Below are 119,413 nucleotides of genomic sequence, written 5' to 3'. Positions count from 1 at the left end.
AAGCATTTGTAGTACGAGTATCTGGGTAATTTATCAAGGTACCTGAAGGCTTCATTTAACATATGCTTCTGCATACAGTAAATCCAGTGGGAAGGGCAGGGGATAATGGAAGGGATGGAAACAATTCAGAATGATGTTATGCAGCTAGTTGAAAAGAGCTGTATTTATTCCTAAAAGGGCTGTATTCCTTCTAGGGGAGGAGGCTCTGAAGACAAAGACAAACAAAACATGCTGTCTTGTGCCTCTTTTAAATGAGTGTTTTAAAGAGGGGAGGTTCTTTACACCTGGTGTGTGGTAGGCTTGAGTGAGGACACAGGTAACTCAAAACTGGTGAGCAGAAACTATTGCTTAGGCTCTTTTTGCAAGTGCAGTTTTTCTGTATTTTCTATAGTAGTTTTCTATAGATGGCCTGCGAAGGATAGATCATTTTTTTCCTTTGAACATGTAAGACTGCTGTAGTTCCTGTTTTCTCCTATAGTCCCTTAATTTGGGGCAGTCTTGTAACAATGGTTAAAGCTCACTTCTAAACTAGCCAAGCAATTAGTTAGATGTATCAGCACATGTGTAATGAGATGCTGTTTTGTGAAGCTGTATTCATAGGGCTTGGCATAAAAGCGCTTATAATAAAAGTGGTTATAATTATTCTATTGCTTCAAAATAGTTACAATTAATCTCAGGAAATGTAAAACTGATTAATCCATGTGATTTGCAGAGAAAACTTGTGCTTGAGCTTTTTTTTCCTGTTTTAACTTTACAACTCACTACTCAAATTCTTATCTTAGTGTTCATATAACCTTGCAAGTCCAGACACAGGAGAAAGGACCTGCTTTTAACTGCCAAAAGTGAGACTTTTAGTGTAAGCTACACTGGCAAATCCCTGTTTCCCAGCATTGGAGATGCTAACACAAAAACTTAACACAACTGTTTGACATTTCTCTTTGAAGCTGCTTTCTGAAAAGCAGTTATCTGAACATGTCATTCCCTCCCTTTGTGCGTGCATGTCTCAATCAGGGGTGCTGCTCTCAGTAAGGATTGTACTTTCTCTTGTGTTAAGCTGCGATGCTGTGTTAAATCACAGTGACTGGATCTGCTGATGCCTCAAGGTACAAGTTTTCTTTCTCTGCAGACCATGTCCATGGTAAATCATCACAGCTTCTTAGAAAGGGTAAAATCACAAGTCTGACAGGTGGAATGCAACTGACCTGCTGCTGTTTCTACACCACAATTCAGCTATAGCAGCGAGATACAGCTGGTGCTGGGAGCTGACAGCAGCTGCCAGGCAGTGCAGCACAGCCCTGTATTGTTTCTGTGACTTGCAAAAAAAGCAGGTATGGGGGAGAAGCCCAGTTTGCTGTGTCTTACAAAGAATAAGGCTTTTAACAATTCAAATCCTCCCTGAAAGATCTTTGAGGCAGCTTTGGCCGGGCTCCCTCTGCATGCAGGCAGGATCATCTCTGATGCCTGCCTGCCTATGTCAACGTGAAACAGCAAATGGAGCTTTCACCGGAGATGAATAAATAGCCCTAATGGTTCTGGACTGAAATAAAATACAGCATGCACTTACAGGGCCTTGGCAGGGAGCAAAAAGGAGCTACTGTACTTGGTACCCAGGCAACAAAGCTGATCACTGGCAAACAGTCCATTTGTTTTTTCCTGATGTGAAATTCACTGTTTATGGCTTTCATTTTCAAAGTATGCAGAGCTCCTACTGACTCAGGGTTAAGTGTGATTGTGTTATAATGTGCAAACAGACGCGTATGATTTGTATCTGCCATTCTCATTAAGCAGGGGTCAGCCAATGCACTCTGAATGCAGCCCGGTCTGACTCGCATTAGCGCTGCCTTAGGAGAAAGCTTTTCGACAGAGAATTGGTTTGAGCCTCAGCCCGGCATGGGACTGAAGTGCTCATCTGAGGAATGGTGCTAGAAAAGGCAGAAGGGTAAGCAGAGGTGGTGTGATTTGTTACAGGTCACAGACGGTCTGTGGCAGAGCCGGGAATAACTAGCACGCAGCAGTTAAGGTCCAGCCCACTCTGCTGGCTCAGAAAGCCTTACAAATGCTGTTTCTGCTGCCACGCCAAAAGAATGCTATTTTTATTTGTTATTCCCTTATTACAAAAATAAAATATGACCCAGGAATCAGCCATCTTTCCTAATTTCAGAAACCTACAGCTTTCAAGGTGCTGTAAAGTCAGATTTGGCAATTGTTGTCTAAGGTGGCACCGTAGCAGATTTTAAATGGTGCCCAGCAGAGCTCAGGAGTCCTGGCAGCCTGTGATGGCATCCGTAAGAAACTGCCAGTTCCCACCAAGCCTAGAAGAGAGCAGAGCCTTGTAAAGGGTCAAAATGTTACCAATTGCCTGTGCCCTTGCTTGGAGAGGGCATCTCCTACCTTCAAGTAGCACGCTTAACCTCCGATTGGGCAGAGAATCAAACATTTTGAGGTCATTGCTCCGCCTGCAATAATCTCAAAAATTTGCTGAACTCTGCTCTGGTGTTTGCCATCTGGAAACTCTCAGACTTTCCTCTGCATTTGGGTTTTTCCCCCTGCCATTGCACATCCTCCTGCAGCTTGTCAGGAAACGACCATGCAAGATTTGTCTTGTCTACACCGAAGGACAGGGCATTGCAACCCAAATTTTCCATGCCACATAATCCCTCTTTGCCTGTGTTCTTTTTATTTAAATAGCTACATCCCACTGCACCACGCTGAACTGTGAGAACTGGAAGTCAGTATAGACCATGGCCATATAAGCCTATTGCAGATGTAAATAAAGAGAACAACAAATAGAAAGGCGGAAGGAAGCCTGCTGTAATTACCCGAGACAAAGAGTATTAAATAATACAATAATTTCCCCAGGAAGAGATTATAGAGGATTGTGTGTAATGTCTCAGTTCTGAAGGGTTTAAAAAGTCACCTTATAAAGAAAGTCTAATTAGAAGGGTACAGCTGTAAAGGAAAATGGTTATTTCATAAATCCTTTGGTAGAGTAATTTGGAAAAATACTGGTTTCTCTTCAGAAATAAAATAAATCATTTATTTGCATTAAATTATGCTTTGGGTGAAGACCCAAAACTCAAGGTTTTTGAAATTCACTTTGAGATGTTTTTCATTCCAGTTTGAAAGTGTAAGCAACTGACAGTAAAATGAATAATTTCCATTATATCTTAATTTCCTTTCCTTTCCTTTCCTTTCCTTTCCTTTCCTTTCCTTTCCTTTCCTTTCCTTTCCTTTCCTTTCCTTTCCTTTCCTTTCCTTTCCTTTCCTTTCCTTTCCCCACACTTATTTATAAATATGCAGGCTTTTGTAAATTATTTATATTAGTAGGATTTTGTACACCTATAAATGTACAAGTTTATTTCCTGAGGAGCATGTGGATCACATGGTTATGGTAATTTCTACCATTCCATTTCATCAAAAAGTCGAAAAAAGAAAAATGAGTCGTCATACCCAAGCAGCAGTCACTGTGGACACGTGGTCCAATGAGGTTAGATATGAAACCGTTGTTTGTGTCAAAATTTGCGTTCTCACTTCCCAAAAAAGTAAATATAACCCCCAAAAGAGGAAGGGAACAGAGAAAAGGGCGAAACTGGAGACACTGTAAATAGCATTTGCACAAATGCCCTGGTGGCATAAGTCACTGGTTTGACCCTAAACCTCCCCCGTGGCTGGTGCATACCTGTGGGGGTGGCAGGGGAATGCCATGCTGTGCCTTTCCAATACCTCTTGGCTCCCCACCTGGGTGGGCAAAGTGTGTCCTGCAGCGTGGAGCTTCCAGGGAGCAGGGTCCCCCACCACTGTCTCATGCTTCTGCCTTTGCCTGGCTGCTTTGTGGCCTCCCAGGTGTCCCAAAACTCTTCTTAACAAGTGCCGGTCTTTGTCTTGGGATGCCTCAGCCTTTTCCTTTATGAAAGTGCTAGAAAACAGGATTTCCTTCTTGGAAGGGTGAGAACGATGCTCATAACTGTGTGCCTCCAGCTTTCCACTGTGCAAAGGCTGGTGACAACGTGGGGTGGTTTTAAAGGAGCCCAGGAGGCTGGAGTGGGGATCTGAAGCAAAGATCCTCCAGACAGGAATGCCCCGCGGATGGGCACACCAGATCCTCACTGACTTTTGACACCTAAACTGGGCTTCTCGCTTTCACTAGCTGCTGGAGGTTTGCAGAAATCTTGGTGTGGATTTGACCAAATACATGCAGTAATCACTTTCTGTTCACACTGCATATTTTGCTCTAAGAGTAACTTTAACTCCAGTGTACTTGTGCATTGTAGATTCTTTCAGTGGCAGGACAGCATAAACCTGGTAACATGGGCAAAAATACACATCAAACAGCTTTATTTTCGAAAGCAGCTAATATTTTGTCTCTGGAAAAGCTGTATGCTCTGCGAGTACAAGCTTGCCAACTTCTCAGAAATGCATGTGGTGATATGCTGGGCTCAAGATACATGTGTGAAGTTACAGAGACAGAGGGCAGGAAGCGTAGGAAGCTTTAAGAACCCATCTCCAGTGAGTCACCGTAGCCTGGACAGCAACCACCCTGTGCAGCTTGATATCCTTCCAGTGTATGATGAAGAAAGAAATAATTTTAATAGCTTTAACTGGTGCTCACCAGATCTGGTCCTGAGGGAGCCAGACTCGGGATCTAGTGGCGCTGAGTGTTACTGCTTGGTTTGTCCCCTTGTGGTAGCTGGAGGTCAGTGGGTTGACAAGCTTATTTACACCTTTTGTCCCAGAAATTGCAACAGAGCTTTGCCCGTCCTAGCTCTGCTTAGCCCACTCCTTCCTCAGGGGAGCTTTGGGCTTAACCTCTGCCTGCAGTTCCAGCTTCTTTGGGGTCACTGGAAGGGATTTCAGTGGCTCTTGCTGTGTCCTCCCTAAAGAACTGGGGGCAGCTCGCATGAAGGCTGTTTGCCCTTTGTGCAGAATTTCTAACCCCAGTGCAGAAGAAGAGGATGTCACGCAGAAGAGGAGGGCTTTCAGCAGTGCTCTCTCCTCATGCCCCAGCTAAAACAACAGCTTTCCTTGGCTTAACCTTCACCTCCCTCTATTACAGAGCCAGAGAATGTATGCTGATCTCTGCCCTTTTGCTCGCTGTAGCCATATTTTCCATGTGCTTTATGGCTTCATGTTGCAACTACTTACTTTTACAAGTGTTTACTTTGCTCTTTTTTCCTCTTCAGATTTAATTACCTTGTGATAGCCCTTCTCATATCTGATCCTTTAGCTTTGGAAAAGCACTAAATTTAAAAAAAGGTCTTTTGGGGGGCAAAGAGACGTACTACAGATGTGTCTTGGTGCCACCCACTTAGATGGAAAAAGGTAAAATGTTAAAAACAGAGAGCTTAGATTGTCATTATGTGTGTTCATGTGAAGCAAAAGTGGCTGTGGGCTTGTGCCATATGGGTTTGGGTTTGGACACGGCTCACGGCTGCTGGTTTAGTGGTTTATTACAGCAGGGTTGCCATGAAGACAGCAGGCGCTGACTAGTTATTGGGCTGCCGTTCCTCCCTGCCTCAGATTTCCAGCAGAAAGTTATCTGAAATCTGCATTAAGATGCAGGCAAAGGACGGCATGAGCTCTGCAAACAGAGGGGAGAAGGCAGAGGGCTTGGCTTTGCTTTGCTTTGCTTTGCTTCGGTGCCAAATTTCCTCGCCTGCTGCTGGAGACCCAGGGATCTCCACGTCTGTGTGATTTGGGCCCTGCACGTCCTTTGGAGCATCTTGGTTTCAGCTTCAGTACTTGAAAGCAAATTCTGTGTGTGCAGTGAGTGACCGGCTGCAGGGCAGGCTGGTTGTGGGGCAGCTGATAAAGATGCTGGGCCGACCACAGGAGAGGATCTGCCCCCAGGTCGATGCCCTTGCGAGGAAAACCAACAGCACGACCTCTGTTTGCAGCCCTCACTGGCTCCTTTGTCCTCAGCCTGAAGAAAATCAAGCAGAGCTCTGCCTTCCAGGGTCACAGGAGAGTTTTGGGTCCATCTGTTTAACAAAAAGTATCCAGTCTGTACTTGCAGGAGGCCATCTGAACACGTGAATATACAGAAAAAGAAACAAACTAGCTTGAGGACATCTTGATTAACAACTTTATGGGTAGCAGTTGCTCGTTTTCAATGCTTCATTTTGTGGTACCTTTCGCTGACTTGAACCCTTCCTCCTGTGTGTAAAACCATCACGTAGTGAGCACAGGCAGGTCTGAAGGCCTCCCTGAACCAGAGACCTGCCTGGCAATGTCTGGATGCTTTTGGTTAAAACATTTGGACTAGCAAGAGGCGTTTGTGTGAGAAACCTTTATTTTTTTTCAGGTAGTAGAGACCAAAACAAGTCCATAGGGGATGTGTACAGTCAGAGTCCCGTCCTGGACTCACTGCAGACACAACCACGGCATGGCTGCGGTGGGAAGGGAGCTCTGGGCCCACCCAGAGCAGGGTGCCCAGGCCCACGTCCAGGTGGCTTTTGGAGATCCCCAAGGAGCCCCCACAGCCTCTGGGCAGCCTGTGCCAGGGCTCCAGCCCTCACACACAGCCGTGCTGCCGGGGGTTTCCAGGGCACCTCTCGTGTCCCACTTCTGGCCTAAATCCAGGCCCTCTGCAACCTCTCCCTGCTCCTCGGGCGCTACTGGGCCCGTGTGCCTGTGCTGGTGGCCTTTGCTGTTATCTTGATCTCAAGCTGTGCTTTCTAAATTGCAGGGAAATAACGTATTTTGTGGTTAATGATTAAGACGTTCTTCTGGGAACCGTGACTTTGCTTGGAGGCATGGGGTTGCTCGCTAACATATGTTTAAAACCAGATGTCAAGGACACTCTCTGGAAGGTGCCTGCGGGCACACGTTTAATGTGGGTTTTGACCCAAATCTACAAGTCTGTCTCTCTCTCATTTAGGGAAGGGATCAGTTCTCTTCCCATGGGTGAGAAGAAGGCGCCTGCAGACTGCTTGCTGAGGGCGTTTTCTCAAAATCCCACCATCTTTTGTATACCTTGGGGAAACGGCCGCGTTAGGAACAGGTTTGTGCTGTGCAGGGCTCTGGAGGGAACCAGACTGGTCAGAGGCACCAGAGCTGTCTTCAAAACACCAGCACCTGTGCAGGAAGCCTTAAAAATAAATAAATAAATAAATACATAAATACATAAAAGAACAGAAGAGAAAAAAATAAATAAAAAGAAAAAGAAAGAAATAAAAAGAAAAGGAAAGGAAAGAAAGAGGGTAACCTTTCCCTATCTGGATACCCAGATGAAAGAGCCTAATCTTAAGTAAACAAAGTGCAACAATTACCTGACCTGGGTAGCAAGCAGTCTGGGGCAGCAGAGGTGCATGTATATTTCTAAAAACGTTACTGCAAGCAAAGATCTTTACACAGCTGGCAGCGAGACGTGGGCGCCGCTGAGGCTTGCATTTTCTCTGGGAACAAGTTTAAGCAGAATCCCCATCACCAGTCCCCGGAGCAGCGGGGGAAACGTGTTGCAGACAAGGCTGAGCTGAGCCTCGGAGAGGGGTCTTGGGCAGATGTAACATGCTCAGCCCCCGAGCAGCGACTTCCAGCTGGGCCATGGCAAGCACCGGGTGTTTCTGCAGAGCAGAACCTATTTTACAAAAGGGGGTTTCACAATCTGCGAGGACATGTGCAGGCTACTGGATAGTCTGAATCTGGCATCTGGTCAGCCGGGTTTTATTTCAATTTGCGTTTTAGAAACTCCTTAGGCATGGGAGGGCCCGTGAAACATTTCTCCATTATCCAAGTGCTTCAGGAAAACGATATCCAGAGCTCTGTTTCCATGATGTCACCTGGGGAGCACGTTGTCCCATTTCGTGCCTGCTTACCGGGGGGGTGGGGGGGAGGAGGGGGATGGATAAGCATTTGTCCTTGTTTTAAAAATGGAGCTGTGGTGGTAGGAGAAAAGACCTAATTTTTATGAAATATTGCAAAGGGAGCTGGGTTCCACTGGCAGGCTTTGTGACGTTAGAGGGTGACATTAGGGCTGATCTTGAAGCACCATTCTCAAACCAGGGGTGGAAAGAAGCCTCCTTTTCCCAGAGGGGGTTTCCAGGGGAGGGTTTGTCAGAAGGGGAAATCCAGAAGCAATAACATTGCTCTGTCTCCTTGATGGCTTTCAGCTGCCCAGGCCCTGGGTGGCTCCTGTACTGTACTAAGGCAGTGCAAACGCAAAATTGCTGCACCCTACACAAGTATTAGGGCAGACAGAGAACTTGGTGGGCTCTCCTTGGCCAGTTCATAATCCCAACTTTCCCTAAGCCATCAACATCTTGCTTCAGCAGCTCCCCCACCCGTGTGGCCACCTATCTCTGCTTTACGTCCCCATCCTGGCCACCACCCCGTAGCTGCTGGTTTAGCAGGAACCTTGTGTACACACGGGGCATGCTGCAGCCCACACCAGCTGGATCCTTTCCAGGACTCTCCTTATCGATACCTGTTAATGCTGGCTTAAATATATTTTTCCAGCTGTCAGTCTCGCTGAGCTAAAAAAAGAAAAAAGAAAAAAAAGAAAAGTCAGATTGCTGCCCTCGGAGATAAGGCTTGTGGATGGATTTGCAGACTTCTTTGGGGCTGGAATAAGAGAAATTCAAAATGCATTTGGTTTGCTGAGCTGCTGGGGGAAGAAATGAATCCAGCAGGGTCCCTGTGTCCAGCAGTGTGTGCAGAAAAAGTGCAAGGTGTCCCACGGAGACCTGTCCCCTGGGTGAGAAACTCGGTTGTCATTCCATTCACAAAATCTGCTGAATTCAGTGTCTGCAGGGTTGCCATGGCGAGGACGGAGCTGCTATTTTTGACTCATAGTGCTGCGATTGTCCGGGGACCACGGCACTCCTGCGAAAGAGGCTGTCCCTGGCCGGTGCTGTGCTCTGAAGCTGAGCTTATCATTCCCAGGAGATAAGATAAGTGTCCCCCCTTTATGCACTAGGAATTACCTCAAGTGTTAAAAAGACATTGCTAAGCCTTCAGACATCTTTTGTCTCTGTGCTGGGTGCTTCAAATAGAATTACGAGGTTTGGCTGCCCAAATTTTATTCTTTGCTCTGAAAAGAGTTAAAGAAAATTGTGTTTGGGTTGCAAGACCATCCCTGTAGGAGCAGGACCGGCTGCAGGAGAGAGCAACAGGAGGGTTCATTTCCAAGGCTCAGAGTTTCTCCTAGGGCTGTGGGCAGAGAAGCAAAGTCTTTGCCTCTCATCAAAGAACAAATTTAAGGCTGCATTTGGCTGAATCACTTGTACCTGAAGGAGCTTCTCCCTAGGGTCTCATTTGGCCCCGTGTAGCATTTCCTCCTTTTGCTTACTCCTCTGCCTGCCTCAGCCCCCACGCATGCACCTTGTTTGCAGTGTTGCTTTTCCTGCCACGTCCCCGTCGTGACAGCAGCCAGATGCGGATCGTGTTTGCTGAATTCAGGAATTCCGCCCCGGTTCCGCTGCTCCCTGGCCAGAGGATGCTCTGTGTTTGTTGCTTGAACTCTCCATGCTCCATGTAGGGAGCACAGAGCCAGAAAGCCTGGCATGGCCCAGCTGGAGGGGTGCCAGAGGCACAGGGGGACGGCTTTCCCCTGCGTCAGTGGGGAAGGGAAGAGCCCGAAGTGAGCCTGAGACCCGAACAATCACCCCAAGCAAAAGCCAGATCCCAGAGGGGCTCGGCAGCCCAGGCACCCGGTGCCACACAGAACTAAAGGGCTTGTGGAGGTGCCCAGTTTAATGCTGGTGGGTGCTCAGACCCCTGAGTGAAGGTTTGTGCTTGTTCTGTGCGCAGTGCTGGAGCAAGGTGGACCAAATGCATTGCTGTTAGCCCCTGCACCAAAGTGCAGGACTTCCAACCCCCAGAATGACTTTGCCTGCCTGGTGGCTGTTCTCCGTGGGCAAATCCATGAGCAGCTGATATTATTTTTAGTTCCCAGCAGCCCCACCTTGGGCACAGGGGCACGGCACTCTCTCAAGGAGAAAGATGCTCCCTCCCCAGCCGCTGCATCCCAAACACGTGCCAGGGAGAGCTCGCGGGGCTGTGCATGGTGCCCGGGGGGACAAACCCCAAAGGTGCAGGGGGCTGCTGTCCCCGAGGACCATGCGACCAAGGGAACAGGACAGGCAGCGGCCAGCACAGGCACTTCCCACTGCTTTGGCAACGGGAACACTTAATTCTTTGTCACCCTGGTAACGATGCCCCGAGAGCAGCGGAGAGGAAACAGCAGATGTTGTGCTCTCGATTATTTTCCCTCAAACTCCGGTAAGCAGGCGCAGGTGTCCTTGGCCTTCCCTCCCGAGGTATTTATTGTGCCCGGCCACCTCCGCAGCTCTGTGTCAGCTCCCCGCACGATGCTCTGCCAGGCAGGACATGCCCTGCCAGCGCTCCCAGCCCTGCAGCCTCTGAGCATCCTGCCCGCATGGGAGCCACTGCTCATTTCTGCGAGGTGTTTTGCCCAATAGCTCATTTTTTAAATACAGCTAAGGTCGCCGGGAGCTTGTACAGGCTGGTGGGGCACTGCTCCCCATAGGCACAGGGGGTGTGAGGACACTGCATGTCCCACTGGCTGCCTGGGGCTTGGTGGGACTTTGGGAAGCATCAGCACGACGTTGTCTGAAGCCCTGCTCAGACACAGTAACTACTTGGGGTGCAGGGCCATGATAGTCACACACACACAGCTACTTGCACATATTGTAGTATTTACTCTGTCAGAGAGAAATTTCCTACCAAGGAAGCAAAAAGAATGGAAAAAAAAAAAAAAAGTATTTCTAGGTAATTAAGATCTCTCTCTGAATTCAGATGACATGCAAGCACATGAAATCCCCGGCGCTTCGTGCTGCTATTGTCTGTGTCGGTGCTGCTTCTGGGATGTTCGCTGTAACTGCGTGTTTTGTGGGACCATCCTTCCTCAGGAACTTGTGGGTGACGAACACTTCTCCTTTCAATTCAGCAGGGAATTCTGCTCCGATCCCAAGAACGCTGCTGTCTGTAATTGCCGTGGGGAGGCTGGAGAAGCTGTGCAAGGACTCAAGCCTGTGGTTCATGCTCAGAGTCCTGCTAGCACAGGCACACCCAAACCAGTCAAATTGCCAACAGCCAGGATGAGCAATTGCACAGAAATAAATCTCCAATTCATTTTAATAGCTCCAAATCTGAAGTTGCTGGAGGCTAATTATAGAAGCTTTGACAGTTCAAGGATTAAAATTATCTTAATAGTTTAACAGTATAAACACACTGACTCATTGCACTGACAGTCTCCTGAGCGGCGTGTTCACCTGTGAGCTAGAGGCTGATTTATTTGTTGCAGGTTGGCCTTGAGACGGGGAAAGTAAGTGAATGATATGGCCCTGCTGTTTGACAGTGCCTTGCTCTGGTGATGTTTTCCTGGTAGGATTTGCAGAGCTATTTGCTCACCTGTATCCATGCCTGTATGTCTTTGTTTTATAATGAGTATATTCATATGGAAATAGTATCTCTTTATTTATAATCCACCTTTTTCTTCCTCTATTTGTAGCTGCTTGGGCCTGTCAGACCTGCTGGCCACGTGTATCCAGTAATTGCTTGCAAGAGCAGCACAACTAAAGGTCTGTGCTGCAACCTTTCAAGGCAAACAAACACAAGAGGAGCTGCGCAAGGCTTGGTGGCTGCAGGACATCAGCACCAGCGCATCCTCCTCTCTCTTCTTTTCCGCTGGCCTCATTTCACTTGCTTCCCACACCACGTAAGTCGTTGTGACCTAAATTACCATAATTTTTTTTTGGTCACACTGTGTGCAGAAACACATTTAACAGCTTTCTCATAAGGTGACATCTTACGTGTCTTGTGACTGGAGCAGAGGTAGGATTTTTGAGGACTGTCACTAAGAAAAAAATGTAAAAAAGGGAAAGTTGGAGCTCCAACCCACACCTGCCCGCAGGCAGGCAGGGAGGATGGCTGCTGCCATCCATGTGAGGGAATGTGCCACCCTGAAAGCCTGGGAAATTAGTCAGAAGGACATGCTAGGAGTGTAGGAAATGCCAAATGGCTCTCTTCTTATCAGACCAGGACAGGGAGACAGGTGAAATGTTAAGCTGTGACTCCTCCTCTCCATCCCCTTTTTCCTCTTGTCCACCCAAAGCAGTGAGCACCTCAGGGCAGGCGTTATTTCCTTCCATAGGGGCAAACCTCCAGCCCAAGGTGGTGCTAAAACCCTGCTGCTATATTAAATATGATACGGGACCAGAAGAGAAGAACCTTCTCCCTGCCCAGAGCAGCAGCACGGAGTGGGAGGGAGCCAAACACAGCAGAGATCATTATTTCTGTCTTATCAACAGTTCCAGGCTCTGACCCATCTTTTAGCTATGCCCGCCATGAGCATTGCTCTTTTGTCTTCATGAAAGACAACTTGGCCAGCTTCAGCATGAGGAACCGGTGCTCCTCTAAACGAGGAGAGGGTGCCACTGAGCTACGGGCTGCTGGATGGACTTCTTCACGAGGTCCCAGTGGTCGGACGCTTCCCTCGCTCTGCTCTTCTCCACCGTGGCCTGTCCGATGAGGTGCCTGGGGTCAGAGCCCACTTGGTAAATGGAGACAAGCACGGTGCAGTCCCACACTGGAGGCTCAGGCATGTGGAACAGAAAAGTCTCGTTGAAAATGATGAGCGGTGTGTGGGCCCGCGGCCTGGACTTCTGGTGCTTTTGTCTGTGGTGCCTGCAGGAAACATCGATCCTCGCATATACATCTGGGAGGGAAAGAGAAAGGGAAAGAGAGGTGCCTGGGAGCATTGCAGCATCTGTCTGCCTCGGTTGGCTTCAGCAATGCTGGAAATCAGACCACTTGGCCAAGGCAATCGCATCTTACTAGGTAAGTAGCTAGTAGGACCTATGTGATCCTGCAAAAGGCAAAGCACAATCGACAGGGACAACCTCTGAATAGCTCTGCAGTTGTGTAACAAGCTCTGAAGTTAGTAGGAACAGGACGATGGAGGAAAGTTTACTTTTGTTAGTCCTACAAATGCTTATGCTAAACCCAACACCTGCAGCAAGGCTCAGAATGAAACAGCAGACAGGAGCCTTTGCAATTGCTTTAGCTGTAATTAATTAGCGAAATGGAAAAGTGTGGCTTTAGAGGTTCAGATAAGAGATCTGAGCACGTAAGGCCATGGGAAGAGTTCAGCCCAGGAGAGAGCAGCCTGGGGATATCAAAGTCTGCTGTGCTTCTCTCAGTCCCAAGGACTGAGGACCTTGGGAATACAGCGAAGAGGGAGAGCAGGACACAAAGCGAGGCAAGGGGAAGAGCTGCCTGCCTTCGTGCTGTTCATGTGCTGAGAGCTGCAGAGGGAAAGTGGCTTCCCATTCTTCCTCCAATTCATTGCTTGGTGCAGGAGAGAAATCCACATAAGACAAGGGTGCAAAATGTGAAGTGTGGCTGAGTCGGGCTGTTTGCCTGCATCAAATGTTGGGTTATAGGAAAAAAAGGTGGCTCTACCTCAGCCTTTTCAGGGCAAGGAGCTGTTTACAGCTTATCTACAATGCAGAGCATCTCTAAGGCTGCTCTCAGGTGTCATCTCATTGGTGGACATTGAAGGATGATAGCGGTGCTCTGGTTACAACCCCGAGGAGCACCGTAGTACCTCTGCACTTTCTTCACCCTAGGGCATCCTCAAGAGGAAAAGCAAATTGTTGCTCCATACTGAGGGCAACAGGACTGTAATGAAACAGCTTTTGGGGTCTCTGCAGAGCAGAGAAAGGGAATTCAAGTCTTGTGACGGAGGGAAGAGGAGGAAAGGCGCTGCCCGAAAGAAGTAGCTGTGTGTTTCATGAGTGTGATGGGCCTTGGGGACTGATTCAGCAACGCTTTTCTGCCAAGGTTGGGGTGTGATGGGCATGAAAGGGACCTGCTTCTCCAACACCCCCACACTCCTCTGAATGGGTGAGATAAAGGTAGCAGGCAGCAGAACAGAGAGGAGCAATAAGCCCAGCCAACAGGGGATATAAAACCCTTACTCTTACCTGCAGTGCTGCAAGGGGGGGTCGTCTTTGCCTTGAGCAGCCCGACCTCTATCCTCTGAGAGATGGGAAGGCACTTCAGCGACACGAGCACTTCTCCCACGATGTCCTGTGGAGGGCACAAGGGCATGCAGTGAGCAGCCAGTGCAACAACCTGCTGCCACCGGGACCACACGCCAACCTTTCTGCAGCTCACCAGGGTGCTCTTAGTGGCCCATCAACCGAGGCTGCAGGACCACTGCAGCATTCTGGCTGTACCCTGATTTTCAGCATTTTTATTGTGACTGACTTTTAGTTTTTTAACTTTCAGAAATTGCCAGCATTGGTTCTTTATTCATTCGGTGTGGCAGTTTCTCTTTCTCCTGATGAGGAACAAGAGGGCCCCTGTTCTCCTTCATCTGTATTACCTGGGTGCAGTTCTGAGTTTCAGGCTCACCAAACGCAGACTGGTTTGTCAGCAAGCATCACAGAGCATCAGTACCTGAACCATCACTTAGCAGAGTTAAACAAGCTGCTCTGGGCTATACGAAAGAGGCTTTCAGCTCTCTCTTGTTCCTAGGGGTGGTGAGAGATGAGGTACTACCGTACGGACTAATTTGTGCTGATTTCATGGTACTAAAATACTAATTCTTATGGTACCACAGTGTTTTTTTCCAGAGGGCTACAGGAAATGCTAGAGGCTGCAGACTGTGACATTTTGGGGTGCTATGAGAAGCAGGACTGCAACTAAATTCATGTTGCTCACATTTTGCAACAAGTTCCCATGTACCAGCAACAAATCAATGTTTCTTACAGTTAATTGTTCCAGTTGCTGGACTTGGGATGCCACTTTTTCTCTGTTACATTATGCCCTGCTGATGTTAGCAACCATTTAAAACACACAGCTATCATTTAAAAACCATTATTAGTTCTTTACTGGAACACATCACGTGTTTTCCTTTTGGATCATTGGTCTCTAAGCAAACTAAATGTGCTGTGAACTCTTGTCTCTGTGGGTAGAGGAGGGAAAAGGTGCTGCAACATAAGCCTGGTCATCAATACGCCTTGATCCTTCCCTGGAGATCTCACCTTTAAGAGGCAATTTGAAACTCCACGCACCCAGCCTTCCTGCAGAGCCTACCTGAGCAGAGTGCTGGGAGCAGAGAGGGTCTGTTACCACCTGCATCCCACAGACAGATCCCAGGGATGCAGGGCTGGGCTTTTCCACTAATAAGACTAAGGGGTGGCTGTACTGGCATGCAGCTCCCTGGCAGTGTGTGGGCACACTGGGTAAGGCCATGTGTTAGTCATTAATTACCTTTGTGGTCTTCTGCAGCTCTGCACACACAGCCAGGCTTCGGGAAGCCTTCAGCTCCCTCAGGGCAACCCTGACTTCCCCCAGCGCAGCGTTTCTGGAGTATTTGTCAAACCGTTGAACCTGTGGGAAAGAGGAAAAAGGCATGTCCATCGGGTGAGGTGTGGGACAGGAGGCAGCAAACCTTGCACCAGGCTTTTGGGAACCAGGCTGTCCTGATAGCAAAGGATGCCCACGGCAAGAAGCAAAATTCAGATGTAGCAGCATCACCCAAAGGAGTGCTTCCACCTCTGCTAACAGCCTGGCCCCTCTGGCCTTGCTGAATCCTGCCCTTGCTCTGTGCAAGGTTTGCTCCCTCCCAGCTGGCCGGGTGGTTGCTGGAATCCCCTTGCACAAGCGAGTGTCTTCTGACAGCTGCCCACACTTGCTCGGGGCCAGCTCGGGGCCTTTTCTGCATGTGCTCACACGTGGCTTCAGTCCTGATTTGTGCCTGCCCTCTGCAGCTGTTTCCCCAGCAGTTTGCTCTCTGGCATGCAGCCGTTTCCCTGCTCTGCTCTGAGCTCCCAGGCTTTGCTGCTTGCTTCCCTCTCGGGAGCACGGTCACAGTGTGTGGCCATGGCTCTGCGCACACGTTTTTTGCAGGCGTGTTTTAGTTTTCAAATGAAATCACTTAAAACTGCTGCCTGATGGGGAACAGATTTACTGCTGTCGCTTCGCCACATTAGGAGCCTATAGTTCAATGTCAGTGCACAGATCTGCCAGGGTCTGGAAGGGAGCAGCGTGAAACCACTTCAGCAGCTAGCAGTCTTGCTCCCCTGAGGTCTCTTGCAGCTCCACCTCCGTCCCTCCTTCCACCTCTTGCTCTGCCTGCACAGCCCAGCTCTCCCCTTTGTAGTGTGCTCCTGCCCTTCCGCTGCAGCCATGTCGAGCTGGTGCTTTGCTGCGGTGGTTTCCTTTGATAAACCCGCCAAGTGCTTTTGCTTGTGAAAGGGGCACTCAAAAACTGAACGAGGAGTAAACAAAACCGAGACAGGAAAATGTAATGGCCAAATCAGAGGGGCTTTGAAGTAATGTGAGTCTGGACATTAGTCAGGGAACATGAGATCTGCAGCAACACGTGGGGATCACCATTCACATTCAGACCAACAGTCTGTCTAGCCCACTGATGCCTTCTGAAACAGAAATTGCTCCGTGGTATAAAGTGGAAAAAGGAAGAAAGCACAAAGACTTCATCTTGCTGCCCCAGCTGACTGCTGGCTCATGTCTGACTGCTGGCTTGTGGGCAGAACAGTGGGACTGGCAGGGAAATGTCCTGTCTGCTGCGGATTTCATTGGTGATGCCTTTGCTGCTGTCCCCTCAGCATGCATTTCAAATACACCCCAGAGTATAGGGTGCCTCACAGCTATCTGTTGCCAAGGTACATTTTAAATCCCTGGGCATTCATGGGTACACTGCAGTGTTATAGGGGCAGACCTGAACTGGCTCAAAGTGAGATAAGTCTGAAGCTATCAAACCACGGTAAGGAAGAATTAGGTAGAAGAGGTTTCAGGCTGCATCTGCTCACCAAGTTATCCCCATCAGCTACCTCTGCCCTGCCAGCACTGTGGGATATCCCTCAGCTCAGGGGGCAGCCGTGTGTTTACCCCAGGCCCCAGCCTCTATGCCATACCCTACTGCAGGACCATGCAGACCAGGGGATTTCTACAGGGAATGGCTGTGACAAAGGACAAGAGAACACAAGCAAATACAGATTTCAGGGAAATAAAACCATCCCTACAGCCTTAAAATGCCCACGAAACCAGTTGGGCACCCCTTTGAAAGCCAAAGTGTTTAGGGTCTCCAGGCTTTCTGACCCTTCTGTCTGTCAGTGCCACATGACATTGGTGACCGTGGTCCTATTTCTGTCACCAAAGAGCCAACATCTCAGCTGGCTGTCATCCAAGAGAACCTGGTGAATGAGTCTGGAGAGTTACCAATCCCTTTTTTTGTTCTTCAGAGGGATAAGAGACGGAGACACCTCAAGAGGCTTGAGGTCAAGGCCTCTATGCCTGCTACCAGAACTCACACCCCAGCCCACCTCCAACTTCAGAGTGCTCTTCTCCACCTCGGCGTCCCTCAGGGAGCAGACAAAATGGTCCCCGAAGGCTGGCCTGCTGCAGCTCTTCACCACGCGGCTTCTCCACTCCTGGACCACGCACTGGAGCCCGGGGATGTGGGACGGGACCTCCTGCAGCAGTCGGACCCGGACAGCAGACCTGGTGTGCCCGCGGCCTGGCAGCCCCCATGCCTCCAGGCTGCTCACGAGCAGCTCACATCGCTCTCTGCGGTAGAGGAGAGAGAACTTCAGTTTGCCCCGGGAGCTGGGCAGGGGTCCCCCATCACTGCTCGGGTCTTCGGTGGTGCTGCAGGAGGGGCAGGAATGTGGCTCGCCTGGCTCTGCTCGTAACTCTGTCATCTAAGGAAAACAAGGATGAGAGGAAGAGAGAGAGAGATGGGTCTTTTAAAGTGTGGTGGTGTTGAATTTTCCTCTTTTTCCTACAATGGTAGACACAGAAGGTGTGTTGGTACCTAGTGCTTTTGCTCATGCTGTCATGCCAGCGCCTGACAGGCCAGCTCCCTGGCACAGCACAGCCTCACGGGCTGGTTCAGACCACGGGAAGAAAGAGGTCGAAGAAGCTTTGCTGCCCTCGGGACCTGCATTCGAGCTCCTGCCACCCCCAGGTACTGCTCTGCAGACATCCTCTGCTGGGCTCTGTGCCACGGGGGCCTCTCCAGGGCATCCCCAGCAGCTTCAAAGTGTTCTTTGCTTTCATTTTCTCTGCAAATGAGCGCTGTGGGCATGACGCTGAGCACCCTGCACGGCGGAGCCCAACAGCCACACTGCACCAGCGAGAGCATGGGCATCAGCACAGCCACCTGGCCGTGCAGGGTGGCCACTCTTTAAGCATTTTTCCCTTCTTGCCATGCTTTTTTTCTCCAGTGAGAGCCCAGCAGCTGCAGCCCTGCGATAGCCATTTTGTACTCAGCAGCTGCTGGTGGTATTTTGGGGCTGTTGCTGAGCAGGCTCTCTGCCCGCTGCAGAGCCGTCTGCGCCTGCCTCACTGCTGCTCTGCTTCCTGCTCTGCAGCGAGGCCTGGCCAGCTGCGGGGAGGTCAGCAGGAACTTGAGGAATTCGTTTTATTGGAAACCACATCCCTCCGGTAACAGAGGCACAGGCTGGAAGTGGAGGAGAAAGCGGGTTGTGGGGGAGGGAGAGGGGATGGGAAAGGCCCACAGATTGCTTCTTTAAGAAAACCAGATAAATTCTGGATGAAAGAGAAGCAAGGAGAAGTGAAACTTGTGATCAAGTGAGGTTTTCCACCAGTTTCCCCAGAAATGGCACGGCGGGTTTCTTCACTTCCCTCAACAACAGACTCCATGGGCTCTACGACTGCCCCAAAAACACCTGAATTAGCTGCAAAGGTCCCTGCTGCACACCTCGACACCTGGTTGCAGCCTGCAGAGCTGGAGCATCTCCTAGCAGCCCTACTTAGGAGATGTCTAAATCTGAATTTGTCACCCAAACTCACCCAGGGCATTCCCAGTACCCACTGAGAGGCTGAGGGACGATGACACACATGGCCTGAGCGCACTGGGGCTGTGGGCAGACTGCAGTACCTGTAAAACCACTGCACTGGTGTCACTGTGTCAGTGTTTTGCTTCTTTTGCTCTCCCCCTTTCCTCCTGTGTCTCTCTGGGACTGTCTGGTCATGCCTGGGAAACAGGGACTGGTGGGCTTGTAGCCCTGATACAGGTCTGGCCCTGGCACCCCACATGGAGGTTGTTATTTAAGTGAAAGAGCGGTATTTTTCTTCCTCCATTCCTTTCAGCTGGAGACAGTCTCTCTTTATACGTTTTCTTGCCACAGGGTTTTGCATCTTGTTTTCTAGCAGAGTTAAGAGACTGTCAGTCAGCCCACCTCTTGTGGGGTTTCTGCAAACAAGGATGGCTCTCGACCTTGCCCTATCATCAATGTACTTGCCTTGAAATCCACATTGCACGGCTTAGAGGTGTCAAGCAGGAGAGGTGGCATCTTCTTCCCCCAAAAGCCGTTCCCTGCCTTTATCCTCACCCTGTCTTCACTGTGGTATTTCTTCTCTGTGGGAATAAAGAAAAGCCAAGTAAGTGATGTCCAGTTTGGATGGAGATGATGATGTTTGGAGGCTGAAAGTCTGAGTTTTGGATTTTTATTTGGGATTTCTGAAAGTCTTTAGAGAAGACTTTCACACCAACCTCCTGGTGTAGATGCCCTATATTTTAGACTTTTGGGGACAGCCTTGCAACACGTTTACAATAAAAATGCAGCTTGGAGCCATCGAGCAAGCTGTGCTCAGTTAGCACTTGGCCTGATGCTCCCAGACAAGAGAAGTGGGGTGAGTCACGTTCAGTAGCATGGCTTATGACACCATGCAGCTGGGAAAGGAAGGGAAGGATTGGATTTTTTATCATTTTTCTTTTGTAAAAGCCATCCAAGCAGAGAGGGATTGCTGAGGCTGGGAGACAGGAGGCCAAGGAGAGCTGGAATGAGAGCGAGGAAGAGCTGGTGAGCCTGGCATCACCTGGGGCCTGCGATAACAGATGGGCTTGGAGGGACAGGAGAAGCCATGCATACATTTCTGGCCTGGTGAAGAAGCAGCTGGTTTTCTGGCAAAGCAAGGCTACTACAACTGTATGTGCAAGGCATGGTTGTGGGGTCCTGAAACGTGTGCCCCGTTTGTCTCCTTACAGGTGACAGCCAGGAGAGGTGGCCTGCCCCAGCTCCACATCATGTCAGCAAGAGGGACCTGGTCCCTCACCTGCCTCACGTCAGGGCACCTTGGGCATGGTGCGTGGCACAGTGACTGTGACAGAAATGCTTGCAGTTGGAAGCATAAAAACTGAGGACACAGCTGCTAGTGAAACCATGCTCAGCTCCTGCATCTGATCCAGGATGGAAGTTGCTTTTTGAGAGGAAAAGGTAGCAGAAACAGGCCCCTGGTGGCTGCTGAGCACTGTTGCCCAATACTTACTTTTCCTAGCCCTGTGGCGTTTCTGGAGCTGACACACCTGGCAAGCTAAGATGGTCAGGGCCACCAGGAGCAAAAGGATGGCTATTGCCAAGATCCCATACTTCCAGGTATTGGAAAAAGGCAGCTGTAAGCTGTGCAAGGTGAGCGAGATGGAGCTGTCCTCTGTCATGCCTTGTTCCTCTGAGAGAGAGAGAAGGAAAAAAGGGGTTAGCATTGCTAGCACTGCCCCTCCGTGTTGTACGACCCAAGCAGGATGCAGGCTGGGAAGGAAAAGGTCTGTATTCAAATCATACATAAACTGCAGCTTAGGCCCACATGCACAGAACTAGTCATGTTGCTGGGCATGCAATATTATTTATGTGTGTTTGTGCTCGCTGGATCAGTGCTGCATCATCACGGATCTGTTCTCAACGTTGCCACACAGGCAGGCTTCTGCTGGATTTCACTGCTTTTGGCCAGAGCAATTGACAAAGCAGCTTACGGTCTTCCAAGATGAAAGACTGCTGGAAATGCGCCACACCTGTGATTTCCCTGCAAGCTTCTTTTCAGCCTGCTTCCTTGCCCTCCACATACCGCTGCTGCCTCCTACAGTTGGAGAGAGACACTTTATCAGGGAGTGGAGTGATAGGACGAGGGGAAATGGCTTCAGACTGAAAGAAGGTAGGTTTAGATTAGATATAAGGAAGAAATTCTTTACTCAGAGGGTGGTGAGGGACTGACACAGGTTGCCCAAGAGAAGCTGTGGCTGCCCCATCCTTGGAGGTGTTCAAGGTCAAGTTGGGCAGCCTGGTGTGGTGGGGATTGAAATTAGATGATCTTTAAGGTCCCTTCCAACCCAAACCACTTAGTTTGGACTTCCATCTCTGTTCCTTTGCTCCAAGAGAAAAGATGGCAGTGGTCCATTAGGCTATGGCTCACCATAGCCTTTCATCCTGCTTAGCCTAAGTAACCACAATGAGGACTGGAGGAAGGGATTCTTCCAGTCCTCTTAGGGTAAATATCCTTTAAGAGCATTATCTCCCTTCTCAGGAGAAGGTTGAATCCATCTGGAGAGGAGCAGGGATGAGTGCTCCCTCCCCCTAGGCCTTTACACACATTCACAATAGAGCTCTGGTTAGGAATAGCACTTGGTGGTGTGTTTTTTTTTTCTTTTTTTTTCTTTTTTTTTTTTTTTTTCTTCATGATTACTTAAGATGAGATTAGAACACTAATCTTTGCAGGGAGCAAACATTTCACCTAACTCTAGCAAACAAGAGCAGCCAAGAAACAGAGCCCAGCTTCAGATGAGGTCTGTTCCAAGAAATTACTGCTGGTTTACACAGCCCAAAGCAAGCTTGAAAGCAGGAATCAGTTTAGTGAAGCTTTCTTCACAGAATCCCTAAATGTGCGTAATTTCTTCACCTCAGAAGATGTTGCTGTTCGTACCAGCTATTTTCTTCTACAATTTCTCATGACTGACTGTATTATCTGTACCTTTGTTGCAGGGCCATGTGCAGCTGCTGGGGTATGTGCTCTGTATAACGTACCCCATCCACCTCCGCTGGAGATGAAGCAGTAGAAATGAACGGGAAGTGACTGGCAGAGACATCCTTGTGTGGGTGAGAACTAAATCTCAGTCTAAATAAACACTTCCCTGAAAAAAAAAAAATGGACTAAGGGGAGCCTTTAAAACTGGCTGAGAAATTTAACTCACTGCTAACCTGCAACAAGTAGTTGTGCCATGAAAAGAATCTCAAAGAAGCTCAAAGAATCACAGCAGGCTGAAGGGCAGTTCTATGGCATCCAGAGGAATTCACCTACAGTATAACCCTCAGGAAGAGCATAGCATGAAAGTAAAAGAACCTGTAGTTTAACAGGCAAACAATTGCATATATCAGTTAGTCCTGATTCTGCACTGCAGACCCAGAGACCTTAAAGCTTGTGGCTGGCTGTCATTTTCCTGAGAGGTTTCTTATTTTTAAGAATGTGCATCTGTATTACGTGGCAGGAAAGCAGCTATTTAAGTAAAAGCGGCAAGGCTGACTGTCTCCTGAACCATCACACTCAGCCTGGCACTCCTGGAACTTGCTCCAAATCAGCTTCACCTTTCAAGATCTGCTGTGAGCTGCCCCAGCACTGCTGGGTGAGTTAGCCCAACCCCAAAAATGTGCACGGCCGCTCTGCCATTGCACAGATGGGGCAGGACAGGCCTGGCATGGCACGTCCATCTCCCTGTCCAATGTCCCCATCATCTAAATCTGGCTGTCACTCGTTCCTTGTCATGTGGATGGCAGCCTCCAGCAGGCCAGGTGCTCCCCACACAAACATCCCACCCCCAGCTCCTCCCAGGTGCCTAACTCAACACTGGGCAACTTAAACAAAAATCATACCTTCAGAAATGGCTTAAAAGCGGGTCTCTGGGAGCCCTCTGAGAGCCTGCACGCCGCCAGCACACAGCGAGATCGGTTTGTAATTCTAGAAAAACAAGGTCCCACCCTGCTCAGCAAGACGCGAGCCAATATTGACGAAGCAGGTTCGGAACAGGACGTACGTGTGGAACAATGCGATGGCAGGGCTGCCGCTCAGTTAACTCCACAAGAGCTGCAGAGGGATGGGGTTCTGGGTGCCCGCTTGGCAAATCTGGCTGTGAGGGTCACCACGGGAGGTGCTCCATGCTGAGCAACCCTGCAGCTCCCAGCAGGTCCTAAGCAGGGCATGAAGGGGAGAGGCTGGGCTTCTGGGCTCTAGGAGAGGAGCATTTGTAACCCTCTGCTGCTCTTGGCAAAATCCCGAAACCATGGCAAATGCTGGCCAGTAACCCCTAGTCACATGTGAATGCAAGCCCCCAGAAAACATGGGATAGGTGAGTGGAATAAGAATACATGCTCTTCATTTGTTTTTGCTGTGCAGTTGTTTTTTAACTCTTCTTCTTTTACCCAAAACAATAGGATATATATACATATATATATATATTTTTTTTTCTTTTCCCAGGTCTGTCCTGTGGATGTTGGGGCTGTTGCAGCTTCATACCAAGAGGCAGCTGGATGGGAACTCTTTGCACACACTACCGGAGCTAGATCCATAGACACCTGAAAGGTAGGAAGGGTTTTCTCCTTCAGAATTAAGAGGGTGGTGCCATGTGGCAATTAGAGGGCCAAGAATTGAGGAGGCAGATGAGGAAAGAGGTAGAACAGCATCCTCCAGGGCTTTCCTTCCTCCCTCACCTGGTTCTCATTCCTTGTCCCATCTGGATTTGAGGACTTGGATCAGTCCTGTTTGGTCCTTCCAGTCGGGAACTCTGCTCTGTCCATCCAGTCACCCAAATCCAGCCAGATTTCTTCCCCCAGAGCATTTGTTAGCAGCCACTAGTCCACCCCATTGGGATTACAGCTATCTTTGATCCCTGCAGTTAGGAGATGTGGCTGCATCCTTGCTTGCAGCATGTCTGCTTTAGATTTGCTTTGCAAGCTGTAGCAGGGAAGGGGGGAATGAATCCCCTGGGAGTCTGCTGTGAAGACAGCAGCATCTCCCCTCTGCTGTAAGGGCTGAACAAAGTAGCCCTTTCTCCTCGTGGGAGGTGCTGAGGAGTAAACTCCTTGATGCTTTCTCTTCTGGTGATCCCCGAGCGCAGCCTCGCTCCTTGTTTTGTGGTTGCTGCACATTAGAGATGAGCTGAGGCATCAAACCTGGCTACGAGGAGCTCAATTAGCTACGGCACACCTCGAAGTGATGGCAGGCAGGCAATTCTTCCCAGCCAATTACAGCATGGCCTGGGGAGTGCTTCTGTACCCTGTGCATCATCTGCAAAGCATAATTAGGGTCTCAACTAAGCGTCTAAATGAAGTGTGAAACAAGGCAAAAACAATGCATATCAGGTCAAGAAGTTAGGGTGGGGAAAGCTGGCTTTGCAGAAGGTCTGTCCCAACACCTTTTGGTTCTTGGGGTGTGATGGCCCCTGACGAGGTAGGGAGGGACATAAAACTATCTTTCAGACTATCCTAGTAGAGGAGAAGCTCAGGAGAGCCGGAATTGCTGTTAGCATCCGTGTTGTTCAGAGGGGGCACCTGGAGCCCTGCTGTGCTCCATCCCTTTCCCCCAAAAGCTCCTGCAGCCTGGGTTGCCAGGCCAGCAGTGAAGCAACGCTCTTCCAAAGCAAGCAGCAGGTTTAGCTGGGGTATAACCTGCCTGTGAGGCCAACAATGTTCGCTTAACTGCTTCTGGCAACGGAGCTGGAACACCGTGACCTCCCCGCTTTAGATCATATGATGCAGTGAGCAAAAGGTTGTTGCAGAACCCTAAACTACTAGCAGAAACCCAACATTTTAACACATACTAAACAGCTGTTGCCGCTACTGAGATCTAAAATACAAACCTGTGAAAGAATATAAGAGCTCTAGACTCAAGTTCTCTGCTCCCAAATCTATTTGATCTCAAGAGCCATGTTTTGTTTTTTTAAAGGGTTTGCTTAAAGTCTCAAGATGTCAGTGTTTGGAAACATGCTTTTGGGGTTACACGCAGTGCAGAGATGGTGCACGGCAGCTTGTTTATGCATAAATTAGCCTGCTATTTGTATTAGAACCCTGGGCTGCACACAATTTGCAATGGCATTGAGCTGTCTGCCATGAACTGAAAGTTCTACCTGGATTTCTCAATCTTCTATTTTATTATTAACCTTCATAACATAATAAAAGAGAAAGCCAGTATATGTGAGCTGCTGGTAAAAGGGTACCCGAGGTCCAACCGTTCTGCCCTTGATGGAAACCAAGTCATTATAGAAAAAGGGAAGTTTTTAGCATTTGGGGCAGCATCAAGAGAAGTGTGTAGGAACTCTGCTCAGGCAAATGCTCTCCTTTGTTGGAAGCATGCTCAGATCAATGATTTACCTCAGCCCAAGAACAGCTAGTTACAGCCTCTATGAGATGAATATGTGAGCATCACAAGGCATCTTCAAATTGCACGCCACACTAAGCGACTGCTGCATGGAGAGATGTGAACAAACAGGATAATCTATTTCTTTTGCATTCTTTCTGCAGGGTTAGCCCAGGGCAACACCAGGCTTCTCACCTGCATTTTTTAAACTACATTCTTTCTTCTGTTGCACTGTAGCATTTTAAGTGTGCATCAGATTTATTTTCCCTTGCAAGAAGGTTTATTACAGTTCCAACTGGGGCGAGTAGCCCCAGTCAGTAACCTCTGAAACAAGGGATATGTTTTCTAGGCTTGCAGCCTTCCTAGGGGCTTGACTAAGTTCTCAGACAGGCTTCAGCTAGGAACGTAACCAAAAGCAAACAAGAAACAAATTACTAGTAGCAGAGTAGTTCAGAGTGATGGATTGGCATTGAAGAAGAAATATACAGATTCAAGCTATGGGTTGTATCTTATTTTTCTTTTTATAAGTAGAAAAACGAAGCATTTAATTATTTGCAAACAGATTTTAATAAAATTCCTGTAAAACCACTCTTGCCAGAGCAAACATATCAAACCATTTAATCTTTTCCCATACCAGCAGAAATGTACAGCATCTTTTGTTTGTGGGAAAAAATCACTTTTCAAGGGGTGCTAATTCTTGAGGTTAAGCAGCTGAACAGCCACTCATTTCTTTTTCCTCTAGTAGCCTGGTCATCACTGCTTTTCCAACAACTCCTCTACAGAAAGGCAGTGGAGAGCTGACTTTTAGATTAAAAACCACATTTCTTATGTGGCTTGGTAGTTGTTTTGCTGTTGTTTTGGAGAGCTTTCTCCAGAGACCTGGCAAAGGCACCACCCAGTGATAATACAGTAGGTAGTTCTTCCCTTGCCTTTGGGAAGGAGCTCTCTTCTAGAGCCCGACTAATGCGTTAGGAGGGATTACAGGATTAAGGAGCTCCTAAAGGGTACAGACCCACTTCTAGCAGATGCCCAGTAATTGTTTACTTCAAGGATAACGATGCTGCAGTGAAAATGTACAACGCTTTCATGAGCCTCAGCGCTGCACGGAAGGCTTATCAGCTACCTGGACACCCCACTCAGGGAATCCACAAGTGTTTTTTGGTAAAAGCACATTCTATATTAAATTAATTAGCTTTATGTACGAAAAGTTCAGATTAAGAAGAGGACACTGCTTTCTTTGACTTTGCTCTGTAGGCAGTCACCACTCATGAAATGATCTTCACTTCAGGCTTGGATTCTTCCAGGGCTCTTAGTTCATCATCCACTTCAGAACTCCAGAAAATGTCATACAGACTGCACCAAAACAAAAAGGCAAGCTGGTTTAGCAAGCATCCTCCCATTAAGGTAAGAGAGAGCAGGAAGAGCCACAAATTGCTGTTATGAGAAGACCACATAATAACAGAAAGGGCCCCATCTAGGTTGGGCAGTCTGCCCCAACAACCAGTTATGGGTCTTACAGAACTGGACCATGTTATTCCCACCATAGCACCACCATCTCCTCTTCCTCGGGCCTCAGGGACCAAAGTGGATTAAGCCATTATGGTCACACCGCTCAGAAGGGTCAGGGAGGGCTTTGCAACAAGCAGCTGGTGCTTCACACCCCCTGGGGTCACCAGGAGGACTGGTTCCCCTGGCTGGAGCTTGCTGTTTGCAAGGGGAACGCAAGCAAGACCAGAAACATCACTCACATCAACTGCTGCAGCTTGCAGTTGGGATTCCTCACGGCTTCGCAGAGCTTCCTCACGCCTTCATCCTCCAGAGTGTTGTAGCTCAGGTCCAGCTCCGTAAGGCACGGCTTGGCAACCATGAGGGTGGCGAGCGTGGCACAGCAGGCTGCAGTGAGATCGCAGTTGCCCAACCTGAAGGGAGAGGAGAGAGCACAGCAGAGTGGGAATTTCAGCCCCCAAGCAAAAAAAAAAAACAAAAAACAAACAACAACAAAAAACAGGTAACACAACAAAAGAGGAGATGACTTTTGAGGGTGCCCCTTACCATAGGGAGTGGATGTTGCAGTTGGGGTGCAGCAGCCCTTCACACAGGAGTTCAACACCTGCATCTCCCAGCTTGTTCTCACCAATGTGCAGCACTTTCAAGTGTTTGTTCACACTGAGAACAGAGCTGACTGCCTTGCAGCAGGCAGTTGTGAGCCCACATTCTCTAACCCTGCAAAGGAAAAATGACATGAGAACTCCAGGGATCTAGAGAGCATCAAGCACTGTTCACTTCACGTTTACTTCAGAGGAGCCTGCAGAGTGAGAAAAGAGGAACTGAAGCCTTCCCACAACCACTGAACTCCTCTCCACCCCCCTGTCTGCCAATCCTTTCAGAGCAGCACCTCTCCCACCATTTATATTTGGGTTGTTTGTCTCAGAGTATGTATCTAGGACAGACAGAAGCACAGGAACAGACTCCTGTTCAGAGAATCATGCTGCTCTCTCAGCTCCACTGTGCACTCCTGGGGCACTGCATCAATTCCCATGCCACTGGGGTAAGGCAAGAACCCCACTGATGCGTAGGAGCTGAACGTGTGACGTAGAAAAGTTGAAGAGCTGCCTGTTACAGTTTTATGTGAAAGAACAGTATCCCCCTCCAGGCCATGCAATAGCAGAGCACCCCGACCTGTAATGTAATGAATGCTGTCAGCATGAGAATGCTGAGAATGGTTTTGTCATCCGAACTTTCTCTGGTTAGATTTAGATTGTAAAGTTGGCACCACAGGTTTTGGTGCTGACTTTTATCCAGTCCTTCCAATAAGCAATTATACTCTTCACTTGTGGAACCATCGCAACTGAGGATTTATTTTGTATTTTTTCACCTACATCTCTCTTTAGTTAGGTCTCCAAAAAAGTATTGGGTATGTGAAGCCTCACAGCAGCTTACCATAGCTCCTGGAGGTTAGCTTTGGGATCCTTGAGCGCCTGACACAGCATCTCCATTCCTGAGTCTCTCAGGTTATTGTCTATCAGGCTGACCTCTAGGAGGGTCTCTTTTGTACTGAGGACTCTGGAGAGATCTTTACAGCTAGCGCTTGTGAGATCGCAGTCCCATAACCTGCAGGGGAAGAACCAAATATTATTTCCCCCCAAGAATTACTTAGATTAGAAAACACAGTTCTCTGTTAGTACTCTGAACTTCTGGTTACAGCATCTCATTCTCTTCAGTCCTTTACAAAACTTGTCCATGCATTGTACCACAGAGCTTTCTCTCTACTTTCCACCCTTTGCACTGAACGTTCTGTTTGTAACAGAAAGGGAATACGAACACTCGTTTCTGGTAGACAGACATCCCGCAAGGAGGAAAAGACAATGTCATCACAAATTCTCATTCACCCTCTCCCCAGAATTTGGTCTAAGTGATTTCAGTGCAGCCTTGCTCCTTCATGGCGTCCTTCCCCGGGTTTTGTGAAGCAACTAACTTGCAGTAGAGACATCCTTGTTTCACTAGGGGGTGTAACTGAGAAGCTTTCCGCTTTGGAGCAGACCAACCATACAATCTAGACAGCTCAGAGGCCGCAAGAGGGATTTGAGCAAACCCTCTCTACCCTTACCACAGCTTCTGGATTCTGCAGTGTGGATGCAGCAGTCCGTGGCACAGTAGAGCCAGGCCGGAGTCCCCAATCTTGTTATCCCCCACAGACAGATCTATCAGCGACGACTTGTTGCTCAGCACCGCGCTGATGTCCCGACAGCTGTCACTGGTTATTCCGCAGTTTTCCAGGCTGCAGGAAAAAAAAGCACAGTTTGAATTGCTGCTCCAAACCTGCTGCATTAGGTACGATCCTCCACGCCCTGTTTGGACATTCACCCTTATATCAACTGTCTTTTTGAAGAGGAACTTTTGGACATTATGACACTGTGAGTCCCCAGCAGCCACAAACCAAACTGGGACACAGGGAATGAAGGAAAAGGGACTGCTGGCTGCTGCAGAGCCCTGAAGCCTCTGCACAGCTGGAGCTGGCTCCCTAGATCTAGGTAGCAGTGACTTAGCAGCTGTGTGCTCCTCCAGCCAGGCTGTGCTGAAGCACATGGGCAAGTTAAAACAATTGTGCTTCTACCTTGAACCCTCCCTTTCAGGGGTTGTACCAACAAGAGGACAAATTCAACATCTCTTTCTTGAAGAAAATCTGGATCTGAATAAATATGCTCAGCCAGCTGGTAACTCAGGGGTAAGAACTAGAGCCTCTGAAGGCTGTTGCTCTTTCACTCGCAGATACTGATGAGCAGCCACTCCTTGTAATTGCAAATTTAACCTGGGGTACGTGTTCACGCCACACCAATAGACATGGGAGTGAACTTAGAATCACATGATAGTTAAAAAAAAAAACTATGTGCTTTCAGTTTCCGCAATTCTGGAAATCTGAGCCAGCAAAAAGCTGGCCTAAATTTCAAGCATTCTTGACAAGAGTTTTTCCTTCTTTTGTGCATGGTAGGAATAGCAGCAGGGTTATTTTCAGCTAGAGGTGACCAGCTCTTCCTTACTGTAGTAACTCTAAGTTGCAGCTTGCCTCCACCAGCCCCCGGCACAGCTGCTTTACAGCTGTATCTCCCAGCGTGTTGTTGCTCAGGCTGAGCTCCTTCAGGGTGGGCTTGGTTTGCAGAGCAGCATTGAGAGCTTCCACAATATCAGCCGTGAGTTCACAATACTCCAGCCTGCAAGGAGAAAAGAAACCCAGGCAAAAAAAAGTGTCTCCACCACGTCCTGCTACCAACAGACACATCGAGGCAGAAAATGTGCCAGTGGGATCTACGAGTTGAGACGAGGCAATGCACGAAGGAGAGAGGCCCATAAGCAGACTGCAGCATGGTTCTTACAGCATGTTATTTCTTAAACTGAGACCGCAAGGAAACCAAGCAAGACTAGCCCCACACCCCAACTTTACTCTAGCCCCCCACTGAAGCAACACACAGGCTGCCTCAGCTTCGAATTGCGGCACATCACGCAGCCTCACCACCAAGCCTTCCCGAGAGGAGCTGGAGACTGCAAAGAGACCTGGGTCCAACTCAGAGGCAAAGCAAGGACCAGGTGCAGCAGAATCAGCCTTCCCCTGGGAGTCAGAGGCATCCTGCATTAACAGGATGCTGCCAAATGAGCTGAATAAAGCCTACGGGAACAGGCACCCAGCTCTGACAAAACCTCAAGACCCGCTCCCACACAACCAGGTTCAGATAAAGCAGGAAGAAATCCACAGCTGGCAACAAAACTCCTGTTTGTCTCAAGTTCAAGACATATACGAACTGCCTGACAACCAAAATGCCCAGGGACTACTTACTGCAGCTTCTGCAGCTTACAGTTGGGGTTCATCAGCCCCTGGCACAGCACCTTCACCCCGGCAGTTCCCAGCTTGTTGTCACCCACGTGCAGCTCTGTCAGCGACGGCTGTGCGCTGAGGACGGAGCGGAGAGTCTCACAGCTGGCGCTCGTCAGGTTGCAGTTCTGCAGCCTAAAGGAGAGAGGCAGCTCAGGTGAGATAAATGCATCCTCAGAACTACCCTGGTGCTCTTCTGGGAGAAGTGCAGCTGCTGGGGTTTGGGCACAGGAAGGATACCGTGGCATCTCCAGGGTGCAGCTCTCTCAAAAGCAGTACATCCAGGTAAGTGCTGTTATTTTAAGGTCTGCCAAAATATTGTACCAGCTCAGATTGTACCTGTAACGTGAGCGTGAACTCCTAGGTTCCCTTTGGTCTAATTGCTCATGTAGCAGAAGAAGGATCCACCCTACATTAAGCAATACCACAGCTGCTTTATAGCAGTGTTTTAATAATTATAAGGTTAATCTGTGAGAGAAAGCACATCTTAAGATTTCTTATTCCCCTGCAAATGTCATCCAGAGTAGCTAAAAGTAATGGTCTTGTCTTACTTGGCTTAAACCTCTGGATATATCATTCAGAAGTTTTACTGTATGCTTCAAGAAGGATCTATGAAGCTTATCCTTCAGTGCTCAGGTGGGGAGAAGCTGTATAGGAAACAGGCTGCTATTTCTACAGGGTGTTTTGAGCTATTGGATATGACACCCTTGTAATGGAGAAGTGTTGTGCATAGTGGTGCTAACTTTGGCTTGGATTTGGTTGTTCTTTTGGGGTTCTGGTAAGGCATCTTAGGGAAAAAGTGAACAACCATGTTCTTACAGAACTGATGCAACCTAATCCATGCTATTTCTTGGGGCCCTGTAGAGTTTGGAGCTCGGGACCAAAGCTCTCTGCAAAATATCTGGAGTCAGTCTCCTAGTACAGCATAGCAGAGTTACGCTTAGAAGCCTATCTGAGAACTGCTGCTTGATTAATTTCAGCCTACTCTCTCTCTATTTGCCAATGACCCCTCGCTGCAGGGGGCACAGCGACTTTGAAGCAGGCCTATCTGGTGTAAAAAGGAAACAATTTGTACGAGGTAGCATCAGGAAGGTGCCAGATGCACCTCAGGAGCTGGAGAACTCCAGTTCTCTGCAGAAGAGCTCCTGGACAGAGGAGGCAGCACCTTATTGAGGGTCACTAAAGAGCAAAAGCAGCAATTGCTGGCTTTGACTAAAGCTCCTGCAGTGTGGAGCTTGCTAGGGGAAGTCTTTTAATGCCATAGTGTGCTGCTGGTGCCTCTGCAAAAACTGCTGGCTTGAGCTGAGCCCCACATCCAGCCCCTGCCCAACTGAGAAGACAGGGCTTGTGGCAGAGCCAGTTTGGTGGGGTACAGAAAGACTGACAGCTCCTGAAATGCCAAGGAACACCAATGCTCACAGGAACCCTTTTGCGTGGTTCCCATAGAAAGAAACAAGCAAAATGGATGGGACTGCTAAACCCCATGCTGACAACTGGCAGGAGAGTACTCTGAAAAACACACTTCTGAACATGTCGGTGTGTCCTAATGGCACATACACTAAAGATGGTCTCTGTAAACCCTTAGCTTGGCTGGGAAAACTCTACCTGTCCTTCCCTTTGTGCTGGAAGACAGATGGATAATCTGGAGTCTTACAGCAAATATGCTAGCTAAGTAAAAAATCCTGCAGTATTCCAATCATCTGACCTAGGTAGTGGCTGAGGTGCACCAGCACGGCTCTGCTCCTACAGGCACATACTAGTTTGCCTTGGGACTTCTCCTACAGCACTCTGCAAGCCCATCAGAGCGAGGCAATCAGCACGGCCTTACCATAACTTCTGCAGGCTACAGCTGGGCGTCAGCAGCCCTTTGCACAGGTACTCAATGCCTGCATCTCCCAGCTCATTGTTGTTCAGCTTCAGCTCGGTGAGGGACGGGTTCGTGTTGATGACAGAGGAGAGGTCCTTGCAGTTGCTGCTGGAGAGATTGCAGTCATCCAGCCTGAAAGAGAAGGAGGTGGGGTCTGTTAGTCCTCAGGGTCTCCCTGGCTGAAGCGCTCCCCAGGAAAGCAAAGCGGCCAACCTACGCCTCCTTGGGCCCTGGGACACCTCCAGAAGGCTGCGTGTGGCTCATTGTGCAACACGTGGCCCAGACCTTTGCTTCTATGGGGCAGAAGACACTCTCTGCCTGCGGGGCTGTGGCACACGAGGGGCTGACGGCAGCTTCCCAAGCCCCAGGCTGCCTCCACGCTGCGCAGCCACATGTCATGCCCCCCTCGGCAGGGCTGCAGCTGGAGGACGGTGTGCCTTCAGCTGGCCTTCACTAGCAGCAAACTACCCACATCTGAAGCCACGTTTAGCCAGAGGCCGGCTCATGGGCTGCCAGACTGGTTCTGCACTGCAACTAGCCCAGCCGGGCCCATAGCCAGGCTCCCCAGCCCCTGGGGGATCCAGCCTCCTACAGGTGAGTCATGAAGCCCTCACAGCCTCTCTCAGCATGGAGCAAGGCTGCGGCACGACAGCGGCCTCGTGCACTGATGCCAGGGTTTTATCTGCTCCTACTCAGTTGAGGAGGACAGAGCTGAATGGGGTGGAGAGTCGAATGGACTGGGAGCCAGGGATGGAGCAGGACAGGCAGGGGGTGAGACAGAAGAGGCAGGGGGTAAGGAAGGCATTGCAAAGAACCTCACAGTCCCAGGTATGGCCTGTGGGGAAGACTGCAGAAGCAAATCTCCTGAACAGCCTCATCCCATTCCCCTGCTTGCACTGGAGAACATGGTTCCCCCAAAGCAGCTTGCTCAGCACTCTAGGAGGGTACTTTTGGAGACTGCTTGCAGAATTAAGAGGTGTTTGCATGGGGCTCGTGCATGACAACCAAGGAACGGTCACTTGGCAGCGTGCATGCAACTTAATGAGCATGAAGGGCATTTGCCTTCCCTCACCTGAGGGATCTGACTGTCAAGAATTACCAAAGCAGTGGTCAAATGTGTGGAAAACCACTGAAGACGTCACCTGGCTGAGTGTGCATGCCATAGTACAAGGGCGGGCAGTGTTAGTTCACACCAAGGGATGCTCCTCTCTAGGCAAAATAAATCCTTGCAAGAGCATTTTTATCTTTTTATCAACTTTCTGGGCAAAAATACGTAAAATCATTTCTGTTCCCATGCCTCTTTTAAGTCACGGGTCAACAACAGTACAGCTCAGTCTTGCTACTGAAATGCACTGTACCTTGTACCTCTTCTCATAGCAGAGAAACACAACTCTTACTCTGAGGAGATGGAATGCAGCTAGTGACTACCTGATGCTTCTGCAGGATTTCATGGTAGACAGGAGCTCAGCCCATCGGGACGGGTCCATCTCCTCACACTGGATGTCAAGGTCCATTTTGGAAGTTGAGCTAGGATCTGAAAATGGAAAATCAAGCTGTTACTTCTGCCACTGGCCAAGAAGCAAGCACAGTAACACTCTTCAAACCCATTCACAGTCCTTGGATACAGGTCAGACCACGCCAAGTGGGCAGGCTGTGCTCTCTGCAGCTTGCTGCGAGCAGCAGCGTTGAGGCAGCCCCTAAAACTGCTCACATGTGCTGGGTTTCGGCAGCTCTTCCTGACCACTGAATGAATGGCTGTGCATTAGGTTCAGCACTCTGGGTGGGCAAGTTGAAGCACAGAGAGCCGGGCAGGAGGGATTGCTCCTTGCTTTGCACCCCAATTGTGCTTCAGGAGCACCCCGCGATAAACCCACACGGGGATGCTCCGAGGCCAGCAGCTGGGCGAGGAGCCGAGCCTGCAGCCCCGCAGCCAGGTGACAGAGCACGCTTCGGTCATCCCGGCGCTGGCAGCGTGACTCAGAGCACGCCTTAAAAAAAACCCCACAGCGAGGCGCTGGGTGAGTGAGCGCATCGGAATGGGGCAGCTCCAGAAGCCAGCGAGGCAGCGGCGATGCCCGGCAGCGCCTGCCCTGCGGGGCTGCCCCGTGCCCGGTCCCTGGGAGCGGGGCTCGTGCATTCACCTACTGCTTTATAGGAATTCCACCAAACACCCCCCGAGTTCCCCCCAAAAATTAATATTACTCTTTTTTTTTTTTTTTTTTTTTTTTTTTTTAGGTGTTTTACCAATCGCTCCCGGGTTATTATTATCATTATTTGATGTTGTGGTGTCCCAGCAGGCTCCTCCCGCCCCCTGTGGCTCTCGGGACCATTTGGGGCGCTTTGGGCCCCCCCCCCCCCAGCCCCTTACCGCCGCCGCCGCCCGCGCGCTGCGCCCGGCCCGCTCCGCTCCGCCGCGCCACGCCCCCTCGGGGCTGGCCACGCCCCTTTTCCCTCCAGGCCACGCCCCCTTTCCGGATCCCCCGCCCGGCCCCTTCCGCCCGGCCACGCCCCCTTCGCGCCTGGCCCCGCCCCTTCCCTGCCCGCCTCGCCCGGCCCCGCCCCGCCCCTCGCGGCCCCCCCGCCATTTTCTCTCCCCCCTTCCCCTGTTTCCTTTATTCCTCCCCCATTCCTCCCCCTGCCTCCTTTTCCTTCCTCCTCCATTCTTTCCCCGTCCCTCTTTCTCCTTCTCCCTCCCGTCCCTGTTTCTTGCCGCTTTTTCCATCTCTCTTCCCCCTCTTTTTCCCTGCCAGAGCCCACAAGAGCACAGCCCAGTGAGGGAAGGCACAAAAAGGGCCGAGAGGACCAAAAGTTATCAAAAGTGGCATCGCAAAAGGGACGAGAGGGCCAAAAGTCACCAAAAGTATCACCCCAAAAGGGGTGAGAGGACCAAAAGTGACCAAGAGTGGCACCTCAAAGGGGATGAGAGCACCAAAATTGGTGTCCCAAAAGGGACAAGAGGACCAAAAGCAGCCACAAGCCATGTCCCAAAAGGGACAAGGGGACCCCAAAAAGTGCCATCCCACTTTGGGCTCCCCCCGTGACTCCTTTGGGGCCGTTCAAACGGGGGACACCCAAAACCACCCATCCCTCTGTGTGCTGCCCGGCTGCCCCAGGGAGCCCTGTGGGTGCCTGCCCCCGCCCTGGCCCTGTGTTCTCCCCTATTCCCTCCCAGCAGGACGAGCTGGGGGCAGTGCGAAGGCCCCTTTCTGAGCCCCATGGCTGGAGGCATGGAGGCTGGAGCCCTGCTGCCTTCCCCAGCGGCCGCACGCACCTAGCTGGGTCCCGGTGGGCTTCTCCCGCACATCCTACCCAGCGCAGAGCGGGGCTGGGAGGCGTTCACCATCCCTCAGCTCGCTTCCTCCCCCGGCTGCCGGCCCCGCTATTGTTTCCCAATGCTTTTAGCCCCGGGTAAAAGCTCGCACAGGCCTCCCAAGGAAGGCAGCGAGGTGCTGAGGGGTTTCTATGCCATCCCCCCTCATGCCCCCTCAAATCTCAGCATCTCCCCCTGCTCCTTCTGGCAGCAAGCACCCCGTTCCCCTTCACTTCTCCGGATAACCCCAACCGGCCGCTCCCGACAAAGCAGCATCCGCCACGCGCGGCCCCAAAACCCTGCGCTTCCCCCTCTTTGGCAAGGGGAAGTTTGGGGAGTTTTGGGGCCCGTTGGCGCAGCCGACACGTACCTCGCTCCGCTGGGCTGTGTGCGGGAGCGCGGCGGGCAGAGCTGACGCCTTCCTGCTGCAGTTACTACGCAACCTCTGCTGCTGTACACACGGTGCCTGCTAGAGGGAGAAGGGCACGGTGGGGCTCTGACCGCGTTTTTCCTCCCGGGAGCACCCAGCATCCTGCTGCCGCCCGTGCTGGGTGCTCCCCACCAGCCTGCGAGCGCCCGCGGGGCACGCCGCCAGTGCTGCCCCCCCTAAAAGCGGTCCCAGCACCCCCAGCAGGCAGGATCCCAGCCCTCAGACCTCTACCTCCTCCTCCCAGAGCCCCGCAGGCTCTCCCCCTCGCTGGCACAAAGATTAATTAATGTTTCACGATCCCACAGGCGAGGCGGAGGCAGAAGGCAGGCTCCATTCTTCCCTCCAAAAGAGCAGCAGGGGCCGTGAGGCGCCTTTTGTTCCCCCCGGGGGGCTGCTCGGTCCTGCCATCTGCGCTGAAAGCCGGGCTTCACACCTGGCCGTGTGAGTTTGGGTCATCGGCTTCTTTTAGGGGTGAGGAGAGCAGCTGCACTGGGGGTGTCGCAGCCAGGATGGCCTCGTCTGAGGGGGGTAACAGTGCAGCGAGGCTGCGTCCCCACTTTGGGGTCGTTTCTTGACTTTTTGCCTTCACAGCCCAGTCTCCAGGGCTGAGTGTGTCCACGTTGGGGGACCCTTTGTCTTCAAAGGTCTCACGGGGTGCTGCCCTGAAAGGGGTCTCAGCCCGCGCTAGCTGTTCGCTCCCCAGCTGCCTTTACAACCCTTCTATGGGGGAGATGGGAACTGAGCAGCAGAAGCCTGAAGAGCTGAAACTCTCCTTCCATAGTGCCCAGGAGAGAGCCGAACACCAGAGGGTGCACTGCTTCCCCTTCCCTCCCACAAAAGAACAGGTCACCCACAAAAATGAGTTGCTGGAGCACTCCTGTGCCCCCGGGCCAAACCCCAAACTCACCAAAGCCTCCATAACCAGCATGGTTTGAGCATGGCACTAGTGTCTGGCCTTGGTGCCCACCAGGTGCTCCTGGACAGGAGGAGGGGAGGGATGCTGCAGGCGGTGAGGGATGACCACCCCTCAAAAAGCAGCTCACTGCTGTCTCTGCCTGTACCTCCTCAGCACTCGCTGGTTTTGAGGTTTCAGAGTGTTTTGTGTCACTGGACTTTCAGCAGACCTCCCACCCTGGATGAAGCACCCGCTCCACACTGTGATGGTAAAAAGCTGGATTTACAGTCCAGGCAGCCAGGCCAAGATGTTATCGGCTTCTACCTCCCCTTTGTCCCCTTGGCTGCCCTCACTGAGGGGACAACCAGAGGCATCTCGGGAAAAATCTATTGCCCTTTCCCCAGCAAGCAGGGCCAGGCTGTCCAACTCACAAATACATGCAAGTCCAGGGGAAATGGTGTGCAACGGGGCTGAGAACATCGACAGGACACAGAGAAAGGCATGTGCATGTCTCTCCTCTGCAGCAGTGGAGGAGTCCCAGTGAGTGAGATACCTTCATTCAGGTCTCTGCCTGTTTTTCCTTCTCCTTCATGTCCTCTCTGAGGTCACTCAAGTTTGCCCCCATTTTCTGGGAGGCGTTTGCCTCCCAGCTGCACCTCCTGATGTACCAGGGAGCTTTGTGTCCCACGGCCTGGGGAAGTCGAGATGTGTCTCCGCATTTGCTTCATTTTAAAATTACCATATGCACATAACCCTAGAGCAAGCAATCTAGAAGGATGCTTAAATTGTCTCAGAATTAGACTCATTAGCATAAGCCAAAAGCTTTGTCTTTCCTCCCTCTAGCTGTTTGCCATTCTGTCCTCCCTGCTCTCACGATGCCCTTGTGCAAGCAATTAATTGCAATTAAAGACATTAACATTTTCAGGCTAGTGACAGATCTTTTGCTGGCATGGCTGTGTGAGGCCTACCAGCAAACTCATTACGTAAACTCGGTGGTGGTGGCCATAACAGCGAGCTGTAAGAACACGCACAGCTCCATGTGTTGCCCTCGGAGCCCGGCTTTAATTCCTGCTCAATCCATTGGCACTTCCACGCTTGGTCCCGCTGTCCTTCCTTCTGCCTGGAAGCCATTTGATCCTTGAGCTTGTGAAGCAGGGCTTTGTTGGGGAGGAAATGCAAAACTCGTGTCGTTCCTCTGGAGACAGCAGGCTGATGCAGCTCTTGGAAGTGAAAGCAGCCCCAGCATCTGCGGAGCCAGGGTGGAGAATCTGACACCGTGGCTTAGCTGATGCCGCAGGAGCAAAACACAAAAAAGGGAGGTCAACACACAGATGCCACTGGCAAGCAAGGGGCTGGGAGCCACGAGGTGGCCGAGCAAGCCCTGGGCTCCTCGGCAAACGCAGGCACCCCCCCCAGCTCGCATGTGTGCACACATATGGCTGATCTGCACTGTGACAGCTCATTAGAGATTCCCACAAGAAATCCATTAAGAGGAATTTTTAGCTGCTCTGATGTGGTCATCTTGTTCTTGTAAAAGAAAAGCCGATCTCTTTGTTTCGTGCTGGCTTTATTTTGGGGGTGGAGATGGGAATCATTATAACGAAATAGTTCTGTGAGTCTATGTGCAATATGTTGTCCCTGCCTCTACTGTGGTCACCGCTAGCCCATGCCGGGCAAGGAGGAGCGTGCAGAAAAAACTACAGCCCGAGGAATTGTTCCGATGAAGGTGCCAGATCGTGCCCTGCCTGTCTGCAGAGGGCGGTGCAGCCTCAGCCTGAGCGGATTTGGGCGCCTCTGGTCACCGAGCTGAGCTACCCACAGCTAGCGGGGAAACCGAGAGCACCAGGCCTGAACACAAGTGTGCTTCGTGACGCAGCCCCCTCATGTCGGCTGCGTGGCAGCTGGTGAAACAGGAGACTGCAAGGGATTGCGCTTTCCCATTGAGTCCTGCTGCATATGAATGCTTGAATCGTTTGTGCAAGCTTTGAAGGCTGTGGTAGCGACAGCTGGTTATTTCATGAGCTTGTCTGGGGCTGTGAAGGCTGGGTATAAATCAGCCTTAAAAGACGAGAACAAACTTTTTCAAGTTAAAAAAAAAAAAAGAACAAACTCCATACGCTCATCTGTTTGTCAGACTCCAGGCTGCGTGCTGCCATCGCCATTTGCTGGGAAGGGCTGCTGGGTTGCCTCTGGCAGTGGAGAAGTTTCTCTCCGCTGAGAATTTGTGGCAATTTGTGCCAAATTATCCCTTTGTGAGAGGCGCCGCATCTTCCCTCTGATCCAGTCCTTTGTGCTATCGCAGCAAATCCCGTTTTACCAGGCCTTGTCCTATTGACGTGGCCTTGCTGCTTAAAACGAAGGGCAGCGGGGTCGGGATTTTCGGAGGCCGGAGCTGTAGTGTGGGGCAGTGGTGAGGCAGCGCTGGGTTACTCCCACAGGAACAGCCCGCCCAGCTTTGTTCTTTTCGGAGCCAGATTTTAGTTCAACCCAAGTTGGCAGCTGCCAAGAGCCGACCCTTCGGGATAGCTCGGGCCCAGGATAAGATGGAGGGAAGGGAGGACAAAAAAAAAAACAAAAAAAAGGAGTGGAGAATGCGGGCATCGATCCCGCTACCTCTCGCATGCTAAGCGAGCGCTCTACCATTTGAGCTAATTCCCCTGCCCGCCTCAGCACCCGCCTGCGCCCCTTCTACTCTCTTCTCGCGAGACTCTCCCCCGCCCCTCCCCTCAGAACTACAGCTCCCAGCGCGCCCCGCGCGCGGAGCCGGGCCGGGGGCTTGCGCGGGAGGGGGAGGGGGAAGGGGAGGGGGCGGGGCTTGGCGCGGCGGGGCGGGGCCGAGGGGCCGGGGCGCGCGCGCGCGCGCCGGTGGCGGGAGCGGAGCGGGAGCGCGCGCCCGGTAAGGAACGGAGGGACCGGGGGGGGGTCGGGAGGGGGAGCACCAGGGATGGGGGGGGCGCTGGGGGGGCCCGGGGCATCGGGAGGGGCTGGGGGGTACCGGGAGGGGCTGGGGGGCTCGGGGGAATCCCGGGGCACCGGGACGGCTTCTGGGTGCGGCGGGGTCCCGGGGCACCGGGAGGGTTTGGGGGATTTGGGGGGGGTCCCGGGGCACCGGGAGGGTTTGGGGGTGCGGGGGGGTCCCCGAGGCGAGGCGGTGCCCGGGGTCGCGCAGGGCTCGCAGGGGATCATCCCCCCGGGATCCCTCCGTCGGTGCCCGGAGGGGTCTCGCCTCCGGTCCTCGGGTGGCGCAGGGGGATTTTTGGGGTCCTGTGGGGGTTTTGGGGTCCCCACCGGGCTGCGGTGCCCGGGCTGCGGCCGGGGGGAGCGCTGGGGTCGGTCCCTGCGGGTGGCGGGGGTCAGCGGGGGGGCTCGGTGCGTGCGGCTTGCTCGCAGAGGTGCCCCCCTAAAGGCAGCCCCCAAAAAAGCGAAGAGCTTCGGGGGCACCGCAGGGGACGTGGCCGGGATGTGGTGCCCCGTGCTGGGGGTGGCTGTGGGGCGCTAGGAAAACGGGGGTGCTTTTGGGGGAAGAAAGCGGCCAAATGGGTGAGTGCGTTGGGACCCTCCTGCGTGGTGGCATCGGCCCTGGCCACTTCTCTTCCCCCCCAATTTCACTCCTGGTGGAGGTGGCCGGAGCAGAGCAGTACCGTGGAGCTGCTCGTGCTGCGGTGTGCGAGGCGCCTTGTTCCTGGGCACCTTTTCTGAGCGAGCCTCGTGCGGTTCTGGTGAAACGCTGCCCGGTTGCAGCAGCATCACGATCGAGAAATGTCATTTTGGTATTTATTGCTCTTCCTGGACAGGTCGTGGGCTGTCAGTGGGCCTTGCCTCTTGCAGAGCTTTCTCAGTAGCTTGTCTGAACGTTGCTGTCTCTAAACTCCTTGAATGTTTAAATTTAATCCTCCCCTCTAACACTGCGTCTTCCTTTAAAGGGCCTGAGCAGCATGAGCTCAGCCCTTCAGATGCTCTCCTGGCTTTGGTTTTTCATTGTCGTGGTTGCGGGCTCCGTTCTGGTTCTGTGCAGCTGAGGGAAGACCGGCGAGCACATTCCCCGAGACACATTTATCTTCCAAAAATCCCAAGCAGCAGCGACTGCCCAGGCAGGCTGCCACACCCCCAGCAGCACGACTTCTTACCTTGGAGTGTGTTTCTGACAGCTCCGTACCTTTTGTCGCTATTTTAAAATCCCAAGTGCTTCTCCCAGGAGTGCTTGCCAGCTTGAAGAGCACTGCATCCTTCCTTTCTTCGGTGCTCTCCTCTTTTCTACATCCCTTCAGGAGCTCCAAGTTTTTCTCCTTATTTTAGGATGCACAGGAACGAGGAGATGCCTGAGAGCATTTCCTGCTGGCAAACCTCACCTGCCCTCCATCCCTTCCGCATCGCACCTGCGCGCTTCTGCAAGGCTTCTAGCCGGCTCTGCAGGGCTGGAGGAATATTTTGGCTGCGTTTGGGGTGGATGCCCTCAGACGTGAGGTTTCTCCTCCGTGGCGTTACACGTTTTTCCCATCCCGGGGCAGGCTACCTTCCTGCTGTGCATGTGGCAGGTGCGGGGCACAACAGGACTGCTTCACCTGGTGTCCGCCCCGTCCGTGGTCCTTCCCTTGTTCGCTGCTCGTGTGGTTTGATGATGCGGTTGTTCGGTGGGATCAGTTCTCCCGGCAAAACCTTTTGGCTTTTTGTAGGATCAGAATTGCAGCGGAGAGAGCGTGTGTTAGGATCGACTTTGAAACTCGAAGCCTGTTCAGTCCTTCATGGTCACGCCAGAGTAATTCCTGCACTTTCCTCTCCTGCATTTTAATTCCAGGAGACAGTAGTCCAGCTCCCACCGCCCAAGCCATTGCAAGGGCACATCTATACCCTGCAAATGAGTTTACCCCTGCTTTCTTTTACTTGTTTTGGCACTGCTGAGCACTTGGGTTTCCGTAGCTGGGGATCAGGCAGGAGTTGAGGCTCAGCTGGGTTTCCACTGGGTTGAGAATCCACCGCTCTGTAGCACTGATGCAGGCAAAAATTGTTCAAGTGCTGGTGAATCTCCATTTTCCCCTTGCATTCTCTCTCTGCAAAGGACAGAAAAGTCCCATTGCAGGTGGCAGAGGGGGAAAAACCAACAAATCTACATCGCCTTAGTGCAAAGCACAGTCCCCAGGGATGCTGAAGCCGTAATACACGCTGTGGGGCTTTGCTGTAGACTCGCTTGCTGCGTCGAGGTGCTGTGGAAGGAGAGCTGTCTGTCTGACACGGCGTTTTTGGAAAAGCTGCTGGGGCTCGGGTGCTTGCCCTGGTGGCAAGGTGCGCTCCTTGGCCGCGGGTTTGCTCTGGCAGCCCCGGCACCAAGCGTTTGAGCTCCAGCCCTGCCAATTAGCCGCTCTTCCCTTGCTTTATTACCCGCGCCGTGCCTGCGCGTGGCTTCATCCTCTGCTGCAGGAGAGCTAAATGGGATTGGAAGAGAGCTGGCACGAGGCCTGGGTGTTCCTAGAAAGATATTGATTGCCCTGGACGGTTCGTGTTTGCTCCCTTTGTTCCCCAGCTTTTGTCACGGCTCGGGCTCGCCTGCCGGAGGACGGAGAAGCGGGGCAGGGCGTGCAGATGGGGGCTGGATGGCTGCCATCCCATCCCATCCCATCCCATCCCATCGCCTCGCCAGGAGCAAAGCCTGAGGCAGCCTGCCTGGTGATTCCAGCAGCAGCAGCCTGCTGCCCAGCAGGGAAATGCAAACCCAGGGTAAACCCTGTGCTCGGGCACACCGTGCTGCTGTCAGTGACGTGCCCCTCTCTTGCCCACAGCTGATATTTTTTAAGCTATTTGTGTCAGCATAAAGACTGGGCAGTAAAAAGAAAAAATCGCGATTAGATCTGCCTGCAGAGAAACCCTTAGCTCTGGAGCCATGCTCCCTTTCGGAGCCCAGCAGTCTGCCTGTAAGAGGTTGTGCCACGAATGAAAGTTTGCTGCTTTAACTCCTGCTGTGCAGGCTGACACAGGGCTGGCCCACCAGCTGCTGCGGGAGCTGGCTTGCAGGGGATGTGTCCACAACAAGCTCACTGTGTTCAATCCGTGCCGAGCAAACAGCACAAAAGTGATACCGTGTGTGAGACTGGGGTGAAAGCTCCCAAGTGCATCAGCGCTGCCCACCACAACTGCAGGAGCTGCTAGCAAAGCTCCTCCAAGGCTTTTTGGCCGTATGGCCCACCCTTGACTTCAGAGACTGCTCTCCTGGCCAAGTGTTTTCCCAGTTGCCTTTTTCTGCAGACCGCATCTTCCTGTCCGCAGTCGTACAACACCCCAGCGGCACCGTCAGCAAGTCCCGCATTGGAAAGGAATGGTTAATTGGGGTATTTTTAGCTCTCCTTTTGTGGCTTGGATCCTGGAAATCAGGCGCGGGAGCCAGCACTGTTTAACCGTTCAGCTTTACACGATGGAAAGCAGTGGGACCTCATCGAGTCTCGCCGCTCCACACCAGTTCGTAAATCCTCCTGCCCAATTTCCCCCCAGCAGCTGCATTCCTGAGCTCAGTGAGTCGCTCAGGGCATGCTTTGCAAGCCTTTTGCCAGCTGCTAAGCTGTCTGGATGGAGGAAACCCTCATACCATCGCCGTGATGCCCCTGTGCTGATGGGCTACCGGGGGCTCAGGTACAAGCCGTCAGTCTTCCAAAGTTTCACCCGTCTGGATCACGTTTTGATTTAGTCGCGTGATTTTCCTTTCCCAAAGTGAGCTTTCCAAGAGTCTCCTTCCCTGCTTCCTTCACTACTCATCATAGAAGTGCTGATACCTGCTTTGGGTGGAGGGGAACAAAGTTGCATCTATCTCAAGCTGCCCGTCTCACCCATAGGGGGTTGGAATTAGATGGTCTTTAAGGTCCCTTCCAGCCCAAACTGCTCTGAAATTCTATGAAAACTGTTGTCGTAGTCTCTGATGTCTTGTTCTTACTGTCTTCCGTTCCCCCTCGGTTTCATAAGTCAAAACCGGCCATGAGAGCATCGTTGCCTGAATGGGGGTGACTTACCAGGGAGGATGTAACAAGTGTATTTCCTCTGGGTGATAAAGTTATAAGTAGGTCACAAGTGTTGCGTGTGTTTATTTGTGCTGATTACAGTGCTAACCGAGTAAAGTTACCGAATTTGTTTCAAAGCGTCAATATTTTCTTGGCTCCCTAGCTCGCCTCACAGTTTTCACAGGGAATCCTGTAGCTCAAAGCTGCTCTGCGAAGCGTTGCTTTGCTTGGTGCCTCTTCCTGGCCCTCATCCTCTCTTAAGTCACCTCTGAAGACCCACACCATCACCCCCCTCCCTAAGAGCTGGTGCTGGCAGTGGCATTGCTTGGCCTCCTGGAGACTCCAAACCCGCTCCGTTTGCTCTTGATGTCTAGAGGTTGAGCTAACAGAGCCTAATGACATCTTCGCTTTGATTGCCTCAAGCTGATGGCACAAATCGCACAGCAGGCTTTGCGGGCCATGAGCTGAGGGTACCATCCGCTGCCTGGCTTCCGTGAAATGTCCGAACTGGGGAGCTTCTTGCTGCAGTTTTATGATAAAACACCTGCAGCTGCCAACAGGGAGGGATCGTCCTGCTGCTTATCAGACTCTGGTCCTGCTCCTTGCAGTGGCCAGCTCCTATGGGTGTTAGACCCATCGCTAAGCACATTTAATTCAGTGAAGCTGCAGGGAGTTGTCGAGATAAGCGTATTTATTTTGCTGCCAGGGTGTTGCATCCAGGACAGGGGTGGCTGGCGAGGTGGGATGGACAGAGAGGTCTGGGAGACAGGGCAGGAGGTGCTGGCTGTCCCTTCTGGCAGGGCAGCTTCTTCTTCCCAAAAGGTGAGAAGCCGAGATATGCCCAGCCTTTGCTGCCAGGAGGCTGCGTGCAGGCAGTGGAAAGGTCCCCAGCAAAAACATCACCAGTGTCCTGCCTAGCCTCGTGAGGGCTGTGGTGTCAGCTCGTTGCAACTGACTGTGAAAGGCCTGCTGTGTTAAAACCGGCCTGAATTAATCAGTTGGGTTTGGTCTTTTTTTTTTTTTTTTTTAGGTTGAGATAAGATCTAAGCTTGAGCTTTGTATATATAAGTAAAATAAAACTCACTGTTTTCTTGAGGATGCTTTGGGATATTTCTGGGGTGTGCATGGTGTCAGTTATCAGGAGATCTGAGAACAGGGTGGTTAGAGATGCTTAGCTGTTAAACTGATTTTAATGCTGTGGAAGCTACATTTGAGTACCCTTATGCTTTTTACAGGGGCAGAAAAAAACAATGTGGCAGAGCAATACTGGGTATTTCTGTGAAGGGTGAGGCTTGAATGTAAGGGTTTTAGCTGTGCTCTTCTGTTGGTGCTGGCAGTGTTAGTGGTTTTGGTGTGAGAGTGCAGAGGAGATCGCTCGTGGTTCAGAAGCGAGGCCTGCAAGTCCCTGAGGTGGCTCTGTCAGGAGCTTGTGTGACTAATGCTGCATAAACTTGAAAAAGAAAAACAAGCACCCAAAAAAAGAGACGTGAACTCTGCCACCTCTGTCCTTGAGGTCTAGGGGTGGGGGGAACTAGGTAGGACTGTTGCTGAGATCGGTGGTTGTGTTTTAGATGGCATCTCTGGGTGTGCTGCCATTTCTGGGTCTAGAGATGTACGTGTATTGTCTTGCTTCACGCTTTGTGGCTTTTACCCCTTTGGTGCTGACCGTGCTCTCGCTGTTTTTTGAGGTGAAATCACCTGCTTTTGGACCCTAAACCTCAGAGCTATGGTCCAGGCAGTGGCCCCTGCGAAGAGGGCTGGGCGCAAGGGGACCTGGGGACAAGCCTGTTACCTAGGGCTGTGGCAGGCTGGAAATGGATTTGTACTTTGACGTTGAGAAGGGCTGCACGGGTTTATTTTCAGCATGCTGCTGTCTGCTTTCCTTATGAACTTCTGCTAGGTCGTTTGCATACGCCTGGCCTTGCTCATTTCCCCTCCAAAAAAAAACCCTTTTGAGAACACCCTTCAGCTATGGCAAAGCACATCAAAACAAAAACAACAACAACAAATCTCTTAAAGAAAATCTCCGGCTGTTCTTCGTTAAGCCACAAGGCTTATGTAGCTGTAGTGTGTGGCTGTCAGGACACATCAGCCCAATTCGCAGACCTCAGGTAGCACGTCACCTGGCTGTTTCAGATGGGTCTTTAGAAAAGTGAGCATCTGGGCATGTTCAGAAGTGAATGGAGCTGTTAAAGTGGTTTTGAGTGACCTAACCCTGAGCAGAGACAAACCAAGAGGGTTTCTTCTAGAGCACTTCTTCCTAGTGCTGCATCCTAGCTTGCAGGCCCCACCTAGGCTTCCAGCTGTACCACAGGGCCATCTTTCTGAGGCTGTGCTTCCCATCAGTTTAGCTGATCACAAGCTGTGCTCCTGCCAGAAATCAGGCTCCTTCCCCTCTCATTTTCTTCTTTCTGGGATGGCTTCCAGTTGGATCAAACAAGCCGTGGTCGCTACCGCAAGCGTGGAGGAGATGACTGGGACACATAGAAGGGGGAGGAGGGAGAAGGCAGGACTGTCTTTTTTGGCAGCAGAAGATAGTTTGGGATCAGCTAAGTTGATGGGTTAATTACACCCCAGAGGCATGAGGCGAAACACGAGCACTGGGCCCTCCTGTCGCCACACGGGCTACACCACAGGCAGTCGCTGCGGATAAGGAAAGGCCTGCTTTTTCAGATTTATCAGAGCTATGGGGGGAAAAAAGCACGTTTGATGGTAGCTTGATAATTCTGTGAGACTTTGGGAGAGGGATGAGGCTGGTCTAGAAGAGTTGGAGGCCCTGTGGAATGGGGCAGTGTCGGAGGGAATGAGCACCACTTGGCTGAGGGCAACCACATGGCTCTGGTAGAGCATCTGGCTGGAAAATTAGGTGGTGATTTCATTGCTAACTTGCTTGTGCTACATCTGCCTCGGTTTCCCTCCCTGCAAAGGACGGGTAAGGGCTGCAGTGTATGTTAACATTTCTGAGAGGCTTTGAAGTTGGTAGAGCCCTTTGAGGTGCGCTGCTGACAGACAGCTTCGTGTACGTGCAGAGTAACAGCTGAAAACGTTCAGCTTCCCAATTAACCCAGGGGAGGTATCCCTCTGGGAAGACTTTGAGCTTTTAAATAAAACATTTTTTTTTCTGAATGTATCAAGCCGAGTATTTCTCTGCTTAAATACACTGCAGACATGGGCCTGGGAGGGAGCAGGCCAGATCCTGCCATCCTGTTCTCCTCTGGCTATAGGCCTAGGGGTAGGTTTATTTTCCTGCCCAACTTGTTATAAACATTATTATGACCTGTATCAGGCTGAAAAGCTGTCATCTTAGGTGCTCATTGCTTGTACGTTACTGCCTTGACAATGACTTTGCAAGGTCTGCAGGCTGGGGAGCCTGCGTATTTTTGATAGCTCTTCTGGTGTGCTAGCTGTACCCGAGGAATTAGTGATATGTGCTTGTATCAAGGGGACCAAGCATCATTCCTGTTGAAAACCACACAGAAATTAAACCTTGTCATTGCCTGCAGGGGGCCAGAGCTGTGTGCTTGAGCTTGAAGATGCTGGTATGGTAGGATCATCACCAGCAAGCCGCAGGAGAGGGGAAGAAAATTATCATAAGCCTCTTAAACAAAACTTGATGATTTCTCAGTGCTGACAGGAAACACCTTGAACCCCTATTTAGACTTAAAAGTGGTGTGTATTTTATGGTTGGCATATCTGCTCTTGATAGGGGCGTTAGCAAAGCTGCGGGGTCAGCCCTGGGGACTGGCAGACCCCTTACAGCCTCTGCATCCCCTCGCAGTTCATTGCCTGCTCTCTTGACCAATGCTGCCTCTTGTTGCTAATCATCAAATCATCTAGGCTGGAAAAGACCTCCAAGGTCAGCTGAGATCACCCAGGCCAGCCAAATGGTGCGGGGCTGTTGCCATCCTTCCCACTGTGCAGAGCCATGCTGGTTCTCTGCCCCATTTCTTTGCTTGAACCCTTCAACCCTTCCCCTTTCTAAGTCACCCAATGTCGCTCAGTCCTCCACCCCTGTGCCCAACTTTGTTGCCCACAGCATGGTTGTATCTGGAGGAGAGCAGCCCTGGGGGAACAGCGCTGCTGGACCCTGTGAGACTTTGCTGAGAGGGGAGCTCGGGAACAGAGAGCACGCGGTTGAATCCTTGGCACCAGGCTGTGTTTCCAGCGTATCTGGCTGTTGTGGGACAAAATGCTTTGTCTGAGAGTTGTGGTTGCTTTGGGGAGGCAGGCCAGGCCACCTGCATATGGGTTTTATTAAATCCAGCAGTCAGCAGCACTTAGAGAAGCTACAAGCATCTCTGTTTGCCTTGCTCAGCAGTACTGGTGGGAGATGAGTTTGAACTTTGCAGTCATGTTTCTGTAACATTGTCCAGTAGCAGCAATCGCATCAAGAAAGCTGTTAGAGGAAAGGAGCTGGAGGAGGAGGCAGGGAGCAATGGTTTTAAACACGGGAGCTCTGATGCTTCCCGAGCAGCAGGCTGGGCCCCGGTGCAGGAGCGGGTTGATGCTGACATGGATGAAGCCCTACAGAGCTCCTGCAGTTCCTTTCAGATGTAAGCCATGTGAAGCTAAGGCAGGAATTTCCTTGCTGGGGGGAAATTGTGTTTCTGTACTGCGTAAATAAGCTGTCACTGAAGATTATTGGCCAGGTTGGATTTGTGTTGTGTTATTTCTGTCTTTGTAGAGATTTTATGTTCCAGTGCAGAACGGTGTTCAGTTAGCGACTTCAAAAGAAAAACAACAAAGATCCTCCTGGAGGTACATAACACGAGTAAATAACTCGTGTTCTGGTTAGAGCAGTAATGTAAAGCAACAGGGAGAGCATTTTAAACAGCGATGGAAAATTTGTGCTTGAGGCTTGCGTCCGACGTCCGTGCTGTGGTCTTGTGGTCTTCAGCATTGTTTGCATCCTTAGAAATGACTTCAGTCCTTCTGTAATGGGAAAGGAGAAAGAGAAAAATGGGGGGAGGGTTAATGGATTATGATTTTTCTCTTTTTTTTTTTTAAATATTGGTTGGCAAAGGCTGATGTCCATGAGTCATGCGCAGAGACTAGGGAAAACAAAGTCTCTTTTTCTCAGTCCAAGGTAAACCTGTGCACTGCATGAGTAAGTTTTCTTGCATTTTATAACAAGGTCCTCCGTTTGGCAGGAAGTACGTGAGACATCCTTGGGCAGATCATTTTTGTTAAAACCTCGGTGCGTCCCCCTTGCTGTTTTGGTGCTTTGACTGAAGAGCTGCTCAGAAAAGTTGTCCCACCCTCGCTGTCCCTGCGGGGCTTTGCCATGCCTGTTTCCTTACCTTCCCCATTGTCAAATCCCCTCTCAGTTAAAACATGCTGAAGGATGGTTGTTCAGCAACTCTGCTCGTTGCTGTCCCCGAACCGCTCCGTGAACAGAACAGGAAGAGTAAAACCATCCTGTGTGTGACTGCTGCTACCCTACGTGGTGACCTCCGCTTTAGATGTGTGACCATGCAAGTGTCTCTTCATGGCTGCTTAGAAATGTTTCCAGGGAGACCTCTCTTTTTGATGTCTCTTCATCAGCATGCAGCGGGGACTTTGAATACCTCCAGCTGGGTGTTTCCACAGCTGCTGGAGCAGCTTTCTGTCCCTGCTTGTGCTCCGTGCTGCTAGTTATCTGTTGGTGTGACTCACCTACGCAGGCTGTATAAAGTGATTGGGAGGAAATAGCAAACCATTTACATGATGAAACCGTCATGTTGAATAAATATTAGTGAAACGAGCAGCGCGGTGCTGATGTCAGACGTGATTCACCCGCTTTAGGAAGTGGAAGGAATTGCAGAAGAGCTATAGCGCAGGTCTTCATCAGCATCACAAAGGGGTAGGAGAGCTCAGCAGGTGACCACTCATGCAGTTCATCAGCCTATTGTTTGCCCTCCTGCTCAGATGTTAACTTCACTGCATTGGCTGCTGAGGAGGCTTTGTTGGGTGAACAGCTTTGGTTTGGGACAGGTAGTCTTGCCTTTTTTCTTGGCTTCCTTCTGTGATTTTGGATAAGTCCCTTAAAATCTTGTGTCTGGTAGCCCAGCTGTGGGCAAGGACTAGGCAGGAGTATGCTCAGTGCAGAGATCTAGCATCCACCACTCTCTCCTAAGGTAGACTTGGCCTCCTTTCCTTTCACCAGCCACATCTTACTAATGTCACTAATTAACACTCTCTCTCATGCTTGCAGGATTTGCCAGTTCCCGTATGCCAGTGGGGTTTGTGCTCTGGCTCACTGTCGATGCCTTCAGGGAAGCTGATGCTCTGAGCAGGTATGTCATGCCATGCAGTGAACACTTTTTCTGTGCAGATGTGAAAACACCCATGCAGGAGGTAAGGTCTTTGCTTAGCTTAGCCGACAGCCTTGTGGGAGGAGGGTTGGAAAACATGCTGAGTGGGCAGCCTGCAGGATGCTGTGGGGTAGGAGGCTGTATCCAGCCCTCAGTCCAGAGCAGAGACCTCCTCCTGCTTCTCCTGGCCTTCATCTGTGGGGAAGCAGTGCTTCAGGTGGGGCCAGGAGTGTGCTTCGAGCAGGAGGAGCTGCATTTGTTGCCAGAGGTTGGACTGTCTTTGCTCCCACACATTGTGCAGTGTATCAGAGGCTGCGAGCTGGGGTTTGCTTTCAGGAAAAAAAATCCCCACCTGATTGTCTGAGCCTGAACGTACATGTATGAGGTGTTTTGAATACGAAACCCATCTCAGTGTGTGTGCACCCACTGTCCTCAGTGGGACCTCACATTGCTGCTTTCTCCTTGATACATGAGCAAGTCCACTGCTGCTTTCTTAATGTGTCTCTACTTGCAGCCTGTAGCAGCTTGTTTTTCCCTGGATAATTATTGCTCGGCTCAGCCGCCAATTGCTATCGGAAGTAGTGGAGTTGTGCCCGGTGCTGCCCAGTGCATCTTCTTGCTTGAGTTATTCAGCGTGTTTATTGCTTCAAGGCATCAGTGCTCAGCTGAAAAAGCTCACCTGTGCTCTCTGAAACTGTTTGGCAATGAGAGTGGGTTGCTTGAGCTGGTTTCAGTTGCCAAGGTGCTTTCAGTAATCGCCCCTCGTTATGCTAGCAGCAGGCCCACGTGCCCACAGATTTCAATTACTGCATTACTGTCAGGGCTGCTTTTTTAGTGACTGCAATTGTGCTCCCAGCTGGCTGGAGGCATTGAAGTGGAATATTTTGCCATTTGTGGTCACTCAGGGGAGGTCTGAGGTAGATGGATGCCACTGTAGGGGTGTTGCTGAACGTGGAGAGGTTGGCCTGGCACACCGAGCTTCAGCTTGCTGCAAATGCTCCTGAAGTTAAAACAAAACAAACAAAAAGCTTCTTTTCCAAACGTCCGTCCCTGGCAGATCCCTTCTGAAAATAGCATTGCACTTGGCCAGTCTGAAGCCGCCCTGTTGGTTGTAGGAGGACATAATCCTAATTGGCTGTGTGAAGCTTTCTTGCTCCCTAAAAAGGCAAGTGGATTAATTAGGGGAACCAATCTTTCTTGAATACCTGGTTCAGCTGGGATTGTCTGGGTGGTGCAGCAAATGCACTGGAGGAGTAGGAGTTAGGGCGGAGCTGTTCCTACCTGATCTCGGGTATTTCCTGGGGTTTATCACCCTGCGCAAGAAGACGGCATGCTCCCTGCTTCGGAGCTGATGGCAGAGGCAGTTAGCAGGGCTTGCATTTCCATCGCACTTTCCATTTCTTAAGGTTACGTGCTAGCTCGGAAGACCTCTATTGCAAGGCAGGAGCGTAATGAGAAGGGGAGCAGCGAAGGTAAGCACGGTCCCTGTTTGCTGCTCTCCTGAGGTGTGTCTGCCTCGGAGGGAAGCGGTGCTGAATCAGTGCCCCAGACTGCTGGTGACTCAGGTGGCAAAAAGCACACGTTGTTTTCTTCCACGCCTGAAACATTGCGGTGGATTTCCTGTAATGGGTTTTTGCCTCCTGTAGGGAACAGTTTGTCATCCTTTTCCTCTCCTATGGACAAAGAGCAGCTGGGTTCTCAGGGAGCACAGGCAGGCGTTGGCTGGAGCCCTTCTCGTCCTGGCATCCTTTTCTGAGTGCCCAGCCTGCTAGAGGAGAGGGGTCTTGGGAGGCTTGGTACTTCTGAGCGGGAGAATTGTGTTTTCAGGGAGCTCCTGTGGCTTCTTCAAAGGGGAGTTTTGTTCTTTGCTGCTCAGTCACAGACATGCTGGGGTGTGTGCATGTGTGAAGGATCTGAAATGCTGGCTAAACAGATGGAAACTTGATTTACCCCAGTGCCCTCAACCGTACCCCTCCCTCAGTCTCACCTCTCTCTTTTTTTCCTTTTTTTTTTTTTCTTCCAAGATGGGGCAAGTTAACGTAGCTGCAGATGCTATCTGTTGAGCTTGATGAGATTCTCATGCAAATCTGGAGGCTGTGCTCTCCTGTCAGGTCTGCTTGCCTGTATAGTCCCCTATTTTACTGCAAAGGGGTCTATTTTTTACTGCAATTGGGTTTATTTTTAGCCAAGGCTTTCCCTGTCTAATTGGCAAAAGTTCAGTGTTTGCAGTGCGATTTGCAGAAGAAGCAATTTCACGAAATACACGGGATGGGGGAAGGGAGGGAGAGGGGGAGAGAGGAAATGTATTAGCTAGCAAAAAAAGCTAAATGCTGATTTGGAAACACGGCTTGAGATGCTGTTGTGAGAGCAGAAGGGTGGTCAATCACAGCTGAGAACAACATCGCACTTGCTGCATCGGATAATTGAATTGCTGGGAGCTGGGCAGGTAAGGGATGGATATAGGGGATGCTACAAGCTTCCTCACCCCCATATGTCAGTAACCCTGTCAGGCACTGGAATGGATGGAGTGGTGTGTGGGATTTCCCAGGGCGCTGCTGCAGCTCTGTCCCCTCCTCCCCAGCGGCTGCCCCAGGACAAACTGTCTTCAGGTGCCTCCTTGGCTTGACCAACTGCCCGTAACCATTCTGGGTCTTGAACCAGCTTGTCTCACGAAGAACTGCCCTTTGGAGGTGATCTTCTTGCTTGTCCTTCCATCTTCCCTGACGTTTCCACTGCTCCTTTTACGGGGTCACCATTGTTACCATCAGCTGCAACGCCACAAGCCCAAGGCCCCCGAGCACAGCGCAGGAGGTGGATGGCTCTGTGCAGAGCCTTTGATGCTTGCTCCTCTGACAAATGAGACTTAGCTCCACGTGTGTGTCTAGAAATTTGTTTTCTGCTGCTTCTACTTAAGTAGCTGCCCTGCAGGTTAACCCCTGTGGTTTGCTTTGTCCTTTTTGATTTTCCAGAGCCTCTTGCAGACAATTGCACAGCAGGCTTCTTACAGTTCCATTAAGAAAATGGGGAGAGATGTCTGAGTGCTGACTTTCTTCTGAGTGTTTAGAAAACAGAAGAAAGAGGGGAAGCAGCACAAGGACGTTATTTGTATTCTGTGCTCAGTCTGAGGGGATGTGCTTTGCTGCTTCTCTGCTCTGCTGAACAGCATGGCCTGCGTGGAGCTGCGTCTTCGTAAAGGAATTGGGGATGAAACTTCTCAGTTCTTTCAGTCACTGGGAGAAAAGCACCAGGAGAACTGAGGTAAGAGCACCCATTAACTGCCTAGAGCAGTAATCTTCTCTGGGGAATTAATCTAGCCTCACCTGATACAAGAATTCATGCGGTAGGGACTCTGTTCCTTTTCCTGCTGAGCCTCCTAAGAAAACTGGGAAAAATTAAGCACCAGAGCAACCCTCTTCTCCCTGGGAGGGCTTCTCTTTTCCTAAGACATGTTGTTATCTTCCTGTTGAAAACCATCTGTATCAGTTGGCAAATCAGGATTGTTTTAGCTGCTCAGCTTTGCCTAGTTCCCTGCAAACATATTCCCAATGTTCCCTGTTGCCACGGGGCGCAGAGCCTGATGAGGAGGGATGCGTGTGTCCCCGTTTGGGTCCCTGTGTCACTGCGGTGCCTAGCCCCATGCCCTCAGAGCCCTCCTGGATGTAGGTTTCCTTCATCAGTTCGTTCCTGTGGTTAACCAAAATACTGAGGTAAATAAAAATGGTCCTAGGGAGTGTTTTTTCTGCATTGCATTAGCTCCAGAAAAGCTGCAGCAATTAAAGAGCTAATACAGTAGATCTAGTAGACTGCAATGAGCTTTGGATATATAGGTTTAATTATTTTGAAGCCTTTCCTTAGGGAAAGTTTATTAGTTTTTTTGCCTTGTACTGCTAATTATTTCAGGGGAAACTCCTTTCTCATTAATGCTTTCTCCCTGAAAGGCATTTCTTTTCCTGTCTCTTGCCCACAGAAGGCTGGAAGAACCCTTATACGTTAGGAAAGTAAGTCTCTACTTTAAATGGCCTTAAGCCCGTGAATATTCAGCTCAATTTCCTTTTACAGTGGCTTGTTACGAAATGAACAGGAATCTCGGGGCATCCCTGGGTCAGCTCTTCTTTTGAGCCCTGGCAGAAAGCACAGCAGGTTTTGTTCCAGCGGTTGAGTGCTTGGAGGAGGTGTCCACATCCAGCTTTGAGGACTCTATTAGGAAAATATCTCTCCTATCAGCGAATTCCTGCTGATGTTGTTGTGCTGTGCTGGAAGTATGTGGGCATGCATTTTAATCTGCTGCTTCAGATAGTGCGAAGACAGCCGTACCGGGCTGAACCAGGGCTACATCTGGAACTGGCTGCGCCTAACACAACGCCCTGCCTCCAGCAACAGTAGTGGAGCTACTCTGAAGAGCTGGATAAAGGCTGAGCAGCCTCATTCTGCTCAGTAGTAGCAGAAAAAACAACCAAACAATGACAAAACAAGCCCCTGTCCACCTACATCTGCCTTTTTCAGGCTGGTGGTTTGATCCTCACCTTCTCCTACAAGGGCTTGGTGGTTGGGCTGAGCTGGCAGAGTTATGCTGCTGGTGGCGTTGCTCTTTTTGTTGAATTACCTGTGTCTCGCAGCCTGTTTCTTAGAAGGATAAGGAGAGGGAAGTTGTGGAGCTTGCAGAAAACCATGGTCTGCTGACACCCCGAGGCAGTGTGTGTGCCCGGGCACGGTGCCCATGGCTGGGGGTTCTTCCCCAGCCCGTCCTGTTGCTTCTGAAACCCCATAAAACTGCGAGCGGAGCAAACACCTCATGGCAAGGAGTTGCACAGCTCAATTCCACATCACGATGTCATCTTAGTGAGTAGTTTGAGTCCTGGCACGTCTCCTCAAGCAGGTAGTCTGGGCTCCAACAGAGTGCAAAGGGAGGCTGCAAGCTCCCTGTCCATGGAGGATGTGCCTGGGGACAGGGGCAAGTGCAGGGTTTCACTTTAGGAAGTAAAACCTCTTTGTCTCTTTTGGGTCAAATGGTCCTCTCACAGCCAGCAGAAGGGAAATCTCCGTGCTCCCAGAAGGATCAGGAACCGTGAGCACTGGAGGATGGACAAGTCTCAGTCTGCTGTAGCCTGAATTGTTTATTTTCCCCCAAAATTCCTGGGTGTTGAGCAGCTTCAGAGCTCTGTTGGGGTGGCAGCCTTTAGCCCCACACCGTCTGGCACACGAGGAGCAGCTGTGTACGCGGCTAAACATCGAGATCGAGGTCTGTAGGTGTGGTTGCAGCGGTAGGAAGGCTGTATCTGGGTTGCTGCCAGCAAAGGCCACTTTCACAAGGTCACCGCTTTTTGAGACCTTCGTTCAGAGCAGGTGAGCAGTTGTGACATGCAGTCTGCTTCGCGGGCACTTAGCAGTTTGTGGTTACCCGGCCCGCTGTAACCATGACAGCACAAATTTAAGGCTGTCTGAATTTGCTTTCACATGCAAAGACCTCGTGTAGCCCTCCCTGAAGGCAGTTTGCTGGTTGCCTAAATCGCTGCTTTTCCCACGAGCTGACTCAGGTTCTCTCCTGCTCTGCTCTGCTGTGTAATTACTCACCCCAGGGTGGTTGACAGCTGTAAGATGGGATGCGAGGAAGGTGGTAACAGTGACCAGTTCATGGGCAGCATTTCGGTGACCTGGGGTGAAAGGCATGGCACTAGCCAGGTCTTTCCTGCACATTCAGTTTCCAAGCAAAGCATGCTTTCCGGCAGCTTTTGCTGCATTAAAAAATAATGAAGAAACAGCGAATGGACATCTAGGGGGGCTGCTGGGAGGGGGTGAGGGGAATGATGCCTTGCCCTGATGTTTGCACGAAGCGTGCTCTCCAGTCGGATCCCACTGAGGCTCTTCCTGAAGTTTCTCTCTCCTTGGCTGAGTCTTTGGAAAACCCTTCTCGTTCCAAGTTTGGTCTGGAAAGAGAAACGCCCCCGCAGATGGCTGCTCTTCAGTTGTCATTCAGGTTGGGGTTTTTATGTTCCTTTTTGCATTACCCTCAGGTGCAAACCAGGCTTCCGGCCAAAAACCAAGTCCCAGAAGTAGAGAGAAGCTGAACAATAAGGATATTCTGTTTTTCCTCTTTTCTTCTCGAAGCTAGAAATGCAACAGGCTATCTGATGTTTTATCAGTTCATAAGGGATTGTGTTGCTTTTTTCCTCTTTGGCTGAGTCTCAATTTAGTCGAGTTGTTTGTTTTCCTCAGATTAAAAACACAGCTTTCATTAAGACCTGGGCTGGCTCTGCTCTGCTCCTTGCTTGATAACGTCTGAGTGGTGCCACTTCTTCTAGACAAATGCCACTGCTCTGCTTCAGAGTCCTGCTGGTCTCATCTGATAAGCTTTTTTTGTGTGTTGTTTTTTTTTTTTTTTTTCATCCTAAGCAGCTCTCAAAGGAATTGCTGGATTGTTAAAGAATAAGAAATACTTTTAGGTCTTTGAGATACAGAAAGACTTATCGTAGCTGAAGGCAAGGGAAGGAGAGCGATAGCATTGCTGGAGGACTGGGGTTTGGTGTGCTGGTGAGTTACAAAGCTGAAGTTACAGCTGCCTGTTGGGATCCGGGATGGCACAGTCGGTATCGTCTCCCCTGGCCTCACAGGAGCTTTGGTCTTGCATTTCTCCTGGCTTTTTAGACACTGAGGAGAGCCAGAGGTAGGTTGTGACTGTGGCTGGGCTTCCTTCTCCAGGTTCGTGTGAGCAGGTGAGTGAGGGCCCTGCCCCGTGCTGCCCAGCTGGAGGCAGATGAGGCTGAGGAAGCTGGTGGGAGCAGCAATGTGGAGGCAAAAAGGCTTTGGGGGGTATTTCTAGGAGAACTGGTTGGTACCTAGCCCTGCAAAATCCCTACGACAGTGCCTGGGGTAGTCTGCGGTTATCGAGCAGCGATGCAAGGAGGTGGTGGTACTTCCCTGTGCACTGACTCATCCCTCAAGTGCCCGTGGTGATTGATTTTTGTTTTTTTCCTGGGATAGCTGTTCCTCAGGCCTGGCCAGCTGTGCTTTGCATGGAAATGGGACTAGGTGCTGCTTCGGGACCTGCGGTTTAGCAGGCTGTGTGTAAATCTGCCGAGGTTACTTGCTGCTCGTTAAGCCACGGCTCGAAGGAAGCCCTTTTAACGAGGCACCCGCAGAAGAAGCAGCAGGCACAGTATTTCCATATGGAATGGGAAGGAGAGATGTTTGGCTGCTCTTCCCCTCCTCAGCCCCGTGTTTATCCCACAGAGGTGCCTTCCCATCTCCCCGCCTTTACTTTAGAAGGAGCTGGGGGGACGGGGAGCGCTGTGCATAGGTACCTGCCTCAGGTTTTAAAAACAGGAGGCGGCTGCGACAGCAGAGGCTCCTGGCAGGGTTGAGTAACGAGATGCTGGGCGATGCTGAGAGCCCTACGCCCTGCTCTTGCACAAGCTGCAGCACGCAGGAGGCAGCAGCAGCCTGCCCTGGGTTGAAATTCTCCCCCAGCTGTTGCAAAAACAGCTCCGGCCTTGCAGAAAGGGCTTGAAAGGAATGAAAACGGGCGAACAGCAGGCCTGTGGCAGCTGGAATAGGTGACTCCAGCTCTGTGGCTTTCTTTTTTTTGGTCTTTAGTCCTAGCATGCAGCTGCTGTAGTTCCTTTGTGTTGCTTCTAAGCGCCGGCCATCCTGGATTTCTGAGAGTATGTTTTCATTTTTCTTTCTTTCCTGAGGGTTTTGGGCAGTGTTTCCCAAAGCTATTGTGGTGGGCATTTCCCCTTCCCTCCCGACAGCAGCTTTCATTTTTGCCTGAATAGCTCAGCATTGTTCACATTGTCTTCTAAATTTATGAGCTTTTTTTTTGATTTTGACCAAAGCAGTTTCCTAAATGCTTTTGGAGTCCTTGAAGTCGCTTTGCAGAAATGTGGGAGCGATTCTTCCCCTTGCAGCACGGCTTGTATTTGAAGCTCCAGGCAGGAAAACTGTTCTGTAGCGCTCACGTTTGAGTTCCTGAAAGCATGATTCTTTTGGGCTTTCAGGTTGTTTTTCTGGACAGTTTTCTTTAAGATCATGCTAAGTTCAGCTCTGACGAGGACTTCATAGGCTTGATGGAATTTACTTTTGTTGAAACTTGAGGTTTCTCTGCTCCAGGTTTCTAAACAGCATCTGTTCCTCCTCTTCCAGCCCAACAACTATTTCTCCCTCCCTGCAATTCTCTCCAGAAATAACAGGTTATTACTAGGATTTGTAAGCATGTTCATTTCCTAGGCCTGCTGTCGCTTGGCACTGAGGATATTGATCTCTTTTACCCACTTTGATCGCAGAAGCTGGGCTCTGTCGGCACGATGTCCATCTGCAGATCTCCCCTAGTTAGTTTGGAATGTGGTCTCCTGGCTGTGCAAAGACTTGGGTTTGCTCCCCTAATTGAAGCAGCAATAACAGCTTTCCCCACTGATATTTCTTGGAAGTAGATATCTTTTAGCCAACGAGTGGGCATTATTTGTTTGTCTGGGTGGCTGGTTCCTCCCTCCACTTTGAGGACTGAATACTGGGGAAAGGCTTTGGGTTGTCAGCCCAGGTAGGTGGTATTTGGGGCATAGCAGTGGTGTCTCCTGGGATGTGTTTGACTTGTTCCTGGTCTGCTTGTGGATGTTGGTCTTGCTGGCTGGGTGCTAGGCATCTGATCCGGCAGTGGGAGGACTCCAGTGGGCAAAGGGCTTGAGGACGGGCCACGATGATGCGCTCATCCGCTACTGTGTGTGCACGGCGTTGGCTGGAGCATGTGGCACCGGGACGGGTGCTCTTAGAGCTGGGGCTCCCCATGTACAGGAATGTATTTGTGTAATTCTGGGTTGAATTGGAAGCAGATCTGCCCCTGGCTGCAGCCAGCACTGTGCAGGAAAACAGTGCTCCCTGGAGTCGCCGGTGGTTTGGGACTCCTTAATTCATCTTTCTTTGTGGCGTGCCAGAGCACAGAGCTGGGCACATGAGTGCTTTTACAGTGTTTCAGTGCCTGCAGCAAAAGGGCCAGTAATGTGGTTTCTTTTCAGTGAAGGAAGGGTTGGTTGGTGTTTTTTTTTTTTCTCCTTCTTTTGTTTAGGTGATGTATTGCTGTGAGATGGCCCTCGTAGTGCTGTTCCTCACCAAGACGTGAAATGATTTATTGTTGTAGGTTTCCTTCCCCATTCAGATAAGAAAAATAAAAAAGGCATTAAAAGGGTGTGTGGAGCAGGGGGACACACATGTAGTGATTACTAACCTTTTTTAAAGTCACTGTTCTCATTTATCCTTTCGGTCAGTTGTGTTTTTTTTTCCAGGACTTTGGAATAAAATCACCAGAATTTTGCAATAAAATCCACATGTGAGAAACCAGTGGCGCATCTCCTAGTCAAAACAGGTTGCATGTGATCTAACTACTTCAGTGGTCATAGAGAAATGTTTTGATTAAGCAACTGGAGGCCAAACGCATGCTGAATTAATTAGTTTCTACCTACCCTTCACACTGTAATGAAGATGCCCTTACAGAAACTACATGAGATGAATGTATGTCAGAGTGTTTTTTCTGAGTATGTGTGTTTAAAACTGCAAACCTGAGTGCTTTTAATTGCAATTAAAACCTTTCCGTTTTCCTTTGGAGATGCTTTTCCTTGGCTAGGCCTTACGGAAGGGCAGCTTTAGTTTACGTGCTGAGAGCACAGGAGGCTGAATCCTCATTTTTCAGCCCTTGACGACTTTCAAATCATAAAATCATACTTGGTCGTGTCAGGCCCTCTGGGGGGCTTGGTGATAGGTGTGGAGCAGTATTGCTTTTTCACAGAACAATGTGGTGCTTGCTTATATTGAACTGGAGTAGTACTCTAAGCATGGTGATGACTTATTTCCATAGGAAGAGGTGCATTTTCTGTCCTTATTTAACCTTGCTTCTCTGAAGGCTGCTCTAAGCAGCTGTTTCTTTGTTTTTTTCTCAGTTACCAGCCAAAAATACCGATGTTCACGCTTCAGAAGGCTTTATATGTAGATTAAACGAAGGAATACTTGAACAAAGGACCTGACTGTGTCACACAGCAAGGTGTAATCATAGGTGCCTAAAAACACAAAGGTGTAACGTAGGAAGTTGAAGGTGCTGCTCCTTGCAAACCCTGGTTAGAATTAGGTCAACTGGTAATTGTAATTTTTTGGAAAAGCTTTTAATTGATAGTTCCCTGAATACCTAAGATTATTTCTGAGTGACAGTGTCTTTTCCTCCTTTTTTGTGCTTTGTGCACTGCTATGGTATGAGCAACATGAAGAATGCGTACTGTGAAGCTTTACCTGTGTGCTTGGATGATGCAACTATTGCCATTATTCAAAACCGTTCGTCTATCTAATGAAGGGCTGTCCTAACTGTGGGACTAACCGTGAAAAATCACTGTGTTCATGCGTGTTTTGAGTTGGGTTGATCTTCACATCGGGCCATCTTCTTTTTTTTAACTGGGAGATGTGACTCTACCAAATACAAGTCTTCTGATTAATTTCAGTTGCATGTTATTTTCCTTCAAAATCCAGAATAACAATTTATGAAACTAACAATTATTTTCTTGATTTCTCTTAGTTCTGCTGTATAAAACCACAAAAGATATTCAAAGCGTGCAGCTGGCCAGACTGCCTGGTTCTGTTTTTGACCAACGGGCGTTGCTTCTTTAGCTGTGAGTGTTGTGGAGGAGATTCCTCTGAGACCAGGGGAGAAAACGAAACAATAAAACTGCCACGTTTTATCAAAATAGATGCATGCAAAATACTGCAAAGCAATCTCTTGATCTGGCCTCAAAGATGAGAGCTGACAATATTAAAAGAAAACAAAGCCTAATCTGAAACATACTCTGCACACAGCCAAGTGTTATTTTGCGAGTAGGACTTGGGGCTTGTGAAGGCTCCTCAAGTTTTCCACGTGGAGTGGTGAAGCTGGGCACAATCACATGCATGGCGTGGTTGTGGCTGGTCATTGTGTCAGTTCAACGTCAGAATTAAGGCTGGTGACTGTGTTTTCATCAGTCCCCAGGGCTGATGAAGGATGAGGTTGTGTTGTTGGTAGTGCTCAATAGACGACCAAACACAGGCTGGCTAAAATAGATTTAAGGCAAATATAATCCAGGCTGTAAGTTGCAGGGAGGTTTATCTCAATCCAAACACTGTGCCTACAACCGCGTGTCTGCTTTGTTCTTTCAGCTTTATTTTGGTCAGGATTAAAACAGCAGTGAGGTGGATCTGAGCTTCCAAGAGGATTTTTTGGGGTTACTTGCTGCAGAGGAGAGGTGAGGAGCTGCTCCTCAGGCTGCAGAGCAGATGTTGGAGGGCACCAGCTGGGTCTGCGTGCCTCGCAGGTGTGTGTTTTGCGGACTCTGCACTTAAACACTCTGCTTGACTTGAGATGTGCGAAGTTGCTGCCTCTTTTCCCTAGAGGCTGAGCTGTTTGCCTGGAATTGAAGGGGAAAAAAGCAATGGTTAGTAGTAGATGAAAAAGAGCAGCATGCCAGCCGTCCTAACGCACAGGTTACACTGCAGCCTGGAGCTGGGCTTTTTTCATGAAGAGCAGCTCAAAAAAAAGTCAGCAGACAGAAATAACCTCCGAACAAAACAGAAACCAAAACTAACAAAGGAAGTGCTTGCTATTCAGATGAACCGATAGAGTTGAGGGAGGAAAAAACAACTCATCAGAGACCTCCAAAGGCTTGCTGCTTTAGCCAGAAAGGTGCAATTTTGATGGCAGGAGGTCTGTAGTCAGCACAGCCATCTGAGAGGTGATGCAGACGTTCCTGTGGTGTAATCCTAGGCGAAAGCAGACTGGGGGATGATGAAGAAGATGCTGAGCTGGGATGCAGGAAGGCAGACTTCAGCTCTTGCCCCATGTAGATGAAACCTCTGCAGGGCAGCTTCAGATCTGTTCCCCAGCTCAGTTTCAGTGCAATGAGAAGTACAGCAGGGAAGAAGGGAACCTGGTCCCAGCCTTCGCCTACACCTCTGTTTCAGGTGCCGAATAAGGTCAGTGAATGTTAAAATCATTTTTTTTGGATATAGCATATAGTTTGTATACCAGCATCTGTAACCCAGAAATAACACCAGCGGAGGAGGCCTGTGTGCTCTTCTTGCTGCCGGAAGCTGGTACGAGGTGAGAGAAGACATGAGAGTAAGTGTTTTAGCTGCGTGACGAGAGGCTGGTGCCAAATGTAAAGAGCAGGTAGGAAATGCCAGCGGGGTGTGCTGCTGGCGTGTGAGTCTTGTGAACAGAGAGGACAGGCTGCTTGTATTGATGCTGCTGTCAGCTCTCATTTCCTCACAGCTCGGGGACTGTGAATGAACAGGCCCTGTTGATGGCATGTCCTGGTTTTAATGTTGTGAGTGGAGGGATTTGTCTGCCCTGAAGCGTTACACGGATCTGTGCGCGCCTTTCCAGCAGCGCTGGGTGCAGGCCTTCCCAGCACTGCAGCCCGGCTCTTCCTCACCTCTGCCTTCAGACAGGTCTTGAGGGGAACTGCTTTATGGGTTTGCCAAGCCTGGGACTGTTTGGATATGTTGTATATATAGAAAGGGTTGTTTGGTTGTTTTGGAAGTGTGCAGGGAGCTGGTGCTGCCGTCCCTGAGAAAGCAGATGTGCTGGAGGGAAGGTGCTGCGGGTACCCGCTGTGCCCCGTGTGCCCATCTCCCCAGACAAGTGCTGCAGCTGCAAAGGGTTTTGCCCCGAAACTCCCCGCCAGCCCCAGAGGTTTGTGCTGTTGCCACTTAATCCTCACCTCTCTGTGGAGTGAGAGGTGCCTGACCAAGGCTTTTTCCTGGCTGTGCTGTCCACACCCCTCAGTTCAGAGGCTTTTAACTAGCAACCAGTGAGAGCATCCATGTTTTTACCCTCATAACGTTTTAGTAAATTATTATTTTATCACCTGCCTCCTTGTATCTGGAGGTGCTTGAACAAGTAACCTGGTGGGAGAGCCCCGGCCGCTCACAGCACGTCCGGATGCTTGAAGCAGTCACCGGGAGTGGGAAGTGTAGGGTGACTGCAGAGAAACAGGAAGAGTTGGTCAGCACGGTTGCAAAGTAGCTACAGGAACGAGCCAGTGCTTCCTTTTCTGCGTGCACACTTCTGACACTGAGGCAGAAGGCAAGCAAAGTGCCTTGGCAAAGCAGCTGAGGTCACATCCCTTGGAGGACAAATCCCTGGTGATTACCCCTCTGGAGAAGTGGATAAATGTGCCAGAAGAAGAGAGCCCACCACCTGAAAATTCATTTTGTTGCTGATGTTCTGTTCTGGATGGCTGCTTGCCGCAGGGAGAAGGATCTCTGATCTCTCTGCTCCTTATTACTGGTACAGCATCTCCTACCAGTTTGATGGAGCGAGGAGAGGTTTTGGGCTGAAGGAAAAACTCCCCAGCAGCCGTCCTGGCAGGCTCACTGGCACTCACCTCGGATGTTTGCTTGGTCGAATAGAGGAACAGCTTGGAACCAGCATCAAGGTCTTGGTGCTTCAATGCTAGAGGGCGAGTGCAGGAATAAATGGCTTTAAAAAGCTTTCTTCAGCAGCATGACCCAGGGCTGTCTTCCTTTTCCCTGTGCATGTATCAGTTTTTATGGCCTTCCAGCACCATCCACCCATTAATGGTTTGGGTAAGTGTTTACTGGGGAAAAGCTGTGGTTTGGAGGTGATCCTGGCCTGCCTTCCTGGAGATTTGTCCTAACTGGTGGCCCAAGAATTTGGGAAGCACATCGCAGTGTCTGATTGCAGCGGTTGATGTGTCGGGGCTGTCTGGGCAGACAGAGGGGAAGCTCGTGGCCCCTTGGGCTGGGAGCAGCTGCCTTTCTGAACAGGCTGTCAGTGAGCAGGGTGCTTGTGGATGCTGGGTAGGTCTTGTACAACTGGCTGGGGATCACTGGGAGCCTGAGCTGCCTCTGAAGGGTTGCTGGGCTCGTTCTCACTTGTTTGAATGCTTGCAGCGTGTGGTTGGGTGACACGCTGTGGAGAAGACAGGACATGCTGCCCCTCGCTGCCTGGGGCTCTGCACCACAGCAAACAGCATTTCCCCTCAAGTCTGCTGCCCGAGGAGGAGCAGGTGGAGGTTAGCAGTGGCCGTGATCCCTTCGTGCCTGCTCCTCTTGCAGAGGTGCTCACCTAACACGCCAGGATGAAGGGCTGGAGCCCAAAGCTCTCTCCACTGGCACCGTACTCGCAGTGCGTGGTGACTCAAGCGTGGAAGATCTTCCACGCTGGCTCCAGCCAGCTCCACCTCAGCCAGCACTGGCCCAGGCATACCCGGTGCGGATCCTCAGGGAAGGAGGGAGAGTTGTGGAAAGTCGTGGCTTTAGCAGCGACAGATGGCCCTGTTCTCCTGCAGTTCGTGTGTTACTTCTCAGGCAGCTTCTCTAACTCGATGGAAGCAGCAGAACGTGTCCCAGCCCAAGCGTGTGTCACACGGAAGAAGCATTTCCTCCTTTTGTTGGACTTTTATAACGTGCCATCTGACTGCCTTTCACCGAGCGGTGAACAATCATTCTTCATTCCTAACGTGCTTTGCGTGAAACCAGTGGCTCCTGCAGGCTCTTCAGTTGCGTGCTTCAGCACATAGGTGGCTTTTTTTATGATGCCCACGGCTGAATATTTCGTGATGACAGACTGTCTGCCTCGACTGGGCTGCTCTGGAGTCTGCTTTTAGGCAAAGGCTTTGCAGGGGGTTGGAACTGACCTCTTAATTGCAGGGAAAGTAGGTTAATTGCAGCCTTGGTTGAAAAAAATGGTCTGTGCTTCATTGTATTGAGAGTCTTGCCAGAAGAGTTGTTGAACTCATATACTAAAGAGCAGGAATTTGGAAACACCCCACATGACCCCGTATCTATTACTCAGCAGACGTTTTTGTTGCACATCTTGCATTTACTCTCCCGCTGAAGCGTTAGGCAGTTCATCAGACTTTCCATGCCGTAGCTGCACGCCCTTTGCTGTCTTTGCAGCTAGAAATGAAGTGAGAGGGATGCTCGCTAGTGGCCTGATCTCTGTGGTTCATCCAGAGGAGGACAGAAGCTGGCTGCTCTCACCACTTAACCCCTCAGTTAAAAGCACTGAAAGCTGCACGTGAACTTGCTTTGGTTTTCCAAAAAGTGTGATGTTAAAATAACCAGCCCCATCTCTTCAAATTGCCAGAGCTGACTTAAAAATCAACTGCACCCAAAACCCACCTCAGAGGTCCCAATGTAAGAGTTGTCTTCTTGGGGCTGCCGGATAGAGATGATAATGCACCCAAGTGAATGGATGCACAGGATGCCTGTGGGCTGTCCGAAGGGGAAAGTATGGAGAGCTGTCATCCTCTGCACTTTCTGGCAGCGTAATTATTTACTGTGGTGCGTGGGGAGGACAGTTCTGGGGGGTTTCTGGCCTTTTCTCAGCAAAGATTTTCTTTGCTTGTCCACAGGTTCCTGCTCCTTGCACACTGAGGCATTATTTAATGTTGACTTTGGAGGCAAAGGGAAAGCTGTGCCAGTTTCTGTGGGTAATGAGAGCTCCTGCTTGATGGAACTGGCAGAGGGAGTAGGCTCGAATCGCCACTTCTGTGCCAAGCCTTGTGTCTTCCCAGTGCTGAGCCTTGCTGGGAGGACTGGAGATGCATAGAGTGGGAACTGGGTGACTGGTTTCCCTTGTGCCTTGGTTTCTCTTCCCAATGAGATCTTGTAAGCTCTCCCCCTTCCCTGTCTTCTGTGGACTGGTGCTAGGAACAGAAGTGCTGGAACATACATGTAGCTCTGGTGTCACCCGGAAGGGCCTTCGGTTGGAGCTGAGATGATTTAAGTGATAAGATCCACAGTTACCATAGTACTGTGAGAAGGGGCTTTATCTGTGACAAGATAAGGGGGAGGGGAGGAGCAAACCAAGCATTAGCTGAGTTGATAAATTGTTGTCTAGGGATAGGTGAGCGCAACGCCCGTGTCTGTGAAATACGGAGGTGGTGCATGTGTCTAGGGAAGTTTGCTGGCATTTTGGGTGATGGGGCAGGTTGTGTTTCCGGTGGTTTTATGCTCGTCTTGCAAAGTTGAAAGCCTAACCTGCTTTTGCGATAGCCCTTGTGGTTTATTTTTGAGAGCTCTTTGCTGAAACCGTACAGTTTGAGACATCTCGGTCGCTAGCAGAGGAGTGCTCGGTGTTTTCAGCAGCTAGAGGTACATCTCCAAGCCCTGTCAGAGGGCTTCTTGGGACAGAACATAGCAAGCAGCAAGAAAGCTAAATAATGCGTCCTCACAGTTTCCTTGATTCACTGCACACGCAGGATTTGTGCCTTACCTGAGACCAGAACCAGGTAAAGTAACGGGAGGTTACTACAGGAATAATAAGCAGAGCAGGGTGCTGTGAGCTCTGCTGAGTAGAGCTAAAGGACTGCTGTTACACGGCATTTTCTTCTCTTATCCTTGCCCTGCTGGCCTCTTTGTGTCTTTGAGTCTTTGGTGGTCTCAGCTGTGAGATGGTGAACCTCTGGCTGCAGGTGTGCAGCTGCTCCTGGTGAGCTCCCTCAGTGCAATAGTACCACTGGGGAGCCCAGGAGCAGCCCAAAGGTTGCGCACGAGTAGGGGTTAGTAGCATCTTCTGTCTTCTCCGCTTGGCTAGTGGATCAGTTTCCCTCCTGGCTCGCTGCGGCCCATCTTCCAACATCTGCATCTTCCTCCTCTCCCACCTGGATCGAGCGCTGCAGTGTGGTTGGGAGGTTTCCTCCTCCTGAGGACAGGCACAGGGCATTGCAGCATCGCTCCTTGCACCAGGGGCTACCACGGGGAAGGCCTCCTGAGCCACGGATCTCTGGGGCTGCTGCACACGTGGTCTCAGGAAGGCCCAAGCTTTGATTTCAAGGTCTCAAGTAGCATAAAAGCCCCAGTAAACACCTGGAGGACGCCCTGTGTTGTTCCTACCCCTGTGCCACAGCAGAGCCTCCTGCTGCAGAGGTGTGTGCTGAACCAAGGTCACTTCAGACTTCTCCATCTCCTGCACTAAGTGGAAGCAGCTTTCTTCGCTCTTCCGTGTCCTTTGAAGAACCTTGTGCCAATGCAAAGCCAAAACCTTGCTGTTCAGGTTGAGGTTTGCCATGGCCCCGTCCTTCCCCTTCAGGGGGGAGTGGAGAGCATGGACCAAAGACCACAGGTGTTAGGTTTTAAAGATCACCCACCGGATCTCCAAAATCAGAAGCCTGCTGTGTCTGATCTTGGGGCAGGCCATGCTCCTGGTGGTGTTCTGAGCCAGCTGTGAAGACGTGATTAAAAAAGGCCTTTGAGCCATGGAAAAAAGGAAGGGGAGTGGTACCTGCAGTGCTCAGCAGTGTGCACACAGGTTTGGTGCGGGGACGGAGGAGTCTCCTCACAGGTTGGGAGCAGCTGTGGTTGTGCTGAGCGTGGTACGGAGCTGCTTGCCAGAGTGTCTGTCAGCGCGTGTTTGCAAACAGCCATCTCATTAGCCAGGGCAGCCGGGGAACGTGGCAGGGGGCCCAGCTTCGGGGGAGCTTTTGGGCAGCTTGCTCGAAGGAGGAGGCAGTTGTCGAAACATTCACAAACTTGCCTGTGAGCAAACTCTTCCTGGCTTCCCCGTGTGCAGTGAGAGCTGGGGGCGAGCTGGGGCTTCTCCACGTGCTCCTGGTGGTCAGGCTGAAGAGATGTGCTGGGGGTCAGTGACGGCTGCTGCTGGCAAGTCGGGGCAGCCTGGGCATTCCCATCATAAAGTTCTGCATTCGAAGCCCTAACAGAGTAGAGATCTGCTAGGCTGATTTCAGGGTCAGGAGCTTCTTCATTTTTTTAAGCTTTCTTTTGTAAGGTTCACCTGAAGGGCAATGCCTTATTGTTATTTTCTCTTGAGACTATAAAAGCAACACACCTGCTTGCCGTACCTGGTTGCTGTAAGCATGTGGCAGTGGCAAGCCCCTTGTGATGCTGGCTCCTTTTCTTTGTTCCTTACAGAAGCGTAAGACCCTTTCTAATGTTATTCCCAGTAATTTAGAGCTGAGGGCGCAGTAACTCCAACTCTGAACGCCTTCGGTCTTTGCCTTTCTCCCCGGATGGGAGCATGCTGCTACCTGCTCCTGCAGACCCTCACACAGCTGCCGGGCTGTGCAGCCCTGTCCAGTGGCACTTTGATACCTCTAAGCCCACGTTATCTTTCCTCACTCAGTATAAGGAGCTGTGAATCCCTGCGTTGAAGAGGTTTATTTCCTTTGGCAGCAGGTTCCTAACCAGCCCTGAATGCTGCATGTTCAGCATGGTCACCTCAAGCTGCACGGTTAACGCTTTAGGATCACCATGGGGTTCACCTGAGCTTCTACGTTCGGCCTTCAAAGCGTGCAGCTCTTCCATAAACAAATCTTCAAGGAAAATAACTGCAGTCCCTCTGACGGGCTGTTGTGGAGTAGACTGTGTTGTGAGAATTTCCCAAGTTGTGTTGTTTCCCTCTGTAAGTTTTCTTCTGCTGAAAATTAACGTTGGGTGGTGGCAGGAACAGCAGAGTCAGGGAATTCAGAGTTAACTGATCAGCTTGTCCTTAGGTCACCCTTTTCCCTTCTCTGACCACAACAGACTGTCTCAGGAAAGACAATGTTTTGTTAGCCAGAAGAAATATATTTACTTGGAAGTGGAAAAACCCAGAACCCAGCAGTTGCTCTGGTCAGGTACTGGGAGCTGAAATGCTCAGCCCTTACCCCCTGTGCTGGAGCTATGCCTTGCTTCCCTGCCCATGGAAAAGCTGGATGGAGCAGCGATGTTACAGAAACCCCAGGCTGGCTGCAGCGAGCACCCTGCAGAAAATTCGACTGCACCAGTAACCAGCTTTGGATGTTAGCGATGGCACAGTGGGGCTGTCAGCCGCTGCATTTGGGAGCACAGGTTAGTGCAGTGAGCTCTATGGCATGGCTGAGCTGCTGCCTAATGCCCTGTGGTTGTTGGAAGCTCCAGTGTTCAGTGATGCTTTAGTCTTAAATAAGAGGGTAGATTTAGGTTAGATATTAGGAGGAAGTCCTTCACTGTGGTGAGGTCCTGGCACAGGCTGCCCACAGAAGCTGTGGATGCCCCAGCCCTGGAGGTGTTCAAGGCCAGGTTGGATGGGGCTGTGGGCAGCCTGGTCCAGTGGGTAGCATCCTGCCTATGGCAGGAGGTGGAATTAGATGATCTTTAAGGTCCCTTCCACCCCGAGCCTTTCTATTCTGTGGTTCTGTGATGTCTCTGCTCAAGAGGTGAGACTTCATTTCATCTGATCGCGTGGGGAATCAGCTAAGCATTACATGCCTCAGTTGCCCCATTTGCGAGGCTTTTCTTTAAGGCCAGGCATTAAACTGCCCCTCTTCCAACGAGCTTGCATCTCCATCAACTGGGTGTAAATTCCGACTCCAAATCAATTTGCAGGGGCTCAAAACACACCGAGTGTAAGCAGGAGCCAGGCTGAACCTGGCTCAGCTCCTTCAGACAAGCACAAAGCGTCTTTCTGGGCATCATTTGTGGCGCAGCCTACCTCACAGGATAGACTTTGTTTTTCATGCTTCTCCAATTTTTTTTTTTTTTTTTGCAGGGTATTTTTGCAGACGTTGGGATTAAAGCCCTTCTATTTTTAAAACCTTTAAAATCTTGGAATGTGGCTCCGTAGAGCAGTGTGTAGTGGAATTTGGAAAAAAGGCTGTTAAAATGTCATACGAGGGGGAGTGCAGCGCTTAGGTCATGTTTAAGCCGTTAGGCTTGCTGGCGTGTATGACTTCTTTAATGAGCGCAGAGCTCTGAATGTTTTTCTTTTTAAAGGAAAACAAACAGCGGGCCTTCCATCTTCGACAAACGTCCCTTTTTTGAGAGGGCCTCTTCACTTCGCTTTTTCCCATTTAATGGCCTCTTTCAGTGGCCCCGTTCTTTCCATCCGATCTCTGTGCCCACACGTCTGAACGTTTCCATTTCAGAAAGGAGGACAGCGGTGCCAGCAGACAAGCTTCCAAATTCTGAAGCACAGAAGCGTTTTTAACACCTCAGAGCTGTGGCTAGCAAGAAAAACCCCACCAAAACCCCTTCAACTTTTACTGCAGCGTAAAGATAACAGGGCTGCTTAGCCGCTTGTCGCGCTAAAATACCAGAACAGGACAACTTACACAAACTCTGCCCTTCTTGTAGCAGCAGCACTGCAGTTTTCGGAGCAAGCTGGATGATTTGCCTATCTAATGCTGCAACTGGGCTGTCAGATGTGTGGTGGCTCGGGGTGGGACGTTTGGGTGTTCCTCAGCTGCAGGACCCAGGAGGAGTTCTCTGTCTCCACCTGCCATGCTGTCATGCCGCAGAGATGAGTGTCCCCCAGGTTTTCGTGGGGCCGAGCTCACCCCCATCGCTTTGTGAGTGATGCCCAGCTGCAGCCCGATGCCGGCCACCGTGGTTGAGCAGTCTGACTTGGGCAATGCTTTTCTGTCTGCCCCCGAGCCTTCCAAGAGCCTGTTGAGGGGAAAGGGGAATGGCTTTTTCTCAAGAGCAGCTGAAGGCAATGCCCTAGTTACCATGGTTTTTAAATGGAGCACTTCAGGGGTTGTACAAAAGCATCTTCAGCACTCGCAGTGCGAAGGAGAATGAAAGGCCGTGGATTATGTCAGCACTGCATCAGAGGCTTAAATGGATGGCATTCAGTTATTGTTCAGAGCTGACCCAATTTGGGCCGGATTGATGGAGTGGGAGGGGAGAGGGGACCTGTTTCGGATGACTTCTGAGGCTAACATGCACTCACAGGCTTTGTGTCGGGCCTGCGTTGGCTTCCCCAGAGCAAACAGCGCGGTCTGGAGGGTGTTCCCCGTGTGCCGGCGTGGCGACGCGTCCTGCCCTTCCTGGCTGGACATGCTGCCAAGGCGGGCTGACTCACGCCGCCTCTCCCCGTGCCGCGTGCCACGGGGGGGAAAAATTACTTGTCGGGGGGAACCTGCCCTGCCGAGGTTTGTTTTATTTATTTGGCGAGGTTTCTGAAGCTTCCAGTCACCCGATGATTTGCAGAGCGGCCGCAGCCGAGCGGATCCGCCTGCTGGCGGCTCTGGATGAGGTGAGTCTGCCTGGGCTCGCTCGGCGTGCGAGCTCCCGGGATTAATTGCCAAGTGGCACTTGGTAATTAATGACAGAGGCCATTACTTCCCGCGCTGGCTGAGGTGGCTGCGTGGTGCCAGGTGAAGGCTGTGAGGCCGCAAAGGCATGACGGAGGGAACAGCCCATTCAGCCTGCCCGTGGCAGGACGCTTCTCTCCGCTTGATCCCCGCACCCTGCGGTGCTTGCCTGAAGCACTCATTGTGCCACGGGCCTGTGCCTCACTCCTCGTGTAGCAGGGATGCTGGCGAAGAGCTTCCTTCCCATCCCACGGGGCTCTGCAGGTTGCCTCGGGGGCTGCTGCCTGCACCTCCTGTCTGCAGGCCTGTGAGAGGAGGGAAAAAAGAAACACAAACTCCTGAGGAGCCAGGCTGGGAGTTTCAGAGAACCTCAGCCTGTTGGGCAAACGCTCTTTGCTCTCCCTGTTGTGCAGAGCAGTCAAAATCTGAGTTTCACTGTATGTTTGTTAACAACATTCCCCTTCATTTCAGTGGAGCCAGGGCTGCATCCTCCAGCCAGCCGCCGTGGTAAGCCCCTGCCTGGGCTCTTGCCCCGTGTCTGCGTTAAGGAAGGGTTTTGCTCTGTAGGAATCAGTGTCTGAGGCTTTTAGGGTTGCAAAGAACCCCACTGGCTTGGAAAGCATGCTCGTTCGTGGGTGAGAGCATCAAAATGATGCTAGAAGCAGGTGTAATGCTCAGGGGGGCCATGGGGTCTGCCCGTGTCACAGTGGCACCTTCCCGGGGGGGTGACGGGCACGGCTGCCTCCCGGAGAGCAGAAGGGTTAAGGCAGAGCCACCTGCCTGCTGGGGGACACCGGGACCTGAGACCAGTCTGGGATGTGCCCGTTTTCTGACTGAGAGAGCTTTTGGCTTGTTGCTTCCTTTACTGCTGTTCTGCGTTTGTTCTTACTGGTTTTGTTTTTTAGAGTCAAATTTGATAATGGCTGCCCAAATAAAGGGCAACGAGAGTGGAGTAGCTTGCCTTACCTCTTATACAGCCCCTGCTGGGAGTACTTAGCATTTCCATGAGAAATGAGGCAAGGCAGCTCATTTTGCTTTGCTGTGCCTGCGCTGGCTCTGCGGGGCTCAGAAGTCGGCCGGGGCGCTAATTGGGCACGATGCGATCCCTGTGGCAAGGCTCTGCTTTTAATGGTAGCCACCGAAGGCTGCAGGAAATTCATTGTGTTCCTCTGAGCAGGATGGAGCCTTCCACGTGACCCTTTTATTGAAACTTAATTCTGCAATCTCTACCCATTACCTGCCAACACGCAGACTCCCTGAACTTGGAAACGTATTTAATCTGCTTGGAGAGGGGGGAAAAAACCTGGCTGGGTCCATCTGGGGAGCTGTGCCCGTCCCCTCGGAGGGGTTAAAGGCAGCAGCTGCGGGATGGCTCACTCGGTTACAGGAGGAGGAATCATCCCTGGTGTGAAGCGTTGCGAATGGCAGCATCCGCCGGCCACGTGCGAGTTCAAAAAACGCCTCCCGGATTTGAGCAGTGAGGGGCAGAGATGTGCTCGTGTTCGCAGGATCCCAGGGGCACCGCTCGCGTGGGCGAGGGCGGGCTGCGTGCCGGCCCCACAGCCTGGTGCCAGGGCACTTCGCAGCGCCGCACTCGGCCGATGCTGTGGGTTGCCGAGCCGAGGGCTCTGTGCCGAGTCAGCCGAGGCTCTCTAAACTCATCTGTAAGGCTGGAGGGGTTTGTCGCGAGCTCTGCTGCTGTTTAGAGGCTTTGCCTTCCTGGCCGGCCTCCAAGGTACGTAGCTGGCTGGCTGTACGCTCGCTGGAGCGTGCCTCCCCCAGGCTTCCCCTCCGCTTTGGCTGGGGTACCCGAGACCTCGCTCCGCAGCAGCGTGCCCCTGTTCCCCTGCATCTTCCCCCTGCCGTGCCCACGTTGAGATCCGCCTGCGGGGCGGCCTGCAGCTCATCTGCTCCCACCGGTAAGCTGACTGCTCCCACAGCTCCCTGGCATTTAAGGAGGGAAAAGAGATTTTTAATGCCAGCGCTTTGCGTCAGGAGGGCTGACGGCTGGAGTCCTGATGGCTTTTCTTCTAGAGTTTTTGTGCATGCGAAGGTTATAATTTAGTTCCTTCTTGAATTTCACAGCCGTGAAAGGACTAAAATCTGCTGCTCGTGGGAGCTGTGACTGGGGATGCGTGAAGAGGCAGAAACTTTCATGCCCTTCTCTTCTAGAGCAGATAATGCTTCATGTGAGAAGGAGAGCAGAGAGCTGTCCTGTAAAGCAACCTGCTGCACGTTTACAACTAGACTCCTGTTTCAAACCACGTGGGGTAATGTCTTGGGATGTTGTTTGAATCTGTGACCACCAGCTTTGAAATAGCACAGCGGAGCAGGCTTTGTTACCTTGCCAGGTTCAAGTTGTGCGTGCTGTGGTCCCTGGGCCTGGAGGGCAGCACTTCTGCCACGGTGCTTCTCCCAAAAACTAAGGAGTTAATTTCCTACTTGCTGGCTAAGTAGAGCTGCAGCCCTCGGTTACAGCTCGCCCTGAGGGAAGGACAGATGGGACTTGGTTGCCTTTGGCAGCTGCTGGCAGTCCCGTCTGCTTCCCATGTGCTGGCAGCCCAAGGAGGGTAGGCACAGCGTGTGCTTCCTCTTGTCCGGTGGCTTGTCACCGGAGATGCAGAAGAGGTCATTAGTGCACTGCCAGAGGCTGGCATAACTCCGGGGATGCAGGGAATGAATCCTTAAAAAAAAATTGGGCTACAGCAATTAAGGCATCCGCAGAATAACTTGCGTCCTTGTGCTGCTCTGGAGCTCAGTGAGGCTGCGTGACGGCTCGCTGCATGGCAAAAGCCTGCTGATGGAGTTGTGCTGCTGCCACGTGGAGCAGGTGGCAGCCTCCGATGGTCCCGCAGGACCATAGGAAGATCCTGCAGGTGGAGAAATCCGTGGAGACCGCTGCTGGCTCACTCGTAACGTGCACAAGCTCCTCATTTTGGTTCCAGAGCATGGGGAGCTCTGCTCCCCGAGGCTGGTGCAAGACTAAAAGCAAAGTGCTACGAACCGCCACGGCTTCCACTCTGAAAACACCATAAAAGGCTGTGTCCTTAGGAGCTGGGCATGGGAGCGTTCCCACCCACATTGCTGCAGCATGAGTCACTTGGCTATCGCAATGCTCCTGGTGTGGATGCCCGGCTGAAGATGCGGCGAAGAGCAGAGGGAGGAAGGGGAACTGCTCCGCAGCGCTGCCGGGGTGATGGAGAGCTACGAAGAAGAGGAAGGCACGCACGCTTGCATAAACTCGCCTGAACTGCTGGCTGGTTTTGCTTTCGTTAGTATTTTTTGAGAGTTTCCAGAAAGTGCTGCTTGCTGGTGACGTGAAACTGAAGTGTTTGCAGCAGGGGGCCTCTGAGTGAGCAGAGAACCCCAGCTTGCTTTTAGGAAGCGCAGCAACTGCCATGTGAATGTGAAGCTGGAGAACCTCTCTGTGTGAAAGTATGTTTTATCCCCCATCTTTAAACTTTTAGCTTAGTTCTTTTCTCTCCTTCATCTTCATCCTTCTCTTCCCCATGCCGGTGCAGGAATAGGTCAAGCTGCTTTTTGACAGGCAGCGTCCACGCAGAGCTCCCTTAATATATCCATACCTGCGCCTCTTCTCCCACACGCAGGTATTGGGGAGTAAATCTGGCTTTGTTTTGGTTTCTTTCCCGAGACGCCACCCACCTGCCCCGGCCCCGAGATGGGGCGGTTATTGTTTTTCCCTTTTCCTTCCTTCCGCCTGACGAAGCCTTGGCTATCAGGGCTTACCGGATTCGGTCTGTCAGTGGGAAATCCTATAAAAAGCTTCCTTTATTTAGACGCCAGCCCAGTGATGACATCATGTGGGCAAGTTCCCCAAGCCTGGCCGGGCTGCGTGCGCAGAGGAAGAGTAGCGGCCGTGGAGCTGTGTGCTTGTGAGGACGTCTCCGTGGACCTGCTGGGTGGCCTGAGAGTGGGGTCCTGCACCAGAACTGGGGTCCCCGTCTCCCAAATTGAGCACCGAGAGGTCCTACAGCAGGTGGTGTGGGTCACTCTCATCTTACCCTGGTCTCTGGCTGGCACATCTCCTGAAGGAAGCTTTTAAAGGCCGTGAAACCCTACCCATGGTTGTACTGCTCACCGCTTTTCAGGTTAGTGCTTCAATGTGCTCTTGTGCTGCTGCGGGCAGCAGCCACCCATGCTCTGCTCCTGAGTGTCTCCTTGCTGGCCTTGAGGCAAAAAGGGCAGGTTTACAGATGCGTGTCCCAAAGCAGGGAAACAAGGTGCTTGTCTGGAAAGGTGGCAGTGGGCAGGCAAACCCACGTGTCCCAGCTTGAAGGCAGGCATGGGCATCTCGTGGGTGCACGGTGTGGCTTGGGGCAGAGGGAACGTGCAAGGTTGGACACCAAAGGTGGCAGATTTTTAGCTTTATTTTTTTTGGCATTGTAATGAGAGTTTTGAAATGTGAAGGGTTAGGGTTAGCATAAGGTTACTACCGTTTTTTTTCTGCCATCACTTGTTTCTCATCCTTCTGCAAACCAAGTGGCTTCTTTCCTCCACGTGCCTACCTTTTAAGCTGCTTTTCTGTCCTTCCTCTGCGCAGCACCTGCGATGTTCACAAGTAAGAACGTGACCTAAACAAGGCCTCCAGGCAGAGGTTACCACTGGGCTTCATTTACATCTCTGGATGAAAAAGCATCCTTGTGCGTGCTGGCTTTGTTTCAGTATTGCTGTATGGTGGAACAGACATCTCCTCACCTGCCTGCAGGAATTCCCAGCTATTTCTTCAAGCCAGACACCATTTCAGTGTAGGAATGGTACAGAACTCCCACTTGTGATGCACTCAGCTGGCATCACAATTATTCTACTCGCCCTGGTAGTTCTGCAAACCTGAGAGTCTGATTTACACAGCTTCTTGTTTTGTTTTTTGTAAGGACTAAGCGTAGTCTTTACATTCCCTGGTCTGTTCTGCTATGGCAGGTGGTGCTTTTCGGTGTGTGCTGCCTTTTGAGAGGCTTTGGCATTGATGCCTAGATGTGTTTTCAAAAGGGCCTTTGGGGTGCAGGTGGGGTGTGCTCAGAGCCCCTGGGATTTCTGCGTAGGGGGTACAATAAAGCCACCAGCCAGTACTGCTCGGCTCTGAAGGGATAGGGTTGACACTGTGGTGTTAAAAATATTCCTTGAAGTGTCAGAAAAAAGTGCTTGTTATTCAGGCAGTGTATCTGAGGCATAGCACCGTAGGGCCCTGTGAAACAAGTGGAGCTGACGAGCAGTTGCAGAGGGCCACGTGCAGCGTTTGCTAACAGATGCCTGTCTCTGTGAGCACGCTGTGCCCGGTGGGCATGGCACCACCTGCACCTTCCTGGGGTAACGCTCATGGAGAGGAGCGCCGTGTGGCTCTCGGCGTCCCCTAAACCTCAGTGACCACCTCAGGGCAGCCCCAGGCTCTTGGTCAGCCGATTCCAAACCCGCATGAACCCGTGCCTGCTCTGCACTGCTGCCTGTCAGTGTGATCTTCTTCCTGTCTTCTCCAACTCGATACCCTGAGCTATAAAAATAATAATAAAAATAAATCTGCGTGGCACAAGCGTTCGGCACCTCGGTATGGATGGCTAGGATGCTTTGCTGTCTTTAGAAAGTTATTTTGCAACATTAGGTCATGTTCATAGAAAATTCTGGGCTCCCGGGTCTCTGCCCTCCGGTATGAGAGAGAGACCTCTTCTCGCAGATAACCCCTGACAGGAACAGAGGGAACGGCCTCAAGTTGCACCAGGGGAGGTTCAGGTTGGAAGTGAGGAGACATTTCTGCTCAGAAAGAGCAGTCAGGCACTGGGACGGGTTGCCCAGGGAGGTGGTAGAGTCACCATCCCTGGGGGTGTTCAAGGAAAGGATGGGCCTGGTGCTTGGGGACGTGGTGCAGTGGGTGACATGGGTGGTAGGGGAACGGTTGAACCAGGTGATCTTGGAGGTTTTTTCCAACCCGATGATTCTGCTGGAAATGGCCCAACGCAGGTGGCCAAGGGCCTGGAGCTCCCCTCCTGTGAGGAGAGGCTGGCAGAGCTGGGCCTGCTCGGCCTGGGGACGAGGCGGCTCGGGGGGGCTTATCGGTGGCCCTCAGGACCTGAGGGGATGGAGCCAGGCTCCTGTCAGTGGTGCCCAGAGGCAGCGGGCCCAAAGTGGGACACAAGAGGTTCCCTGGAAACCCCCAGCAGCACGGCTGTGTGTGGGGGCTGGAGCCCTGGCACAGGCTGCGCAGAGGCTGTGGGGGCTCCTTGGGGATTTCCAAAAGCCGCCTGGACGTGGGCCTGGGCACCCCGCTCTGGGTGGGCCCAGAGCTCCCTTCCCACCACAGCCATGCCGTGGTTGTGTGAAAATACAGATCTACGGGTGCCAGATTTAGATGGCATGTTATCATTAGATTGCCTAGAAAATGAGATCTTGGAGGCAGCAAAAGAAGTTTGTTTTTTTCTAAGGTGCCTTTGTTGTGTTCCCTGGTAAGAAAATCCAGCGTTCACAATACCGCCTTAATTAACAAAGAAACGAGCATGTTTTTAACATTGGGAAGTAACATCTGATAATATTTGCTGTGTAGAATGGGTGTGGGGATTGGGTATTTTTAGCCGCAGCTATTCAAGTTGTTTTGTTATGACCTTCTCTCCATACCCTTTTATAACATTTTCTTGTAAGTATTTGTAGTTGCTGTCTCTTTTTTCAGCCAAAGACGTGTTGCTGGGGGGAGAAGAGGGTGTAGCAGCCTGTTTCTGGTAGGGGTGTGTGTCCGGTGCTAGATTCTTGATGTCAAACAGGGTACAGTTTTAGAGTAGGGTGCATCTTGGATGCTCTCAAGGGACCTTTCTCAAGGCAGAGGGTTGGCTGCAACAATTGTAAGATTGCCATTGCCTGCTTCTTAAAAGCAGTTCAGGCTCTGACTTGTGAGCTCTCAGCCTCTCTCAACAAGCTGAGTTTGGACAAGAAGTGTACGAGGTACTGGTCAGAGGAGCAGCATGCTGGCAGATGCTGTGCTGTAAGAATCCTAGAGGAAGCAGGGCGTAATGAACGACAATCTAAATTTCAGGTGTCTGTAATGCTCTGGTCTACAGCTGACCGCTATAGGCTGCTCCATCCTTCTCCATGCAGTCGAGTGGTTCAGGTCAGTGTGTCAGGCTCACTTTCCGTGCTGGCATCCCGTCTCTTGGGGGCAGGACGGTCACGGCACAGTCTTGCACAGCTTTGGGTCGGGGTCCCTCCTGGCTGCAGCACCTAGCAGTGGGGCTGGAGCTGTGTCTGGCTCAGGCTGAGCCTGGGGAAGGGATGAGAATGGTGTTTAAGAGGTTAATTGCTTATATCTTCTTTTTTCTCAGTGCCCAAATCAGTGATGAGGATTTTCTGCTGATGGGCAGTAAATTAAATTAAGGAACCATTCCCCAAGCCAAGAATTTATTTTTTTTGTCTGCAACAAGTGCTTTCATGCCATGGTGCATTTTTAATGACCACAAGCGTGCATGAAGCTGGGCTTAGAGCTGCTAGAAGTGGCAGCAGAGCACACTGAAGGTGTTGAGACCACACTCAGCCATTGGTCCAGCCTTGAGTCAGGAAAAAAACCCAAGCAGCTGCTCCCCAACACGCCAAGCGGACTTTCTGCAGCAAGCTGGGGCGACAGCACCGTGGGCAGGTATGATTGAGGTCTTCGCTAGGTGTTAGCTTGGGCTGTGATATCTGAGTGTTTCATGTCCTCAGTAACACTCAGAATTCTGGTGCCCTTCTGGGTTTTGGGACCTTAAACATGATACCCTGGTTGCTTTAAAAAAATATATTAAAAATAAAAAGTGACTGCGCGTGTTAATGCATTCAGTGCTTTTTCGGGAGCTGTAAGCTTGGCACCAGGGCCTAAATTTTCATGTGACACCCGTGTTTAATTCTGAGTCGCTCGCTGGCAGCATCACGGTGGGCTCAGTGCATTTCTACGGTTGCTGAGTAAAAGCCCAGCGGCAGCAGAGGCTTCACCCTGGTGGTTTTGGGGCGAGGTATGGTGATAAGGGGTCTGGCAGGAAGGAAGCACAGTGCATGGTAAAGAACAGAGAAACTGCTGAACTTGCGTGGGCAGAATCGTGTCTGGAAACCGTCTCTTGCAGCAGGTCTGAGGGTTTGGTGCCTGATGATGCATGTAGTCCTGCTGGGATGGGCAGGCAGCACGGGCTGTGCCAGCTGAGAGCCACCTTGGTCCCAAATCCCCCACGGCTGCTGTTAGCTGGGAGGGGATTCAGGCTGGGATTCTACCGCCAGCCCTCACCGAACGAGGAGGGAGGGGAGAAACAATCTGGAAAAGCAAATATTTTTGCGCTCATGTTGAGCAACAGCGTGTGCTTTTGTTTTCTGTCAATGGAAGGAAGTGGGAGAAACGTGTCACAGCTTCAGTGCATCACAGGCTTCAGTGCTGCAAAAGAGATTGAGCAGAGAGGATCAGAGATCAGGATCCAGGGCGTAGTGCCTGTAAGGAAAAGATGCCTGGAACAGCACTTGGGAAAGGCGCTGCTGGTGTTCAGCTGCAGCCAAGCATCTGTCAGAAGCAGGTGCTGAAGGAAAAAGAGTAGAAATAGAGAGAACCTGAGCTGAAGCAAGGTGTTTGCCTTTGGTTGTTTGAAACGTGAGCATCTCTCGCGGCTGCTTTGCAGGCTAGCAGTGGAAAAGCTGTCCTGTGCATTGCACAAGTGCTGTGGCTTTCATCACCATGCTGAGTAACACACTGCTGCCTGCACTGCTGTGCTGCCACAGGTGCCTGCACGTATGGTGCTCTGCCAAGTGGTTCCTGGACACTCCTGGGGCTGCCGGGGTGGAGCACGGGCTTTGGGATGCTCTGTGGGACGGGGGCAGGAGGTGCGAAGCCTGAACGCCGCCGCGCAGCTTCCTGCAGCCCTGTGGCTCTGGGCTGAGGCCCCTGCGGTGCCGCTGGGCTGGCATGTGCTGGGCCTGGTGCTTGCGTGCCCTCCCAGCTGGGGTTTGGGGTATTTCTGCTCCTGGGCTGAGCGACAGGGGCGTCTGCGAGCAGGGAGCTGCGGTGAGAATCCAAGGCCTGGCATGCATGGGGACAGGTGAGCCCGTGGCACTCGCAACTGCTACAAATAGGCAGCGGTGCAAAGCAGTCTGCAACAGTGAACTTTGATCTTGTAGAGATCAAAGAATTGGGAAAGTTTGTGCATGAAACGGCGACAAGAAACCAGTGTTTAACACCTTTATTGGTGCGCTTCCTTCCTTGATCCTGATGTGAGCAAAGGCTGACGTGGGTACAGGAAAAATGAAGGCTGCTCCAGCTTGCCAACAGCTGATTTGTGTAGTCGAGGAGTTTTATTTAGCTTGCTTGCTGCTGCTGGGGAGCAGTCGTGGTGTCAAGGTGCTGGGTGCAAGCAGACAAGCTCCTCCTGCCCTGTACTTAGCCAGGACAAGGCTGCAGGGGCTGTGCTTAGGGGCTGTGCAGGCTCCTCTGCCAGGCTGACAGCGGTGATGACAAGCAACCAGGCTCCCATTCGCTCTCTGGAAAAGTTCTTCCTGCTAGTGACTTGGTGCTTGTTAAAAATAACACGCACCATCTCCATGGTTCTCTGTTGTGAGGCGTTATTTCAGGGCCTGCAGTCATGTTCTGACGCCGGTGCGCATCTTGTTCTTTGTATTTGCCCTGCTCTTTACTTCAGGAAAGAATAAAAGCCATTTCTTCGCTCCTTTCCTTACCGACCCCCCCCCCTGCTGTGCTCAGGTGTCTGTTTCCTGACAACTTGCCTTTTCAGAGCTATCATGTAGAGTGCCACCTCCAGCTGCTCTTCAGGTAGGATGCGTTCAGCTCTCCCACGTTCAGATCATGGGGTATAAAGATGCCCCTTCCCCAAACTCCAGTGGCAAATCGTCATCCTGGTTCTTTGTAGCAATTAACCAAGTTAACAGACGTGCTTTAAGTGAAGCGTCCAACTGATGCTTCTCCCGGGTGAGTGTTAGGTGCTCTAATTTTTAAAGTGCTTTGTCAAGTTCAGATCCCAACTCCTTTTTCCTCAGCTGAACACATCTTCAGACGCGTCAGACTTCGTCTGCTTTTTGCTGTCCTTTTGAAACCCCAGGTGATGCCTGATTTGGTTTCATTTGCTCCCAGGGGAGAACACCACATGGACAAAAAGACCGCAATTCGGGACAAAAGCAACAAAAAGCAATTTCAGGACAGCCTTGCTCTAGCCAGTGCTGGGAGCTTCTTGCACTTTCTTCACGCTGTCGGGGCAGGGCCCTGCTGCTGTCTTACAATTGATGGATTCCTGCGTGTTTTCCATGGGCCAGATTTTGAAGTTTTCTCTAATAGAAACGCCACAGAGCTAAATTGCCAGAAGTGACCGGGAAACGGCTGCATCCCCAGGTGCTGTGGAACTTGGGCGAGGTGCTGGCAAAACTCCCAGTGCTTCCTGACGGCTCTGCCCGTGGATGCCTGCCCGTGGGCTGTCCTCGGCCCCCCTCCTGCTGGGCACAGGACCAGGCGCTGAGCTCATGGGTAGGGCTCTTTCCCCAGAAACCAGGATGAATTCCTGCCCCGTCCCGCTGCTGTGATCGTCACGGGAGGTTTCAAAACCAAGCGTGGGGGAGAAGTCAGGCTGGTGAGCCTGAGCTGCTGGTTCCTGCTGGCCTGGGATGGCCTGCGAGGAGAGGTAGGGGTTGGGGGGGGGCTTGTGTCGTGGCTTGGTCATGTGTGCCATGGATTGGTGAAGAAATGCAGAACATGGAATAGCTTGGTTGGAAAGGAGCTACAGAGATCCTCGAGTCCAGCTGCAAGGCGTAGGGTAGGAAGGAGGTAAGGTTTGGGGCATTTCGTCCTTGTAAGGAGTGCTTGGATGTGCTGCTCCAATCCCATGTGAATCTCCACCACTGCTCAGTGTCCCCCAGCAAGCACTGGGAGTGCTCCCACACGTCCTGGCCCAGCAGAGTGCTGTCAGTCCCTGGCTCTTCCAGTTGTCCCTGTCCCCACCAAGTGTCCCCTGCAGACCTCACTGCAGCAGTGCGGTCTGAACCACCGAGCCCTTCAAGGATGATTAAAAGCTAGTTAGGAAATAATTAGGAAGTACCCAGGGAGCGGTGGCACCCCAGAGCAGCGATGGGGCTGTGCTTGGTGCTGTGGGCTCAGCCCCTGGTTTGGGGAGCCCTGGTTCAGCTGCTGCTGATCGCCTGGGGCTGGAGCCCTGCGGCACACGCAGCGGGGTTTTGCTTATGGCTGGAGTTTGCATCCTCTTCCATACTTACCAGCCCACCTGTATGCCTGCTCATCGCTCCCCCGAGCACCGTTTTGTTGCATTTAACTCATGTTGCAGTAACGTTTTTGACTTCTGAACACCAGCAGCCCTTCCTTTGCCATGGCTGCAGAGCCGCGTGGCCGCCCCTCGTTGCGCGGGCTCAGCGGATCCATTTTTAGCGCCAGCCCTGCGCTCCATGTCAAGCCTGGTGAAGTGCTAACAGCCCTGTGAATCACAAGTAGTACTTTGGAGCCCTGACCAAATTACCCAGATGTTGATTTCAACACCATAAAAAAAAAAAAGGCTTTATTTTTACGTCGACTCCTAAGCTGGTGAGCTGCCTCTAACAGCGTGTCCTACCCCATCCTCGCTGTTTCGTAAGCTCGAGGCTGCTGCTAGTACTGCATGTGCCGTGAGTCTGCCCCTCCAGTTGGATTTTATAAACATGTTTTCCACAAAGGGAAGAGGGGAGGCTTCTTGTGTGGATGCTTTCCTCCAAGGGAACATAACCATTGCATTTTCTTGTTTATCTGAAATGGTGCTTTTGCACAAAATAGCAGAAATTCCTGCGAGCTTTCAGTTCGGGTAATTTTAGGAATTATCAACAGAAAGGAAGGGAAAGGTTATGTGGTAATTAAAAAAAGATTGCTTTAGTGCTCCTTAAAATGCTGTGTGTCCCAATGCTGCACTGCAAAGTCGTAAAAGATCGCAGAGCTTGGGGAAGCGTTTTCCCAGTGCTGGGTCAGACACTTCTTGTTTCCCTGGGGTTTTCTGTTACTTGGTGTGATTGCCTGGGGCTTCAGTAGTAGAAAGTTAACAACAGTTGGCGCTTTAGCGTCTGGAGATGCTGTTTGAAGGTGGTGGAAGTCCAAGGAACTGCCAGCATCGTGGTCAGGGAGCGTCCTGGCACGGGCTGCCACATACAGATGGGTTCGGAGGCTGTGCCACCTGCTCACACCCATTAGGCTGCTTGAAGAAATGAGGGCAGCACTGGGAGAACCTCACTTCAAATCCTGATTTTCCTAGGGGCACGGGCATTGGTCTGGGTCACAGTAACAGCTCAAGCCACTTCTCCTAAAAGCGGAGCGCAGCCAGGGGCTCTGGCAAGGGGTGGGAGACACGCGCAGTCTGTCTGTAACTGAACTGAGATGACTGCGACTTAGGAACCATCGGCCTCAGTGCCTATTTTGGGCGACTTTTCCAGAGGCGAGCTGTACAGCCCTGTTAGTGGATTTTTCATTTCCTACCTATTTATCCTATTTGTCCCAGTGCCTCGGCATAATGGGACGTTTGTTATTTCCTTGTTCATGTTTCACGGTCCCTCTGTGCCAAGGAGAGCACGGGCTGCTGGCAGCGCGGTCACTGGCTTCTGTGTGCTGCTTGTTCCCGTATCCCTCGCTAAGGACCCTCTCCAGCCCTTGTGGTGCCAAGGGGAAATCTGAACTGTTGGTCAGGCCGTGTGCCCTTTTCCTTCACATCAGACGAGCCTGTGGTCTGGCAGATCCTTCCCAGAACATCTGAGGGCCGATATTCCCCTGTTCAGTGGGGTTGAAGCGTTGTCTCGCCGCTCAGCCTGGATTCTCGCTCAGCACTCGCAGTGCAGCCGCCTCCAGGTCGTTTTATCCCGGTGCTGGATCTCCCTTTGGAGTTTGCCTGGCTGGCTGCTGAGGTCCGGCCACGCTTCCGTGCTTGGAAGCAGCGCTTGGGTTTGTCCTGCCTGCTCCACAACGGAGTGGAGAGCAATCATCGCCGTGTCTTCCCGTAGCTTGCTGCTAGAGAAATGTAAGCTGCTCTTCCAGCTTGAAGCAACCAGAAGGAGTCAGTTCTTGAACTCTGTGTTTATCCTGTTCCTTTCCAGCACCATGCATCATCCAAAAGAGTTTTGTTTTTTTTTTTCCGTCTTTCTCGCCTTTTTATAGACACTGGAATGGAAGAAGGGGGGAACGCGGAGTAGAGAGAAAATAAGTCTTCAATTCCCAAAGCAGCACGTGGACTTTTGCACTTCCCAGTTTACTTCTCTTTTTTTTTTTTTTAGTGAGGTCAAGGAGAAATCGTTTAAATAGTGAAGCTTAACAACAACAACAAAAAAACAAAATTCATTCATCTTCCTTCATTGTCGTCTGCAGAAGACGAGTTCCTAGCAGAAAGAGCCTAAAGCAAATGTTTAGATGTTTTTTGTTGTTTTAAAGTTGTTTTTTTATTCCCTGTGAGGTCTAAAAATAGAAGCTGCCGAGGAATTGTTTGCAGACCCGCAGTTCTGCTCGAGGGCTTCAGCTCACATCTGAAGCTGTGGCTTTTGGCATCGCAGCGGTTGCTCTTTGCAGAAGCACCGAAGCCGCTCTGCTGTAGTGCGAGCAGGGAGGAGCTGCTGTCAGAGCCTCCTCACCAGCCCTCCTTCTCCTCCCTGCTTCTCCCCTCCTGCCTCAGCCCAGGTCAGAAAGCCTCCACCTGAGCCCCAGGGCACGCTGCACCGAATTTGCCTGAAAATGAGAGCAAAACGTAAGTGCTGGGAGCACAAGGAGGACAGTGGGGAGGAGGCTGAGGTTGCACTTGCTGCCACGCACGGTGTTAGCCCTGAGGGGGGTGGATAGTGTGGAAACGCAGCCTCACCTTTAAGTGTTTCTGTAAGGAAAAGGCTTGGCCTGGATGTTTGCATCTCACCGCGTTGCCGTAGTTTGGTGATACTTGCAGCGAAGTATCGTCCTCATGCCCACAGCTTTCCATTGTGCTTTGCAAACCTGATGTAAATTGGGGGGACAGAGGAAAATGTGAGCAATTTGCATTACAATGAGTGCAAGGATGTTATGGGGTACTCAAGGACAACGTGTAGGTACCATAGGCTGCGCTACAGGTTACTCAGCGCTCACGGTGTCCGCCTCAGCAAGGAACACGTGGGAAGCAGCAGAGGCGATGTTGGAGCTGTGGCTGCAGGACTCCGTAGGCTGATCTGCTGCAGGATGTCAGCTTTGTCCTGGGAAGGCTTCTCAGCAGCCGAAACACCGCTCGGCTTCGGCATCCAAAGCTACGGGATGTGCTCGCAGCCCTCAAAGTCACTTGCACAACATGCACTTGCCCACATGTCACAGAGTGCAGGCTGACAGCCTTCATGTCTTTGTTTTCCCTTTGTCGCTGCTAAAATTTGGAAGGAACACCAGTTCTTGAGGCTGTCACGACAGCTCCACGTTGGGCGCTGTCCTTTGAATTGCTTTTAGCTGCTTGGATGTGTTGGGTAGAAACTGAATGTGCTGGGAAGGAGCTCAGCCAGCCCCAGCTCTCCAGCCCCAGGGTAGGGCATGGAGCATCCTCTGCTGGCTGTGCCTCAGGCAGCCTGTCCGCTGGTGCAAAATTGTCAGGGGCTCTGAGGAGTGCCAGGGACGGAAAGCTCACCAACTCCTTGCTTCCTTTGCAGTGACTTCGTGGGAAGAGCGAGCCCACGTGCGGAGAGCCTCCCGGCCTGCCTCTTCTCCTGGCTGCTGGCGCTGAGCTGTGGCACCGCAGGGCCACCAAGGACAGAGCTGCAGTGAGCGGGTGGCCTGAGCCAGGCCCAGGGACCCGGCGTGCCCCGGGATTCATCGTGCCCCGCAGTGGAGACGTCAGCTCGGGGCGAGGAAGGCTCACAGCCGGTTAGATGCCCGAAGGGGAGAGCACAGCTCCGGCTGAACGGATGCATCTCGGCACCTGATACCAAGCTCAGGTAAGGGCGTGCTGCTGGGCACCGGCTCACGTTGCCACGACTCAAGTTGTGCCAGGGGAGGTTCAGGTTCTGACATTTCTGCTCAGAAAGAGCAGTCAGGCATTGGGGCAGGTTGCCCAGGGAGGTGGTGGAGTCACCGTCCCTGGGGGTGTTGAAGGAAAGGTTGGGCCTGGTGCTTGGGGATGTGGTGTAGTGGGTGACATGGGTGGTAGGGGAATGGTTGGACCAGGTGATCTTGGAGAGCTTTTCCAACCATTATGAGTCTATGATTCAGATATGGTGCAAGTTTATTGGGACAAGAACTGGTATGAGTTTTCTGTAACGTGTCTGCCATGCAGAATCTGTAGGCAGTCATTTCCAAGGACCCTTGAGACAGTTGAAACATTAACCCTGCAATTCAGCTGGTTTAGTGCTCCTTATGCTATTAAGACAAAAAAGCACGTCTGCATACTCTTGGGTTTGTCGTAGTCAAGGAAATAAACATGCACATGGGATCTGCTGGATGTCGGTTCATTCTGCCTGCTAGCAATTTCATTCCTGAAGCTGTTATTCACTCTGTCAGTGGAGGTCTGATTTCCTTTCCTGCGGCCCGTCTGTAGCCGAGCGCCACTTTTGGAGTGAGTATCAAAGCCAGGGGCTGAGGCTGCCTAAAGCCATGGTTAGGGGACCGGGAAGGTTTGTTTGGGTTGAAATCTCTAGCGAAACCGCCAGGCGGCTGTGACTGGAGGTCCTACAGCTCGACATCCGCTGTTGTCACCATCAGTTGTTGAGCAGAGAGAGGGACCTGGGTCCTGCCAAGTGAGGATGTCGGGGTGCAGCCTGGAGCGTGCCGAGCCGCCCCGGCCAGGGAGAGCTGTGGGCTCCTGCTGCTTGTCTCCTCCGCACCTACAGCTGGCTGCAAGTGCTCTGAAGCACACTGAGGTGCCTGTCCGTGGGCTTGAATAAACCCTCCTGGGGGATTTGTAGCACTCTGTAGTCTGTTTTTTCTGAGCTGCTCCTCCACGGGGCTGTGGGGCGGCCCTGCAGGACTGCACTCAGTGCTGGCACTGCTTGTGGCCACTGTGCCCGGGGCATTGCGGCCTGGGGACACCGGGGGCTTGGCTCTGGGAGGTGTCCTGGGACAAACAGCTGGAGCTCAGCTCCTCTAGGCACGCTCCCCGCAGGGAAATGGCAGGGCCTGGCTCGTACCGGAGGCAGCTAAAGGTTTAACGTAGCTAAAGCGTGCTTTTAAAATAGAAGGCGAAACAGGAACAGAGGCGTGCTTAGTTTCGATGGTGGTGGATGTGGTCGCCAGTATGTACCTTGGTGACTTTATTCCACAGTAGCTTCAGTCTGATGCAAGCTAGTGCATTATTTAAGCACAGCGTGGCAACACTTGCTTGATTTACTACGTTTTTTCCTCTTATGGCAGTCTCTAGAGGTTATTTGGGCACATTCAGGGCTCCAACACACCTTTAGCCCAAACTCATTTCTTCTTCAGGGCAATAGTTATCAGTGCCTTGCTGCTCAGAGAGGCAGCCAGCCTTAAAATCCCCATCCTCATGGGTGCTCGGGTGCAGCTGGGCAACGCTGAATTGCGCTTCTACAACAGCTGCAGCAAACGTGGAGGCTCTGAGCGCTTTGCCCTGGGGTGTGCTGAGGAGGGGTGCAGGCGGCTGGGATGGCTCCGCTTGGGGAGGGACCTGGAGATTTTGCAATTTGGCTGCATGCCTGTGTCGTGCTTGCCTTTAATTTGCTGTAACTGGTGGGCGCAGCGCAGACAGAGAAGAAACCAAAACACAGAGGCTGTAATCTCGAGCGCGCTGAGTGGCTGCTTCCCTGCAGGATGAAATATTGGAAAATTGCCTTGCGGAACATCCGCGAGTCCGGTCCAACGGTGAGAACGTGATGCTGTGCTTACTGAAAAGGGGATTTACTGGCATGTTCCCTCGACAGCCCTCGTGCCAGGTTATTACAGACCTACTGTCCAGCAAAAGGGTGAAGGCAACGGTGAGCACAGCCCGCACTGGTGCAGCACGGCAGTATAAAATCCGCACGTGTGTAAAAAGCTGGTATTTTCCTTGTAAGAAGGCTGAGAGAAAACTGAAAAGTCAGCAGCTGTGGCTCAGGAGGGGTTTGGCTGCTGGGAGGCTGAAGAGCAAGAGCTGAGGTGACAGGGCTCGCTCTCCTAAAAGCCAGCTTCCCTCAGGCCAGTTTGTTTGGTTCACCGTGGAGGTTCAAGGGCTACTTTAAAGGCAAGGAATGCGGAGCATGGATTTAGATACCCCACTTTCCCTAAGTATTTACTGTTACGTATGATAACGATTTTATGGGACAAAAAAAATAATTAAATCTGTGACTTCTTAGGGAGTAAACTTGACTTAAAGATGAGTGTTTGCACACAGTCGTGTATGTTTGATGCTGACGCCTTCATGCTGCTGCCAACACTTGAAATCCCACATGGTGAATTAGTATCAGGAAAGTTGTTCTCATCTAGGGAAAACCTCGATGTTTTGTGAAGTGTTTGCATTTGCTCACGGCTAGGTAGGTATTCGGTGTGGGCAGGCAGTACCGCGCGTTTTCACGGAGCATCCTTTTTGCTTGCTGTTACTGGGGTTAGTTCTTCATCCCTTGAAGCGTAAACCGGGAGCTGCACATTTTGTGGGCGATGGCAGACTGTGGGTTTTTTCTTCTACTCATTATTTTTAAAAGGAACTACTTGGGAACTCTGTTTGTTAGTTAAATTCCGTGGCTTGAGGCTTTGTTGCTCGTATCACAGCAGAATCATCTAATACCCGAACTGTTCTTACCGTTCCTGTTCATGGCTGCTCCGCAATGTGGGATTGTCACCAAAAAAAAAAAAAAAAAAAGAAAAGGGAAAATACAGTGCCCACAGGAGAAAATTGGGCAGCTGGAGAAAGCCACTGGAGTTGTGTATTTAGGGGAAAAAAAGAAGTCCTAAGCCTGGTGCATGTGAGCGGAGAAGCGAGGTAAGTACGGGCTGGAGCTGATTGAACCCGTGTTGTTGGTTGGGGTTTGGAGCCAGGCAGCCAGCTCTTACCCCAGTGCCATTTCTGTGATGTGAGGGCATTTTCTATGTTTGTTCTGGTTTCCTTCAAACGAAACAGTCACTGCTGGCTCTTCCATGGAGATTTCGGGGGGTGGCAGCTGGCCTTGTCCACCAGCACCCCCTGTGCTGGCTGCACGAATGGGCGGCCGAGCAAAAGCGAGCACAGCTCTGCCTTGCCCCATTGCCATCAACCATCCCGTCTGCCTTGGAGTTGTCTTCTAAATTCGGGTTGTCAAGCAGCAGAAAGAACCAGCATGCGTGTTCCAGGCAGGAGATGCAAAACGGGCTACTTTGCATTAGTCTGGGGCTCCTGAGAGGCTTTCACATAGGCTGAGGACAAAAGAAATGTGGTCTTGCTGCATTCTTCTGCTGTGGGAACCCTCCGTTGTCACCAAGAAGCTCTTCCTCTGGTTATTCTCTTACAGCATGAGGTTAGAGACAGAATAATTTCCACTTCATAAACACCTCGCATGCTTAATTTGACACAGTTTATTTTTCCCTCCGGCCTGCAGAAGGTTTGTATTTTTAGCAGCACCTGAAGGGTCTCATTTCTTCAGCCTCCTTACAATCGGAAAATGATGTAAGGAGGGGTCAGGAAAGCAAATTTGCCTCTGATTTAAACTTCTCAGAAGAAAGCCACAGGAAGGAGAAGATGAAGATATGACAGAGGACACAGTGAGGCTGCCACTCAGACCTTGCATCGTGAAAAAATGAAACCACAACTAACACGCATTAAGCAAAAGCCAGGGGAGCAATTTAAGTAAGATCCATGGCTCTGAAGAGTAGAACAACGTGCAGTTTAATGAATTTGTCCTTGCTCTGTTCTGGTTGGGGAGTCAATAACGGGGAAATTCCCTTCCTGCTGCGAATTGAAAGAGTTTGCTCTTTGAGGAGCCTCAGCCAGCTCAGTCCTACCCCCAGAGCGGACTGAGGTGCTTCCTCGGGGGAGGTCAGGGCAGCTCCAGGGTTCCTGCTCATTTGCAGTGACAGCTTAGGGTGAACAAGTGGGATTTGCTTTGGGATTGTAGAGGTGAGCTGGTCTGTCTTCATTTCAGGAAGCAGCAATCTTTCCTACTTGCCTTCCCTCTTACCCATAGCGGTTCTGACATCGAGTGGTGATTCAAACGCTGCTCGTCGGCCTCAGTGCTGTCCATTGGTCCCTGGGTGTCCTCAAATTAACGTGGGCAAATAGAAAAGGACATTTTTAACTGATCTGCTCAGTGAAAACGAGGTGGGTAGGGCTTTTCTTCCGACCCTGCAGCTGGTTAGGATTCACTATGTGCTGTTTTCCCGTAACGGGTCCCACATGAAGCTCCGTGCTTCAAGCCCTACGAGAGATTTCTGGACTGTGTTATTAAAGCCGTTCGGCTTTCAGATGTTCTGGGTAAATCACTGGATGATTCATTGTATGGCAGCAGGGGAAATAGTTTAAGGTTGTGGTGGCTCTTAACAGTTTTTTCCTCAGCCCTGCCAAATCTTTTTACAGCAGGCAAAGTCTCCTCAGAGCAGGCAGAAGCAGCCTGACTTTCTAACAAACTATTCGAAGAGGTTTTGTCCTCATAAGCATTCAGAAATGTCCAAACTCTGAGCATTTGTAAAACCCCATTAGAGCTGAGTTCCCTCCCTCCTCTTGAAACGCAAACTTCCCATCTGGGACCTGTGCAGACGTGGCCACGCAGGCGGTAACGTGACATGACTGCCCGGTGCTTGTCCCCCCGCTGCGAGCAGGGTTCACACCTCACGGCAGAAGCATGGGGAGCACTTGAAAAAAATAATAATAAGGGATAAGAACTGAGCGCTGCGGGAAGGGGAGCACGGGGAAGCTACCAGCAGATGGAAAGCTCTGGGGCTGGCTGGAGTTTGCCTGGTTACAAACTGGTTGGGAATGTGCTCCGTGGGCTGGGGGTGTCCCCTGTGGGCTGGGGGTGTCCCCGCTGCCTCCTCCCTGCCCAGGGACAGGGTGGCCCCTGGAGCCCAAAGGTGTGGGTGGCGTTGCTTGCAGTGCTCTGGCACCTTGCCTGCTTGGGGAGGTGACGTGGCCGTCTTGGCTGGGCCGTTCACGGCGCTGCGTGCAGGGGGGCAGCTCCTGAGCTCTCCCAAGAGGAGGAGGACATGGTGGAGCTACTCTTGTGTTCTCCTCCAGGCTCAGCTTTGGTCAGCAGGAGGATGCTCCCGTGGGCCTGTACAAGGAGGTGTGTTTGATGACTGAGCCCCACATCGATCACAAAGCAGGTGGGGGCTCTGTGGTCACCTCGCTGCCCCATTGCCCTTCTCGTAGGGATGTGTGTGGGTGCTGATGGCCCAGAGGCCGGTTTATCGTGTGCACACATCAACCAGCACAGGCAAACATTTCTCCTTTTAGCGCTGCCTTTGATGTTGAGTCAGCCTTCAGATGCCCCTACTGCTCTGGTGGCTTCACACCCAGGGCTGAGGGCAAGAGCTGGGTGGTTTGTTCTCATCCCAGCTGGCGTGTGACTGCATGGCACGGAGGCTCTGCGATAAGCACGGCTGGCTCCCACATCTCCATTTTAAACATTTTAAAAGCTTGGTGTCTCTCCTACAGGCATGTGTGTGCCTGGAACAAAGGCACAGCGTCTCATCCTCCAGCCGGTTTTGCAGACAAAGCTCCCACTTGCTCAAATTCAGTTGCTCCCCGTGCGGAGCGAGGAGCTGGCAGGCGTGCTGGGTGCATGCGAGCTCCACGCATGCTTTGTACGGAGGCTTTTCAATCTCAGCCTAATTTTAGCTTTGGGATAGGGCTGGAAGCTGAAGTTGTCAGCAAAGCTTTTTCCTATTAGCACTTGCCTAAAATATTTCCCATGCTGTGTACACATTTACTTATCTGCTCTCTTTCTTTTTCCCTCTGCCTTACAGCTTCTGACATGAAGAAAGACATAGACACTTTAATAACCCAGGAAAAAGCGGAGATCGTTGCCAAGTATGAGAAGGTACCAAGCTCGTGCTTTTCCCCTATTTAATCAGGTGGTCAAGCAGGGGTGCTCCAAAGCATCTCCACCATAACCCATGTCTCCCTGCCCGCACATCCCCTCTCACGTTGTCCCCAGACTTCCTCGTGGATCCCATCCTCTGGCTCAGGCCATAGTTTGAAAGGTGCTGGGCTTCCAGTGTTTTGGTGCCCCCTAAAACCAGGCTGCCCCATGCCCATCAGCACCGAGGTACACCCCCGTGAAGCTGAGTGGTGCGGATTTTTCTCACGTTTGTGTTGTGTTTCCATCCTTAGAGCAGGTTTTAGTCTCTGGGTCTGTTGCTCTGTGCTTGTGTTGGGGCTGGGGGGAGCGGGGTGTGGGCACGGGGGTATTCCCGCTGCTGGGGGTGGCTCACGGGCATCCCTTCTGCTCCCAGGGCAGGCAGGAGGGAGCCGAGATTGACCCGTGGGAAGATGCCGACTTCACGCTCTACAAAGTCACCGACCGCTTTGGGTTCCTGCAGTAAGTCCTGCGCTCCTCTCCTGCCCTCCCAGCGTGTGCTCCTGCGGGGTGCCCTGGCTCTGGGCTGCGCTGTGCCTTGGCTCCAGCAGCCCCAGATGCTGGAGGAGAGGCTGGGGGCATCTCCTCCCTCAGCCACCCGGGGTGGGGAAACACGCTGCTTTGAGTTTGCTGCAAGGCAACGTTCAGAGCCCTCCAAAACTGCCTCAAAATGCTCATGGGGACCTTCATGAGCAAAACAAAACAAAAGGTTTTGAGATAACCACTCAGTAGGAAAGGTATTTTTTTATTATTTTTTTTAAAGGGGGGGGAGGGGTCAGGATGTCCTTTTCCTTGCTGTCCTCTTTGGGGAAGAGTGGTTTCCCATCACCTGGTGTCAGGAGCTGCAGGCTGCTGCTCACGCACCTCCTTGGAGGCCTGTGGCATTCGTTTGAAGGAGATCATCCTGCGTTCGCCCCTGCTGCTGCAGGGCTGTGTAGGAAGAGAAGAGACGAGATATCTGATCATTCTTCCTTCCCTGAGGAAATCCTTGCTCTAAGCAGGGCACAAAGGGATTAAATGCACACCGTTTGGCTGGGGAGAACGTTTAAAGAGCGACTTTTCTTTCAGATGTACAACAAAAGTAAGAGCAGTGGCTGTTCTGGCTGCGGCAGGGGGCATTGAAAGCACTTGCTGTTCAAAATTCCCCTGCTTTTTTTAATGGATGCCCAAGTGTGCACAGGGTTTCCAGCAGTATCCGTGCTTGATATCCCCCCAGCAGCTCCCACGGAGTTTTGGCTGGTGCCTTGGGCAGGCTGTGGCCCAGAGGGGCAGCTGTAGGGCAGGCACCAAGCCCTGGAGCCGTGTGGCTCCCTGCAGAGGGACCCGCAGCACGCCGTGCTCCTTGTGCTGCTCGCCCCCGGGCTAACCTTGTCACCCCTTGCTTTTCCAGCGAGCAGGAGCTGCCGACCCGCACCGCCTTGGAGGAGAAGGTGAGAGCTGTCGGCTTTGCTGATGCGGTTCTCAGATCCTTGTCAGCCTGCTTTTAGGGAAATGAATGTGCAAGTGAGAGTGCAACAAGCAGAGGGGGGGGACTCTGCACGCTGCAGCTCCGGGACCGCTTATTGGAGCTTTTATTTGTAGTGTCAGGTGCCTCTTTTCCTGCACACTGCAGTGAAATCTCACACTTTAAAGCACATTTTGCACATTTTTTCCTCCTGGGAAAAGCTTCCCTCGATTGGGCTGCGGTATGGCACTGAATGGCACAGGGGAAGACCACGGAGGTTGTGGGTAACCCTGCTCCATCCTCCTGTGCCCCGAGCTGGCAGCACATCCTCCTGCAGGGACACGGGGCTGCTTGCAGAAAGAAAGCCATTTTATTCTGAGACAGAGCCGAGCCTCCCTGGGCACTGTGCCACAGCTGCAGGAGGTTAAAGCTCACCTGGGAAGTGGAGATGTTGGTGGGAGCTTGGGTTGTGAGCGGGCTTTTGTGGCCAGTAACAGCTCTTTGCTTCGGTTCATCTAATAAAATACCTTGCCTCCGAGGGACCGGTTTGGGGTCTGGTTTATGGATGTTTGGCTTCTCTGTTGGGATTCTGCTACCTGAGACTAAAGCATGTCATGTCCACCTGCCTTCTGGCAGAGGTGATGCAGAATGGTCCAAGGCTCGCTGAACCCAGAAGGATTTTGTTGTCGAGGGCTGCTCCTCTTGGAAATGCTTTCTGTCTGCCAAGCCTGTGCCTCTCCTTGTTTATACACTGCATTTTTAATGACCGTGGGTTGAAATTGCCAGCTCCTGCAAATACCTCTGGATTATTCCTGGCCCCAGCAAAAGGTGTTTACGTGTAGCTGAATGCAAAGTTCAGCTGTGAGAAATTTCAAACCAAAGAGAATGAAGTTTTATTCTTTCGGGAAGCATGTTCTGGGACTTTTTTCTTACATTTGTCTTGTCTTCTTCCTCCTCACACCAGCAAAAACAGCAGGAAATCGAACGCGTGGACAAGTGGCTGAAGATGCTGAAGAAATGGGGCAAATACAGAAACAGTGACAAGGTGAGGTGGAAAAGAAGAGCATGTGTGAGGCGGGATGTGATGGTGCAGCCTTTGAAACAGGCTCTCAAAACGTTGAGAGAGGAACCAGAGATCACTGGAAGATATTGCCTAGTTCTACCCATTAGTCTTGAAAGTTTCCAATCTTTCCTTGAGCTGGCTGGTTTACCGGTAGAGGGTAGGTCTTGTTCAGATGAGTGTTATTAAAAATGGTTTCCTAAATGCTGCCCGCATGGCACCCTTTGGGGTGTCCCAAGGGATGGGGGTCCCCCGTGAGGCCCCAGGAGCCGAGCAGGATTTTCACCACCCAGCTGCTTCTTGGCTTTTGGTGTTCAGCTCGCGAGGTGCCTGACAGCCATCTACCAGCAGGCCTCTTGTGGGTCTTTGTGTCAGAAAACCGCAGAGCTCTTGTCATGGAATAAATGACGTTATTATTAATACCAGCCTCTAAATGGTTCATGACTCCTGGACACAGAAGAGGCATTGTCCCCCGGAGGACTCGAGCCTGGCTGCCCTGGCAGTCGGCGTCAGCCCCCTCAGAGGACGGAGGGAGCATAAAGGAGCTTTGACTCGGTGCTGATGGTCCTGGCAGCCCGGTGGCACTGCTCGCAGGCCACCCTGTGCTGCTGCTGGTAGCAACCAGCGAGTGCCTCAAGCTGCTGCACAGCCCCGTGCTCAGTGCCAGGTGGCGGGGAGCAAGACCCTAGGAAGCACAACAAGAAGTGCTTTCAAAAAAAATCAGGTTGCATCCTTCACCTGGATGCTTTTTCGTCCCTGTCTGTCCTTTGTGTGGACCGCTACGCTGTTTGCATCCTTATTTTTGAGGGAGAGATGCTACAGCACTGTGGGAGCAGAGAGCCGCTTGGAGATGCGTGTTGCCACGAGCTGATGGCTGCCTGCAGCTCATAAATGGACTGGGAAGGACAGCAGAGAAAGGAGAACCTGCTGCTGGGAGCACAGTGATGCCCGTCAAACACTTTGCATTTTTTCCTAGCTAAGGAGGCACGATGAGCTCTTGATCTGCTTTTTGCAGTGAGCAGCAGGTTGGGCTTGTTCCTTCCCTGAGCAGTCAGCCTGTCAGCTGCGTGGCTGTTCGTCTTCACGTTTGTTTTCAGCACTTCACTGCTGTGACAGAAGCGCAAGTGTCACAAGACGCTGTCTGCCTGCTATTTTAATAAAGGCTCGGATGTTGTCTTAGGGAAAAAACCTCTTGCTGACGCCAGGAGCCTTATATTTGATCTTCCTTTTGATAGAGCCTGTGCAGAGGGGCTCTGGGCTCCTCGTGCAGGCGGGTGTGTTCTGCAGCATCTCTCAGCACTTGCATGGGGCTCAGGTCCTTGCCTCGGCTTGCCTGTTGTGAAACATGTGCTGCGCAGCTGGGAGGGGTGTGAGCTGCTGAACTGCTCTTGGGTGGACCAAAAGCTGCCCCAAGAGGACCTGCAGGCTTTCTCCGGGAGAGAAGGGCCGTGGTGGACCTGTCCTCCCCCCATCTCTGACACCCTACCATGAAGGCAGTGCCCTCCCCAGGCATGTCCCGTGTACCCCAGCCTGGGGGCATTGGTTCAGCAGTGGCTGCAGGCTGAGGAAGGCTGCACGCCTGGGTTTTGCTCCCTGAGCAGCGTGTCAGCATGGCCTCGTGTGCTGCTGGCCACTGGCTGCCTGCTGTGGCTGCCGCAGATGCTAGGGAACAAGGCAGGAGAAGCCCTGCTGTATGGCCTGGCCCAGCCTGGCACGGCTACAGCTAACATCACTCCTGGTATAACCTGTTTGGAGACGAGCAACAACTCGGATTGCCGTAATTAAAGCGATGCCCTGGGGCTCCTGGTGCTTCTCACCCTGTCAGAGCTGTCTGTGGAGCTGTTCCAGCCACGCTGTATAGCAGTGGGATTCGATGTCAGCACAAACAGTGACACCGGGGCTGTTCCTAGCACGGATGTCGGGCTGATGTCACGCTGCCTTTCCCTGGCTCTACGTGCTGTCTCCTGGCTGCCACAAGGGAAAGGATGAGAAAATGCCCAAGTGCATGCAAAAAGCACGTGGCCCTGCAGAGCTGATGTGTGCCAGAGCTGTGACAAAGTATTAAATCGTCTAACTCAGGGCGCAGCACCAGGTGATGTGTCCCATCCCCTGCTCTTTTAACCCATATGACTGGGTTTAGGATGCTAGGAAACGCCCTGATAGTGCTACATAAGCATGCACAGTTAAGGCAGCACAGTTTAGGGGAAAGATGCCGTGCTGGGTGTGCTCCGACAGCAGGATAACTCGCTCCTTGTAGCTCTGGAGTAATGGGATTTCAGCCAGAAGCATCGGTCCCACAGGACTGAGAGCTGAGGGGAGGCCGTGACCTCTGTCTGCACCGTGCGCAGGCTGCGGGGAGCAGGACCTTGGGAGAGGGATGGCTTTGGCCAGAGATGTCAGGTTTTTAGACAAAGCCTCTCTCTGCACGCAGGCGTGGCCTCATCTCTACTAAAGGTCACTGGGCTGCTTGGGATGAATCGGGGCTCTGTAGGGACGGGCACAGACCCCCAGGAGGGAGCGGTCTGCTCCTGCTGGGGACAGCCTGGTGACGTTTGGCACGGCAGGGGCTGTCCCAGTCAGGTTTTGTCCCCGCTGCTGTGCTGCCAGCAGGAATAGCCCAGGGAAGGAAAGGGCTTGTGCTAGTGAGCAAGCCTCTGTGCTATGGCCATCACAGCTGCATCGTCCTCGCTGCGTGTCCAGCGGGGGTGGTGGCAGGCTCCACCTCTGAGGTTCACCAGAGGACTTGCTAAAAAAAAAAAAAAAGAATATTTCCCTGCTGCATTATGTATTTTGAGCTGTTTGGGGGGTTCAGGCTCTCACCTTCCTTTCCCCAGCAGCTCCATCTGCCCTGGCAGCAAGGGGAAGCCCAGACACGTCCTAAGGGAGGACTTCTCAGCTGGCCCTCACTTCTCTGTCGGGTTTCCTCACAAGGACTCCTGGCTTCCTCCCTTGTTATGCTGACATAAGCGAAGGCAGGCAGCACTTTCCTCTTTCCCAGAGGTGTCTGTTGTAGTAAATGTACGTGCCCACCTTGAGCCATTGCTTCAGCCACCAGCATCTCCAGCTGGAAAGCACCAAGGTGTTTGCTCCTCCTCCTGAGCTAGGGTTTGTCTGCATGGGTCACGGTCCTGACCCTCCTTCCCCAGCTGCAAGCACTGAGCAGCTTATTAGAGCCAAGAGGTGGTGACCTTGAGGGTTCTTCATTTTTCCCATGGAATGGGGTTCCCATCACCTGCGCTTCCTTCCCCGCACCATTGCCTCTTTTACTGAGAACTTCCCTGTTTTCCTTCCAGTCTCCCGAAGGAGGAAAATTGCTCATTTTTACTCGGCGTGACTCACAGCACTGAGGTTTTATCACTTGCACTTTTGGAGGCTGAGGGAGGAGGCAAGCCCTCGGATAAATGACAGAGAGGCATTTCGGCTTGGTTCGATGGCAGCATGTTTGGTAACTCCCTTGTTCCTGCTGCACCCTCATGCAGAGAAAATCATTAGAGACATTTGCTACACGCCAGTGCGGGCTGTGCTCGTTACAGCACAACAATACCACTTCAGAGAATGCAAAACAAAATAATTTTCTTCCCACGAGCTGAGCATCTCGCTCTACCTTGGCAGCTGTCAGCTGATCTCTCCCAACGCTTCAGAAATAAATATAAATAAATAAAATAAATGAGGCCTCCTGCCTCATCCCACACTAGCTCTTTGGGCCAAGAGCTTTGCCCAGCCCCTAACTCAGTGAGCATCGTGCCACAGTGCAGGCAGCGACAGAGCAGAGCTGTGAGTCTTTAACCTTGTGCTCAGGCCTGTGCTAAAAATTTGGGTGAGAAGAGAAGCAGCTGGTTGTATGAGATGCACCAGGAAGGAAAGGTGGCAGCAGCAGATGGAGGGGAAGGCAGAGCTGCAGGACCACAACCAGAAAACCTGCTGCGGACGTTGCCTGCCTCCATGCTTTCCCTCGAGTCCCAGCCCTTCTCTTGCACCAGCCTCCTGGAAAAAGCAGAGGGATTTTGGAGGAGGTCGGAGAGGTTTAAACCAGGTGGCACGAACTGATCACTTGATGCGACGTGGACCTGCTGTGCCCTGCCTGCGTGAGCACGCCTGGTCCTATGGGGTCCCCCAGTCCCAAGGAAATGATCCTATCCTAATGTGAGCCCCTGTGGCTGGAGCCTGGGCACACGCAGCGCATCCTGCAGCACCCCCACAGCCCCAGGAGCCAGGAGGGATGCTGCAGTTGGCTTTGCAGTGCAGCTGCAGGGCATTTTGAGGGTGGGATGAATGAAAGCGTGGAAAATGTTCAGATGTAAGGCGCTTTTTGTTTTTAAAGTGTTCTTTTAATGGGAGAAGTCAGGGATGGAACAAAAGCTCTTTTTTTCTGTTTCCCATTGAAATTTAATGGTCTATTCAGAGAGAGAGGGGGCCTTACAACAAGAAAAAGGGAAGAGGCATCTGTGAAATGCATGAAAGGCACACACGGAGGCAGGAGGGGGACACTCAGATGTTCATCCCTGATCCCCATGCTTGCTCCAGAGATAGCACACACGTTGTTACCTCGCTCAGGGTGAGAGCCGTGCCAGCTCAGACCGAAGGCTTGCAGAGCCAAGCTGCTCAGCCTGGCCGTGCCAGGAGGCTGCAGCACGCTCACACACGTGTTTTCCTCCTGGCAGATGTGTCGGCGAGTGTACAAGGGCATCCCGCTCCAGGTGCGAGGCCAGGTCTGGTCACTCCTGCTGGATGTCGAGAAGATGAAGAAGGAGAACGAAGGGAAATACGAGGTACGGCTCCAGCACGGGCAACGGGAGCAGGTTGGGATTCACGGTGGACGTGGGTATCTCCGTCTCCATCTGTGATGGGTGGGAGGGACGCGAGGATTCCCAAAGGGAAGCTTTTTGGGGTGGGGGAACCCAGCCCCCACGTCCTCACTCACAGGTAGCAAGGTGGTGTGTGGTGGTGGCGGGGCTGAGTCCCTGCAGCGACCGCTGAGACCTCTGGAAAGGAAAGGCTTCAAATCAGCGAGGGCTGAGAACAAAAGGGGGATAAACTCTTTATCCTCGCGTACGTCAGGCAGGGGTCTGTTGGCCAGCTGCTTTCCTCTGCGTGCTGCTTCCACCTCTTCTGCTGGAAGTGGCTGGCGAAGCTGCTGGAGATGTTACTGCATCTTCAGGGAATGAGAGGGGACAGAAAGCAAAGGTGCTGCTCGTGGTGGCTCCCCGAGCTAAAAGGAGGGACGTGGAGTGGCCACGAGCACCTTGAAGCAGGTGGGTGCCAGATGTGGGTGCCCCGGACCCCTCGGTGTGCTTTAAAACTTCACTTGGGGTGTTGTGAAGCTTTCAGCAAGGTCAGAAGCCTTGAACCAGCCTGCGAAGGGGCAGTAGTCGAGAAAGCCAATTATAGTGGAGCGAGAGCAGATCATAAAGCCTGTGGGGGATTTTTGAGCAGTTTATCACTTAGCTGTGCAGCTGGAAGTGCATAGGAAGAACTGAAACAGCCTGGGTTGAAGCAGCTGGTGTGTGTCGCCTTTTATCTTCAGACGTCATCACAGGAGTGCTATCTGGAAAGTTTCTATTAAAAATCAATTTCCATTGTTTCCTCTGCAGATAGGAGCAGAGTCCTACTTGCACTGCTTCCTCCCAGAGCTCTTCATGCTGCAGACTTTTCTATGGATTTCTTGGTATCAAACGATTTCTGTGGCGTGTGTTGAACAGCAATTCAAGTAATGGGGCTTGCTGTATTTTTTTTATTATTATTTTTCACTCCGGATGTCTAGGCTGCTTTACGCTGCCTAGCTTCTTTTCCTCGCCTGTTTCATGACTTGGCTTGCGTGAGCGTAGCTCAGAGGCCAAGCAGGCTCCCTGGGGGGCCGTGCACACCCCGAGCACAGCTCCGCGCACCCCTACCAGCCCGCGCAGCACCCTGCTGGCAGGCTGCTCGCATCTGCACCACCTCCAGCACCACCAGCCGGGCAGCCGAGCAGCAGAGTTTCTTGTGACAGAGACCCGAGTGTGACAGAGCCGCGTGCGGGGCGAGGAGCCCGCTGTCCTGCTTTTTGGAGGCGGGAGGTTATGTGCTGTGTCCAGCAGGTTGTGGGCATTTCTGAAACGGCTCCTTAATAAGCAGGGCGATGCTAATTCGGCGTAGCTAGTCAAGTGGGGATGTTCATAGCCATGTGCTGCTGGGATGGAGCCACGTGAGGGGGCTCTGGGAGCAGGGGCTGGGATCGCTGCACCAAGCAGGGATAACGAAGCTCTCCCAGCGTGCAGGTTCTTCTCACGCTCCCTCCCGGGAAGCTGTGCCGTGCAGGCAGGGAAGCAAAGCAAACAAATGAAAGTCATGAGGAGTGTTTATCTGTGCTCCAGAGGGGGGTCTGCCATAAGCAGGAGCTTCAGGGTTAATAGGCTTTGCTGGACTCAGCCCCCCAAAAGCTCTTCTTAATCCTCCTCCTCTTTGGTGCCACCTGCCGCCAGCAATTAGCTCTCCATTAATTTGCTCCAGAAGAGGGTCAGGGGCACCTCCTGGAAGAGAGATTTTGCTTTCAGAAGGAACCAAGAGTCAGTCTCAGCCCCTTGTCCTGTAGGGGCTGGCCCCAAGGCTGCCGTATCTCCCTGGGGATAAGCTGGGGCACAAAAAAATCCCAATAGCCTCGAAGTAACTGCTGCCCCTTGGGGCAGACCCATTGCTGGGGGAGAGCAGAGTCCTGCTGGCTGCAGGTGGCTCTGGGAAAGATCCCCTCAGTGCAACATTTTAGGAAGCAGCTGGCCCAGGAGCTGCCCTTGGAGCTGTGGGTGCCTTGCTCTCCGTCTCTTCATCGGGGTCCTCTCAGTGTAGCTGGGTTTTGCGTTTGGCAGCCGTGCCCAAGAAGCTCTGCTCACACGCACATGCGGCTCGGCACACGCTTGCTTTCCCAGGCAGGTGTGGTGCTTTTCCAAGCCAAGACTGGGGAGGCTCAAAGAAGAGAATGTCAAAATACAGGTGGTGTGTTTTCTTTTTCTATTTTCTTTTCAGGCTTTGAGAGATTTCTGTGCTCTTTTAGTGGGGAAAATGAGGGTCTTCAGCAGGGAACTCTGAACTCAGGTGGCGCAGGGTGCGCACCCTGCCAAGGGGGGATGCAGAGAGCCCAGGATTTAAAGCAGGGAAATGATAGCATTTATCAGATCGTCATTCTCTTGTCATGTTTCTTACCCTGCCTTGTCTTGTTCAGGCAGTAATTCAAAATAATCCCTCCATACACAGTTGCTTTCAAGGTCGGACTTACATTTCCTTTGCCCAGCCTCCAGCTGCTAACAAGCTGTGGTGCCCCCAGCGCTGGTGTGGCCACCTCGGGAGGTGAGCAGCAACCTGCAGGCCCCTTGTGGCAGGCTGGGAAGCATCCAAAGGAGCTTCTGAGCGGGTGATGAAGCGTCCCTGCAGCTCTGTTACCTTCAGTCCCCAGTGAGGAGGGGATCTGACCCTGGGCTTGCTGCTCACCTCTGCTGCCCCTACCGTACTGGGGGATCTCAGGCTGCCTGAAAGCAGTCACAAAATGTAATGTTTTCATGCAGCTAACCCTGGGGATGTTGAAGAAGGAGGGTGTGATCGCAAGCAGTACCTAAAGGCTTGCTTAGCAGTACCAAAATGGTCCTTGCCTGCCTGCTTGAGGCAAAACGCAGGCTGTGAGGGGACCTGTGGTGGCTTTACCTGTGGAGCACCACAGAGCAGAGTAGCTCAGCTGGAAGGGACCTTCAGAGATCACAAAGCCTGACCACATCAGGGCTAGCCAAAAGTTAAAGCGTAACGATGAGGCTGTTATCCAAATGCTTCTTCAACACTGACAGGCATGGGGCATCAACTGCCTTGCCAGGAAGCCTGTTGCAGTGTTTTGACCACCCTCACACCAAAGAATTTTTTCCTGAAGTTCCATCTGTCCAATTTTGGGACTCCTGAGTGTATGGATGGTTCAGGTGGGCCTAGCGTTGGTACAAATTTCTTTATTTTTTTTAATTGGGCTTCAGTCCTTTCTCCAGGTGGCACTGCTTTAAATGATAAGCTGGAGTGGGGGGAATGTGGGGATCCTTAGTTTTGAGTTCAGCTCCTCTTCTGCACTCTGCCAGTGCCTTGCAATTGCTCCAGCGCAAGGCAGTACCCCAGAACTGCCTTTCTGGGATTCAGGACAAACTCCTTAAACCCAACGAGATTCTCTTCTGCAGGGGAAGTAGGGATCACTTCCCAGACAAACCAAAGCCTTAACACTTTGGACTTTATTGTGACCAAGCCCCTGAAGAGCTCAGGGACTCGGTGCTGTGGGCACGCCTGTGTCCATGTGCTGGCTACAAGTGTGCACCCGTCCTTCAGCACTGACAGCTCTTGGTGCTTCACTATAGCCCCAAGAGAGAGTGCCAGGCTGGGCGCCAGTAATCCCAGTAAATCTAATTTCCCAGTGGAATTTAATTGTAAGGGTTTTCAGCTCTGAAAACTCCTCATGTGTGTCTGAAGACGAGCGAGGGCTGGTTTGGGCCCAGCTGCTGTGGCAGCGGGGTGGTGACTGTGGTGCAATCACCACAGGCCGCGGCAGTGGGCGGGTGGGGTGTGCCAGCCCCGTGCCTCGGGGGTCCCTTGGGATGGGTGAGATGTGCTGGCCCTCGTCCCGCTGTGCGGACACACGTTGTGCTCGGCCGCCTCTGCTTTGCCTCGGTGAGGAGGCGAGCTTGCGGCCTGTTGTGGTTGCTGCTCCCCATCCCTTCACCCCCAGCCTGCAGATCACCGCTCGCTGTCCGGACTGCGCTGCGGCCCCCCTGCACCTCACGGGCTGCCGCTTCTGCTGTGGGGAGATGTTTCTTCTCCCGCCCGGCGGGAGGTGGTGGGCTTACACGAGGTATGACTCCTTCTTCTCCTCTGCCCCTCTCCCTTCCAGCAAATGAAAGAACAAGCGAAGAGCTTGTCCTCGGAAATCAAGCAGATAGACCTGGACGTTAACCGCACCTTCCGAAACCACATCATGTTTCGGGACCGCTACGGAGTGAAGTGAGTACCGCTTTTGAGGCTTCAGACACCTCTGTAGGGATTGGTAAATTGGCTGCAGTGGGGCTGGGTTGAGATCTGGCTGGGATGGCCTCCAGCCCTGGGGCTGGGAGCAGCTCACAGGAGAGCAGAACCACCTCTGCCCAAAAACCACGGGCATGAGGTGAGGCTTGGGCTGCAGGCATTGAGTTCAGCTGTAAAACACTTGCTGCCTCAGTGGCTTCCAGACGACTAAAAAGCCACCACTGATGCTCCAAACCCGATGAACGGGTGTGTTGAGCACTGTTTGTGTGGGCAGTTCATTTTAGTGTCCTTCTTCTTTCTCCCCAGGCAACAGGCTCTGTTCCACGTCTTGTCGGCGTACTCTGTTTATAACACCGTAAGTAGTAAGTTAGTCCAGTTAAAGTGCAAAGCACTGTCCTGATCCGTGTATATGTACATATCTGGCAGGTGTGTATATGTCAGGCAGTGGCAAGCCCAGCTGGAGTCCTACTGCTGGTTTGTACAGACTGCTGCAAGGCTCACAGGCAGAATGAGCCCAGGTTTCTTCACCCAGCTGTTTCATTCCCTTGTTTGTTTTTTCACCCGGTAAAGTGATGCCTTACAGATTTGGTTTGAGCAAGTGCAGCACAAAACAAGGAATTGCTCTTTGGCTTTTCACAAACTGTCCTCCTGGCAGAGGGCTCGTCTGCCCATCATGTTCCTGACTTGTCATGTGCTGAGTAGCATCCTTGTTGAAAATGCTGGTTTGTTACAGCAAACAAGCCACTTTTAGCAATAGGCAGAACAGCCCTAAATTAGCTGCTGATTGCACTGCCTCCATCCACAGGGGGTCACAGCTACCCCAGGAGGCACAGGTGACTCAGGGTGGCAGTCAGAGGAACAAAGCCCCTGCCTTCCCTTGTGCTGATGACTGGATAAAAGCTTACCGGATTGATTTAATTTTTAACTACTTCAGTACTTCCATGGCTGAAGGAGTCCCAGGTAGCATTGGAGCCACGTGCTGTTGGGCATCCCCTCCCATATTCCCAGAAATAGCTGTGGGCACCACTAAGGGGTTGGCTTGTGGCTGCTCAAGCCCATTTCTTTTCATCACCGGTGAGGCTGGTGGCAGTGGGGTGAGCTGGGTCCAGTCCACTGCAGAAGCAGTCGCCTGCTAACCTACCCCCCAGCTTTGGCTCTTTGGCATCGTTAAAATCTTGCATAAACATTTGGAAGGTGCTGTTCAGCAGATGACGCAAACCCAAAAGGCTTTTCAAAGGCCCGGGTCAGAGCTTGGCTCTTGACTTAGACTGGGAGAAAGACGGAGAAGTGCTTTGCGTGCTGGTTTTAACCATCGTGTGGAGGCGCCTGGAGATTTTAAAGCCTTGCAGGTGGGACGCTGTAGACCATATGGCAGACTCTGCAGACATATGGGAACTGTAAACTTGAGAATAAACAGTAAAGACCTGGAAACGGGACAGACCTTGAAATAGGACTGGGAGGCACAGGCAACCTGAGCTGCTCCCAGCCGTCCTGGCATAGCAGCGTCAGCAGCACAGGCCCGGAGGGGCCCAGGATCTGTGCTGCCCCATCCCCTGGGTCCTCGTGTGCACCTTTTTGCCAGCAACAGAATCACTGGGGTCTGACGGGGTTGCACAGAGAACCGCAAGTGGCGTGCAAGCACGTGTGCCCCCTTGGCTCTTGCAGGAGGTGAGCTACTGCCAAGGGATGAGTCAGATCGCAGCCATCCTGCTGATGTACTTGAATGAAGAGGACGCGTTTTGGGCGCTGGCACAGCTGCTGACCAACCAGAAGCACGCAATGCATGGTAAGGATGAGAGGGATGCAGGCAGCAACTCTCCCTTTGGAGGCTTGCTGAGAGGAGGCTGGAGGCCGCTGTTTAATTTGGTCAGGAGAGCCTTGCTTCTCCTTAGGTACTCGTTTTAAAGCAGGTAAAGCTTAATTACGTGCCGTCGTGAACAGAGTACAGAGCTGAACTCCACTCCAGGCAGACAGGTTCATCAAAGAACGTGGTTTATCAGCACCGGCCTCTAATACTCAGTAATTAACGCTGTTGCAGAGGCGATATCTTCCCTCCAAAGTGCCTTGCCCTTGGCAATCCATTAACTTAAGCTTACAAGTTTTTAAAAAGCCTAATAGAAGCACATCCAAGAGCACCACATAATGCTGGTTTTTGTACGCCATGAGCTACGTGCCTTTATGTTTTTATGAAGATGCAATTCCACCAAATGGGCTGTATTATTTTTCTTCAACCACATGAAAGTTCCTTTGATCTTACTTGTGGTTAGAAGTCATCTGTGCAGAGGATTATTTTAGAAGTGGAGGGCTAGCCCTTACGGTTTGATAACTCTGGATGGCTTCTGTGAAGGAGCCCCGACAGAGCCTGCTCCGGTTCTGGCCTTGCTTTTATGCTCTTTACTAAAGCACTGCTTTATCTGTGACCCTGGGATTTCAGGGCTGGATAGCCTGCTGGAGGTTTGATAACACGTGCGCTGGGGGCTTGTCAAGTGCATCTCCTTCCAGATTGCAAGCTGGTGTTGTACCCACACTGGCACGAACACACAGGGAATGCATGTCTGTAAAACCAGGCTGCCCCTGTGACCGCTCGCTCCCAGAGCTCTTCTGATTTTTTCCTCTTGTCTTTTCTCCTGTAGGTTTTTTCATTCCCGGGTTCCCGAAGCTGCAGAGATTTCAAGCTCACCACGAGCAGATTTTAAGCAAACTGTTCCCGAAACTGAAGAAGCACATGGTAGCTCTTTGTTATCAGTCTTCCCATACTAACGCTGCATTTTAATGCCAAAGCAATTAGTGTAATGTTTTGCCAAATACACGCACAACTAAGCATATTTCTAACTATATGGTTGCTTCAGCCACACAGAGGCAAGTGTTTATTAAGTTGTTTTTCCCAGGAATCTTGCTCAGGGGAGTGGCTGTCGTTTGCTTGCTGTTTATCATTAGTGCAGGGACTGCTAAAATTGGAAGGCTTCCTGAGCAGAGCCAGGCAGGAGGGCTTAGAGACTGCAGCAAGAGGAGCCGTGGCTCAGCAGTGAGGCCAACACCGCCTTACGAGACCGGCTGCGAAGCCCAAAGTGCGATGCTGGAATGTCTGGAGTTTTACTTGAACAGTTATTAGCCCTGAGTGCTTTCATTTAACGCTTCCCTGCCCTGCTTTCCTGCTTAAAAAGGCAGGAGAATCCCTCCCGATTCTGGAGCAGCGTGAGATGTGCTGCGTGTTTCTGTGGCTCGCCGTGTCCAGCTGTTTCTCCAGCAGCTGGCACGAGCCCATCTGGTGGCTGGAGGGGTGTCTGCAGGACGCGCCGACTGCAGTCCAACGGCTGGGTGACTGCTTGGCAACACCTGCTCCCTTTTTTCCCCCCTCTCCTCCCCCTTTGCGTTTGCTTTAGACATTCAGTATTCAGTGGCCAGACTGCTGAAGGTTTCTTATGCTCCCAGGGGGCTCGGTGGCAGGGCTCCAGGAAAAGCCGTTTATATTGCCATCGTCTGAAACAGCTCCTGCTTAGTGCTGCGAGCGAGCCAGCCCTGGCCGTGTCAGCGACACGGAGCCAGGACAGGTTTTCACTTCATTATAGCCACTGGGGGTAGGGGGGGGAGGATGGGAGTAACTCAAACCCTAGCCAGCAAGCACAAAAATGCCTTCATTAAGGGACTCCGGTAGTCAGTCGGTGCCAGTAGGGGTGGTTTCCTGGCGCAGTGTGCTCCCTCTAAGGTGGGACAACTCTTTTCTTGCCGGGGGTGTCCATGCTGGTGATTTGCCTGTGTGCTCTGTAGCAGTCCTAGAAAGCATTTCCCCCTAACAAACAGCTGTCTACAGCTGATTTTGTTTTTTTTTTTAACACTTGGCAAGAGGCACAGCTCCCTCTCCAGTGCCTCTGCCCTGGCAGAAGGTGTAGCTGCCGGGGAAGTGGAGTTACTATGTGGGGGCAGCGGGGAGCGAGCAATGGCTTGGCCGTGCAGGTGTGGATTTGTGGGTGGGATGCCTGGGGGTCCTCGTTTCTGTGGTGCTCTGAGAGGCTGGGCTGGGAATTGCTATGGAAACACAACTGGTAATCTCATGGGTTTGGTTCCTGCGAGGTTTTTGTAAATCCCTGGGGTGGGGATTAGGCCAGGAAAGCTTCTCTTAGACGTCCCTCCCCACAGCTGTGGCATGGCTGAAGCCTGGCTGCAGACTTTACTCAGTGAATAAAGAACCAGAGCGGGGCTTCAATGCTGCCATTTAAAGCAGAGGCCTTTGTGTGGGAGGCAAGAAGCCTGACAAGCCACAGCCAGAACCTGCACCCAGACCCCAGCATCAATAAATCACCTGGCCCACCTCCAGCAAGCCCCACGAACCGCTTGAGCTGCCTGTAGCCTGCCTGCTGAAACACGGGTCTCTGTTTGCTGTCTCGTCCTAGGACAAGGAGCAGATGACAACGGGGATTTACACGACCAAGTGGTTCCTGCAGTGTTTCATCGACCGGGTAAGGACCCCGCGGGCTGTGTCCTTCTCTGCCACCTGCTCACACGCTGAACCCGCTTGGTTTTTCTACTAGCGAATGGGGAGGAAGTATCATAATTTTAAGATGGTTTTAATAATAAATAAGGTGGGATGTTATGCACGCTCCCATAAGGCAGGAAATTCAGCAAGGGAGAAGCTAAGAATAACCGCCTGTCATTCGTGGTGGATGACAAGCAAACTCCGACAGCCCCACTGCAAATAGCAGCTGGGAGCTGGGCCTGCAGCAGTGCTGGGAGCCTCCCGGCTCGGAGAGCTGCTTCTCCTGCCCGCTGGGAGCTGCTTCTCCTGCCCGCTGGTGCTGCTGCGGCCGTGCAGAGGCAATTAACCTCACTTTGGCTCTGGACATGTGTATGGAGAAGAAGAGCTCGAGGCACAAACCCGAACAAATTGCACTGCAGCAGTTGCACACAAATGAGCAGGCTGTGCACTGGAGACATATGAAAGCATGAGAAAATTACCCTGATTTGTCTGAGGCTAATTTGGCAAGCCCAAGCCAAGACTGCCTTATTTTTAGGGGCAGCCTTATGCTGGCACACATGAGCATGAGGTGGAGGCTGGCCAATATTTAGTGTATCTGTGCATCCACAGTCTCAATTTTCTGCTTCCCTGTCTCCTGTAAAACAGAGGGCAGTCTCTTCCTCCTGGGATTGAGCTCAGGCATGGATGTGCTCTGCCTTTCTTGTCGCTGAAAGCTGTACAAAATGCAGCCACCCGAGTTTCTTAAAATCATGGAATCACCAAGGTTAGAAGAGACCTTCCAGGTCACTAAGTCCAACCATCACAAGCCAGGAAGTTTAACTTTAAACCAAAACCTTAGATGATAAAATACATTTTTGCATTATAGACGAGTTCCGGATGCCTCCCCGGGGTGCATGTTTGGTGCGAGGGGACGTAGCCATGCCGCTAAGCTCAGCGTTGCAGTCCCGTAGCCGAGTGCTGCTGCCTTGGTGCTAACGGGCTGGGTTTGTTTGTGTTTGGAACAGACGCCCTTCACCCTCACCCTGCGGCTCTGGGACATCTACATCCTGGAAGGAGAGCGGGTGCTGACGGCCATGGCCTACACCATTCTCAAGCTGCACAAAAGTAAGTGCCTGGCACGGTGGGGAGGAGGCGAGCCCCTTGGGGATGAGCTGCCACGTAGCCACCAGGCTGGGGACAGGGTTTGGTGCTCAGCTCAGGTTAGCCCAAGCCAGTGCTGCCATCCAAAGGCAGTTTTTTTGTCTCCAGCTGGAGCGTCTTCCTGCACAGTCGCCGCCTTCAGAAAGCTTGAGTTTTGGCAGCAAAACCCAGGCGAGGGCTGCTGGGGGTGGCTCACCCTGAACTTGTTTTGTCAGCAGTTTGCGTGGGCGTGGAGCACCCAAAAGAAAGCAGATTATAACGCGTGGTCCTGAGCTTGCTGTCCAACTGTCAAAATCACTTTTGGAAGCAAGCAGGCACGCTGAGCTTGGCTATTGCTAATTTGTTGTGGAATTGAGTTGTCAAAAGAAGGGTGAGACACTTCTAAAACGACCAAAACCTGGTTTTCATACGTAATGTCAAGGTAGTGACATTTCTGTCGATACCTTTTGGACTTTGAGGTGAGCTGACCAGCGTCTCTATAAAGTCAGAAAGTGCTCCCACCTACCCCCAGGCCTTGCTTTGCAGCCCTGAGAGGTTGTGAGATCCTAAAACTGGGACAGAGAGGTGCCAATACTGCGAACTGGGGACTCGTGGGCCCGCAGACAGGCAGTCAGACTGCAGACAGTCTGCTTCTGCAGACAGCCACCCTGCCCTTCCTTCCATTGAATTAGGAACATACTGCCCCAAAAGAAATCTGAAATCTTGGTTTGCAAAGACAGCGTGGGTCGGGTCGGCAGCACTGCCTGCGGGCATGGGTGGAGGCAGCTGTTGGGTTGGGGTCTGTCTTGTGGAGCTTTTCCTCCTCCTAGAGGCATTGGTGAGAACTTCTAGAAACGGCCCCAAACTTGTGTCCTGGCCTCCCCCATCACCTGCCAGCCCCTGCGTTGTGCTGTTCTCACCGCCAGGAAGGTGGATGAGAGGAGGGGGGCAGCACACGCAGCCCCGTGCAGCAGCAGGAGAGGGGCCAGCACCTTCAGACCCCAGCACAGGAAGGGCAGCACAACCCCTGGCTCGACGGGTTTCACTTCTGACCTAGGCAAACCAGAGCACAGCAGCTTGCTCTGCTTCCCAAAACAGAGCCCCGGGGTGCGCCACTGCTCTCACCCAGCTGGGTTTTGTGCCGTTCCGCAGAGCGCTTGCTGAAGATGACGCTGGAAGACCTGCGGGAGTTTCTGCAGGAGAAAATCGCCGCGTCGCTGCAGTACGAGGATGATGCTGTCATCGAGCAGCTGCAGGTGTCGATGAGCGAGCTGCGCAAGATGAAGTTTGACCTTCCCCCGCCAGGTGGGCAGAGCCCCCAGCCCCCCGCCCCCTTGCTGCCGTCTCCCCAAAGCCTCCAGGGGCTGCGACCCTCCAGGAGAGGGGTGGCCAGCAGCTCGGCCCGGCCGCTGACTTCTCCCTAGCCCTGGTCCTCCCCTGTGTGCTCCTCCTGGTGCTGCTGTCAGTGAGCAGGACACTGCTGGGGGGCTCTCTATTTATTTAATGCTTATTTTTTTCATTTTTACTGTTTTATTTTTTACTTTTTATTGCTTTTCCATTTTTGTTTATCGCTTTATTTTTAATATTTCTCATTTAATGTTAAGATACATATTTGATTCCAACTTCTATTTTATTTTAATCCCTCTTTTATGTCATTTATTCTTCCCCCTGTCTCCCCTCCCTCCCACGCAGCGAAGCCCGAGGAGTTCCCACGCAAACCCCTGGGCCTGGAGCTCTCCCTCAACCCGGTGGCTGTGAAGGCCAACGCGGCAGCCAACGGCCAGAACGGGCTGCTGGGCGAGCGGCCTCCGGACAGGGAGGCCACGCAGCCTCCACCCCACAGTGGGCCTCCAGGAGGGACACCCAGCGGCACCGCCGGGGCTGCCAGGACTCCCGACCAGCTGGGCAGCGACGCCACCGAAGCGGCCGCCAGACACTTACATCCCCCCCGGTGCTACGGCGAGGTGAAGGCTCCCGAGGACGTGCAGCAGCAGCAGCCTCCTCCACCAAGAAGCGAGGCTCCAGCTTTCCCTGCCAGGCAGGAGGCCGCTGCGGTGAGCGGAGAGCCTGCCTCACACGGCAACCCCCGGAGACCTCGGGGGGAGCACGAGGAGAGCCCGGTGCTGCTCGCCGCCGGCCGCAGGAGCAGAGCTGCCTCACCGGCACGGCACGGAGGCCCACAGCCTCCGCCCCAGCACGAATCACCCGGCCCTGCTCCCTCCCCGCACGGCTCCGTGGACTTGCATGACCCCAGCATCTCATCCGGGACTGTGCCAGCCGGGGAGGCTTTGGCAGCCGAGCAGCTTTCCAACGCAGACAGCTCACCGAGGCGGCCGAATCCTGCTGCGCATGGCCTGCCAGAGGTAGAGCAGGCGTCTTCCCCGCGCGGGGAGGAAGAGGAGGCACTGGCTGCCTTCCCTCCTCCTCCGCCGGCTCAGGACCTGGACTTCCCCGAGGCCGAGCAGCCGTGCGGAGCGGCGCTGCTGACCCAGACAGACTTGAGGAGCCCGGTACCCAAGTCTGCCTCCACGGGCGAGCTCGCCAGCCTGCAGCAGGGCGCGGGCGCAGCGGAAGGACTGGGCCCAGCCCCGCACAGGCAGTCGGGCGGCAGCACCCCCCTCTTGGCGGAGACCCCGGGGCACCCCTTCCAGCGGGGAGCCGAGGGGAACAGCCCCTACGCCGTGGTAAAAACCACCACTCCCCTGCACGTGGCCCATGCCACGGAGCAAGACTTGTGGAACAGAAAGCAGGTGGCAATGCCCTTGCCCGAGGCCGGCCGGCCCCTGGCTGCCACCTCCCTGCTGCCTCCTGCCGCCTCTGTCCTGGGGGCAGCAGCTGCCCAGGAGGGCGCCCCGAAACCATTCAATGCACTGAAAGCGCCGCGGCCGCCCCTCAGCCCCAAACCAAAATTATCCCCACAGGTTGCCAAATCCCTCTCCGAGAACAGCTTTGGCTCAGCCTCTCCTCCCCCAGCAAAGCTGCCCAAATCGGTGACGTTTTAGTGGGGCACGTGGGGAGGTGATGAGAGGGGCTGGAGCGGCACCGGTCCCGCGGTGCCCGTGGAGCCGTGCTTCGGTACGAGAGCCCGGGGCAGCCGGAGCTCCAGGAGCCGCCAACAAACTCCATCTGGGTTTGCACCCGTGGTTTCTTCTCTATGGACAGAAGTGCTTTAATTTCGGGTCGCTCGTTGGAACTTGCTGAGCCCCGGGACGTGCAGGGAGGTGAACTCGTGTGCTTTGGTGCTCTCTGCCTGTCTCCTGAGCTCCAGCGGTGGGTCTGTGGGCACAAGGCAGCAGAGTCCGAAATACTCAGCAAGAGAGGCTGTCCTCCCAGCTGCCCCATCCGTCTGGCCGACAGCGTTTCTATTCCTGTAGCAATAGACCTTCAGTTCTTTTTTCAAGACCCGCGGGAGGCAGCAGCCCTCCGGCCGTCTATGCAATTCCCCGCCGCTCCTGGCGAGGGTCCCTGTCCGCCTCCCCCCGCCGATGTTCTCCTGGAGGGGAGGCGTTGGCAGCCAGGGCAGGTGAGCCCCCGGGCCTGGGGGGCTCCGAGCAGCGCCCCCGGCAGCGGGTGCCAGGCGGGACCGTTCTGGTTGAAGTTTTTGAGGGGGCAAGGCCAGCGGGGAGTGGTGAGCCAGGTCTGCATGGCCTTTCCCTCGCGGGTCTGGGGCGGCGAGCAGGCTCGCTGCCTGAAACCAGCTGAAGGGGAGCAGGGGCTGCTGCTGCCCCGCTCAACCTGGCGAGCTGCTGGAGCTGTGCGCTGGTGGCTCGGCACAGTGCCCGAGCTGGAGCCTGCTGCTGCTCCGAGCGGGTGAAGCTTCAGGGTGGAAATGGTGTAGAAGTTAGGACGGGCAAGCACGTCGCCCAGAAACCTCGGGTCAGCCCTGCTGGTTTAGGCTAGCCAGAAACTGCTGCCTGAGGAAGGAAAACCTGGGCACGGAGAGGGGGAGATGATGCTCCAGAGTCCCCACTTGCTCTTCATGCAGGGAGAAGTCCTGGTGGGCTGGCCATCTCCTCCCCTTCCCCGTGAGCACTCGGGATCCAAGCCGATCCTTGCCTCCAGCTCCTCTTCCCCAGCAGCTCTTCCCTGCCCAGGGGGCTGTGGGCGCTCACCCTACAAAGGAACGGGGCCAAACTCATGTTTGCAGCCCTCGGCAGCTGCCTCACCTCTCCAGGCAAGAAGGAGGCTGGAGGAAGGCAGCAGGCAGTGAACTCGAGTCCGAACGTGCTGTGTTTTTTGCTGCTTTCCTGAAGGCCTCCTGCAGATGCCACCTTCTGGGCAGCAGCTGGGACCGCTGGCCTGCAAACCCGGGCACGAGCTCCCTCCAAGTCTCAGCAGCCCTCGCAGCCTGGTTTTCATCCTTTCGGCTGCTTCGAGACCATAGCCTGAGCCAAAGCCTGCCTGGAAGCCCAGCAGAAAACACCCCCTGAATTCCTCTGGGGGCGGTTATTGGGTTTCTGTGTGTGTGTGCCAGCAGGTAGGAGCAGCTGCTCCCCGGCTGAGTCTCCAAAGCCCCCTGCCCTCGCTCTGGGGGCTGGGATGAGCCTGGAGCTGCCTCGCAGGGATGCTGGGAGGGGTAAGCTCTTCAGGGGACGTCCGGGAGGCGCTTTGAAGAGAAGTGCTGTGCGAATGCTCCGTGCTTGGGCTTTGAGGCACCACGGGTCACTTTTAGGGTAAAGGTGCTTGAACTGGTTTTAAGCTAGAGCATGCTCTGCAGTAACTGTGCCGCAGTGAAGCCTACTCTGTTACAATACCTGGGCAGTATTTCAGGACAGGAACCCATTGCCTTTTGCTAGGAGCCGTACCCTGCTGGCCTCTGCAGCCGCAAGGGAAGCAAGGAGAAGCAGCTGAGGGCTGCCCCAGGCCGCTTTCTGTCCTCAGAGCGCGCTGAGGTGAGCTTATGTGCAGGTAAGGCCTGAGCCCCTCATTTCTGACAGCCCTCGCCCAGCGGTGTGCATGCCCTGGTGCACGTCTGTGCCCTTTTGCAGTATTCACATTGAAAAGTTGATTTTAGGGAGCTGGCACTGCGCGGTAGCACTGCACAAGCCACCGAGCACCGGGGTTTCCCTGCCCTCCGAGCCCGCCGGCTGTACCAGAGCCTCGCAGCGGGTCCTCCAGCCATCCCTGAGCCACGGGGCAGCCACCAGCGGGGTTTGGGGACCTTTGGGGCAGGGGGCAAGCAGCGGCCGTCCCCACAACATCTCCTGCTCAACTCAGCCTGGCTCACTTGCCCTGAGGCAGCTCTTCCCCAGCCTGCTCAGCAGCAGCGGTGCCAACGCCTCGCCCCTGCCCCGACTCCCAAAGCAGCCCCGAGCCTGTAGCGAAGCCAGTGGGGCCGCCAGCAAACTCAGGAAAGGGCTCCCAGCTCCCTGCCCTGCTAGCCCCGGGATGGCTGCCACCAAAAAACCCGGGGGCTGCGTTTTGTCCCCTGACCGAGCACTTTGAGCAGCAGCACCCAGGGCCGGGCCGGGGCCGTCCTTCCCCGGCAGCCTCCGCGCTGGAGGCCGGGGGGGGGTCTCCTGCGTGCACTTTGCCAGCCCCTGACCATCGGCTTCCATTTGGATTGCTAGTCTTGTTTACAGCGTCGAACGCTTCCTCCTCCCCGACTCCTCCTAATGTATTATAATTATTACTGAAAAACTATTTTTATGTCTGTGCTTTTTTTTTCATTTTTTTTTTGTAAGGAAGTTTTTTTTGGGGGGGGGGAAAGAAAAGTCAATCATTCCTTTTTACTCCGATCCCAACAGACTGTACATAGTACTCAATGCTGTGTTTTACATGGTTGTAATGACGATGGTTAAAGAAGTTTAGCATAAAGCCTGTCTCTTGGTGACCTTTCTTGTGGCAGCGAAGCCCCAGCTGGCTTTCAGCTCGGGCCCGGTGCCGGCTGGGAGGGCCGGGCTCGCACACAGCAGCACCGGGGTGGAAAACCGCTGGGGTTGTGGGTCGGGCTTGTTGTTTCCCTGACGTGAGCACGAGTGGGAGCATCCGTGGGTGCAGATGGCGGAGACGTTTGGCTGGAGCAGATGTCCAGGCTGCCAGCAGCGTGGTGAAAGCATCCCGGCTTGTTCTGGCCTTGTGCCTCCCTCCTGAGCCAACAGCCACAGGGCCCGAGCGAGGCATTACAAGCCATGGAGGCCAGAAACCTCTGTTCTATGTAAAGCCTTCCTGTCCCGGCTCGCTGAGCCCACAAGGAGCACATCCTGCTTCCAGCCCCTGGCTGCTGGTGGCCAGGAGCCCTGCCCCGGCCCCATTTCAGCAGGGTCAGTGCCAGCCTGGGGCCGAGGGTTTGCCTGGAGGCCCTGCAGGTCGGGGCTGTCACGCTGCTGGCGGTCCGGGCCCTGAGGTGCTGCCCTCGCAGCTCAGCGCCCCTTGGGGGAAGCTGTGGGCGGCTGGCACTGCTCGCACCCCCCACCCCTTCAGGTCCTGCGCTTCCTGCGCTCAGATGCCTGCGGCGCTTTGTGGTTTGGGGGTGTCAAGGTCGTGCAGCAAAGGGTTGTGGGGTTTTTGGGGCTTTGCTGCCCAAACAGGAGGCCGCTGGGGCTAAGAAACGCCAGAAGAGACCAGGCCCGAGTGGCAGGTTTTTTGTTGTTGTTGTTTTTTTTGCCTTTGTTTCGCTGTCATGGAGTGGGGTGAGGTGGCCTGGCTGCTCAGCCTCATCACCTGCCCCTTGTCCTCCCTACAAGCCCCGCTCTGTGCCTCCATTGCCAGCTCCTGCCTGAAGATGGCAAAGGGGGAGGGAAAAGCAACAGCAAAGCAACATCGCCTAGGAGCTGCAAGGCGTTTTTGTTGGGTGATTCAGCTGTGATCCTCCTGGAAACCCAGCCCTTCTGCATCTGGTATCAGGGCAGATGGAGCAGGCTGCTCCACGCCCCAGCAGCAGTGACACCGAAGCAGTGCTCGGGATGGGAAGGGAAAGGTCTGCTCTTCCTGACCCAGCCGAGCTGCAGGTGGGGAGGCGAGGCCAGCATTTAGCCTGGCCAAAAGGGTTGCTCTGGAAACCTCAGCATTTCAGCTGCCCCCTCCCCACTGGGGGCTCCAGCTGTGATCTTGCGGGGAGCCCCCGCCCCTCTGTACCAGGGTGTGGGTTATGGATGGTGTGGGAGAGGTTTATACATCAGTCTCGAGACACCCAAACCTGGCCAGCCCAAACCAGACCCCCTCGGCTCTTCCATCCAAGAACCCAGGCTCCAAGCAGGCTCTCCTCCACCCCGGAGGTGCAGCCTCACCAGAAATCCAGCACCAAGCTGCCTGCAGCCCTCCCAGCTGCTCACCCTGGGGCCTCAGCAGCTCCTGAGGTGCACACCTGAGGCACCCAGCCACACAGGGCAGTCCCTGAGCGGCACCTGGCAGCCATCAGAGCACTGAACACGCAGGGATTGAAGAAGGGGTATTCTCTGACTTTACAGAAATTGCCGAGAAATAAAGGAGTTCACCAGAACCAGAGAGCACTCCTCAGCCTGGAGGTAAACGGACAGGGCCTCCTCCTTTTCAACAGGATGGGGGACCCCCCAGGAAGGCAGCCATCAGAGAAGGATCTTGTGGTAGAGCCCAGTGGTGACCTTGGAGGCCACAGAAACGGCCAATATCCAGCCAAGAGCAACAATAACCAAATGGCCGATAACTCACAGTACAGCACTGATGTGGAGTCAGCTCCTGGATGCTCATTAGTGTGGAGTGATGATAATGAACTAAGTTGCCCTGTGCATTCAAGTTCTCTTAGAGCATAGCCCATTGCTTTCACATCCTGTACATCCTCTCTGCTCTTCTGTCAGCACCTCTAAACCAAGTGTTTCCATTTCAGCCTGATTTAATGCGAAGGCACGGCCAGCACCTGGCCTCTGTGGGCATCCCCTCCCTCCCCTGGGTGGGTCCTTGGCCCCGTAACTTTTTAACTTGTTAGCTTATTTGAGTTAAACTGGGCAGAAGGAAAGAGGTTACAAAAGTAATTAAGATCCTTAAGTAATTAAGTTTCATAAAATACTTCATTTGAGTTACAAGAAAGTGGGGCTCTACGACTACAGGTTCACCTCAGACACGTGTTGAGTCCTGCTGTGAGACGTCAGCTCTTTCGAGGTGTCGCTGAATTACCTTCAGGAGGGGGACTGAAAGGGAAAGCAGAGGAACCTGTGTAGGCGTACGCTGAAGTAACACTTCAGAAGTCTTAATGTTCTTCAGTTAGAAAAATAAGTCAAGAGAGAAAGCCATAGGACGCTGCATTGGACGAGTTCTGTTGCTCACAGCCCTTCTTTTTTCCTTTGCTCTCCTGTGTACCTCTGGAAAACGTCCCGCTTCCCTCCAACTATTCCCTATTTTCAGTGGGAGTACAAAGACTGCAGAACAAAATCTCCGTTCTTGTAATAAATGCCAGGATTACAGAAAACCCCAGCAAAAGGCCAACACTGAGGCTGTGTCTTCCCTTACATCTCAGACGTGTTTCTTCTGAAAAATCATTCAGCGCGTTGCATTTACTTGGCTGTAATTGGAAGGTGCCACCCCATCCATCCGGGGGTCTAGGGTCACCACAGGGCTCCGCAAGCACTCAGCACCATGTGTGGGGCCGGGGAACAGAGGGTCCCATTTTGGGGCCCCAGCAGCCACCCACAGTGGAAGCAGCAGATGCTCACAGGGGCGGCAGCTCGCTGCTCGGGGCAGCGGGGAATTCCCCATGTCTCTGGGTAAACGATCAAAAAACTCTCTGAAAGTCTAACATGGAGGGAAATTTTGCTCAGTGCTATTAATGAACACAGAAGGTTAAAAATGAGTTAAATAATTAGCGTGTGTTCTGTGTTCACAAAGGTTTACACATGTGTAGCACTAGGCGAAGTCACTGTTAGGCACCCTGGTAACCTTCCTAAATCCCCCCACACCCTGCAGAACACGTTTTCCCCAGGAGCAATTTCTTCCCACAGCTCTCCTGCTGCTCACAGCTGCGACCAATGTACAGCATAACCCCAGGTGAGGAAGGATTGGGAAGATCAGCCACTGGCTGTGTAGCATTTATTCAGCCCAGAAGCTGTTACCGTCTTTTTTTTTTTTTCTCAGAAAACTTTCATTTCCATGGTAAAGACTGTTTTTTTCACTTCTATTTGTAGCATTTTCATTCCAGTGCCTCAAAGGTTATTATAAAGGTTATTAATGAAGCCTCCCCTCCCTGGGTGCCCGAGGTCACGCAGGGAGCCTGTGGCAAGCTCAAGTGCAGGGCAGGGAGGCTTGGGTCCCGTGCCACTGTACGCCCCAGCGCATCCTTCCCCCTGAGGGAGGAAATGCAGGCCGTTCACAGAAAGCATCTGCTTAACACCTCTGTCTCACACAAGCAGCAAAGTCAGACTTTCCTTCTCAGTGAGCATATTCCTACAACAGCAGCTCTGAGGAGCTTGGTGCAGGTTGTTACCTCCAGCCAGCCCCATGCTAGAGCTGCGTAGCTGGACGTGCAGCGGGGCAGAGCCCCGGCCATGCAGCAGGCATGGATGTGATGTGCTAAATCCCGCCTAAAGAGAGGAAATGTGAAAAGCAGCATCACTCTCTGGAAGGCATGGCAGCCACTGTGCTTCACAGAATAATGCTTGTTGCAGAAAAATGGCAAGAGGGGAGCTAATGTGACCTCTAGAAAACCAGGTGTAGAGATCTGACCCATGCGCTGGGAAATGGATTAGAGAAAAGCTGCCAGCCTGCTTTGTGAGAACAGACTGTAATGCAACACGAAATATAGATTGCTTTATTTAATTATTCTGATCAAATAAAAGTCCAGATTTTTTTTCTCCAAGCAGCCAAGAAGCCATGGCACGATGTGCTAGTCGGTCAGCTGGAAAACCTCGTCCGGATAATCCAGTCCTTTTGTGTTCTTTCACACACACAACTTTTTCCTACAAAGTGTGCTCGTGGCACAGGCACCTAAACAGTGCAAATCTCTCAAACTAAAAGCGTGCGAGATGTGAAAAGTGTGGGAGGAGAACAACAAACCGTTTTCTAGTACTGCTAGCTTGTTTTTGGCTGAAGAACCCTACTGTCTGAAGCACAGTACTTCCCCGTTTGTGCCGGCA

At 52.1% G+C, this 119,413-nt stretch overlaps 3 protein-coding genes, 3 long non-coding RNA genes and 1 other non-coding gene across 17 annotated transcripts; 2 read left to right on the top strand and 5 right to left on the bottom strand.

Moving 5' to 3' along the window:
* Positions 1–10,635: 10,635 nt before the first annotated feature.
* Positions 10,636–18,334, bottom strand: LOC137857173 (synaptotagmin-6-like). Its single transcript, XM_068683365.1, has 5 exons — positions 17,807–18,334; positions 17,316–17,693; positions 15,241–15,360; positions 13,947–14,052; positions 10,636–12,676 (listed from the first exon to the last, which is right to left on the bottom strand). Exons 2-5 carry the CDS (start codon positions 17,691–17,693, stop codon positions 12,375–12,377), a joined length of 906 nt encoding a protein of 301 aa, XP_068539466.1. The 5' UTR covers positions 17,807–18,334; the 3' UTR covers positions 10,636–12,374.
* A 493-nt stretch (positions 18,335–18,827) lies between these two features.
* Positions 18,828–22,780, bottom strand: LOC137857175 (uncharacterized). Of its 2 annotated transcripts, XR_011097002.1 has the most exons (4): positions 22,656–22,760; positions 21,760–21,919; positions 20,287–20,466; positions 18,828–19,375 (listed from the first exon to the last, which is right to left on the bottom strand). It is a non-coding gene; the product is annotated as an uncharacterized lncRNA (long non-coding RNA). The 2 variants fall into 2 exon arrangements; XR_011097001.1 differs by lacking the exon at positions 21,760–21,919 and having other exon boundaries at positions 18,832–19,375; positions 22,656–22,780.
* LOC137857174 (uncharacterized) lies at positions 20,793–34,424 on the top strand. 3 transcript variants are annotated; one of them, XR_011097000.1, is made up of 5 exons: positions 20,796–20,946; positions 21,771–21,884; positions 23,257–23,361; positions 28,639–30,784; positions 31,946–34,424. It is a non-coding gene; the product is annotated as an uncharacterized lncRNA (long non-coding RNA). The 3 variants fall into 3 exon arrangements; XR_011096999.1 differs by having other exon boundaries at positions 31,364–34,424; XR_011096998.1 differs by having other exon boundaries at positions 20,793–20,946; positions 28,639–34,424.
* On the bottom strand, positions 25,637–34,966 carry RNH1 (ribonuclease/angiogenin inhibitor 1). Its single transcript, XM_068683364.1, has 10 exons — positions 34,735–34,966; positions 33,795–33,900; positions 32,328–32,498; positions 30,464–30,634; positions 29,673–29,843; positions 28,742–28,912; positions 28,075–28,245; positions 27,187–27,357; positions 26,883–27,053; positions 25,637–26,487 (listed from the first exon to the last, which is right to left on the bottom strand). The coding sequence occupies exons 1-10, from the start codon at positions 34,949–34,951 to the stop codon at positions 26,400–26,402; spliced, it is 1,608 nt and encodes a 535-aa protein (XP_068539465.1). The 5' UTR covers positions 34,952–34,966; the 3' UTR covers positions 25,637–26,399.
* A 4,620-nt stretch (positions 34,967–39,586) lies between these two features.
* On the bottom strand, positions 39,587–39,659 carry TRNAA-AGC (transfer RNA alanine (anticodon AGC)). Its single transcript has one exon. It is a non-coding gene; the product is annotated as a tRNA-Ala (tRNA).
* A 149-nt stretch (positions 39,660–39,808) lies between these two features.
* On the top strand, positions 39,809–115,187 carry LOC137857170 (USP6 N-terminal-like protein). 8 transcript variants are annotated; one of them, XM_068683355.1, is made up of 16 exons: positions 39,809–39,897; positions 50,175–50,256; positions 85,941–86,225; positions 92,149–92,222; positions 92,638–92,723; positions 93,652–93,691; positions 94,670–94,750; positions 99,427–99,534; positions 103,647–103,756; positions 104,084–104,132; positions 105,443–105,563; positions 106,411–106,505; positions 108,169–108,234; positions 109,256–109,355; positions 110,523–110,675; positions 111,063–115,187. In XM_068683355.1, exons 4-16 carry the CDS (start codon positions 92,157–92,159, stop codon positions 112,370–112,372), a joined length of 2,385 nt encoding a protein of 794 aa, XP_068539456.1. In that variant the 5' UTR covers positions 39,809–39,897; positions 50,175–50,256; positions 85,941–86,225; positions 92,149–92,156; the 3' UTR covers positions 112,373–115,187. The 8 variants fall into 8 exon arrangements, with proteins under 8 accessions (XP_068539456.1, XP_068539464.1, XP_068539459.1 ...); XM_068683356.1 differs by lacking the exons at positions 39,809–39,897; positions 50,175–50,256 and adding exons at positions 74,434–74,753; positions 75,116–75,427; XM_068683363.1 differs by lacking the exon at positions 85,941–86,225.
* Positions 48,651–49,857, bottom strand: LOC137857176 (uncharacterized). Its single transcript, XR_011097003.1, has 2 exons — positions 49,282–49,857; positions 48,651–48,913 (listed from the first exon to the last, which is right to left on the bottom strand). It is a non-coding gene; the product is annotated as an uncharacterized lncRNA (long non-coding RNA).
* Positions 115,188–119,413: the final 4,226 nt, after the last annotated feature.

This window comes from Anas acuta, chromosome 5, assembly GCF_963932015.1.
Source record: "Anas acuta chromosome 5, bAnaAcu1.1, whole genome shotgun sequence".
NCBI classification, from domain to species: Eukaryota; Metazoa; Chordata; class Aves; order Anseriformes; family Anatidae; genus Anas; species Anas acuta.
This window is presented reverse-complemented; position numbering and strand designations above follow the sequence as displayed.

Excerpts from the sequence above, each read along its gene's own strand:
- LOC137857170 (XM_068683363.1), top strand. The coding sequence starts at position 92,157 with ATGAAGAAAGACATAGACACTTTAATAACCCAGGAAAAAGCGGAGATC. Across the intron at positions 92,223-92,637 it reads TCGTTGCCAAGTATGAGAAG|GGCAGGCAGGAGGGAGCCGA; the intron begins GTACCAAGCTCG and ends TTCTGCTCCCAG. Across the intron at positions 93,692-94,669 it reads GCACCGCCTTGGAGGAGAAG|CAAAAACAGCAGGAAATCGA; the intron begins GTGAGAGCTGTC and ends TCCTCACACCAG.
- LOC137857173 (XM_068683365.1), bottom strand. The coding sequence starts at position 17,693 with ATGACAGAGTTACGAGCAGAGCCAGGCGAGCCACATTCCTGCCCCTCC. Across the intron at positions 15,361-17,315 it reads AGAGCACTCTGAAGTTGGAG|GTTCAACGGTTTGACAAATA; the intron begins GTGGGCTGGGGT and ends TCTTTCCCACAG. Across the intron at positions 12,677-13,946 it reads CCCCCCTTGCAGCACTGCAG|ATGTATATGCGAGGATCGAT; the intron begins GTAAGAGTAAGG and ends TTTCCCTCCCAG.
- RNH1 (XM_068683364.1), bottom strand. The coding sequence starts at position 34,951 with ATGGCGGGGGGGCCGCGAGGGGCGGGGCGGGGCCGGGCGAGGCGGGCA. Across the intron at positions 28,913-29,672 it reads TGCAACTTAGAGTTACTACA|CCTGGAAAACTGCGGAATAA; the intron begins GTAAGGAAGAGC and ends TTTTTCCTGCAG. Across the intron at positions 28,246-28,741 it reads TGCAGAATCCAGAAGCTGTG|GTTATGGGACTGCGATCTCA; the intron begins GTAAGGGTAGAG and ends CTTCCCCTGCAG.